The sequence below is a fragment of the Protopterus annectens genome, chromosome 5.part0, assembly GCF_019279795.1.
Source record: "Protopterus annectens isolate FY-2018-M chromosome 5.part0, PAN1.0, whole genome shotgun sequence".
In the NCBI taxonomy this organism is placed as follows: Eukaryota; Metazoa; Chordata; order Ceratodontiformes; family Protopteridae; genus Protopterus; species Protopterus annectens.
The window spans coordinates 934,554,218-934,698,396 of record NC_056735.1 but is presented as its reverse complement, the minus strand read 5'-3'; positions in this window follow the sequence as shown (position 1 = coordinate 934,698,396).

Here is a 144,179-nt window from a genome sequence, read left to right as displayed (position 1 = left end):
GAGGAGGAGAGGTGGTGAAAGGAAGAGGAGAAGATACAACAGTAGATCAAATACAGTAGACTGTATGATAAAGATATTGCTGTTGCACTAGAGTAGTCACTTAGGGAATATTGGCTACCGTTGATGAATTTCAAAGCCCCTATAAGTTGTCTATTAATGGGAAACAGAACATGCCATCATTGCTATTAATTATTCTCATATTGTGGAAGATGTATTCTATTACAGAGAGCTCATTGTGCAGAAAGGAACTGAAGGTAGATGATCAAAATGAATATGTGATGGGATCCATTTAGCATGCACTATATCACAGTTGTAATGGTTGTTGTGAACTGCACTGGGAGGTGGATTACATCATAAATACAATACTTCCAATACTGACACTTCAGTGAAGTGTTAACAGTATGGTGCACTACTGAGTGTGCCTTCCTTTGGGTGACATACTAAACTGAGCTTCCATCCGCTTGAATTGGTGGAAGCTCAGGTGCTGTATCCTTCGCATAGTCATTATAATTTCATCCTACCCCAGTTTCCTAGTTTTATATACATCCTCTACCCTAATTCACCATCTTTTATTTTTTCACTTTCTTTACTCATTTTCAAAGTACATTCTTTATTTCTCTGTGTTTTCTGTCATTTAAAATTCATTCTATTTCTCCCAGTTCATCTTTCATAGTATGTGTGTGTGTGTGTGTGTGTGTGTGTGTGTGTGTGTGTGTGTGTGTGTGTGTGTGTGTGTGTGTGTGTGTGTGTGTGTGTATATATATATATATATATATATGAAAAACTGTAAAAGCTTTTGTCCCTTTATTGGTAACTAGGACTTCTTCAGACAATTTGATAGATTTGAAAACACAGATATTTATATGACAAAAAGTGGGTTGATTCCTACACAGCATTTTCATGATAACTCTGGTAACTCTCATGCTGTGAATGTTTCATTCAGACATTCTTCTCATACTTCTTCTCACAGTTTTTCCGATAACCCTGTCAGCACGTATTCTATGAATAACCCCGTCAGCACTTATACTGTAAGCAACGTCTCTTCGAGGCATCCTGTCTCCATTAATGTTTCTCAACCTCTTTTGCAGTCTCCCCAGGCCTCCATTACCTCCATTCCCCCATCGGTTTTCACACTACTACTCCTCCTCCTCAGTCCACATTTCCTTTAGCACCTCACAATCCAGTTTCCATTCCTACAACTAGTACAGACCCTTTAGTTTCGTTAGATCTTCCTGTCTCCATTTCTGATAATGCTGTTCCTTTTGAAGGATCTTCTTTTTTATCCCCAAAAACTACCAGGAACAATTCAAGAGGGAAATATCAAAGAGCTACAGGTCTCACTTTCACATATAGAACCAGAGGTAGCCTGATGAAAGAAAAAATACAATCACAAAAGGAAAATCACATTTCCCCTCATCAGTTAGAGATCAGGCCCTGTACACTCAACGCATGGACAGAATTTCCCCCAGAGGCTGTCCGAGAAGGATGTACCTCGTTGAATGCACCTCTCAACACTTGCTCTTCAGAGGTGTTTAATCTTACCGATAGGGTATTGTCTCCCGTATACCCTTCTAGTTTTAATAGAGATATACCCTTTCTAATTGATCAACCACTTTCAGGAGAATCTTCAGTGGGTATGTTTGCTTGTGGACATTGTGTTGCTTGTCCATATATTTATAAGGGTGCCTTTTTCATGTTTAAACATAACAATTTCATGTTACATTTTCAAAAACACTTTGCCTGTAAGTCTAGTAATGTTGTATACGCTGCAGTGTGCAATGCTTGTCCAGCATTCTACACTGGTAAAATCTTGAGATTTTTTTCCTCTAGAATCAAACAACATTTAGCAGCAGTTAGGAACGGAGACTCTAGAAATGCTTTATACAAACACAGTTTGTTATGTAGGAACTTTATTGGTTTCAAGTTCATGATTTTACAAAATGTTCAAAACTTTTTTGGTGAAGTAAATACGCTTTTGGAGTTTAAGGAATTAAAGTGGCAGCTGAGACTTAATGCGGATTCTCCACCGGGATTAAATGAATCCTTAAACATTAAATGTGCCCTTAGGTGGTTACGCTAATCTTCTGTTTCACCCTGATTACTTCAAATGTACCCTTATGTGACTATGTTTAATTATTGTGTTACTGTGAATGTCTTTCACATGTACACTTGTTCTATCGCATTTTTTAAACTGTTTAATCTCTATTAATGTCTTATTCTAATTGTTACATATTTTATAAGTATAACTATCTTACTCGGATTTATGTGGGCATATATGTATATATATATATATATATATATATATATATATATATATGTGCATTTTATTATATATTTGTTTTTATATGTATTTAGTGTTACTACAGTTTATACTGATGGTTGGTTTATTTATTTATTCGATTTACTGGATAGGTTCTACTGATAGCCTCTTAAATATTCATATATTCATGAGATTAAATATTCACATATTCATGAGATTATACTGCTTACTATTCACTGGATAGATTGTATTAGTAGCCTGTTAGATATTCATGAGTATATGTGCTAAACTGATTGCTTATATGCTGATCCTTGGTTAACCACCCACTTTCTGTCATATAAATATTTGTGTTTTCACATCTATCAAATTGTCTGAAGAAGTCCTAGTTACCAATAAAGGGACCAAAGCTTATCATTGGCTCCTTAGTTAGTTATTCATTTCAGAAGTTTTACAGTTATATACTTTTTTATTCTTCTATGAAGTCCATGAGTCTGACAGTTTTTTAGTTAATATATATATGTGTGTGTGTGTGTGTGTGTGTGTGTGTGTGTGTGTGTGTGTGTGTGTGTGTGTGTGTATAACATATTTGCTACTTTCCTTATTTTTTGAATGCTTCCTTCCATTCTGCTTCTTCTGCCTTTCCTTTAACAAACTTAATGCCCATTACACAATTACACATATATTCTGAGAAACGTATTCCCCCAATTTTTATACCATTTCCAAATCCTTTACTTTTGTCTCTGTTTAACATTAATCTTATTTTACTTGACGCTTTTTCAGTTTTATAAATCATTATTTAACCCACACTTTATTCATGGCTAAGACTGGAATTCTGACTCCATTTCTGTTTTTACATTTTACCATCTCGTGCCTCTCCCTGCATCTCAGTGCAGCTGCATTCATAACTAATGCAAGAAAATCTCTATGCATGGGGCACCCTTGCTTCACTCCCTTTTTAATAAAGACCCCTCACCAATCCTTCCTTTAAACCCCTACTTTTTTCATGCATTGCTATAAACTGAATGCAGCAAGTTTCCATTTTATCCAATCTGTTTGTTCAAATAATTTGCAACATACTATTATATTCTATATACTATTGAATGCCTTTTCCTTATCACACCCAACTACCTTGCACTCACTTTTTCCCCTCACAATACAATCAACTACCTCTTTTATCAAAATCAACATATATATTATCTGCCTTCCTTCCACCACATAAATTCATTAATATAACACCTCCTGTCTTATATTTTCCAAATCTCTTCTGCAGTATTTTCACAAACAACGTACAATATGCATTACATGTTATCAGTAGCCTCCAATTTTTTATGTTTTTTCCTATTTCTTTAGATAAATCTTACTACCACTTCAAACTCCGCTCTGTCTCTCATTCCTTGCTTAGCCCATTCATTCATAACTTCCATTACTGCAAACATTTGCTCAACGTCCATATTTCCTTACAGTCTATGTCATAGCCCATCTGGCCTGATGCACTATTCATATGTACATCTTTTAACATCTCATCCAGCTCATCCTTACTCTTTCTCTGACTTAGTGATGCTTCACTAAACATCTTCATTTTTCCCTTTATCACTTCTGTGCCATATAATTGCTTTACATATTCACCTATAATCCCCTCTTGCTCATAATGTCTTTACTCACTTTATCCAGCATTTGTCATTTTCCTTGCTCTGCCTCAGTTTTCTTATCAAAATAAGTCACTCTCTCCATTTTCCCCTGCACAGATATTTCTGCTCCTTATCACATATTTTATTTTATTAGTTTTTCTGTTTTTATTGTACAGACATGTCTACTTTCGGGTCTATGTTAAATGTTCAAACATCCAAAATGTCAAATATTACATGGTCGAGACCGAATGCTCGACATTTGCATATTCTAACATATAAAAAAAAAAAAAAAAAAAAAAAAAAACACAGAAAAAAACACTTTAACATTGTAGGAAGGGGGACAAGCCCCCCTGCACTCCCCAACTCCCTACTTAAATATACCAACTCAGAGACTGCACTTCACTGCAGAAAAGGGAAATTCTCCCTATCTGCACCGTATGGTGCTATTGAAAGTCTATCTTCGAGCACTCAAAATTTCGAATGTTTGGTCTCGACCATGTAACATTCGAAATTTTGAGTGTTCGAAGATTTGACAGGTACCCTCTTCTTCTATAAGACTTTTCCTGTGTATGTAAAACTTTGTCATAATCCTGGATTTTACTTAGATAATCAACATATTTCTGCCTCTAAAATGCCCAATTTTGTTTTCATATACTCCTTTTCTATATGTCTTCTTGTATACTATCTACCAAAGTTACCAAGTTTTATAAAAAAGGCCTCATAGATTAGTAAGACTTCCATAAGGCTTTCATTTCATCCTTAAACTACTGTAAGTTACTAACTTCCTCCACCAGTTTCTTTATACACTTATCTTCTTCAGTCCACTCTTCATCTTCTCCTGACTCAACCCATATCAAATCATAGACAGAAAAATACAACTCTCTTTCCTCCTGTATCTCTTTTAAGCCATCTGACCAGATATCATTATCTTTTTCTGTCTTCAAATATCCTCTTCTATAGGTACCAATTATTTTCCCTTCTAATCCCCATTTCAACACAATCCTACACCTCTTCACATTCTGATTTATCTTTTCTTAGACAATGGGCAAACTGTACATCAGCATCCTGATTGGAGAATGAACGTTCACAACTGCTTCACAGCAACATATCAATCTGCCATGGAGCTTGGACTGAAAAAAAAAAAAAAAGTAATGGCAGCCATTACTTTACACTCAATAAGCAGTGCTTTAGCTGTTTAAGGAGTGTAAAAAAAAGAATAAACAGAAAAAAGTGTATGCACGTTTATGTATGTGTATGAGTTTGTTTATGTTTCTGTCTCCGTGTGTGAGTGAATGCATGTATGAAAGCAGAACAGACTGTTTGTGAGAGATTGAGAGAGATTGAGAGCCATATTGTGGTAGTGAATGTTGTAGGAATGCAGAGGAGACTGTGTGTGTGAGAGAGATTGCGAGAAAGTGAGAATGATCTTGTATGAGCGAATGCGTGTATGAAAACAGAGGAGACTGTGTGTGTGAGATCGAGAGAGAGACAGCGAGAGAAAGAGACAGAAGTGGTCTTGTGTTCATAGCTCTCAACTGTCCAGATTTTTGCCTCATCTTTTTTTGTCTGTTCCTTATAAAATGTATGGTTTTCTGAAATTTTGTGACAAACGAATGAGGAGTGAATTCACTAAATAATGACAGGCACTTGAGTTTCAGGCTGTGTAATACAAGACCTTTTATCCTAGCAAATTTCTAAGTTTATAAGAGCAATATTTAAAATTTGTCCCTAATTTTGGGGCTTTGTCCAGATTTCTTTTTTGTGCCAAGAGGTTGAGAGCTATGCTTATGTAAGTGAATGCAACTATGAAACCAGAGGAGACTCTGTGTGTGTGTGTGTGTGTGTGTGTGTGTGTGTGTGTGTGTGTGTGTGTGTGTGTGTGTGTGTGTGTGTGTGTGTGTGTGTGTGTGTATTTAAAAAATAAGTAAGTAAAACACAACAATTTTATAGAGAGACCATTCTCTAAGTGCAATAATTCCCTCTAGGATGTGTGTTAATATGTAATTAATACCCTTCCAGGGGTGTAAAGGACCTCCACCTGTGGCGTCGGGCCTCATAACACCCCTGGGTGGGTGTTAATTACACATTAACATTCACCCTGTCGGGCATTATTGGTTACGTCCTGTACTCACTTGCTCAGACTGAAATTAAAGTCCCCTAATACTATTATATGCATTTTAAGTATTACTTATTTATTAATTTCCTCAAACCTATTCACCCTATTTTAAATGTTAGTATATGTATACACTACAATTATTCTATACACCTTCTCCCCATGTCTGACATCATAAAGCACATATATCCCCCATGACAATTATTAGACCATTTACCAGGTGCAGCTGTTGACATTTAAACAATGTTCCTACAACTGAACATAGCTCCATTCCAAAGCTCTACACAATTTTCTTTCTCACCAACTTTTCCTTCTGGTCTTTTTGTATCTTATCTAAAAATACAGTATCTTCTAAACATATTATATCAGCCTTCTGCTCTTTACACTATTTCATCACCATTAAACAGTGGCGGCTGGTGACTTCAAATTAAAGGGGGGCTGCAGGAGACAGCTGAATGGGTGGGACCAATGGGAAGGGGTGTGGCCAACTAGAAAGAGGTGGAGCTATGCTCAAAACCACAACAACTGGAACTTTAATTAAATATGCTCACCCTGGGTGCCAAACCGTCATTACGAGAGTTCAAGCAAGGCAAAATGAAGTGCAGAAGAAAAAAATATTTCAATGCATTGGCTACATGACAACTTACTTAATATCTAGATGGAAACACAAAGGTTGTGAGGCATGAAAAAATAAATTACTTTTTAAATACATTCCTGGAATGGCAGTCAAAATCAAGTATAAAAAAAAACAGGCAGCACTCAACTCAAGCCACTTCTCCTCGCACTGCAGTTCCAATTATAATTTATATTCAGCTTTATAAAATTACCAAGTAACATGCTGAAAGTAGCAATCTCTGTGATACTCGCACTTGTAAAAATGTTTCTTATCCAAAAAAGACCTGCTGCCTGACAACAACTATCTACTTGTTTCATGGAGAAGACATGATCAAAGTAAAAAATGAACAGCAAACAAGAAACAAGCTCAAGATAAATTGCTTAAAGTATTACTGCACAAGCTATGGACCACACATGATAGATTGGCATTCTGTTTAGTTTATGGGTAAAGCCTGCACAGATGACTGCAAGTCTCCAACAAATGTAATGAGCTTCTGAAAATACTGTAATCCTGTCCTTTTATTACAAATACTGCCATATGCATTTCAGTAGCTAAGGCTTATACGTTATCTAGTTATGTAAATATTCTCTGCATGGCAATAACGAAAAGGCTTTCAATGTTGGTAATTCTTTAACAGTATGCTTATTAAAGCTTACTTTCATCTTACAATCTCCGACAAGCTTACCCGATGGCCATTAAAGCATTGCTACTTAAACACAGAGCAACAGGGCACTGTGACAGCATGCATTTTCTGAATAATAAGAAGCATAAATCAACAGTATAAAAATATGACAGAAAACCAGAACATTCTGCCAAATCAAGGACAGATGAAAAGCCACGGTCGTACTTGTGGTCTACCTTGGATGGGGGAATACTCTGCACATTTACATTGCATAACTGTTCCTTGCCTTGCTTGGACACATCCAGAGCCACTACAATAGGGAGTGGGGTGCAACAAGTATGTCACAATTGAAAACATCTCTGGCTGATGGTGATGGCTAAGACACTCATACCTCTCAACCTCAGAGCAAGAAATCTGGACAAAGCCATACATATTAGTGGGACACAGACCCAAAAATAAGGACAATGTTTAAATATTGCTCTTATAAACTTAGAAAGATAATAGAATAGTAGTAGGTCTTGCATTAGTATGAATTTTCTAAAGGGTATGGAATCAGAAACTCAAATGTCTGCCATTATTTTCTAACTTCAATCTTTAATGATTTGCCACTAATTTGCCAGAAAACCACAATTTTATGAAAAACACAATACAGCTGGGAACCTGTCAAAGTAGGGATACCTTTTTATTATTTTATACTGTTAACTTGAGCAGCTGACAAAATAAGAGCATCTACATGCATTTCTGAAATAAAAGCAAACTATAACTTTGATCATTACAGTTATTTATAATTGTAAACCCTCCACCTTTTCTTCCAAAATTGCCATTTTGTAGAGGGATTATTAGGGGGAGAGCAACATTTTGAGCCAAAATTGAGGACAGTTGAGAGTTTTGGATATTCCTAATTCTATAAATTGATTTATTTGCACATACCTCTCAACCTCTTAATGCAGGAAATCTGGACAAGCCGAAATATATTGGGGGGACATACAAACAGTACTAAAAACTGCTCTTGTATAAACTTAAGACTGTTGACAGAATAACAGATCTTGCTTTAGCATGCATTTTTCTGAAGGTTATGACATCTGAAACTCAATGTCTGTCATTATTTAGTGACTTCTTTCCTAAATTATTTGCCAGAAAAACACAAATTTTATGAGGAACAAACTAAAAATAAGCAAAAACTTATTCATTCTGCAAAAATCTGGACAGTTGAGAGGTATAGTTCAGCTGGGGCTAGTTTGCTGCCCTTCACCCCTCACAAACTCATGGTCGAATGTAGCCTCCCCCTGCAGCCATTCCATTGTCCCTTTCCTTGGTTATTTCACCCGATTTACCATAAACACTGTAATGTGCATACTGCTTTACTTCTGCAATGATTTGGATTTCATTTGAAAGTTTTATTTTGCATTTTACAGCATAAACCCTAATAGATATCTGCTAAACAAAGCAATGCAGTTTCACAATGAAAGCAGACTTAGCATTAAAATGTCTCTGCCCTTGAAACAGCATTGAAACCCACATTCAAAGAAATACATTTTGCCAGTGGCCGATAAAGATTAACTTTGGGCCATTTTCAAATCATAGGCCCCTTGAACACGAAACATACACATGCTCTTTGATACACATTCATGATTGTATTAAATGATATCCCTTGTACAATACAGTACAGTTGTTAGAGGGCATTTTAAATGTATTATTTTGAACATTATTTCAGTAAACAATAAAACAAAATGCATGCACCAATAATGACAAAACTGCCCAATTCAGGACATTTCCATCATAAAAGTATACTCAAACTTCTACAGTCCACCAGTATCAGTAAATATCAGTAAATATGCACAATCTGTGAAGAAGTAAAAGTCATCTAAGTAATTCCACATTAAAGAAATCTGTAATTAATGAATAGTTGCTGCTAGCAAACAACTTTATATGTCATTGTTTCATCTACAAATAAAGTGCCTGTTGCCCTTGAGGAATAAATTGCCTATGTTGCATTAAAAAAATGATAAGCTAGTAATATCGCAATAGGAAATGGATGGCAAACTGATAACAGGTTCATAGTTAATAGGTATTTTCGCCAAAAAGGACTGCAGCCTCCACCCCCTTCACAAGACAATACAGTATCAGCAATGCATCTACCTACTGTGGGAGTAGAACCCACAGCCTTCTGAATTAAAAGCAGCTACACTACCTGTTCTATTAACAATGCAAGCACACTCAGCATAAGCAGCACTAAACTTTTGTTCCCCTGCAGCTCTCAGCTCCTTGTAAAATCTACTCAGCACAAGACATCTGGCAAAAGCCAAAATGTATTGGGGGTACAAAAGCCCAAAAACCAGGGACACATTTTAAATAATGCTTGTATAATGTTGGAAAGTTGCTAGAATAAAATGCTGTGTTATCACCATACATTTGACTGCCAAGTCTTGAACCCAGGGGACCCTGTGCAAAACTGTCAGAGCAATATACCACTATACCAAATCAGCTTGTGAAAGAGAGGAAGACTGAAACTTAAATGGCTACCATTTAGTGAATTCAGTTCTCACCATAGCTATCAACCTCTTAGCATAAAACACCTGAACAAAGCCAATAATGGGGGAATACAACCCTCAAACATATTCAGTGAATTCAGTTCTCACCATAGCTCTCAACTTAGCAAAAAACATGTGGACAAAACCAGTAATGGGGAATACAGCCCCCAAACATATTGAGTGAATTCAGTTCTCACCATAGTTCTCAACCTTAGCACAAAAAACCTGGACAAATCCAATAATGGGGGAATACAGTCCAAAAAATAGGGACAAATTTCAAATATCCATGTTATAAACTTAGAAAATTGCTAGAATAAAAGGTTTTGTGTTACCATGTACTTTTTGAAGAATATGAAGTCTGAAATTCAAATGCCTGTTATTTTTTATGAAACATTTGTTAACCAGGAAAGTCTGACTTGGAACAAAAGCCAATTTTCAGCAGAGCAGGGAGAAACACTACAGACACATGCCTTTTTACGATGGGAGGACATGCAAGACTCCACACAAAAGGCACCCCAGCCAAGAATCGAACCTGTAGCTGTTAGCCAACAATGTAACCAGAGCACCACTGCACTACTGACTTTACAAAGAAAAACAAACATACAGAAACCACAGATTTTATGAGGAACAGAACAAATATAGGCAAAAATCTGCAAATTTTGTTTACAAATGGTGGTGGGTAGGGAATTTAGGCCCTTGCCACCTGCCTCCAAGGTACAGGGTTCAAGCCTCAGTATTCACCACCATGTGTTCTCTAGCCACCAGTATATAGCAACTGGATCATTTCTCACACATACACACACACACACACAATCCACCTTGGCAATCCTTTGCTAATCCAGTTGCCCATGCAAGCTAACAGCTGGTGTTCTGGTTCTGCGAGAGTAGCTGGAGCTGGTTTCCTGGCTCTGTGAAAGTAGGCTAGAGGATGCAGTTCAGTGTCCTTCCATTCTGTGCGGTTGTCACTGCACAGACTTCTGGCCCTGCAGGGCAGAGATGCCTTTCTCCCCTATCTGGACTGCCTAACACAGCAGTCTTGAGAGAAGGCATCTCCTGCAGCCCAGAAGTCTGTGCGGTGATGAACACAGAGTTAAGTGAGGAACTCATGCATGAGTGGAGTTCTGGGACTCGCCAATTGTTTTTATTTCTTCTTTTTTTTCTTTCTACAGGTGGGGGGGGGCTGCAGTCCTGCAGTCCTATAGCACGAGCCGCCCCTGCCATTAAATGTCTTAGTTCTTTATGCTGTTAAAATTTAATGCAATACATTTCAAATTACCCTCCCTCCTTTTTATAACTTTCCTTTGCTGTAACAAAACATTTCTTTTCTTCACCTTGTTACCAGCGGTATTACTCAGTTTGATTTCCTCTTCCTTCTTCTACTTACTTACATCTTGGCTTAAAACTTCAAGCATATTTTATATTTGCAGATTATATTGCTTTTCCATGTTTGTATTATTAAATGCTACAGTTTCATTTTCATTGCCCATTTCATTCTGTTCCTCCTCATGCAGCTCATGTGTACTATATTTATCAAAATCAACATTTTCCTGCACATTTCTTTACCTCACCCTAGTTATTACAGCATTTTCTGCAGAGTCACACTATAATTCACACCAAAACTGGCCTCACATTTTTTAAAAGTCATTTGCAGTCTTTAATAGGATGTCCAGGTTCACCACACTGTGTGCATCTTTTTTTGTGCAAACCTATATCAAATGGTCATCAGCAGCACAGAAAAAAAGCATGTTTTAAGTTGTCCCCAATATCTTACCACCCCTTTCCATTTCAAATGCAATCTGTTATTTCAGTTCAGAATACTCCATTAGATCTTATTCAGCCAGATCTGTAGTTCTGAATTGTACCACAAGTTTTCTTTCTTTTTTTCTGAGCAAAACAATATTCCTAGTGGCTTTGTATCCCTTCCATGGTTCACAGTTGGATTTTTGTCAAAGTCAGAAACCCTTCTGCCAGTACAAAAGTATCAAATGTTTCTTCATAGAAGGGCTCTGACCGTAAATAAATCAGAGTTATTACATCTCTGACAGAAAAGTCAAGTGAAACGACTAGAGTATTCAAGACAACATACCTGCTAATAAAATTGCAATTTCTGGTCCAGTTCCTCATTTCAAGTCATCTTTTTTCAGTTTGCATTCACCATCATGTCCTTACTTCAACGGCAACAGCTGCTGCATATGCTTTTTTACTTCCCATTTTCTCCAGAGTTTTATCTTTTTGTAACATGCCCCCTTCATTGCACCTTTTAGCAACTTTCTGAATTGTCTGTTTTCCTTTTGCATCTAAAAGTGCCTTCAACTCTTCATCAGTGCTCTCTTCATCTAGTTCCTGTCTAGCAACAGTCATTGTAGCAGGAAAACATTTCTCCACTGCTTCTGACCACTATAAATTCTGTTTAGTGCCTGGATATTTTTCATCCAGCATTTTCAGTAAAACAATATTTTCCAGACTAATTTCCTCCAGAGAAGCAATCATTTCTGATTGTGGAAAATCCACCTCCATAGTATTTGTAACTTCCACTAATGAAGCAACATTTGCAAACTCTCCATTTTCAGCCTTTTCCATGTTTTTAATCTGTATTAGTTCTCTCGCCTACTAAGGCAGACCTTTGATCCCTACCCAGAGGTAAAGAATAGGGGAAAATCCACAGTGCCCTGGCCAAATTTCATCTACTTAGTATTTATAGTACCTTGGGTATTCCCTGAAAAGAGGCCACTAGCTTAGTGAGAATAACTTGGTTAACAAAACATAAAGGAAATAACATAATGATAAAATAGATAAAATAAAGTGCTTTAAGTGAGTGAATGCAAATCTATTAACTTTCTGCTTACATTCTGGTCAGTATGATGTTTATTTTTATTTTACTGTGAGTGGTAATCAAGTAGGTGGACTTCTAACAAGACACTTTTCAGCTAATATGTGAGCTCATAATAGAAGCCAGGTTAGAGAAGACTAGTGCTACAAACAAGAGTACACTTATATGAATAAGTCAAAATTGTTTCTGTTTAGAAAACATTTTCCAAACATCGATTTCTAAATGATTTCAGTGTGCATCTACAAAATTATGTATATATTTACAATATTTACATTATTTACAATATTCTTTAGTAAATAGCTTTGCATCTTGAAGAAAGAGACGGAAAACAAACAATGCAATCTCACAATCAAAAAAAGAATAGAGTGCTATCACAGGATATAGAAAAAGCATGGAAAGAATGGTAAAAATTTACACCACCACAATATCCTGAAAACGACAGAATGCTTAACAATCATATTAAAAAACAAATTAATAAAGACAAAAAACTATGTTATAATAGCTCTCAGAATAACAGTAAACACAACCCTAAAATGTTCTGGACAGCCATTAAAGAACTCTTGCATAACGGCCAAAAATTCAACTCTAACCTCTCTTCCAATAACTCATCACTCAAAACTGCAATACAGTTCAGCTCTTATTTCACAGTTAGCATCCCTAACCAAGGATTCCCCAACATCTAATCCTACCCCAGACCAACAGTCACATGTTGCCACATCCACTTTTACCTTTGCACCTGTACCCGCATTCTATATAAAACTACTCTTAAACAAACTCAAACTATGCTCTATTTCAGCTGATGGCTTTCCTAGTGAATACCTTAAAATAGCAGCCAATAGCATTGCCTATCCTGTATCAATACTTATAAATAGGCCAATACAGGGATCCCACGTTCACTCTCTCTGGAAAAAGTTACACATTATCCCTCTGCACAAAGGAGGAAATTCAACAGAGATTACTAACCTTAGACCTATAGCACACTTATCCACCCCTCTCCAAAATACTTTAAAAAGGTATTCAGAACAATTGCTAAACTATATCATGCAGGAATAACTCCTATCTCCCACACAACATGGCTACCGTACTTCCCATAGTACTAACACTGCACTTCTAATCTATATAGCTACTGTCAATAAAGCTACAGATAATGAAATCTAGTCTTCTGTTTATTTCTGGACTTGTTAAAAGCCTTCGACACAGTTTGTCACAGCAAACTTCTACTTGAAATGTCTTCATTAGGTCTGAATCATCACATCCTTCTATGGTTTAAAAGCTACTATCCAATAGGTATCAGTCAGTAAAAATGGCTCTTCACCCTCTCTCTCTATACTTCCCAGTCATGACCAATGTATCACAAGGCTCCATCCTTGGTTCCCCCCTTTAACATTCTCACCAGCCAACACGTCCACACAACAGGCCTCCCTAATACAGTACAAAGATGAGTCCATACTCATTTGCACATCTGACAACATGGCCCACCTCCAAAAAATAGTTAGGAAGCTTTAACAGCCATTAAAAAATTGCTTTATAACTCCCAACTTATGCTCAGCTCCCAAAAAATGCTACTACATTTTTCTCCAAATCCCTCTCTTATGAAAAAAATTTAAATCCCCTGGCTTGATAATACAACAATTGAAGACACTTCTCATAGCAAATTATTAGGGTTGATAGTGGATGATAATCTTAAATTTGACCTACATATACAAATTTGCATAAGACAAACTCATTAAAAACTAGGGATGCTTTACAGATCCAAAAAATTTCTCTCCAAAACCACACTTATCACTACTTATCTCCTCCCCACACATCTTTATGGTGCTCCCATCCTTGCTAACCTCCAGACACTGCAAAAATAAAAAGTTGAATAATGCTGTAACAAAGCTCCTAAATTTGTTGCAAATATCCCTTTCAGAACCCACCACTGTACAGCACCAAAAACCTAAACTGGTTAGAACTATCCCATCAACTAACATATGCACAGCTTCTTAACACTTATAAAATTATCCAGCATCCATCTGCTTGTCCAACACTAAATATCATTCTACACAACTATGTTTCCAGTTGGTCATTATGATCAAATGACCAAAAACTTTGTCTGTTCACAAACGTATCACATCTGCTGGGCATTGTCTGTACTCGTACCATGCTCCTTATGCCTGGAACTCCTTACCTGTATCCATAAGATCAGTGCCCTCTCTCCCATCCTTCAAAACCATTCTGAAAGACTTCCTAGCCAAAAGCTGACTCTGTTCTTGCTCAAAACCTGGATAAACTATATACCTATATGTGAGCAAATACCTGCTCATACCATACATCTCCTTACTCTCCCTTCTTTGCTCACATCCTTACTTCTATCAAATTCTGTCCTCTGACTTTTTCTCTAAATGTACAATAAGCCTGCCTTTCTCTCACTTCATATTGCAATTCCTGTTTGTATTACGCAAACTTACCTTTCATTTTTCTATAAATTAGATAAAATTTCTCCACATATTAAATCATTGTCATATAACTTGTATCTATTCTTAGCCAATATTTTCATTTTATGTTTAATTTGGTATAATTATTTAAACTGTAGTAGTTGTTTTTTTCTGTATTATTTTTAAAAATTGTAAAATTATTGTTCTTAAAATCTTTTGTAATAATTTGGAGCTTTTCTCCTTGAGACTCCACTGCAAATTGGCTCCTACCCAGTCTTGACTTTCCCAATAATCCAATGTCACTAAATAAGTAAATAGTATTTAACAGTAGGTTACTTAGGTAGATATTGAAAAAATAGGATATTTTATTAATCTCAGTTTTTCTGTTAGCCACTATCAGGGAATTAGAGAAGTTATTATAAGTATATTAGAGGGTCAGCCCAGGCTGGAAGGTTTGGAGACAAAGCCAGAGAGGCAAGATTACGTTAGGTTGGACATGTGCTGAGGAGGGATGCAGAGTATATTGGGAAAAAGATGCTAAGGATGAAGCTGCCAGGTAACAGGAAAAGAGGAAGGCCTAAGATAAGGTTTATGGATGTGGTGAGAGAGGACATGCAGATGGTTGGTGTCACAGAGCAAGATGCAGAGGACAGGAAGAAATGGAAACAGTTGATCCGCTGTGGCAACCCCTAACGGGAGCAGCCAAAAAAGAAGAAAATTAGATTTGATTAGATGCTCTTTCAAGCTAATTTGAATCTCTTTAAATTAGATATGCCTCTAGTCTTGGAAGGTTGATGAATGCAAATGAAATGGTCATTCATAATAAATACTCTCTTACCAATCACTTTTGTAAAATGTGTACTTTAGAGGGCACAGATTTGTTCTGTTTCTGAGCTCATTATGACTGTTCCTTGATATCATGTTTTGTTTTAATAGAAGACAATAATTATTTTTATGATCTGAGTAGTGATGATAGTATTGAGTAGTAATGTAACTGTGTTACTGATGCTAGTATTGAGTAGTAATGTAACTGTGTTAGTGATGATAGTATTGAGAAGTAATGTAACTGTGTTACTGATAGTATTGAGTAGTAATGTAACTGTGTCTTAAAAGGACAGCCAGTTGATTTTCTTGGCCAGAGTGGTGCAGTAGTGGAATAGTTGGTCAGACAGAGGGGTGACCTGAAAAAGTTGTTTACAGAAGTAACTGTTGATAGACAGAAACATGGATGGTACAGAAGGTGAATATACATTATTGACAGTTATATCAGGGTAGAAAAATGAATGCAAAAATGGCGATTGGTGTGCAATTATGTGGTACCATATAATAATCTGTAGGCATAATGTAATATAACATAGTGTATAAATATCACACTCCAGAAGGAGATTGTGCAGTGAAACATTAAGTGCAAAAAGGATGTAGCAGTGAATCAAATGTACAGCAAGTGCAGCAGACTTGTGGGCTGCAGAGCTAAAATATACACAAGGAACAAAAGCACTTAAAATGACACTGGTCAAGTAGGGGAAACAAGACAGAACATGGCAAAGCTGAAGAAAAATAAAACAACAATTTAGCAGCTGATGGAACTGAAGAAAACTGAAGATACTTAGCAAGGGCAGAATGTGCAAAAGCAAATACATCTATGAAATTAAAATGAATGTCTTTTTTTTATAACCTTGTTATCTGTCAAGTAAAACAATGGCATATTACATGCTTCAGATTTATTTAGCCTTGAACTCTTCATACATCAGACTTTGCCAGCTAAATAAAGTGGAGTAATTAGGTTGCTGCACTGCAATTTTTCAAATCACAAATTTACGTTCTGATGAAATGCATGATTAATGGCTTACCATTCCCTGCCACTAACAGTATACTTACTAGAAAGATTGCAGCCCGCAGTGAATACTAGCAGCTGAATGTAAAGGCATGTGCTGCACAGAAAATATACGTAATCCTGTGTCTCAAGAATACAAGTGACAGTTTTGTGTAACCTGAAATGAATTGATCTGTTAACTTGGCCCGCCATGTTAACAGTGACTCTGTATGCAAACATGTTTAGCAGAAAAGTTCATCTGGTTAAGTCTGTAAGCTGCTAAGGTGTTTCATTCTGCAGTCCTGATTTTGATTAATTTAGAACCAATGTTCATAATTAATTATTGCAGGCAAATCATCTACCAGACATGGTTTCCAGATACCCATGAAAAGAATTACTTGTGCTAAGCAGGACTTGATAAAAAATGAAATATTGTAGTTTGGATTAGATCAAGGATTTTAGTGTTGTAAATAGAAGTGTGTCTGATATTCTAGTTGTAGAAGCTGTAGAAATAATTAGGACATTGAAAATGAGTGGAATGCATGTCCTGATATTTCTTATAGCCCCACACAAACTCACAGAAAAGAAACACAAGGTCTCCAGATATGTTTGAGTCATAAATTCACTTTTCAGTCATCATCTTCTCACATGGTATGAATTTGCAACTATAACAAAAGTCAAGTAAAATGGCAGAGACTACATGCAGTATTCTTTATTGTTTCAAGTAATGGGTGCGAACTTGTATATAGCCAGGAAGACATGTTTTGTTCAGGCATCTATTAAGAGGAATGTATCTGTATATGTATGTGCGCTTTTGTGTTTGTGAGAGATATATTATTATACATAGTTAACATTTCTTAGCCTACTGTATTTTCATAATTTCTGTTCCATTTTTTTGGTTTGTTTGTTTGTAGTACAGGCTAATTATAATATTACACTGAACAGGTCACTACTACCTTGATGTAAGCATGTAAGCATTGCTCAGTATCTGAAGGCCCAGAAAACAGACTGTATAAATAAGCAATGCCAGACAAGATACGAAGATGACTACAGAGCAAATCAAAGGGAAAGCATTTATCAGGAGAACACAAGACCTCGGAGACAGATTGCAGTGTTATTAACAAGTAGTGCCAGAGAGAGATGTATGCAATGCATACTAATTTGTGTTTCTGAACTTCACCAGGCAAGGCTGGTATTTGTTTTATATGTAGGTCAAACACGACATGTGCATAAACACATTCCCATTTTCTCACCTTGTAAATACTGTTCAGAGACTGGCAGCTTAATATTAAATAAGCTCCACTGACAGTGAGGGGACTACAAATGGGTTATTACAGTGAATATCCAGGCTACATTCTGCCCTTACTGCACTTTTTTTCATTCTTTTATCAGTTTTTATAACACATTGAAAAAAATACTGCTGGAATGTGATTGTCACTAAAGGCCATAGCAAAAGTCACTCTATTGCTCTGGTTCAAACCCCCCTCCCCCCAGTAAAGAAATATATTCCTGAGAGAACTCTTGAAGTGATTATCATGTTTATCAGAAAAGAATGTGTTGGTTTTGTGCATTTGTTAAATAAGACATGCATATGCCTTAACTATGTCACTTTTGATACACACGCGAACACATAAGGATTGTGAATCTTCACTGTGGTGCAGATACTTAAGCTGTAACCATATTTATCACTGACCTAACAGCTTGTTCTTTTTATTCACATGCTTGATTGCTTACAAACCTCATAGATAGACTGATCCAAAATGGACCATTTTTATGTATGGCTCAGGCCACTGGAAAATATTCAGAGAAGACAGATCTTTATCTTAACAATGGATACTAAAGTAATTTTTAATGCTATGGAACAAAGTAATTTACAGCACTCCAATAACAGTTCAAAACAGCACAATATGATATAATTAGGAAGCAGTGTCACATGGGGCTTAATATATATCCACCCATCCACCTACAACCCTTTTTCCCATTTTTTGCACATGGGGTCGGGATGGCACTTCAACAGTGACAATCATCTACAGCCAAGGTTTACACTGCCGGGTGAATGCAAAAGAAATTATAGGTATGATTGATTAACTCTCACACTGTGTGCGAATAAGACAATGATGGATAGAGTTAGATTCTCCTAAATATGGCAGTGCAAGTATGCCCCTGGGGATCCTGGTTATTTATTGTGACACCTGTGCTTAATGCATGTATTGGGAATAGTCAAAAGACATTCAGCAAATTCCTTTATGTCTTCTCACCTTAACAATTTCTGGAAGATGATTGTTCCAGATAGTTGTGGCAAGTGCTGAAAAAGTGAAAAGGTGCAGTCCGTGAGCTTTCCATTGGTTTTATGTTTTTCCAAATGCCTGTCTTTTTTCAACTGGATCTGATTCAGAAACCATTATTGCTGATAATGGAGAGTCCTTGGTATTCTCTACTCATAACATTAAGATTGGTTCTGGATCTACTGTGTAAATACAGTACAACTTGATCTTGGTCTTTTTGGTTTATTATTGATTGTTACACCATAATTAGAGGCAAGCTGGGGAGAAGAGCCCTAGTAATTGCCACCGGACCAGGTTAACTCTACCTTTTGCCCGTCATGTGCAATATGTGTGCAGTGTGTATGTTTCATAGCTTGCAGTCAGTTTCACTCTGCTTTAGTATTCAGCTATTTCTCACTAGGAATGTAATGCTGGGATTCTCTATCTTTTGGACATCCCATTATCTCTAATGGGGATGGTGTGAGAAGCTTTGAAAAATTCAAGTCAAAGATTTGCATGCTTGTATTTGAATACTCAGATGTTCACCATTAGATCACTGCTGCACTAACCTTAGCTATATGGGATGTCCTGCCAAGGATAGAACCAGCCGACCAGCTTTGAAAGTTTTAGGGCACATTCTACTTGCCCTTGTCACTGACATGCATGAGGAAAGCAGGATAAAATCAGTGCTTGTGTGCCAAAACTTAAAACTTTCTTGCTGCCAAAGAATGGACTACTCTGGGGGCTTTGGTTGGTCAACTAGCGCTTCTATAAGACTGGCAAATAACTATCCCACATTGGGGATTACAATCAGTGTCATCAATTTTTGTGAAAAAACATTTTTCTTTTTGGTCAAAAACATATGTTTCAGGCAATATTTGGATGTTTTAGTGGTTGTCTCTAAAAGTTTTACATCAAAAATGTATATTTTGATTTATGGTTTCTTGATAGGAATCCCTTGAAAATATTTTTTTTTAGATTTTTTTTAAAACATCTTTATTGAATTATTACTTGTGATGTAGGCAAACTTAAATTTATATAAAAGTACCCAAATCATATTAACAAGTTCAGATTTACAACATTATTCATTACATGCATTTGTATATAGCCTGTAATCTAGACATTACATAATTATTCTTTTCCTACCTTCTCTTAAAATTAATTTCTCCTGCAAAACATTTTCTCTATGTATTGTCCTAACAATTTCCATTTTTTTCAATGCAATTTACTCCTACCCTTTTCTGAGATCTCACCTCCTGCTCTTTTATCTCTGTTACAATGGTCACTACTTCCAAGTATAGTTGGTTGAGATTTTGATTTCCATTTTCTAGTAATATCTTTTTTGGCAGCTACCAGAATTAAAAGAATTAAACTTAACAAGGCCTTACTGTATCTAGGCAATCCAGATTCTGTATCCCAGCTCAAAAAATCATTTCCTTAGTGACACTCTTTTGCTTGCCCAGTATTCCCAACAGAGTACTCTGTAGGGATTTTTTAAAGTCTGGCAACTCATTACACTCGCAAAACATATGTTCCCAGTTACCTCATTATTCCTTATCACACCTTCAACATTTGCCATCTTCCTGATGAAAAATTCTTTGGAGTCTGCTTGGAGTATAAAAGTATCTATGCAAACACTTTCCAGTCAAAAATCCTAAATCCTTTAGACTTTGTTGCATATTCAGGAGCCATACATACATCCTCCCATTGTTTTTTTTTTTGTGAATTGCATATCTAATCTCTCTTCCCAATCTTTTTTTTTTACCTTCTCTGATTGATTCCTATTGTTATTGTGCAATATTTTATATGCCCTACTAATTATCCATTTTTAACAGCAGCTTCTGTTCTAGATTCAATTAAAAATGCAACCATTGCAGGTCTTTCATTTAGGGTTCCCCTTGCCCTTTCTGTTTGTCTATACTTTGATATCAATCCCTGATAAGGAAGGCAGTCACTAGCCTCCAAATATCTTCTTGACCTCTTCCAATTATCTCTGCTTTCCTTCTCTAATTATTTGTTCCCAGTACCTTGGTTCCTTTGCCAGCTTCCTCCAGTAAATTCCAGCCCCTCTTGTCTATTCTGTGTCATTGCAGTCATCCCTGTTGGCAGAATCTCCTTTCCCCATTCCTGTGTTGGCTTAGCTCTTAGTATCCTTTCTACTATTTTATGATATAATATTCTGTATAACTATTGTTGCTCTCCTTAAGTATCTGCATCCAAAATCCCATTCCTTCCTTATTTCTTGAATTATCCCCCTACTTCTTCATCATCCCTTTCCACTTTGAATTATAGCTTTCTGCATGTATTATATGTAAGAGCCTTAACTTTGTAGCTATAAAATATCCCTTCAAATCAGGTAATCCTAAACCTTGTTGTTGTGTCGGGAGGACCAACCTATGCCACTTGACATTGCCCTCTTCCCCGCCCAAATAATATCCTTCAACTCTTTATTAATTACTGTTCACAACTTATCCTCAGGCTGATAAAAATATGACTGACTTGTATCTAAAACTAAAGGGACTAAAATATTTTGACTACCTGTATCTTGCTATCCTTATCTATATGTTTTATGCCTTCCATTTCTCAGTTTTGTATCATCTTTTCTTTAGTCTCTTCCCACATATTGTTAGCTACCATAACCAAATCCTTTTTATTTCATGCTCCTAAATACTTAATTTTATCGTTTCCACATAATATGGGTATTGCTGGACCAGTTTTTTTGTGGGGGGTACATTGTTTATAGCTATAGCCTTTGTTGTATTTTAATTAATGTTATATCCTGAAAAACCTGGAACTGTCTCAGAATACTCCACAACACTGAAATGCCCTTTTCTGGTTTCATCAGGTACAAAATAATATCATCTACAAAAAAATCCAACTTTTCTTGAACACCGTGCCAGTTATATCCTTGAATTTGTGAGTCCCTTATTTTCTATGCCTGTGGTTCTAAATATAAAACAAATAACAAAAGGAGGAAAGAGGACATCCCTGCCTGTTCTTCTTGTCAGACACAACTTATCAGAGAGGAACCTTCCCACTTTGATTTTTGCCTCCGATCTTTTGCCCTTCTACTTAACCTTATTGTTTCTCAGGAAATGCAAATGCTTCCATTGCCCTACTCATAAAATCCCCTCTCCTTTACAAAACCACCTCGGTCCATGTATATTAATTTTGTCATTACCTTTGCCATTGAAAATATGTATTTTTTATGAAGAAAAAGTGAAATTTACCTAAGATTTTATTATTAGGGACTTGTACTTTTGATTTTGGGAATTGTCATTCGTAACTTTCCCTCAAAACCTTAAATTCCTGTAAGTATTTTTTACTGACTGAGCTAAGCTCTGCTAACCACTTGTCAGATACCTTGTTCAGCTGCAGTGGCAGGGAAGGTCAAAGAAGAAAGGAGAATCCTCCTAGAACCAAGGAAAATCTAAGAAAACAGACTGACTATAAGCTACCACATGTTTTTCCCCTCCCCATCCTGGCAACCTTGTAAAACTAATCCAGAGTCTTCATCTTCACTCTCCTCTGTGGCATTAGATACATTCAAACACTTGGGTACTGGGAATCATTCTAAAATGCTACAGCTGGTAGTGGGATTCCCTTCCTCCATATCTGCACAAACTTTTCTGTTCTCTCCTATCCAAGATCAGGTGCTGTCTTCGGGGTATAGAATATGTTCCCGCAGATCAAAGAGGGAATAAAGATTATTCAACAATATTTCTGTTGTCAAAGAAAGAAGGAACCTTCTCCATCCTTGTCAGAAGGAGAGGTATTCATATTAACCAGATGTATAGCAGCAGCTGTCTTAGTAAAGCAATAGCTACTGGGACAGATTTGGAATGAGTATATAAAAATATAAGACTGAGGGGCTTTATACTATCTATATGCTTTCTTCATAGCAGCAGGCTGGCTGTCAGGCAAGTTGCAGGAAGTGACAAAAACATCTTCCAAGGCTAAATGAACAGGAGGAACTGGAGAAGGTTCAGAAATTCCAGCTGTAATAAATCATAATACTTTCTTAGGGACTAAGAAACATCATTGTTTTTTCACTGACACAACTGATTCATTCTGGAAATAGGTTTAAGAAAAAGAGACTCCCTCAAAGGGACTTGCAGAAGTCATGCTCTCCTCAGAATCTGAATCAGAAATCTGAAGAGACAAAAACAGAATCTGTCCCTTCATAATCATTTTGTGGTTCAAAATTTTGAACCTCTTCAGAGAATGAAGAATCTCTTTTTCTTTTACCAGAAAAAAGTATATTGGAAGGATCAAGAGCCTGAACATGTTCCATAACCCCCTGAGAGAAGCCCAGTAAATCATTTCTGTCCAAAGTGACTGAAACAGGAGAAAAATATGTCTACATTTTTTGCTGCTTTTTGACAAGAAAAACTTCCTTAACTATAAGCATAGCAATAGCATTTTGGTTAGGTGGAATGGTATTCCCAGCACCTTCTCCCAGGAGTAACAAGAGTGGCTCTCCCTTGCCAACTACAGGCACTCCAGTAGCTGCAGAGGACATGTCAAACCCCTGGTCCATGGTGTATGTAGGGACTACACCAGAGGGAGGCAGAGGAAAAATATGAATGGTCTGAGTAACCAGATTTTTCTGCATTCTTTTACAAAGTTTGCCAAGGGATTCAATTGACTGCTACTGCTGTCTTTAAAAAAGAAAAATAACCAGATCCAGCAAGCTGGTGGTAAGCAGATAGGTAAAAAACAATTTCAGGGAGAGTCCAAAAAGATAGGTGGAACCCCATGAACAAAGAACAGTCTAATAAGTCTGAATGACTATATACAAGACCTTCCCCTCCTGCAAACTCATAATTCTTCCAGAAAGTCTAAACTTCCATTTCTCTCTTTGGCAACAAATATTTTCATACAGATGGGTTCTGAAAGTAATCCATAATGGTTATGGATAGCAGTGGGAGTCTCTCCCTCCTTTCTGAGGGACCCCCCCACACACATCTCCCAGACAAATCTACTATTTTTCCTCCTGTCATTCAGCATTTGCTGTCTCAGGGGTCCTCCTTTGTTAGAAATATGTATTATTATTCAATAATATTTCATTTACCAAGGAAATAAAATTCTGGGAGACCAGTTCTGGATCTTTTCTTCCTGAAGCTGTTTGAAGAACACTCTGCAAAGATGCACAAGTCATCCAAATAAGGAAAAAATGGAAATACCTTGCAGTCTGCAGTTGGAAGAATGGATAGACAAAAGAGTAATGCAGAATTCATAATGTGATCCAGACACAGAAAAACTTCTGAAATCTAGATCAATAGGAGTGTCATGATATGCATATTTAAAATCTAAGGTCACCAGAAAACTCAAAGGAGCAATAAGGGGTAACAATTTGTGAAGGAATTCCATTTTGAACTTGGGCACTAATATAAAATGTTAGGAATCGTTCACCTGGGTAAAGGACCTGCTACACAGACTGAGGTACCAGAAAAATATATACAAGTCTTGTTTGACACTTTCTCATGGGATTGCTTTCCTGGGATGTCTCTTGGACACCATAGTTCAAAGAGCTTTACTTATACAGGAAAAATTAGGCTTATGTCTAGATCTTTTCTTGAGTTTTTCTTCTTAGAGTACTGTCTCGTTCTGGGGATTTCTTAGGAAGTTGAGTCTCATGGCTTCTGTGATTCCACTTGCAAGATTCCCCATTAGAAAAATCCATGGGTTCCTGAAATCTGTATGATTCCAACATCAACAACCACTATCATTCCAGAGTTTAGTTTTGGAATTTATGCAAACAGAATTTTTTTTTTTTGGTGGAGGCAAAAACTTTTGTCAAAATCCAGGCCTCCCATTCTCTATTCCAACTTGACCACAGTCAGTCAGTTACAACAGATGCCTCAGATATTGCTTGAGGAGCACTGTCTGTGTGGATAAAGGTGTAGGTTCTTTGGAACAAAAAAGACAGACTAAATCACATAGATATAAAAGAGATGTCAGCACTTATAAATGCTGTCAACTCTCAATCATCTAAAGTTTCCCAGGACCTCTGCAAGTGTTTATAGACAATGCTACAGTAACATGGCACATAAACAAGCAATTGGGAACCAGAGCTTACCCTTTGTGCAGACTAGCCATGATAGCCTGGGATATAACTTTTCATCACAGTCTCACTCTACAGATATTTTACCTACCATTAGTGCACACTGAATAGGACCAGGACAGACACTTGTTACTGGAAAATGAATGAGAGGGTATTCCATGAAATGATACAACTGTTGGAACAAATTAAGTAGATCTGTTGGCCTCCACTCACAACAATCAGTTGGCAAAATTCTGCTCCAGGACTCTATGCAAGAAGGCCAGGATAATAGATGCATGTTCCTTTACTTGAACAGTAATGTTCCTGTATGCTTTTCCACCCTTTCCACTAATATTTGTGGCCATTCTGAAAATTCAGACGGGCTCGCCAAAGAACATTGTGGTGATTTCCTTCTGGTCTAGGTAACAGTGGCTCTCTATTTTTTTAAATGGCTAGGAGCAATTACTCCAAGCTTCTTCACAGACTAGATCTACTCTCACATGACCAGGGGTGTTTGATATATCCTGACCCCCAAACAACTGCAACCGACTGCCAGGATGATAGAATCTTAATGCCTTTTAGGCACATTTTTATGAGTACATGCAACAGATATAAAATGGGTAAGAAAACCTGCAATTAGAAAATCATATATTAGTAAATGGAACATGTTTTCTAGTTGGTGGTAAGAAAAGAACTAGCACAAGTTCAGGGCTACTGTTTTTCTGGATGTACATTATTTGTGTGAGCTATTATCCTCTGGCCTGTCTTACTCCTCTGTTAAGATAAACTTGTCAGCCATTTCAGCATGTTTATCCATGGATCCTGCTCTTTCAATGCAATCTCATGTGAAAAATATTTTTGGAAGGGGATGTTGCATGCCACTTCTAGAAAACAGGTGGCTTATCTTTGGGATAGAAATTTTGTGTTAGAAAAAGCTAACTTGTGCTCATTTTGAACCAGCTCATCAAGCTGACATGAGGTTCTTAGCATGGAAAACAAATTTACTTATTGCTCTGACATGTGCAAGAAGAGCACCTGAGCTGCAAGCTCTTATGGTGGGTCAACGTTATCTCATTTTCCACAAAGATACAGATTCCTTAAGAACTAATCCTTCATTTATGCCTAAAGTGATATCTGATGCTGCTTTGAGTCAAGCTATTCATCTGTCTGTCTTCCTACTGGAACCTACAAATGAGAGAGAAAGGATTCTCCATACCTTGGTTGTCCGCAGACAACTCTGGTACTATTTTGACAGAAAAAAATCTTTTAATAACACTGATCGATTGTTCAGTTCTTGCATAGGTAAGAAAAAAGGGACAACCTGTGTCAAAATAGACCATTTCCAAATGGGTTCTCATGATATGACTTTTGTTATACCAGCCTCAGCAAGACAATTACAAACAGGGTCAGTGCTCATTCGAACAGGGCCTTGGTTTCATCTGTGGCTTTTTGGAAAAGGTCAGATTCCAGAAGTCTTCTAGAAGCAGCAACTTGATCTTCTTTGCATATAAACTAAATTCCTTCTTGAGGTCTGGGACAGGCTTTGCTAAGACCATTCTTCAGGGGTTCCTGGACCCACATCCTTCCTCCTCCCAGCCAGTCTAAGCTGTGGTAATCTACCCATGTAGCTAAGGCTACTGCACTAATAATTAATGATGAACATAGGGCAGTTGTGTAAGTATTCTTATTATAGCAGTAGATTTCCAAATGATCACTGCTGCAGTAGCTTCTCCCTCCTTCACATTATTTGTGTATCTTTTTATTGTCAGGGTAAAGACCTTTATTGTCCTTGTCAGGGCTTTGGCCTCCCTCTCTATGATGGCATGAAAGCTCTGAAGGGCTTTGTGTCTAAACCTGACTTTTTAGTCATCTCAGCTCACACTAATGGTTTGGATATGTAGAAGGTGCCCTGAAGCTTTGGAAGCTGGCCAGCTGTTATATCTTTAGCAGTATATAACCCATATGCTAAGGCTATTGCAGCAGTTATCATATGAACATCTCATGTTTGGGTACATTTACTTACACAACTGTATTTTCTTTTGTCAGCTTTTGACAGCAGTAGTTACAGAAAATAACAGTAGCTTATCTAGCTCTTTCCTCTTCCGCTAATTCTCACTTTTTTCAATACCTAAACATCCTCCCGTGTATTCTTCCATAGCTGTTATCTGTCTTGGAGGTCTCAGTGGTCTCCCCTTCTGTTTCTAGTTATCAAAAGCTCTATTGGTTTATTTTGTGGCCAAAGTTAGTTGGAGTTAGACTTGACAGGTTTTTTGAAAGTCATTTAGGATGGATAAATGGACTAAACAAGGGTTTAAAAATGTAAAAGGTGTGTGCACAACATTCCCCTCTAGGACCCATACAAACTGTGTGTAGTTTGTTTGGGGATTCTCATTTGGGCAGCAATAGTGCCATTTGCAGTAATTTCAATTCCTGCACTCTTAAGTACAGGAAAAGTAAGCATGTGTTAAAAGGTCTTATTCAGGATTATTCAGCAAGAGGAGGATAAGGATCTTTCTGTTTTGGAGAGATGAATGCCCCTTCTAAAGTTGCTAGGGTTACTTCACCTTCTCTTAGACAGGGATCTTCAGCTGATGTCCCACAAGTTAAGTCCTTGTCCTCTCCATGTCATGAGTCATCCATCAACACAGACTCAGCACCAAGATGGAGGGTGGGAAGCTTCTCATCTAAGCAAGAACTATCCTGACCAATGCTTTCCAGGACAGTCTCAGTGTCATCTTTCCACTCATACAGGTCCCTTAGGGATGATACTCCATTAAACTGGGAGCAGATGATGTTAGCCCTTGTCAAGGCATAGTTTCAGTACAGTGTCCAATTGACTCCCACAATAGCTACCATGAGCTGAGATGTCCCACCCATAGCTCAGGAAACTAGTTCCCATCAGGGATCTGTCTTAGCTCATGTAATGCTGGAATTAGTGCCAACTTCTACTTTGTTCTCTACAGTATGGACAGATACTGTTTCTTTCATGACAACACCCTTTGCACTGGTGACTTCCTCAGTGCCAATCATGTTGATGCTGGGACGCACTACTTCCCAGATGCTCAATGCTGGTGTGATTTCTGTATTGACCAAAGCTCCATCTCTCTCTCAGCACTGTTTTCAGTGATGGAACACTTGACATTCAGTATCTCTGTGGCAAAGGTCCCCAATTTGGTTTCATTGCTGGAGCCTTCAGTACCAGCAGTCAGAGTTGGTGCTAACTTTTTGGTGCAGAGTTCAGCATTTGTGGTTCTGTCAGCCTGGGTTCTGACTACTACAGTGGAACTGGCAGTGTAGAGGAGATCTGAGTAGAACTCTTTGCCAGGTCTAGTACCAGTGTCACAGATTCCTCCCAGAGATACCACTAAATCTGGGGGCTTTGACTGTTCATTCATCAGTTTGTCTCTCTCAGGATATGGGGCTTATAAGTCTGGACTGTCATGATTTAGGGTACCCTCTTCTGAGGAGAATTTAGATGATTCTCCTCTCAGGTCCCTCTCTGCAGAAGAGAATATGTAAAAGGAGGCATTTTGACATCTTCCTTCACGGATACAGATCTTGACTAAGGAGAGGTTCTCCCAAATCCTATCGAGAGGATGCTTCCTTCAGTGACATTTTGGAAATGATGACAGAATGGATTATGGCCGATATATCCCACCTCTGCAGTGTAAAAAAGCTTACAGAAGGCCTACAATTCCTCTCTCCCTCCATGGTTTGGGTAGTGCCACTATCAAGTGAATTGGCCAGCATGACTTATTGCAAAGGGTGGAAGGGACTGTACATGGTAGATCTCATCCCCATAAAATTGGACAGAGTACTGTGGACCCTCAAGGACAGACAACACTGGAGCAAGGGGATCTCTTATGGACTCCTTAGTAGCAGCTGCAGCCACCAAAAGAGACATCCTGGAGAATACTCAAACTATTTATCCACTTAACAAAAAGTCACTAATGATGGATAGACTTGGGATGTGGGTGTGTGTATCAAGTATTGTCTCTGTTAGAGCCCTGTACTACATGGCACATATGGTCAAGTTTCAGACAGACATAGCAGAGAAAACAGATGACACTCTGAAACAGTTCCCCCAGGTGAACTGTGCATTCAGTTAGAAGCCCAAGTGGCAACAGTGAGTACTGTATCATTATAGGCCATGCATCTAATCCATAATGCTGCAGATAGTGCAGAGAGGGCAGTAGGTTCAGGCTTAGTTATGAGAAGACAAGCTTATCTGAACATTATGGATTTTGTGAACACTTGAAAGTTGCATTTGTCAATGTCCCTTTTGGTGGCATTGTAAGCAGGAGAGGAAAATGGTCACATGTGTTGGGGTAAAGTTTCTAAAATTTCAAAGAACCTTTCAACAGAACCAAAAGGGGGCCAACAACTTATGGTTTTGTAAGTCCTGGCAGTTCCAGAACAAACAACAGAAGGACACAGGATTCTAAGGTAGGGAGACTTTCAGTTCAGCCAATGCCTGAGATCAAGAGGTGGTCTAGGATTTCTCCCCTTTCAATCCTGAAAGGTTGCCTGACTGTTTCATGTTGTAGGCGGTCATTGGTCATCCGTTCTGACTCATTCCATTGTGGCTGACCAACATGTTTGACAAGTGGGTGAGGAACATCATATCCATAAGTTACTGTATTCCCTTGCCTGACTGTTTCATTTTGTAGGCGGTCATTGGTCATCCATTCTGACTCATTCCATTGTGGCTGACCAACATGTTTGGCAAGTGGGTGAGGAACATCATATCCATAAGTTACTGTATTCCCTTTTTGGAGGTGCTCACAAGACGAGCATCCCATCCACCAGCAGTATCACCCCAATAAAAGGAGGCAGCCTTGAAAGAGGTCCAAAGTCTCCTCAAGAAGAGAGACACTCAGGAGGTCCCACTGGACCAGGTGGGATCTGGACTTTACTCCAGATTCTTTTTAGTACCCAAAAATGTAGAGGACCTTAGGCCATGTCTTTAATAAGTTGACTCAACAAATTTTTAAAGATGGAGTCTTTCTGAATGGTTTTGATGTGGTCCATACTATTGTGCATTCAATCAGGAGATTGGATGTGTTTTTTGGTTTTTCAGGATGCCTATTTATACATAAACATAATGAAGGCTTCAAGAAGATTCTTTTGTTTAAAGGTAGAAACCAATAATTACCGGTTTTGGGCCTTGCCATTTGGACTCACCCCAGCCCCTTGTGTGTTTACCAAATGCAAGGTGCAAGTCAAAGCTCCCATTCATCTTCTGGATGTATGAATTTTCCCATACTGGGATGGTTGGCCTGGAGCAGCCCCTAGTATGCAGTGGCTTCTGTTAGCAAGATCTGTTTGCCATTGGAGAGCACTGTAAATGTGGCTACATTACAAAAGAAGTTTCTCAAGATTTAGTTGGCATAGTTTGCTGGTGGGACACTAAGAACCAAGAATAGATTTCAGCTGTAGTCTCAGAAGTCACAAATCTGTTACAACAAAGCCTACCATCTGTTATTGCTGAACTCAAGGTGTTGTTCCTCATCTTCATTCCAGATGTCTCCTCTTGCCAGATTCAACATGTGGATATTACAGTGGACTCTACAAATCCAGTATGACCAGGCCTTGGAACCCTATTAAAGTTTTTCAGCAGGGGCTTGAAATGGTGGATGGAACCTCAAAATCTTTCAGTAGGTGTATCTTTTGTAAAACCACTCCTGAATGCCACTGTTATCATGGATGCATCTATTTTTGGGTGGTGGGCAATATCAAGACATAATGGTTCAAGTTACATGGACCCCACAAGAGGCCCTACAGTCCATCAGTGTTCTTAAGATGAGGGCAGTCCTTTTAGCATTCCATGAATTTCAGGATTCACTACCTTGGGGTGCAGTTTCCATACTATCAGATAACATCTCATTGATATAGTATGTAAACAAGGAAGGAGGAACGCATTCCTACCCCTTGTGCAGACAATCAATAAGAGTATGGGAATGAACTGTGTCAAAGCAATGCCTTTTCATTGCAACGCACATGCTGTAGCCATTGAGCATGATAGCAGACAGATTCTAATGTCTCATGAATGGTCTCTCAACAACAAGGTAGTCTACAGCATATTCCAGAAGTGGAGAAAACCTTGCTGATCTTTTTGCTTCACCTTGTAACACCAAATGTTAACTATTCTTCAATATAGTTCTTCAGAAAGGACAGCCCCCTTGAAATGCATACTCTCATGATTGGCGCCCAGGGCTCCAGTATGCTTTTCCTCCTCTGCTTCTGTTATCTATACTTTCTGAGAAAGGCAAAGAGTGTAAGGTACTATTCATTCTCATAGCTCCCTTCTGGCCTAACTACATATTGTTCCCCTTTCCCTGACCTCATCTCAAGAAGAAGCCCCTTCTTCTTTGCTTCTTCTTCTTCCACAGAGCTCGTCTCTGTTGACCAGCCCATCTGGGCAGCCTTATCTGGTTATATATCCCTTTCATCTAACCACAAGTTTTTTTTTTCATTTCCATTGATGGTCAGAAACCATTCCTTCCCTCTAGATGACATTGGATGTAATTACAGCTACTAAAAAGCCCTCTTCAGGATGGACTTAGAATGGTAAATAGATAAAAGTTCTCTATCCGGGCTGAAAATAATGGCTTAGTAGTAACCTTAGCTTTGCTGGTATCTGTTCTGACCTTTCTGATATAACCTTTCAATCAAGGGTCCCATTATTCATCTATAAAAATTCACCTGGCAGCTATTTCTTCTTTTCATGATGGTTTTAAGTTTTTTTCCCCTGGCTTCTCACAGAACTTTCAAGGCCTTTTTCAAAATATTTTTTCATTTCCGAACCACTTGGTAAAACTGACTCCTCCATGGGATCTTAATTGCATGCTGGAATGTGTAACTAGATCACTTTTTGAACCGACAGGTACTTTTCAGCTTAAATTCCTGTCTTGGAAAACTGCATTTTGGTGGCAATCTGTTCTGCAGGGAGGATTTTGGAGATTCATGCTCTTTCTTCACAATATCAATATATTGAATTTGATTCTGATGAGTCAAACTCTAAACTAATCCATCCTTCATTCCAAAGGCCATTATGCAGAATAACTTGAAGCAGTCAATGCACTTCTAAAGTATTTTAACAAAGACAAATATCTGCTTCATTTCCTGGATATACATAGACAACTATGTTAATGTTTAGATCGCATGAAATGTTTTAGTAAAGATGGGTAAATTTTTATCAGTTTTACACCAGCCAGAAAAATCTTGAAGATTTTTAAGATTACCTTAGACAAGTAGCTATTAGCTATCAGACTGTATATCATAGTGTTACTCCTCTGCAGGTTATCAGTTAGCTAGTCCTCTGAATGCACAACCGGTCAGGGCAAAAGTCGCATCCGACACTTCCTTACATAATTTGCATGTGGAAGATATATCCATGGCTGCTACTTTGACATCCTTGCATACATTTGCTAAGCCTTATAGTCTGAGTTCCCTCTGCAGGGCTAGGGTTTCATCTGGAGCAACCATTTTGAAAGGCATGTTGGCTTAGGCCACCCCCTGCTAGCTGGGGATTCTGTCCATTGGTTCCAGAGTCCAGGACTCCAGACAGGACCAGAGGAATACAAAAGCTATGTACATACTGGAACATTAGATCCTTCTGGTCTCTGTCCAGACATTGGGAGGCCCCTCCTCCCTATTCCAAAACATAACTGTCTAAGTGGCCTTTAGTGAGTCAGTCTTCTATCCTTTGTTTATTTGAATATTATCTTCTACAAGTTATTTTTTTGTGTATCATAAGCATTTAGGCAATGGAATTCATTTGCAGGATGCCTATAAGATAGCAGTTTATGGGTAGGGGAGGATTTCAAACTTGTGAGGAATTCATTGCCGTGCAGAAGGCAAAGGTGACCAGTCCATTGGTTCCAGTGTCCAGACAGAGACCAGAGAATTTTAACACTCCAGTAAGTATATAACTTTAAAAAGATGCTTACCATCACATTCCAGTAATCAAGGATTTCAGAGGCTTTTTGTATATTTCTGTCTGGTTTACATTTTCTGTTTTCTTTCTTTCCCTTTGGTTTATTTACAGCCTCAAGAGAGATTACAAAGTGCCTGGCTCTTGTAATAGCCCATTGCATGTTGCAGGACATTCACATTTTTCCCTACTTAGATGATTGCATGATTTTTGCAGTTTCCATCACAGGCTGTCAAGAATCTTTATTGTGGATAATAAACCTTTTTCTCAGCCTTGGTTTTCAGGTGAACAAAGAGAAATCTTCCCTTATTCTATCCCACAGGATAGTGTTTCTTGGATGTCTTCTGGATACAACTCTCAGGATGAACTTTCTTCTTCAAGACAAAGTGAAATGTTACAAGAGACCATTTATTTCCCAACCATACTCAGGCATCTACCGTGGAATATCGCAGAAGCTTATACTATTCTCATGATTCTTTTAGCTAGACTTCATATGAGGGAGATTCAGTGGTTTGTTCAATGGGTTGGACTCAGCACCAGCACCCCTTTTCTTTTTTTCTCAACTCTCAACCCAGTTTGTCCTTTTTCCCTTCCAGCTCCTACTCACTGTGTAACCACAGATGCATTAGACTTTGCTTGGGGAATAATTCTAAGTGAGTGAAATTACAGGGCCTATGGAACAATCAAGACAAGTTAAACACATAAATATCAAAGACTTGATGGCTCTAATAAATATGTTCAAATATCTGAACCACCATTGGACTCCAGACCTATGCTAGTAATCACAGCGAATACCACAGTGATGTGGTACATAAACAGACAAGGGAAAACCAGGCCCTATCCCCTTTGCAGACGAGCTATGGTAGCCTGAGATTTAATGTCTCAGATCAGTCTGTCCCTCCAAGCTACCTACATTCTGTTACAGCAAAATATTGTTACAGACAAGCTGGATGGGACCAGGGCAGACCCTTAAAAATGGAAGGTAAACCTAGGGGTATCTTCCAGCAAATGATCCATCTGTGGGGGAACTCCTCATGTAGTTCTGCTTGTCTCTAGCTACAACAAACAGTTAAAAAATTCTACTGTAGGGCTCATTGCAATCAGGCCTGAAAGACAGATACCTTTTAAATCCCATGTTGAGGAATGTTCCTGTATGCCTTTCCACTCTTTTCTCTCATAAATAAGGTTCTTCTAAAGATAACAACTCACCAAAGAGAACTGTGATGACTCCTTTTTTTTTTGCCTAGGGAACACTGTTTCATCCTTCTTTTGAAATTGACCAAGAGCAGTTACCACAAACTTCCTCACAGAATGGACATACTAACACAGGACAGGTGTTGTTTAATATACTACAGTCTTCCACTTTTTCAACTTGACTGCATGAATGATAGAAATTTAATAACTTTTAGGTACCTTTTTTTTCTGACGATTTGCATCAGGTATTAAAGGAGGCACATAAACCTGCTACTAGAAAATTATATATTGGTAAGTGGAAAATATTTTCTAGTTGGTGTCAAGCCAAGAACCAAAATTCCTTTATGCTCAGATTCCTGTAATTCTTCCATACTATGTTATTATCATCTGGCCTCTCTTTCTCTTCTATAAAGCTTCATCTTTCAGCCATCTCTTGTCTGTTCACAGATCCCCATCTCCTTTTCTACTCTACCTCAAGTGAAGCACTTTTTGAAAGGATATTTGCCTGTCAGCCCACCTAGAAGGCAGGTGACTCTTTCTTGGGGTCTTAATTTGTCCTTACACTATCCTGCTCATGAGGTTAATTTGAAGTTCTTATCTAGGAAAACAGTTTTACTTATTACTCTGACTTCTGCAAGAAGAGTATCTTGAGTTATAAGCTCTTAAGGTGAGTCATTCCTCTGTCGTTTTTCACAAAGGGTTACTTTTAGAACAAATCAATCCTTGATGCCAAAGGTTGTTTCTGAGTTTATACTAATCCAGATTATTCATCTCCAAATTTTCTTTCTAGTGTCTAAAAATAAGGGAGAAATAATTTTACATACTCTGGGTGTCTACTGGCAACTCAGATGCTACATTGACAGGACAAAAACCTTCAGGATTGCTTATTACCTGTTTGTCTTCTATGAAGCGAAGGAAAGTTGAAACACAGCGTCTAAACAATTTCTAAATGGTTGTTTAATGTTGCTACTTTTTTTTATTCTCACCATAACAAGACATTTGCAGCCAAAGTCAGGACCGACTCTATCATAGTGATGACCACTTCTTTGGTATTTTGGAAAGCGGTGAACTCTAGAAATATACTAGAGGCAGCACTTTCGTGATCTGTTAACACTTTTACCAAGTACTACCAATTAGACTCTTTCTCTAGATCCAGAGCAGGCTTTGTTAGCACTATTCTCCAGGGGCTTCTGGAGTCTGATTTATCTTCCTTCTCCCTTGCTTGCGGCTCTCATAATCATCCCATACAGCTTAAGTTACTGCAGCAGTAATCTAATGATCAACATAGTTCAAATGTGTAAGTAAGCTTATTATAGCAGTAAATGTTCAAATAAAACACTGCTGTAGTAGCTGCATCCTCTCATCATCCCAATATTTTTATGCCAGCATGTCGGATTTTTTTTAATAAGGATCCTACTTGGCAGAGTTCCAGTGTCCTCCTTCTGAGGCAGGAATGCTCTGACGTTTTGGTGCCTTAGATCCCGATTTTATCCTGCTGCGCATGACAGTGGCTAGGGTGCGTGGAATGTGCCTTAAAGCTTCATTAGTTATCTGGCTGGTCCAGTTCTTGGCAGGATGTCCCATATAGCTCAGGCTACTACAGCAGTGAGCTATTTGAACATCTGTTGTTTGTAAGTTTACTTACACAACTTTATTTCTGTAACTTGAAGAGTAATGAAAATGAGCACTAATGTTGTCATTTTCTGTTCTCTGGTCTGTCATGTAATCATTTGCTGCACATAGTTGGCAGTGTTTTCAGAGTTACTGGAAAATACACAACAAACTGTAGGTTTCCCAAGTGTAGTTCTTTCAGAACAATCAGTAGAATCTCTTCTTGTTATCATCATTGTTCACCCTAAATGTTTTGATTCTTTATAACCATCACTAGATGATGCTCTCTGTTTCATATATTCTTTCTGGACATCTCAGTAAAGGAGGTCTCATTAATGTCATGAAAACCAGTAATCCATTTGTTTTTGTTTAAACAATGTAACAGTATGCAAATGCCTTCTAACCAATTCTTCAACTTTCTGATTTGAAAGCTCGCATTTGTGCTTGTTTCCCAACGTTCCTATAACTAGTCTAGTCCAGATAGATATTTGCTGTATCCAGGACTGTTTGTAAACTTCTGAGCCCCCAAGCCTTTCTGCGTCAGAGGGAAGCCTTCTAGCTTGTCAGTGGGAGTGGTAAGCACTAGGTAGCCATCTACCACAAGAGGAGTGGTCTCTGGCCCAGAAATTGTAGTTTATTGGCCGTTTGAGCAGTCTTTCATCTCTTCCAACTTTCTGGTCTAAAAGCCCGCCTTTCCTGTAACTAGTCTAGTCCAGGTACAGATTTGCTGTATGCAGGACTATATGTAAGCTTCTGAGCCCACAAGCCTTTATGTGTTGGAGGGAAGCCTTCTAGCTTTTCAGTGGGAGTGTAAGCATTAGGTAGCCTATCTACTACAAGAGGAGTGGATTCTGGCCCAGAAATTAATTGTAGTTTATTGGTGTTTGGGCAGTCTTTCCATCTCTTTCAACTTTCTTATTTAAAAGCCTGCGTTTGCACTTGCTTCCCACCTTTCCTGTAACTAGTCTAGTCCAGATACAGATTTGCTGTATCCAGGGCTTTTTGTAAGCTTCTGAACAGTGCCAAAGTCTGCTGTTCAATTTTTCCCTTAGATCTGCTAGTTCTCTTCTCTACTGCACTTTTACTAGCTTATTAGTCTAGAACTTTACTAGACTTCTTGTAATTATTGTAGCACACAAAAGTGCTATCAGCACTAAACGTTCTACAAGGCAACAACTCCAGTAAATATTATTAATGCCCACTCCTCCAGGCATGTCTAAAGGACAGTTCCCTGTGCTTTCTCCTATTAACCTGGTGAACTTTGGTATCCTGAGGCAATGTAGCAACTGCTCTTACCTTATATATCCAAATTGGAAGCCACGCACTCTCCAGCCAAGACCGGAATAGTTGGTCAAAAGGAGAAGGTCAGCACTTGCACCACACCACCATCACCCTCCAGAACACACACCAGCACTGCCTTCACATAAAAACACAAACCACACACCCACTTTCACGGAGGCTCTCAATAAAAATCTACCCAAATAGCAGAGACCTCCAAGGCAGAAATGCACTCCACCACCACATCACAACACTAATCACGAGACAAATGTGTGCCACTCAACCAAAGCCCCTAAGCATGCCCAACACACTAGTCATAGGTGACTCGATAGTGAGGCACACTGATGTCCCACTCACTAGGCTGAATAAGGACAAAGTAACAGTCAGCTGCTTGTCAGGTACCAGGATCCACCACATAATGCATGCACTCAGGTCCCTCAACAACAGGTAAACATATGACTCAGTCATTGTACATGTGGGTGTGAATGACCTGAGACGTACCACCCTGGACTACGTGAAAAGACACATGGAGGAGCTCTCGGATTATGTAGCCCAGGTGGGTATGTCCCTAGCTCTGAGAAGCATCCTACCATCACCTAGAATTATACCACAGTACAAGCAGAAAATAATTGATTTCAACAATTGGCTACGTTTCTGTTGTCACTTTAAGGGGATCTAGTATCTGTCTGCCTGGGATGACATGATTGACAGACCTCGATGCTTTGCCAGAGATGGTCTGCATTTGTCACCCCTGGGCTTCCAGATACTACCCAAGGTTCTTGCCACCCCTATAGTGCATTTTTTGGGTGGTGTTCCAAAGACCAAATTACCACCATAACAGCTACAAACAAATGCAATCTGAGGATCATGCTGCTCAACGTTAGAAGTCTAAATCTCAAAATGCACTCACTCAAAGCACTCCTTAAAATGGAGAACATTGACATTTGTCCTGTAACAGAGACCTGGTTCAAGGCAGCAGAAAGCACCCCTACACTACCTGGGTGTAACTCTTTCCACGCCTTTTGGTCCCAGAACTTGGATTGAAGCTCCAAAGGTGGTGGTGTTTCCATATTCATAAAGGATGCGCACACCTCCAGACTGGTAGCCCAACATAATGCATCAGAGATACTTCAGGTGCAGCTAACACTGGGTAAGACAGTGATTCAGGTTGTAGCCTGCTATAGATCCCCAGCCATGTCCCAAGACTCACACTCCACTTTCCTAAGCACCCTGGAGAATATTATGGTCCACCCTAACACTCTCATACTAGGCGACTTCAACTACCCCTCCATTAACTGGGAAAACTACTCATGTACCAATGCACTTGCCCAGCATTTCCAGGAGTTCATTAATTCCAGTGCCCTGGACTAGCTCATTCTTACCCCCACTAGAGGTAGCAACATCCTTGACCTGGTCATTACTACTAACATGGGCGATCATTGCTCTACACCAATAGTCAACTTCTCCCTGGTTAGATCTGACCACAAACTAATCACCTTGGAAATCCACATCCCACCCACCCCCCAAAGGTAACCACCATGAAAAACGTCTCCAAAGCTAACTTTGGGCTTCTAAAAACAGAGGTGGCTAACTTCATGGCACACATGCAAATAAACAATAGTTGCATGACTGCCGAATCATACACCAATGCACTGTACGAACACATACACAAATGTATGGATCTTGCCATACCCAATAGAACCAAGACGCTGTTTTCAAAAAAAGGGAAGTCAATCTGGTGGTCCCTTGCCATAAACAAACTCTACAACAGAAGGAGGAAACTGATGCGGAATAAGGTGAAGTCCCAAGACTGGAAAAACTCCCTTATCACCCTCAACAAAAAGTTTAGATCTCTCATCAAATCCTGTAAAGCTAGCTATGAAAACAGAACTACAGCAGACAGTAAAGACAACCACAAGGCCTTCTATAGTTATGTAAAGAATCTCCATGGCAATACCCAGATTTGCTCTGAGCTACTGCACAATGGTACCTCCTATACCAAGCCAACAGATATTGCCAATATACTGGCCAACAAATTCAGTGCCAACTTTATCCCTCCCCCACCAAAGGACCAATCAGAATACCAGTAGATTACCAGGCACCCAGTATTACTGCTGCACAGGTTAAAACAGCACTGTCCAAGACCAAGAATACAGCTTCAATGGGACCTGACAATATCCCTGGCTGTGTTCTATATGAACTACAGAGTGAACTGACACCTCACCTGCGTGCCCTGTTCAGTCACATCCTCACTTCAGGCTTTGTCCCTATCGAATGGCGCACTGCTACAGTCATCCCTCTCCACAAAGGAGGAGTGAATACAGACCCTGGAAACTATCGCCCCATTGACCTGATGAGTCTGATATGCAAAGCTATGGAACGGATCATCATGGACCTAATAAACAAGGGTATGGGGAATCTCCAAACTCTGGATCCCACACAGTTTGATTTTGTGAAGGGTAGATCATGCCTGCTCAACTTGGTCGACTTGTTTGAGTCAGTCACCAGAGTTGTGGATGAAGGAAAGGTGGTTCATACAGCCTACCTTGATCTGGGCAAGGCCTTTGATACCATTCCCCACTCAGGAACCATAGAACAACTCACTAAGCTAGGCATCAACCCCTATATCACTAGGTGGGTTGCAGACTGGCTCACAGGTAGAACCCACAGTGTGAAAGTAGCTGGCTCCAAGTCAGACTGCTGACTAGTCATGAGTGGAGTCCTACAGGGTTCGGTCCTGGGTCCTCCACTGTCTGGTATCTACGTCTTTGAAGTCCGGGCCAACACGAAGGGACTCTGGCTGACAAAGTTCACAGATGATTGCAATTTGGGAGCTATTATTACCTCCCCAAGTGATGCTGACATCCTACAGAATGGCCTCACGGAGACCAATGACTGGTGTCAGAACCATGGCCTTAAACTCAACGCCAAAAAATGTGTCGTTATTCCCTTTGGGAAAAACCTGGTTCCCATGAATTACCACATTGATGGTAGTCCACTGAACACAGAAGGCATTATAAGAGATCTGGGAACACAGGTTGACAGCAATCTCTCTTTTGATCACCACATTGCCACTGTGGTCAGAAAGTCCTTCTATGTGGCACATCTAATTACTAAGGGTTTTGCATCCAGGAAGCAAGAGGTCATTGTCTCTCTCTACTCTTTCCTCATTAGGCCAGTCATCAAATACAATGCCCCATTTGGCATGTACCTCACTAGACACTTGCAACAACTGGAGAGTTCACAAATGTACCTCACAAAGAGTATGCTAGGCCTTAAACACTTGTCCTATATTGGCAGACTCAAAAAACTCCAACTATTCTCTGTCTCATATCGCCTACTTAGAGGTGATCTCTGCTTGACTTACAAAGCCATGTCTGACCCAGCTCTGTTAGAAATGCTACATCTAAAGAAATCCCAATCCCTCTGCACCACACACTCCAGAAACCTCAACCTCATTACCACAATCAACAGAACGTACTGGAAGGACAGGTTCATAACCCAGAGACTGCCAATGCTATGTAATAGACTTCCCATACATGTCAAGCAGAGCACCTCGCTGACTCTCTTCAAGAGAAATCTTGATGAGTGGATGGGAACTAGAAAATTAATTCTAGGGATAACTCCAGTGGCTCTACTCGACAGAGGCACTGGGAACTAAGGTCGGGTGGCATGATGCCAGGGTAATCCTATGGCTAGGCTTGTAAAGGTCCCAGGGCCATTAGCATAGTAAGCACCTATGAACCTATGTTCCCCATGATCTTAGCAATGTTTTTTCCACTTAATGACTAGCTCAGTGACCAGAATTCCCATTTTTGACTCTGATTCAGCACCTTGATGGACTGGATGCAAATGATCTTAAAACACAAAGGTTTACACAGAGCTAATTTCTATATAGCTAGTTTAGCAACAATGAATCTTGTCTTTTATCCAGTCTCACAAAATTAAATTCTGTAACCAACTTGCTGCATAATCAGTCTTTCTCAGTATGCTCTCCAGAAGGATCTAAAATGTTGCCATGCTTCAGGCATTTTCACTGCCTGACTTGCAATACCTCATGTCTTTTTAACATATTCTTTTAGTACAACTGACTGCCATTCCTTTTCCTGCATTCATCAGCTTTCCATTCATTTATTTCATTGTCATATTTATTCTTGTAATATTTTCCATTTTACAGCTATTAGGAGACAAAATCTAAGGGAGTAATTTACCCCCCATATAATTTACTAATTACCAGAGAGAGAGAGAGAGAGAGAGAGAGAGATATTCAAAGTTCAGCTTTGTGGTTGTTAAAAAAATACGACTAGTAAAATTGTAGATGGATTGTTAAAAACTAAGACTAGTAAAATTGTAGATGGCTGTACCTCAGCAGTATATGGGTTTGAATGCGCATAGTATAATTTTTTTCTTGCCATATATAGAGATTATCCAGTGGCATTTAATGCTGTCAGCAACTTACTTGCAAATGTAGACTGTGGACTTTGACTAACAAATAGTAATGGTAGTTAAAGATATTACCTTGCAAAGTTTACCAGTGTGCACTGATTAACACCTATGCCAACCTCAGTGCAATATTATCATCTACTTCTTTCATATATTCCACTTCCCACAATTAAATAACCCTTCTGTCTCCCTGACAGTAAAGCATGTGGCACATGTCCAGCACGTTTGTCTCTGTGTCAGACAAGAAACAGTAGTCAGGCAACTCTGGGAATATTTATATTTATTTTGCACCTCCAGACTAACTTTGGGTAGATGTTAGAAATGTATGGTGGGATTCCTAAACAATAATGAAAGCAGGGTGCAAGATCTGTACCACAGTTAATCTGCATTCATATGTGAAATATCCAAACCAACATGACACGTAAAAACAGCAGCATACACCACTGGACAAAGTTAGACAAAGTGCTCCATTGGCACAGTGTCATCTGTGCACATTAGCATGTTATCATACAAACTGTAAGTGCATGTTATGGTACTGATATACAGGAAGGGCAGGGGAGATACTTAACTATTCTGTACCGTGCAACTACAGATGTGCAGACCATGCCCACTATACAGTGCTAGGTTATATGAAGTGGTAACAGCAGGGAACCTACTGGAAAAACATGTAGAGACATATAGATCCTAGTACAGAGTTGCACCACTGTTGAGATGGTAGCAAACAGGTGATACAGGGGGACACTGAAGTGGCCCATAACACAGGGGATAACAGAAGCTGACACTATATCATGTGAAATCCTGTGCCCACACAGGTCAGATAATAACACATTTTAACTTATATCTATAAAAACACACACACAATAAGTATTTGTGATGCACCAAACAAAGACCACATGAAATGAATAGATGACTTTTATGCATTTGATTCTACACAAGAACATTCTACAAAGAGAATGTACCACAGCATATAAAGGGTAGCGCTACAAAAATTCTGAGTAGTGCAAACAGTTACAGCTCAGTGTGCCCACACATCCCTATGTGCCACACACAGTAGAGATATAGCATTCCATGTGAAGATATTACACAACAGTATGATAAACAAACATCACTGATAAGTGCTTCCATGTGGACACCATGACACACAAATCCAACTCTCAAACTGTAGTGATTCATGCAATAAATATGTATGGGATATAATGACGAGATTCTGAACAGTGTGTCTAATGTAGAGTGTACCATGGAAAAGCAATGTACAGAATTAGGGAAACAAGAGTGATTCCCTCACAACAAAAATTCAAACTTAGAATAAGTGTGGTAAGATAGTACGCTTCAGCAAAGTGACATGCAAGGTATTTATCATAACACACAGTCTCAGCAACAATGTACAGATCTATCCATACTGCATAGCTGTGAAGTTTGTATGCATTGTAGTGAGTACAGAACTGTGTCAGAAATAATTTTTATATGCAACTGCCAAATCTGTGAGATAGACACAGTGAACCCAGATACTAGGTAGAAATGATACGAGGTGAAGAAAGCATGATGGGGAATACAGCAAAGTACATTGCACAAACAGGCAGCAAATACATGGAATTGCAAGGGACACAATAGGAAGGACACATAATAGATGTTCTCATCGGTTTACTATCACATTTCTGAAAATCACTCGGTTGAGTGATGACTTAGTCAAAATAAATTATTGAAAATAAAAACATCGCCTAGGCAAAATAATAAAAACGGTAATGTTGATACATCCATATTCGACATTGTAAAGATTACCCAATGTAGCTTGCATTCCATTGATTTCCAACCAACGTTTTGCAGGGGGCAAGACCCTCTGCTACTTATATATACAAACTCCAAGATTGCACTACAGTGAAAAAAAGGGTACATTTCCTGATCCTCACTGTAGTGTGATATCCAAGCAGAATGTCGACCTCACAACAACGAATGCACACTAGCATTCGCTGTTATGAACTCAGTTTCAGTTCGGCACTACTAGAACTGGAAAACAGCCTTTTGACCATCCCAGTTCGAGTGACTGCCATTCAAAAATGTGATTGTAAACCATTCTCACCGCTATGTCAAGATGTAGAAAATAAGTCTCCTGATGATTCTGGTGAAACATACAGAATGGGTGGTGACATTAATTAGTTTGCATTTACAGCTTCTGGTTCCACTGGTTGACTTGGATTAATTATGTAAGTTTCATTTTATTATGGTTGAGCTCTCCAGCAATGCAGCACAAATGTCCACAACATCCCTACTGCTGCACATCAGTTCACTTACTACCACTGCTTTCTGGTGCACGATATGCATGATGTCACCAACAGTGGGAATAGCCATTTTTCTAATGCCCTCCATCACCTCCTTCTATCTGGTCAGCCACTGTCTCTCATTTTCTTGCGCTGCTATAAAGATATGCTGTGATAAGAACTATAGTGTTGGTGGTGGTGGTGCTGGCGGTCATTTTACAGGATAGTCTGCTGTTTCATCTGACTACTAGACAGGAGAAAATGCAATAATTCAGACGGGTCTACTTCACCCTGTCGAAGGCTGACAGTATCAAAGCTGATATTGCCAGCACCAAAATGTCGAAAGCGAAAGTCATCGAGCGTGTTAACAGAAATCTCTGTAAGGCAAGAATGTTAAGTTGTCAATCTCGCCTTCATTCTTGCTGGATGGGTTCGGAGCCATCCTTCGCCCTGACTCGCAATACTAAAAGCTCAGCTAATTCCACACCGGCTCAGGCTCTTTCCGTTTACAGCAATTAGTGCGATCTCAAAGTTGGTATATTTAAGTAGCGGGGTGTGTGGGAGGTGCAGAGGGGCTTGCCCTCTGCATAGAGCAATTTGTGTTGTGTTTGGGTGGTTTTTTTTTTTTGTGTTCGATGTTCGGGAGTTTCGACATTTTCGTGTAGATTATTAAGCTGTCGACAGTTTGAGTTTTCGACGGCGTAATATAAACGCATTCAGACAGCAGCATGTTGTATTACAGTATAAAGAAAACAGTGATAAAAGATGTGCACCTTCATTGTGGTTGGTCTCAGAGGATCCACAGTAAGAAAAGCCATGAGGCATTTATAATAGAACATGGCACCACTGAAATTATGAAAAAATTAAGTTTGCATTTTTGACTTTAAAAGAAACAGATAAAAAAATTGCAGGGATTAAGATCTAATATACTAACTCCAAGATCACACAAATTTAAGGGTATTAAGAAGAAGCATATTTATTTTACTTATATTTGTTTGCTGGAGTAGAACACTTACCCGTATGTTCAGTTTCAGGCACAGCACAGAATGAAAACAAAAACAAAGAAGATAAGCAGCATGCATACGTGTGTGTGTGTGTGTGTGTGTGTGTGTGTGTGTGTGTGTGTGTGTGTGTGTGTGTGTGTGTGTGTATGTCTTGTATTGGTATATACATATGCACATTTATATTGATGTGTTAATTCTGCATCACCCTTAACTTTGTCGAAAATAAAGTGGATGAGGTCTAAAGTCAATGCATAGTCACTGTTTTTGATAGGAAATCACTGTTGATGCACGTTGTGCAAAGGCAGTCTCTTAGTGTGTGTGTGTGTGTGTGTGTGTGTGTGTGTGTGTGTGTGTGTGTATGTGCACATGCATGTGTGGACTTTTTTTCTCCATAGTTGTGTATAAGGGTCCTGTGAGGAGGGATGAAGCCACACACATGGGAGTGGAAGGAATTGTCAGGTTGCTAGACTGGTTTATTTTTTCTGGATAAAGCTGCAGCAAGTTGCCATGCAGGGAAATGTAAGTGAACCACTGGTGTGGAAATACTACTTGTTGTACTTGGAAGTATAGACCAGCGCTGCTGTTGTGCCACTCTGCAGCTATAGCCCAGCACACAATATGCCAAATATAAATGGTAATATCCTTTCAATGGTGCAATGCTACTTCTGTCCTGTTTACTGTGCTACGGAGGAATTCTCTTATGTAACACTTCATATGCAATACCATGTGGCTTCTCTCAACAGGTCTCAGCATAGCAGGTGTTGTAACTCACTAGTAGACTGGAGTTCTGCCCAGCAGATTGCCCATAAACTATGCAGTTATTTGTAGGGGTGGCACTAGGGCTGTCATGGACTGACTATAGGAGCAGATTACAAGAGTCCTGTTTGCACTGGGTGAGGTTGACCATACCATTTTTTCTATGCACTCTTATCTGAGTTCACACATCAGGTGATACTTTATATCTGAGAACATTCTTCACTGTAGTAGAATGAACATATGAATCTTTTAGAACATGCCCTTATATGCATGTGTACAGTATGTGGAGATGACATGGCTACACGTCTCACATTACACTCATAGGAGCTTCAGCACTTCTGGATTTCCATGTATTACTTCTTCTCCTGTCAGTGTTCTGGCTCCTATCTCAGTGAACACATATGGTGATGTGTCTAGCATGTTCATTGTTTACTTTTGCACATTTGATGCTATGTGCTAGGCATCTCAAACAGTACAATAATCTCACTTGTCTTTCACAGAAATCCCAATACTATGACACCTGGACCAGGTGCAGTTCAACAGGACATTTATTAGAGTATAATAAATATGTTACCTTGGAGCTTTTCTCCTTCTGCTGAAAAAAGGCACCTGTGCCCAGTTCAACTTTCCTGAAATGTCATTAAGTAAATAAATATGCATACGCTGAATGTGTCTACTTTACCTGTGGGTATTTTCCTGTCTGTGATTATGATTATACATACCAGGTTTATTCTGCTGTGAACACTATGCCTAGCCCACTGTACCCTATTTGATTTTATGTTTATATTGTGGCCCAGCAATAATGCACAAGTAATGAACTTGGCCATCAAGTGGACATATCCTACCATTATCCTATGACAGTGCCTCTGCAATCAGTATTCTCTGTCAGTGCCTCATTGTGAAGGGACCAAGACTCACCTTACCACAAAGGTCAATAGCAAATTGCTAGATCTTTAGGCTGTCCTGTCTGAATGGTGAATGTTAAATACATCCATATATGTGTTGTAACTGAAACTTGGCTTGAATATAGAGAGAACATTATTTCCATAGTTGTCTTTTGCACATATCATACAGTCAAGCCTGAGCTAAACTGCAGTGGTCTTTCCAGATTTGTTTGAGACCACATAACCTCTTGGCAGATCTCCAGAGGCACACAAACTGAGCTCATTCAGTTCCAACTTAGCCTGAACAAAGCAAATTATCAATATATGACTTGTTATAGGACACCTTTCATGTCTCCAGAGGACCAAGAAAGATTCAGTTATGTACTCACCAAACTAGTCATAGTGAAAAATTCCTTTATGTTGAGTTATTTCAACTATCCAGAGAAAAATTACTGCATCTACACCTCAAAAGCACTGAGTGTTCAATGATTCCTTGACCTAATGAATGGTAATTTCCTAGAAGAAATAGTAAGACAACTAGAGGGTAGGACATTCTAGACCTTATCCTGCCCAACACAACCTCCACATACACTACTTCTTTATTACCTGCAGTTTTGGTTGAATCTGATCACAAACATGTCACCTTATCCTTTAAAGTCTCAAACATCCCCAAAAATCAGCACATTTGAATTTAACAATTTCAAATGTTCAAACATACTCAAATTCTGTAATGATATTTCTAAATTAATATGTAATATCACAAATCCTGATGCAGACTCAGCTGCTACTTGTATAAAACAGTTTTATTCCTTATCTAAATGTCTTTTTTGTCTGTCCCTAGTAAAACCAAATATAATTGGAAATTTAGAAACAAACCACCCCATTGTTCCACCAGTGTAGATATATTTTATAATAAGAGGAAAAAGCTTATAAAGTCCTTTCTATAACAAATCCAAACCATCCCATATCAAAACTGTGTCAAAAAGTTTAGTAAGGAACTAAAAGCTACCATCTGGAAGATCAAAGCCAAACATGAACTAAAACTAACATCAGAAGCCAAGGATAATGATAACTGCTTCTTAGTTTCTTAAGGAAATTAAGAAATAACATATAACAGTGTACTGAATAGACCCAAAATGGCATGACCACAATGGACCAAAGGACATAGCTAATATGCTAGCAGATAGAGTCAGTCCCAGTTTTACCTCAGAAACTTCACAAATCCCTGTATATATCACATTCCTTAATAATCATAAAAGAACACATCCTAGCTGTGCTTTTTAAACCAAAAAATACTACTTCCATGGGTCCAAATTGTTTAGCATTAGCTTAGCCATGGGGTATGTCCCAGAAGCATGAAGCACCGCTGTTGTCATGCCCCTTCAAAAGGATGGCCCTACCACTGACTCCAGGAACTGTAGACCCACCAAACTGACAAGTCAAATACATAATTTTTCTTTCTTTTTTTTAAACAATTATCATTCACATCATTCATGCCGACATTACATAAATTGCTCAAGCCTGCCTTCCTAGAAATTTCAATCCTCCTCCTGAATATTATCCTACGTTACTCCAACATTATATAAATCGTGCAAGTCCTGCCTTACCCGGAATATCACTCTTCCTCCTGAATGTTATTCTGTATGTATCGTTGCCTGAGTTTCCATTTATTTATATGTAGTTTACTTCTTCACTTTTCTTTAAAGATAACAATTTTTTTATCTTCTTTACATCATTCAATAATTTTGTTATAGTTGGTTTTGTTTTTGATTTCTAATTTCTAGTAACTGCTTTTTGTCCAATATCAGCATTAAAATTAGTAGGGCTTTGCTGTGTCTAGGCAACTCAATTTCAGTAGTCCAGCACAAAAGAATCATTTCCTTAGTTAAAATATTTTTCTCCCCCAACATTTATGAAAAAGTACCCCGCTGAGAATTTCTAAAATCTATCAACTCTTTGTACTCCCCCAAAAATGGTACCGGGCACCCTTGTCTTTCTTATCATACCTTGAACAATTGCTGTCTGCATATGGGAACATTCTCTGAAGTCTACTTGGGGTATTAAAAAAACAGTCTAAACACTTCCATGCAACAATCCTAAACCTTCTCAGTGTTGTTGGATAGCTAGGAGACATACAAATATCATACCACTGTTTCTTTATATTTTGCCTTTCACTTCCCAGTCTATGCTAACTTCTTCTCATCGATTCTTATAGTTATCACCCATTATTTTATATGACATACTAATTTTTCATTTTCTTTACTTCAGCTTCTGTTCTAGATGCATTTGTGAATGCCAGAGCTGGTCTTTAACTTAACATTACTCTAGCTGTTTCTCTGTGCCTATACTCTTCTATTAATCCCTGATAGGGAAGGCAATGTCCAACCTGCAGTCCAAACTTCTGCTTGGCCTCATCCCACTCTATGACATTTGCCTCCTTAGTTATTTACCCCCAACACCTTGATTCCTTACTAAGTCTAGAATTATCAGTCAAAGAGTTTGAAAGGTATTTACTGCACCATCCCTTGAAGTTTTCCTTGATTTTGCTGGACATCTTTGATTTTGCCCTGTCTGTGGTTTTCTGGTAAATCATTGATGATTATAGACACATCTATAAGGCTAAACATTAAAGTTTCATACTTCGTGTAGTTCAGTAAATGCACACTGACACAGTTGTTCCAGTTAATTTTTAAGTGAATTAGATTAATATTTATAATTTGACTCTGATTTCGTTCCCACCAATTATTTTTGGCTATGTCCAGAATTTTTGAGCAAAGATTTGAGGGTATGTAGGGATCCTTCTACATCAATTGTAGTAAAAGTAAATTAAAAATAAATGTATATTTTACTGTGGGCATTGTCTATGGTTATCACTGCTCATACATCTAGCAGGCTTCCTGTCATACTTAAAAAAAATGTACCTTTAAAGAGAGTCTCTGAAGATCCACAACTCTCTCACTATGACAAATTGACTAGTGATTGCTAGGAAAATACTGTAATCAGTTGATAAGGGCAACTGATTGTACTTATTCTAGGCACTTTTCACAGTTCTTGGTAGTCTCTAGTTATAGTGATATGTGACTAGAGATTGCTAACTCAGCACTGCAACCAATTGAAGGCCCTTAGGCTGCATAGTAACAGGACATGACATAGGTTGGCTATCCATATTCTATTAGGGTTCCTATCAGCAGACCGAAGACGCATGTTTTTGAATGCGTCTTGGTCGAAATGACAAAACCAAAACTGCAAAATATCTAAGTGGCATGTAAGCGAATTCTTTCCCGGGGAAAGAATTTGCTTGGCCGTTTTGGTACTTTTCCATTTTCGGCACTATAGTGCGGTCTTGGAGTTGGCATATTTAAGTAGGGGGGGTGGGGGTGCGAAGCCCCCCACTTAATCACATGTTTTAATGTGCTTTCTTTTTCTTTTTTTTTTTGTTGGAACAGCGATTTTTTTCCAAGGGGAAAAAAATCGCTGTTCTGACAGTTCGGTTTTATAAGCTTTCTCTTATATGGGGTTGATTAATCACCATTCGCTTACCTAAGCGTTCGGTCATCTAATATAGACCCTCCTATTACTGTCACTAGCAGACATGCAATTTCTAGCTAATGTACACATATATAGACTTGCAGATTCATAAGCTATAGAAAACAGAGTTAGTACTTGCAAACTTCTACCCTTCTAGGTCATCTCTTGCCTCCAGGAGGGAAAAATAAATCAGGACAAACATCCATCTATTCATCAAGGTGTGTCTTAAAGTAAGCAAGGGTATCACTGTTTTTTATGCAACATATTCCAGAGATGGGAGAAGCAATCAGTTTGTCCCTCCAGCAGGTTTTGTTTGATGATAGAGATTAAAGTCTTTAGTTTGAGTGGTTGTGAAACCATTTGTTTTGGGGAGATGTAGTAGGTCAAGGAGGGTTGAGTAATTAACAACACAGGAGGGTTGAGTAATTAATAACACAGAATGGCAAACATAAATCACTGCACAGCCAGTGTATAGGAGTGGTTTGAAACATGCCTATGTAACTGAAGGTCTTTAGTCTGGTAATCTTTTTAGTTAGGAACTTCTGAGGTCTTTGAAGCAGTGTGTTGTGTTTAGATACATACAAATGAGAACATTATATACAATAATTGGTCTGCTCAGGGTAGAGAATAGAGTAAAGATGACTTTTCTGAGCTGGGTGAGGTACCTTTATTTATTAGCTGGGCTAGACAGAAGGATTTCCTAACCACTGTTGCTGCATGGTCTTTTGAAGATAGGCAGTTGTCTTCAAGGGTGTCAAGATCTCTGATGACCATATCATTTTGGAGTGGAGTAACATCTGAAATGTAAACTGCAGGGTGGTCAAAAGATATTCTGTTGTCTAAAAGGGTCAAGATCTCTGATGACCACATCCTTTTGCACTGAAGTGTCATCTATAATATAAGCTGTTGTCATATTTTGTTTACTGAAGATGACAATACACATCTTTGCATTTAACTTAAGCCCCTTTCCTAATATACAATTGATGTGTATTGTTTACCAGTTGCTGGTATTAGCTGCTGTATGACTGAGAACTCCCAGCTTGATTTAGTTAACTCTATACCTCAGTTAGTGGTGTGGCAATTCAACAAGTAGATATTGAACAGATGGGATCCCAGTACTAAGCTCAGTGGAATGCTTCTAAACACCTTTTTGCTTTTAGAGGTGGCACCTACTACTTTAACTGTGTAAGTTATATCCATCAGCTAGTTTGCTATTTGCCTTAAAACTTAAGGGCCTAAGTTTAGGCATTTAAATATATTTGAAATACCAGTGTGGGTAATATTGTCAAAGGTCTTGGCTACATCTAGGTTCATAGATTGATTCCAGGCTAACTGCCCTTGTGAGTCATTTTAATTCTAGCCAATTAACCCATATAAGAATCAAACCCTGCACCTTGTGTCTGTAAGGTAAACACCTTAACTATTATACCAACCTCCCACCAAAAGATATTCCTTCAGTGAATGAAGCTGTTTCCAGAGGTGAGGATCAAACCTTGTACCTTGTGGATGGGAGGCAAATACCATAACTATTGTTCCAATTGCTCTTTCTAAGTACACTGTATGAACTGCATGGTTGATGTCTACAGCTTATGTGACCATCTCTAAGAAATTTACTAAATTAAGTAAACATGATCTATTTTTACAAAACCATATTGCTGCGGGACTATAACATTATTTTTTATATCAGACTTATGAAATCAGATATAAATTAATACATTGCATGGCTTTACAAATTGAGGTTATTAAGCTGATGGGTCTATAGTTCCTGGGATCTGAGGTGAGGCACCTTTATGGAGGGGCATAACAGTAGTCATTTTTTTTAATGTAGCAGGTGCCAGTTGGCACATCTTCTAGACTGTTGATTGCGCCTTCTAACAACATGCATCCAAGACAGCCTCTCCCTTTGCCCCACCCTAGCTACAACTTTGTTTTTTTGGAGTGAAATTGGCAAATATTTATCTGCAAGTGGTATCTATGGGGTCAGAGTGGGTAATGTCATTTTGCATTAACGCAGAACATTAATGTATGTTATTTTCTAATTATCTGATGCAGTTAAAGAACAATTTATGATTATCTTTGACAATGGATACTAATTTTAATTTGTATTCCACTATGATCTTCCTTGTAGTAACTTTCAGATTTTTGTTGAGCTTTTGTAACAGAGTCTTTAATGTTGATTGAGTTTGGTTTATTGTAGACTTAACTCGTTTTTTTTTCTTTTATGATATAACTTATTAATGTTGCATTCCACCAAGATAATTTATTTGTACATTCCTCACTAGGTTTGATGCTGATTCGGTCAGATTGGTTTATGCTATTTCTTTGACTGGAGTAAAATTCATTAAAAAAGTGACAGCTGAGGCTATTAAGAGGGCTGAAAATTTTGCAGCTGAATTTTGAGAACTCATCATATAGTTGTAACAAGTTTTCCTTTTTAAAGTCTTTGAATTCAGAGGTGCTCATTGTGGTGAGCTTAGATGAGTTAATTTTGTTATTCTGGCTATGGGTAGAGTGCTAGAGTATACCGAAAGTGGTGGCCTAGCTGGCCTGAGTACTGAGGATGTGTACTGCTGTGTGAACTACCTCCCAAGTTATGGCACAGAGGCTTGTTAGTGTAACATATTGTTTGTTGTGTATTGGTTTGTGGGACTAGTTGCCATGATGTAGCTCACAGGCTTGCTGCTGAACAGTGGCACAGGTGTGGTTGAAATTCTGGGGCAGGTGCTGAATGCCACCACTGCTATCAGTGGATGTCAAAGGGACTGGTTGTCATGATGAAGCATAGAGGATTCTACAGACTACGTTGCAGGTGAAACCTTCAAGCTGTTCTTCAGAAATTGTTGCAATGCAGAATTTCAACCAATAGGCAGTATGTGTTATGCGGCCAAAGACATACTGTACTGCAGTATGATTACAACTGTGTAATTCACTGCTCTGGCATAGCCTATACCTTTTACTTTGGGATGGGGAGGGGTTAGGGCAATTGACCCAGTGTGTACAATTTGTAAACGCATGGATACAACCCTAATCAGAAATAAGCATTTAGATTTCTGCATCCAGCAATATTATAAAAGATAATTTAAAATGCAGGAATCACTACAAATTGATGAACAATAATATTACTGACAGCTACCTGTCACAGGCTTATGAACATATTAAAGTTTTTGCTTAATTTACTGAATTCTGAAGCACAATTAGTTCATGTCAAAGAGTACCAAGGAATTAAATAAATTAGTAATGTACAGGACTTGTCTTCTCTCTGTGTTCCTATTATTCTTGCAAAATATAACTCTGGAAGAACTTTCAGGGCTAGCATTGCTTTTTGTTTGGTGTGGAGCATATATCAAGGAAACTGAATCCCTTTTAGTCCTGTTCACTGCTATGTAATATTTTACAGGTTCATGATTCTCTCCAGTGAAGAATTTAACCTGTTAAATACACACAGAATGGGTATTTTTTTAGAATTTAGAATTTGCAGAATATTTAAATAATAATAATTACAAAATTAAATTTGATGGGATTCAGATAGGTACGGAAGTTAATTTTTTGGATATTTCTTTAAAAGGACAAACAGGTAAAAAGATTCATACTGTGATATATAGGAAGTTTAATCAGGCAAATTAGATGTTACATGCTACAAGTTGTCATCCAGAACATACTTTAAAATCTATACCTTATGGTGAGATGCTGAGAATTAAGAGGTTGTGTAGTGATGTTGAAGAGGCAAGAGAAGAAGCCAAATGTATGATGATTAATTTTATAGAGAGAGGTTATAATTCAGATGAAATAAAACAAAGTTATGCAAAATTATATAAAGAAAATAAAGGAATATTTAATAAGAAAACTACTATGAATAACAAGTTTGAAATAATAAAGAAAGAGAAAGAAAGTTCAAATATATTTTTGTTACCAAGTACACTGTTTTTTCTAATAAGCTGAATGAGATAGTAAAACGTTATTGGAAACAAATCAGAAGAGAGATACTCTCCCTGACAAATATGGAGCTTTGTGTTTCATATCAAAGGGGAAGTAGTTTAAAAGATTTTTTAGTACGAGGGAGGTATAGAAGACCAGTACAAAGGATAGGAGACACTGTTATTAAGAAGGGGACATTTCCTTGTGGAAAATGTTCAGTGTGTCAGTATATAACAAATGAGGCAGAAAAAATAGGTGATAAAAGTTTTAACACCATGGGTACTTATACCTGCTTGAGTAGAGGTGTAATTTATTTGATTAAATGTTTATGTGGTAAAAATTATATAGGGGAGACTAAAAGAAGCTTGGCAGAGAGAATAAAAGAACACATAAGGGATGTGAAAAATAAAAAAATGTCGAGTCCAGTAGCAGAGCATTTTCATTTGGTACATGGGGGGGTTATAAAGGATATGAAGGTTACAGTTTTAGAACAAATAAAATATCAGTATGGTAATGAAGATTTGCTAAAACATGTTTTGAGGAAAAAAGAAGCTATTCTTATTATGAAATATGAAACTTTACAGCCCAGAGGGCTTAATAAGGAGTGTAATTGGCAAGGTTTTACATATTGATTGTTTTATTGGCAGCTTTGAGCTGTTTTATTTAATTGTATAATTGATTTATTGGAATGTTAAATGATATATATTGTGGGGTTTCAAAGGGGTAAGTTTTTTTACTCTGTAAAGGCAACAGCCGAGGCGCTAGAGACTACAAGGTTTTACAAATAAATCTATTCTTGTGGAAATTAGAGCTGTTTTTCACTGGTCTTTCTCTGTGGTTGTAATAAATATTAACGTTTTTGCTTAATTTACTGAATTCTGAAGCACAATTAGTTCATGTCAAAGAGTACCAAGGAATTAAATACATTAGTAATGTACAGGACTTGTCTTCTCTCTGTGTTCCTATTATTCTTGCAAAATATAACTCTGGGAAGAACTTTCAGGGCTAGCATTGCTTGTTGGTTGGTGTGGAGCATATATCAAGGAAACTGAATCCCTTTTAGTCCTGTTCACTGCTATGTAATGTTTTACAGGTTCATGATTCTCTCCAGTGAAGAATTTAACCTGTTAAATACACACAGAATGGCTATTTTCCTAGAGAGATACGAAATAATAATACCTTTTGCTTATAAATTTGAACTTTAAATTTGACTTACATTACTTTTGTCATTTAGCATTCTGAGATAAAATGATTAGTATTGTCCACCTTCCTGTAGATAATGGGAGTCCATAAAGACTTACTTATTAAAGTGTGCATTATTACATTTATAAACTATATGTATTGAACATGGGTGAAAGAAATATTTTTAATGGTAAATTGCTTTATTTTCTCTCTTTTATACCACATGGAAGGGAAGCTTCTTCCTGCTAAAAAAATCCTCATTTCAAAAGATGGAATCAAATAAGACACAAATACAGACTTTCAGCTTTTCCCGGTTAGGGGTAGCCACAGCGGAACTCCAGTCCGCTTATGATTGGCAGTGGATTTTTATGGTGCCGAGTTGCCAGCCCAATGCCCATCCTTCAACAAAGGCATGCCCATTCATGCTCACACCTACTTGCATGTCTTTAACGTCACTTGACCATGGGGAGGCCATGCAGACTCCACACAGAAGGCGTTCCAGCCGAGAATCAAACAGGAGAACCTCTTGCTGTGAGGTGACAACGCTAACCGCTGCACCACCGCGGCAATTAATAAGACACAAATACAGCAAAGACAAAATTAGGAACAGAAGAAATGAGGTGAGCATAGTCACTAAATTGTGAGCTAACATCATTCTTTAGATCTGCATTCAGAAGATAATACACATTTTGTTGTAATTACCTCAAGAGATGATAATTTCCTTGCTGCAGGCCTCAATGAATATGAGTTTCTCTCTCATCTTACTCTTGAGGTGAATTACAGATTTTCTGCTGGATCTTTTCTTGGGCTTTAATTTTTTTGCCTAAAGAAATTTGTGTTTCATTTCTAATTCAATCAAAGAAATGCAGATTTTGATGGCAGATAATGATTGCTTGAATAATATAGTATGCCCACATCAATAGCCAATTGAGAAACTGCAGATTTTTCTTAGTTAAAGTTAAAGTTAACATTTCCTTACACATATTTCATCCATCCATCCACAACCCCTTCTCCCATTTTTGCTCATGGGCTCACAGTGTCACTTCAACAGTGACAATCTAGAACCAGGGTTCATACCACCGGGTGACTAGCCCTGCCACAGCTGTTCTTCCACACTATACTCTCACACTCACAACAATGGCCAGTTTAAAGTGTTCAGTCCACCTATTGCATGTCTTTGGAATGTGGGAGGAAACCTATGAAAACACATGGAAGACCTGAAGACTCCACATAGAAGGCACCCCAGCTGAGAATTGAACCAGAGAACCTGTTTTTGTGAGGCAACAACTCTATCCTTTGCACCATTGTGTACTTGAATTAATTTACTGTTTTCACTTTGTCGCTTTGGAAGGCTACCACAGTCATTGACCATACTTTATCTCCAAAACTGGTTCCCAAAACCTGCAGAACAGCTCCACCTGTATGTTCAATTTGGCACTGCAGGCATGCTGTCGTCTTTCCAGCTACTACCTACCATAGTGAGTTCTACATATAGGTGGTGCTTCTGTTTCACCAGAAATCCCCAGTGAGATTAGTTTGGAGGAGCCAGGCAGAAAGCAGAGGAGTGAAAGAGTGTGGCCTGCTTTCCTGTATGAGTGGGTGTAGAGTTGCACACAGATACTGTGCAAATTCCATAGACTGTGAAAACCAAATCTCATGCTTACTAGAGGGTGGGGCTGCTTGGAGGCAATGCCTCCTTGTGGAAATGAGCAAGAGGCTTCCACAGTCAGTCCATTCCACAACTCTCCAACACTTGACTGAGTGTGTGCAGGTGGAAGCAAAAAAAAAAAAAAAAATCCAAACCACCCCTGATGGTTGTCTGACTGATAGCCTGTCCTGGCTATCACCCCAGTGACAAAGAATGAATGGGTCCATTTTTCAAGAAAGCAGTGATGATTAGCTGGATGATATTTGGAAGGGGCAAATATTTGACCATGGAGATGTTGGATACAAGGGAGAAAGTAGTACAGAAGAATTACAAGATGTTGTGGAAACGGCTAAGGATACTGTTACATAAATGGAGTACAATGGGGGGACACATTAACTGGAAGAATAAATATGAAGAAGATGATAGGGTTGCAGAAATTCTGTATAAATGTAGATACGTAGCCATACGTAGAAACTCAAAATGGGTACAACAGAAGGACTTCAGTAGATACAATCAGAGATGGAAATGTTTTGAAATTATTAAAGACTGATTAAGGAGGGGAAGGAGAGTTTGGGAGAATGGCAACCCTGAACATCAAAGTATACTTACTGGATAGTAAAAAAAAAACAGTTTTTGAAGGGAGTGGAGAATAGAGATCAGGAGCAGTAGAAGATGATACACCAGAGGGAAAATGGGGAAAAAGCTAGAGCTGGTAGGAAAGTAGGGGATATATCTAAAAAGATCTTAGAACAGTGTGCAAGTAAGATGCTAGTGAACTTTGCAAAGAGGAAGGAGAGAAGCAAAGAGCTGTGTAATAAAGAAATTGTGGTGAGTGAGCCATTAAATAGGAATAGCTGGAATGTACAAGGGGTGAAAAAACACAGGACAGGGGAAGGACTAGACTGTCAAAGAAATAGCTTTCAGTGGGCAATTAAACAAATATGTGGGTTACTGGGCAAGGTTTGATGGTTTTATAATCAGGTAGTAAGTATAACTGGATGGGGGAGGGGGAAGTATTTGTTTACCAGAATGTAGTAGATATAATAGCTTCTCTGTAATTATAAGGTTTTGTAATTACCTTGGCTAACCAGGTGTTCAAACCAAATTGCCATCATACTCTCAATAGATAGAACCATTTATCTGTGAGGTTTCTTTTTTGGGGATAAACTCTTGGATAGGCTTGTAAGGGCCCCAGGGGCATTAGCCTAGTAAACTCCAATGATCCTATGAATTTGTCTTTTCAGGACCTGAGTTTCTGCAGTCCTGAATTTTTGTTCCTTACTTTTAGATTGTAAGGTGTTTAGTGACTGCCTAATGTTATCATACAGTAATCTTCCTTATCTGTCAGGTTAGGCTGAATTATTTTTGCATTACCTGCTTTGTCTGAAATTATATATAACATGTCACCAGAGTGCAACACTGATATTGAAAATATCAGAACCAAAGTTCTGTGGTTTAAAAATTTTGAATGAAAAAGAATTGCATTTTACTTTATCAAGCATTCCTAACTCTGAAGTATTCCAGCAGCTAAATTATTTATAAAGTCATGCAAAAACAGCCTTAGATACCCCCAAACCTAGATACATGAATACACATAGCATCTAACACCGAACAGCAGCTTTCATGTTTCAGAAACAAAATACAATCTCATTACACAGTGATGTGTCATAATGTACAGGGGCTTACTAACGTAAGCCTGTCAAATTTTCAGGCAGTGAACACAGCCAGGACTTGAAGAAACAGTATAACTTTACTGGCACTGCATAAAATGGCTGGATTCACCAAAATGTAATCAAAGCAAAAAAGGCAAATAAAACAAGATACTTACAGCAAAACATTCAGTTCAGTCCATCAGCCACTTGAGTGCCTGCAATTAACAGATGCACAGTTTTTCTCTCTCTCTCTCTTTTATTGCTGACAGTCACTGGACCCATTTAAACACAAAGTCTTTTCAGAATGTTTAACCCCAAAGGTAGTGTACAGTTGAAAGGGAACTCACAAACAGCAAATCATAGTCTGTGAATGTTGCTGTCTTTTACATCCACGACTTTCTCTAGCAAAGTGAATGAAAAAGCCTTTTATCAAAATGTCTCCAATTATACAACTGAAAAAAAAAGAAGAAAAGAAAAAAGTCTAAATAAAAAAAACACACTTTCAAGGAGTGTGCAAGCAAAGACTCTAAAAAAAGTTCAGTATCTGAAAAGCAATGGTTATAGACCACACACAAAGCCAAAGGCTGAATTTCATAAAAGAACACTGATAGAGAAATAGCAAAGTGATGTTATACTTTAACAGTGTAATAAACTCTTAAAAACAGTTGCACATAAAAAAACATAAGCAAACAGCACGCAATATGTAGTTGTACTTCTTGGCATTAAAATTTAGTGAACAGATAAATAAAGCACTCAGCATAAAAATAATGCAAAAACTCCACATTCTCATCTGTAGGCAGTTGACTGTCATCATCTTTAGATATTTACCATCTTCAGATATTTACATCCTCCTCAGCTGGACATAGTCCTTATTGGCTGTAGCATAAGCTGGGTGAGGCTTTAGCACTTTGTATGTTATCCTCTGAAACATAACAAGTGCCCATTGGAGATGGGAGGACAGTATATTGCAATCACTCATCAGCCATATAAAAGGCAGATTTCTCCTTTCCCTCGTCAATTAATGGACTCAGTCAGTAGCCCTTGATAAAAATAAAAGGTAGTCATGAATCTAGCCTTACTCAAGCACTCCATCAGCTCATATACTATGGGTATTATGTAACTATTAAACATGGAGATGCAATTAAACTTCCCAAAATCATTGCAAAATCACACTGTTCCATCCAGTTTTAGGAGATAGTATAACTGGACTATTCCAGACACTCAATTCCTTGATAATGCTTAATTTCATAATTTTCTTTCTCTCTACTGCCTGTTTCTCAGTTTTTGGTGTGCCGTACAATCTTAGGTTAACCTTTTCCCCTGGAATTCCATCTTTGTGATGTTTAACAAGAATTGTCCTACCTGGCAACTCTAAAACTACATAGTTTCTTCCTTTGAAGGAACTGTTGAACCTCCTGCTTTCGGGTTTTGACAGGGTTTCGTCTCCTGCTATGTTTGTGATTTCTAGCACTCCTTTATCCTGTTCACAGTCTGTGACTTCAGCTACTATGCCTGTCACATTACTTGTGCTCCCCTTCAGGGTTTGGGACATTTATACGGAAAATTTGCTAAGTATGTCTCCTCCCAGTTTGTTCTACTTTTTAATTCACTTCATTTAGCTGCATGATTATCTCACAATACCCTGGTCGCTTAGATAAGAATTTATTCTCAGTTGTTAGGACTAGAACTAAAGCTTGGTCTCCATCTTACACTTCATTTTAAGGCATTTGTGTTATGTACTTCTTGTTGGCTTGATTTTGCCTTTCCATGTGTTCCCACACAGGGCGTATTTACCCCTTTCAGTCTTTCTTGTAGACCCCTATAATACCCCATGTCTGTCTTAAAATATGCCTTTTCTTCCTTTCATGTTTCATTCACTAGGTCCAAAACACCTCTGGGTTACCTGCTATAACACCTCAAATGAATCACACAGATGCCTAATTTACTTCGCAGACTGAAAACATTAAATAATGTGAAAGTTGGCCCAAGCCTTTCCTGTCCTCAGTGGCATCCCTCAGAATGGATTTCAAGGTTCTATTAAACCACTCTACTGTCCCATTCATTCAGGAGTGATACACTAATGTTCTCAGCTGCTTTATTTATAGCTTTGACATAGGTGCTTCATGTCTTGGACATGAAGAGTGGACCTTGTTCTTTTAAAATCTCCGTCATCCTTACTCAGGAGAACAGTAATACTGGTTGACTAGCAATTACCTTGGAATTAGCCTCCTGAAGGAGAATAGCTTCTTGAAACTGAGTGGCATAGTCTAAAACCACTGGTATATACTGCTGTCCATTACTGGATCTAACTAAAACTCAGACATGCATAGCAGTCCTTTCAAATGGATCCTCGGTTACTAGCATTGGAACTGAAAGATTCATGTAACCCAGGTTGGAGAATGTCCATTAACAGTAGGGACACATGGCACAATAGCTTTTAGTGTCCCTGAAAATATCTGGTATGAATGGTTTGAGCACCACCACGAAATGTACAATCTTGTCATTTTTTTAGCTACCTCACAGACAAGGTAATTCTACATTTCAAATTAGGGATAAGGGTTTGGTCAAACAGGACTGTTCTCACCCCAGTACCTTGTATACATCTTCCCTAGGACAGCTTGATATCTCAACCTGCCACTGGGTCCTTCTGAATTTTAGTCAACCTACCTAGAGGTCAAATAGACTGGGATTCCTCTCTTCCTCTACTTGAAGTAGAAGGTCTTGCTTCCTGTCCTACAATGGCAGGTATAGGAACTGCCACATCCCATTCCTCTTCAAGAAAAAGTAGTTCACACTGATGTTCTGTCAGACTTGTCCTTTATTTCTTGATCCAGAGCCTCACTCTCTCTCTCTCTTACTGTGGAGTTCTTCATCTTCTTTTCACCTCAATGAGAGGTTTGAACACTACTCTGGATTCCTGGGATATCGGCCTTCTGTCTGGATGTTTGGCAACCTCTACTTCTGCTAAGCATATCTGTAGTGCAAGGACAAGGGCTTAATTATCGGGACAGATTTATCCATACTCTGTTATTTATTTTTATTTATATTTGTTGACTGGGGTAATGAGCTGATCTCCATGGATCTTTTTCAGACTTAGCCCAGGAGCGCTCTCTAGTTAAGTGACTTGCTTACTGTCATACAGTTAGGCTGAAGGATCAAACCCTGGACCACTGGACCATAGGAAACAGCTTACTAACAGCTCCTAAATCCTCTGCACCAACTGCCAGACCTAAGTTTGTCCTTGACCCTCTATGGTTACCTTGGTCTCTCAAGTGCTCTATAAAGTTGTAATCTGCTGACCAGTGGACTTCCATGTTTTGACTCTAATTTGGAAACTAAACTTAGGACCCAGTGTTTTTCACTTCGCACTGTTTACATAGATTCTTTCTCAGTTAATCTATCCTGGATGAGATAAGGAACCCTGGCTAGTGGGTGTAGGACTTTCCTAAACTGGATTTGTATCTCCACCTGTGTAACAAGGTAACATCCTCTCCCACCATCAATGTACACCACCTCTATGGACTTTGGTGAATGGTCCTTTTCTTGCAGATGTATTGTGCTTTTGCCAACATAACCATGTTACCAGAATCTAATAGTCTCTCTGACTCTTGCCCATTTAGTCTGATTATGCAATTTGCTAACTTTCTGGTCGAACAGTAAAATAATGCAGTCTCAACTAATCTTATTATCTAATGGCATTTCTCAACCTTCACTCTCTTTCCACCCTGGAGTTACCACTTTATCTTCTCTTCTACACTACTTAGTAATGTGCCTCTCTGGTACCAGACCTAAATCAGATTATGGTTAACTTAGTCTACCTTACTGCTTGTATTGTTTTTTTTTTCCACTATTTTGGTGAAGGTGTTTCTTTTTTAGACATTTTCATAACATAGTATTCTCTCCACCATAGTCACAAATATTTTCAGCATCTTATGTCTGCCTAACACTTTTTTATTATTGCAGCAAAGCTCTTTTTAAATGTATCTGTTACCGGGATATCCATCATTGTTTCTTTAGTATTTGTACCTTCAGGGTCTAGTTAAAATTTCATTATATGTTTTAATGTAAATAATTGTGCTCTTATTGTTTTGCCTCTGGAGAAGGCAAACTCATAAAAGCTGAAGACCTGTGTTTTGAAGGTGATGCCTGTCCGTGATAGTAAGTTTTCTTCTTAGCCTTACCAAATCACTGCTTTCCAAGCTGGGTTTGTCCTTGTACATATGGTGGGGCTCCTCTTTGAGATGAGCTGCCAGGATATCTTCCCAAATGACTCAGTCCCCACCATCCTGGTTAATTACTCTTTCAAATTTCTCCAGTTATGCATTGACTTAAGCAAACATCCAGCTCTTGTTTGTGCCATGGAGCTACCACTACCATCTGTTTGACAGTGGTAGCAGTTGTCTGTAGAAGCTGATCTGCCATTGTTACCACATGTCATCTGGGACATGTGCACTTCTGGACTAACTCTCAGGTCTCCCATTTGACAGCAAACTGCTCTGGCATCAGTCATTATCTGTTTTAATAATTAACTCCACAAATGTGATCCATGCTCCTCTGGATACTCCGAAATGAATTGTGCCACCTCTGCCTTGCCATTATCTTAAAAATGCATAGATTACAACAAGGCACTTATTTCAGTTTAAAGGGCCATTCCCCATTACTCTGTGCTAGAGTGTTCACCCATGGAAAATGCTGTTCTTCTGACCCAAAATCTCTTATCCTATTTAAAATTACAGTAATTTAGTAAGATAAACTATTTATGCCTTTTGCAGTACACCTGCTGCACTCTCTCTCAAGCGTAGTTTTATGCCCCCCACACTACATTTGGGTGTGTGTGTTTTGATATATATATATATATATATATATATATATATATATATATATATGTGTGTGTGTGTGTCTGTGTGTGTGTGTATATATATATATATATATATATATATATATATATATATATATATATATATGTGTGTGTGTGTGTATGTGTATATATATATATATATATATATATATATATGTGTGTGTGTGTGTGTGTGTGTATATATATATATATATATATATATATATATATATATATATATATATATATAAAATCTGTTTTCACACACACACGCACACTCTGGTTCCCTTATTTTATTTTATCTGAATGCAATTAAAGCCAACATCTGGTTTGTCGACATACTTTAATTGACAAACTAGATATGTGAAATTTCTACAGTACCTGGTTGGGAAGCATCACCATTTTTCAGTATTGTGTGATTTTGAATTTAGAATATACAAGTATCAGGATCTGTGGGGGCTGCAGGCTTGCTTGGTCACCCTGACAAAAATGATAGTTTTAAGCTTGCATGCTTAATGATTATTTCTTGGAGCATGCACATTACACTGTTGCCATTTTTATTTTACTATTTTTAGTTGACATTATTCATGTCAGGGTTCTGGTGTTTTGTTATTTTGAAATAGACCTGCATATAGAAAATGTATGTTGGCTCAGTTAACTGGAAATGCTCAGAGTTTGGTGTTCTTAGCCAGAGATCTGAAGTGCATCTAAGAGAATCCAAGGCAACCACTGAAATCTTCAACAAATAAGTAGAATTTAAGCCTGTTTTTTTTTTTTTTTTTTTTTGCACTTGCATGCTGTAGCTGTTGCTTTATTTTATACTGTTTTTGGTGCAGTGACTGATTCCTTCTGCACTTGTATATTTTGCTTCTTCTGCCTTAAATAGCATAGGCTAGATTCAGACTTGCTGAATCAAGACTGATATTACTTGAGCACTAAACTCAGCCATCTTACATTAAGAGGTTCCCCTGCACCCTTGTGGTAGAAGTATGTACCTCAGGACTCATCTGAATTTGAAATTACTGGAATAAAGGCTCTGTGAGGTGCTTCTCTATTTGCAGAGTGTGTTAGAACTGCTTAAATTTGTTTGTATTTAAGGACCATGTTTGCATGGGTTTCTGCTCAGTTTACTGGAGCTACTCAGACTTTGGCATTCTTAGCCAGAGATCTGAAGTGTATCTAAGAGAATCCAAGGTATCCACTGAAATCTTCAGCAAATAAGTAGAACTTAAGCCAGTTTTTTGCACTTGTGTACTGTATTTCAGATTATACAGTTGCTTCATTTTATATTGTTTTTGCTGCTGTGACTGATTCATTCTACTCTGTATATTTCGCGTCATCAGCCATAAATAGCATAGGCTAGATTCAGACTCTCTGAATCTAGACTGTTTGGTATCACTGGAGCACTAAAACCAATCATCTTACATTAAGATGGACCTCTGCACCCTTGTGGTAGAAATATGTAGCTCAGGACTGCTCTGAATTGGAGATTACTGGAATAAAGGCTCTGTGAGGAGCTTTTCTATTAGTATATTGTGTTAGAATAGTTTAAATTCATTTGTATTTAAGCACTGTGTCTGTGTATAGCTGTGCACCACACAGTGGGGTTTAGTGGTGCTTCGTTTAGATGCAAATGCCTAAAATCACATTTTTCTTCCCTAAACACCACTCAGTGAAACCCTCTCAGCTTCCCTGCTGCTCTTCAGGCAACTCGGTTGCACATTGCTGCACTGCAGACAGCACAGTTAAGCACTGTCAAGCGTCGCCCACTTTCTACTCTATTCCTATATCGGGATAAGTCCTGTGCTAATCCCAGAGCAATAGCTGATCTTTTGTCCTCCTACAAACCAGGAATTACCTGCTGCTATGGACAGGCAGTTTCCTAACATTTTTCCAGCCAGTCTGATTGACATGGGCATCCTGAAGCAATGTAGCAGTTGCCTCATCTATACTGACAACCACCTGCTCCTAAAGCAAACAAATACCGTATATGAGAGATGTCACTATACCATGACGCTTGAATCAGTCCTCTCACGTAACGATAAACAAGATATCAGAAAGGTTGTCAGCTCACACACCTCTCCTCTTACACAAGATAAAGTCAAGACACACAAACCTATATACGTGCAGGTACTCACCAAGAGCTTACCAAATGATCAAAGACCTCCCAAATGCAGACAACCCTCACATATCGATGCACAAACAGACTCCACCAGTACAAATAACAACACATATAACAGTGTCTCAGCAATCAAACCCCTAAGGCAAAACACTCAATAGTAAGGCACACAGACAAACCTAGCAACAGGCAGGACAAGGAGTAGGTCATGGTCAGCTGCCTGTCAGGTGCCAGTATCTGCCAAGTCATGCACACACTCAAGTCACTTAGCAGCAATTACTGTTATGAGTGAGTCATGGTACATGTTATATTGAATGACTTGAGACACACCTCTCTGGACTATATGAAGAGAGACATGATAGAGCTCTCAGATTATGTGTGCCAGGCATGTATGTCCCTAGTCCTAAGCAGCATTCTACCTTCACCTAGGATGATGTCACATTACAGACAAAAAAATGGTTGATTTTAACAATTGACTTGGCTTCTGGTGTCACTCCAAGGGGATCAATATCTGTCACCCTGGTAAGACATAGACAACAGACCTAGATTTTTCATTAGGGATGGCGTTCATCTATCCCTTCAAAGCTTTAGTATTTTGGCAAAGACACTTGCCTCCGCAAATAGCCTTTTTTTAGGCGATGTCAAAGCAACAAAACTTACAATGTAGAAAAATCCACTAGAGACAAACTCAAGGTCATGCTGCTTAATGCTAGGAGCCTAAACAGTAAGCTGCACTCCCTGGAAGCACTCCTCACGTTGGAAGATGCTGACATCTGTGCAGTCACTGAGGCTTGGTTCAAGGCTGTAGAGAGTACCCCAGTTGTGCAGGGCTACAGTGCCTTCCACACATTCAGACCTCAAAATGAGCTTGGAAGAACCAGAGGTGGAGGCGTATCCGTTTTCATTAAATCCAAATACACCCTGTGACTGGTGAAACAGTACGACTCTCTTGAGCTACTCCAGGTCCAAATAACTATAGACAAAACATCCTACCACATCATAGCTACCTACAGGTCCCCCACCATGCATCAGGATAAACACACCACCTACCTGAACTTACTTAAATTGCTCAGTATACAGCCAAATTCCTTGGTCATGGTGGACTTTAACTACCCATCCATCGATTAGGCGGCTTACAAGAGCACAAATACAAATGCACTGAAGTTACTGGACTTTTTTTTTTTTATCTCAAATGCACTGGAACAGTTAGTCTGCACCCCAACAATGGGGTCAAATGTCCTAGACCTAGTACTTACCAATATGGGAGGCTACTGCACTATCCCCAGTGTGCTGCCCTCCATATTTAACTCTGACCGTAAATCTCTCTCATTTGAAGTAAAGAACAGACCTGACACCCCCACAGGAGCAAGAAAAAAAAATTTCTGAAGCAAACTATCGCCTCCTAAGTGATGGTAAAAATGGTTTCAAAGCCCTGGTAACAAAGGCAACAACGACTTCTATGCAGCGAAGTACACAAATGCCTTATATGGCTACTTAAGCAAATATATTAACTCGGCAGTACCTGACAGGACTAAAACCGGGTCCTCTCACAAAAAACAAGCCACCCTGGTGGACTGCAAGTATAAATAAGTTATATAACAAAAGAAAGAAACTGATATCTAAAACCAAGAAGGAATATACTCAGTAGAGGACGACTACCCTACGCAGCCTAACCAAAAAATCAGAAACCTTATAAAGTCTTCTAAAGCAAGTTATGAGACTAAACTGGCATCTCTAGCTAAAGACTATTATAAGCCATTCTTTAGCTACATCCGAAACCTCAAAGGCAATACACAGCTGTGTGCTGAACTTATAGTGAACATGCAACCTGAAGAAATTGCCCACCTGCTGGCTGACAGATTTGACAACAATTTCCTCCCCCTCCTTTCCCACCAGCCATACACCATAGCATTCCTGCACCTGTCTTCTACCATTTATCTTCAAAGAACAGGTCACTCAAGCACTCTCCAAGGCTCAAAGGCCTCTATGGGATGAGATAACATCCCAGGCTGTATACTACACAAGCTAAAACAAGACCTAGTGGAACCACTTAGCTGTCTCTTTAACCACAGCCTGACCACTGATTTTGTGACGGAGGAATGGAAAACAGCAACAGTAATTCCCTTGCAGAAAGTGGCTCCATCAACCTACTCTGGGAATTATAGACCCATTAGCCTGACCAGCCTTATCTGCAAGGCAATGGAAAGAATCATCATGGACCTTATCAACCAGGACATAGGCAACCTTCAAACTCTTGACCCAACCCAGTCTGGTTTTGTGAAGGGTAGATCTTGCTTATTTAATCTGGTAAACTTCTTTGAGAATTGCAGCAGATAGTAAAGACAACCACAAGGCCTTCTGTAGTTATGCAAAGAATCTCCACGGCAATACCCAGATTTGCTCTGAGCTACTGCAAAATGGTACCTCCTATACTGAACCAACAGATATTGCCAGTATACTGGCCGACAGACTCATTGCCAACTTTACCCCTCTCTCCCCCCCTAAGGGACCAGTCACAATACCAGTAGATTGACAGGCAACCAGTATTACTGCTGCACAGGTTAAAATAGCACTGTCCAAGGCCAAGAATACAGCTTCTATGTGACCTGACAATATCCCTGGCTGTGTTCTACATGAACTACAGAGTGAACTGGCACCTCACCTGTTTGCCTTGTTCAATCACAGCCTCACCTCAGGCTTTGTTCTTACTGAATGGTGCACTGCTGCAGTCATCCCTCTCCACAAAGGAGGAGTGACTACAGACCCTGGGAACTATTGCCCCATTAGCCTGATGAGTCTGATATGCAAAGCTATGGAACACATCATCATGGACCTAATAAACAAGGATATAGGGAATCTCCAAACTCTGGATCCCACACAGTTTGGTTTTGTGAAGGGTAGATCATGCTTGCTCAACTTGGTCAACTTCTTTTAGTCAGTCACCAGAGCTGTGGATGAAGGCAAGGTGGTTCATACAGCCTACCTTGATCTGGCCAAGGCCTTTGATACCATTCCCCACTCAGGAATCATAGAAAAACACACTAAGCTAGGCATCAACCCCTATATCACTAGGTGGGTTGCAAACTGGCTTACAGGTAGAACCTACAGTGTGAAAGTAGCTGACTCCAAGTCAGACTGCCGACCAGTCATGAGTGGAGTCCCACAGGGTTCGGTCATGGATCCTCTCCTGTTTGGTATCTACTTCTCTGAAGTCCAGGCCAACACAAAGAGACTCTGGCTGACAAAGTTCGTAGACGATTGCAAGTTGGGAACTATTACTAACTCCCCAAGTGATGCTGACATCTTACAGAAAGGCCTCACTGAGACCAACGGCTGGTATCAGAACCATAGCCTTAAGCTGAATGCCAAAAAATGTGTCATCATCCCCTTTGGGAAAAACCCGGTTCCCATGAATTGCCATATCGATGGTAGTCCACTGAACACAGGATTCGTTATAAGAGATCTGGGAACACAGGTTGACAGCAATCTCTCTTTTGACCACCACATTGCCACTGTGGTCACAAAGTCCTTCTATGTGGCATATCTTATTACTAAGGGTTTTGCATTCAGGAAGAAAGACGTCATTGTCTCACTCTATTCCCTCATTAGGCCAATCATTGAGTACAATGCCCCATTTGGCATGTACCTCACTAAACACCTGCAACAACTGGAGAGGCTGCAAATGTACCTCACAAAGAGGATCCTAGGCCTTAAACATTTGTCCTTTATCGACAGACTAAAAAAACTCCAACTATTCTCTGTCTCATATCGCCTAGTTAGAGGCGATCTCTCCTTGACTTACATAGCCATGTATGACCAGATCTGTTAGAAATGCCACATCTGAAGAAATCCTAACCCCTCCACACTACACGCTGCAGAAACCTCAACCTCATTACCACAATTAACAGAACATGCTGGAGGGACAGGTTCATAACCCAGAGACTGCCCATGCTATGGAATAGACTTCCCATACACATCAAGCAGAGCACCTCACTGGCCCACTTCAAGAGAAATCTTGATGAGTGGATGGGAAATAGAAAATTCACCCCAGGGATCATTCCAGTGGCTTTACTCGACAGAGGCACTGGGAAATAAGGTTGGGTGGCACAATGCCAGGGTAATCCTATGGGCTAGGCTTGTAAAGCCTCCAGAGCCATTAGCCTAGTACACACCTATGAACCTGTGAGAAAGTCATCAAAACCCTGGTTGAGGGTAAAGCAGTTCACACCACCTATCCTGATTTAGCCAAGGCGTTTGGCACAATTCCTCATTCAGGGATCATTGAGAAACTCTCCCAGCTGGGTATAACCTGAGAAAACACCAGGGCCAGATACAGTACCTAACTTCTGGTTAAAAGTATTAACATCTTTGCACGAAGAATTATCCATGAGTAAGAACTATTTATATGTATAACCAAAAGTGAAATATCCACAAAACACCCACACAATGCGCAGTTCCGGCACAATAAAGGCTGTCTCAGTGTTCAAGGAACGGAATGGTCCTAAATTAATCCCAGGAGTCCAATGAATAGTAAAAAAGAGTTTAATTATACTGAAGAACATACACAAAATAAAATATTGTAAAAAACAGAACATAGAACATAGACTGAGCACTTTCGTCTCCCTCCGGAGACTTCTTCAGAATCTACCACCATTTCCAGATGGTCCTTGTTAAATACATATTGCTCAAAAATCATTGGCTAGCAGTATCATCTTTAATTAACAAACATTAGCAGACATTTCACAAAGGTTAATCTCATACCTACTGAGTGTTACAGTTCCCAGAATTATTTCTGTGTACTTCCTAGCAGATATATCTATAAACTTACCTAGCTAGGCTATCTGCCTAGCTGAGCTCAAGCTAATTGGTACTAGCTGGGGACTGCTACAGCCCCGTGAAGGATTGCTATATCCTTATAACTCCTCCCCCACCATGTAAGCGAGGTTTCATACGCACCTTCGGAAACCCGCCATTTTTCAAATCTCAGGAGTACCTAGACCCTGTCGGCAGCGTCCTCATCTAGCAGGTATGTCTACTCCTGCTGTGTTTTGACTGTTTTTATTTTTTCACTTCTCCTACTTGCTTTTGTTAGAAACAATAAAACTGAATTTAGCGACTGCTTATAGAGCTAGATATTAATCGCTCTTGTTAGGAACAATTTAACTGAGCTTAGCGACTGCTTGTAGAGCTACATATTGCTCACTTTTGTATAAAACAAGTTTATTAAGCTTAGTGACTGCTTGTAGAACTACATATTGATCTCTCTTGTATTAAACAATTTAATTGAGCTTAGTGACTGCTTTTAGAGCTATATATTGATCTCTTTTGTAAACAAATATTTCATTGCGCTTAGCGACTGCTTTTGGAGCTACATATTGATCTCTTTTATAAAAACATATTTAATTGAGCTTAGCGACTGCTTTTAGAGCTATATACTGATCACTTTTGTATACAGCAATTAAATTGAGCTTAGCGACTGCTTTTAGAGCTATATATGGATTGTTTTTGTTAGAAACAATTTAATTGAGCTTAGCGACTGCTTTTAGAGCTCCTTGTTGATCTCTTTTGTAAAGGATATTTCACTGTGCTTAGCGACTGCTTTTGGAGCTACATATTGATCTCTTTTTTAAAAGCATATTTAAATTGAGCTTAGCGACTGCTTTTAGAGCTACATACTGATCACTTTTGTAAAAAACAATTAAATTGAGCTTAGCGACTGCTTTTAGAGCTATATATGGATTGTTTTTGTTAGAAACAGTTTAATTGAGCTTAGCAACTGCTTTTGGAGCTAGATATAGTTCACTATTGTCTGCCTATGATCCGTTTGGTAGAATTGCCATTTGTAATGTAGGAAAGTATATGATTGTTTGGTTACTTCCCTGCTGACTGTATCAACCTTGTTTGTGCCTCCTTTCCTAACCTCCACCTGCTCTTACTTCATTCTTTCCTAGGTAGTTCCCTCGAGACCTAGGCCCTCTAAGCTCCCAGACTAAGGAACGAATTACCATTCCCTGCTGAAATAAAAGCACAGCAAGCAGCTCTTCACCGAAGAGTCAAGGTGGTTAAACAATATTGTACATTACTGTATGGAAGCTGCTGTCTAGGGTCTAAGGTAACGTTTAGTCTCTCCCTCTTAAGCAGGGTTTTTCCCAACCCCCTGGTTAATTTAACAATTGCAAAACCTTTTAAAACCCCCCATATGCTTACATGTTACAGTAATTGCTGCAGACCTAAGCAGACATTTCACAAAGGTTAATCTCATACCTACTGAGTGTTACAGTTCCCAGAATTATTTCTGTGTACTTCCTAGCAGATAAATTTATAAATACTCTCGCCTCACCCTTTACTACTACTGACTACAACCACCTTCTCCATCTCAAACCCCTTGCTTATCTCTGCTCATACCTACTCCTGACTACCAATCTTATCATTAGTATCCGCCTCTACTGATTGTTTCTTGTCAAGCCATTTGACTACCTGCTTTAACCCGCTCCGTTCGCCCTGCGGGCTCACTCCGCTCCCCTCCCTACCCCCCAATTCCCACCCACCCCCAGAGGTCCTAGCCTTATACCTCCCTGGACACACCCCCTACTCTAATCTTCCAATCCTTCTTCTTCACATTCTGCCTCCCACCCCCACTCATACCCTTTCACAGCCATATACTCACACTTCTATCTATTTCTCCCTCTAATTTATTCAACATACCCCTCCTAATTTTACTCCTTTATACAATAGAAATACCTACTCCTTTCTCTGTTTTACTAATATCCCCTATTCTGTTATCCTAAGTTGTTCTATACTTTTACTTACCAATAAAACACCCCTTTCTACTTCCTCCTCTCATACTCCTCTTACCTTTCTCTAATACTCCTACTATGGCTCCATACCTGCCAACCCAGCTTTTACTCCCAAGTCTACTTTTTTCCACCCTATGCTCAGTTTACTTTCTATCCATCTATGAGAAACCATTGTATGTCCAACCTTTCAATCCACATAAACACACTACAACATATCTCATTCCACTTAATTCATATCCATATACTTCTCCTACCCCTAACTATCAACTACCTAAATTCCACCGATTTTCACATCTCAAATATATCTTGCCTTCTGATAACAAAACTAAATTACTAACCTTTCTAAAATGTAACCTCACTATGAAACCTATTAATCTTACCCTTCAAGCTGGAGATATCCACCCTAACCCTGGTCCTACTTCCCCCTCTCCCCTAATATCCATACCAAAACTCAATAACACCTTCCTAATAGGACATCTTAATACCCAAAGCATAAACAATAAAATACCCTACCTGCACTCCCTCCTTCACATACATTCATTTGACATTCTTTGCCTCTCTGAGACCTGGCTAAAGTCTTCCACTAAAGACACTGAGATTACTCCCCAAGGGTATAATATGGTAAGACTTGACCGTCCCAACTGCAAAGGTGGGGGTGTTGCAATTCTTTTTAAAAACATCTGAATATTACTACCCTTCCTGCCTCTCCAACTCAAGATAGTAAGGTAGAAGCAATCATTGCAAAACTCGAATTAAATTCCAAAAAATCCCTTTATATTATATGTATGTACCTACCACCTGGTAATAATATACCAATCCTCGAAAATTACCTTAGCTGGCTATCTGCCACATATCCCCAAGAAACCATCATACTAGGTGACCTGAACATAGACTGGAATACCATTAATACTGATAATCCTTCTTCTCATATCAACCTCCATGGTTTTACCCAAACCATTACCTCAACTACTAGGCTCAACAAACATAGCAATAGAGAAAGCATCTTAGACTGGATTCCCATAAACAAAGTCAAAGATAGTTACAAAGTAGGAACATTGCCAGATGATGTTAGCGATCACTCCTTAACATTCATAACAAGGGAAAAGGCAGATTGTGTAAACCCCTGCACTATAAGAAATATACGCACCATCAAACATTTTAACCCTGAATTGTTTCAGTCTGAACTAAGTGCATGTAACTGGAACGGCGTAGAAACGCTCCCTCTCGAAAATGCAGTACTATACTTTAACTCTACTTTCTTATCCATTCTTGACATTCATGCTCCTGAACGTATCATTAGAATTAAATCTAAAGCAGCCCCCTGGCTCTCCCATGAAACCAAACAACTCATTCTCACTAGAAATAAAGTCTGGGCCACATGGAGATCCCACAGAAATAACCCTGATCTTCTACACTTCCGCCAGCTTAGAAATTTAACCAAAAAGGCAATAATAGCTGACAAAAAGAAATTCTACTTCAATCTACAACAAACTCACCTTAATAATTCTAAACTTTTCTGGTCCTCAGTCAATAGACTCCTCTCCCCAGGAAGTTCTAAAACTCCTTCCCCACTTAATGCTGATCCTGATACCCCTCAACTAACTGCAGATGCCTTCAATACATTCTTCACTGAAACTATACAAGCTCTTGCTAAACAACTAAATGCCAATAACTCACACACACCTTGTAACCTTACAAACTCTTCCTTTAAATTCTCTCTACATCCAATCTCTACATCTTCATATATAGACTCATTCTCAAACTAAAACCTTGTACCCCCTCTGCTGACAAGCTACCCTCACTCTTTCTACAAAAAGCTGCCAAGGTTATCGCATATCCTATTTCCATTCTCATAAATAGGACAATCAAAGAAGGAATCATCCCAGCTATCTGGAAGGTCTCTCACATTATCCCACTCCATAAAGGTGGCAACTCCATAGATTACTCCAACTATAGACCTATTGCTCTCCTCTCTCCTCTGGCCAAAATTATGGAGAAATGTATCCACCATCAGCTTGTACAACACCTCTCTCTCTACAACATCATAGCTAACTGTCAACACGGCTTCAGACCATATCATAGTACTACTACCGCCCTGCTTTCCTTTGTAGACACTATTAATCTGAACCGTAATAACAACCTACACTCTTCTGCCATCTTCATTGACCTCTCCAAAGCATTCGATATGGTTAACCACTCTTTATTAATCAATACTCTTGAATCCCTATCTTTTGATATCCCTGCTATTAGATGGTTTAATTCTTATCTTACAAACAGAAAACAAGCAGTTCTCTGGAATAACCACATTTCTTCTCTTTTGCCTGTTTCTATAGGAGTTCCACAAGGCTCCATTCTTGGCCCACTTCTCTTCTCCCTCTTCATTAATGATCTCCAAACAGTAATCCCTCAAGCTACCTGCATTCAATATGCCGATGATTCCACACTCATCTGCTCAGCATCTTCCACCTCAGAACTTATCTCTCATACTCAAAAAATCTTTAATACCATTGAAACATGGTTCTCTAGTAGATTCCTCTTATTAAATGCTAAAAAAACTAAACTTCTCCTCTTCACCCCCACTACCAAAACCCCCCCCTTAACCTTCACCATCTCCTCCAACAATGCCACTGTTATTTCTCCCGACTCTACCACTAAACTGTTAGGTATTACAATTGATAATAATCTCTTTCAGCCAACACATTAACAACTCCATAAAACTTGTCAATAGAAAAATAGGATCCTTATATCGGATTAGACCATTTCTGACACCTTCCACTAGAACTAGGATTGCTCACTCCCATCTTCTTTCTACTCTTCTCTATGCTTCTCCCATCTTTACCAACCTCAAGAAAAACAACCTTACCAAATTGGCTACCTGCTACAATAACATTGCTCGCTACAGGTAACCCCTACAGAACACACCACTGTCTCAACCTAAAACCACTAGGCTGGCTAGAGTTTCAAAACTATCTTGCAATCCAACAACTCACTATTGCCCATAAAATTCTGTACCAACCTAAGAACACCCCTATACTCTCTCAACTCTTAATCCCCTATAACAACCTTAACTCTCTCCGCTCCTCTAGTAAACTATTGACTAGTTCTATAAAATCTAATAACACTGCTGGTGACTCCCTTTTTACAAATTCAGTAGGTACAAAATGGAATTTATTACCTAGCAACATAACAAAGATTACATCATTGCCTCTTTTTAAACAAAACATTAAACTGCACTTCCAAAACCACTGGCTGTGCTCCTGTAATAAACCTGATTAACTTTCCACTACTTATACTCTACTTTGAACTACCTCCTACTTCTCACTGACTCTACCCTCCACCTGGCTTTGTTCTTCTACTCCCACTTGTCTTCCGAACTACTTCTTTGCTTGTTGACTGTCTTACTTGCTCTCCTTCCATAACTTATCCCTTCCTACTTCCCTTATTCTCAGCTCTCTTCTCGCTCACTTCCTACCCTGTATCTTTATCTTACAAAGTATTTTTATCTTTATTCAAAGTTTTTTCAACTATGACTGTGTGTGGTAGTAATTATTTTATATAGTATCATTTAGTATCTTTATCATACAAAGTATTTTATGTTTGTATAAGTTTTTTTGGACTGTAACTGTATGAACTGGTAAACTAACTCATTTAGTAATTATAGGAAGCTGTAGACTTATAGTTTTTTGTCTTTTACGAACTTTCTTACAAACACTAAGATATTTTTCTGTATTGTATTCTGTGTGGAGCTTTTCTCCCCAGGCCTCTACTGAAAATGGAAATATCTCCAGCTAGACTAGCCCAGTCAACAAATGTAAAATAAAATAAAATAAAAATAAATAAACAAACAAATTAAACATTAAAGGGCTGGCATGTGAAAAGGGCTAGCGTATACAGCATCAAGAGACACTTTACCATATAGCAGTACATTGAAGTGAAATAAAGTGGAATAAAATAGAACAAACCCAAACATACTCAAGATATATAGCATATACTATAAATATGTGTAAAAAATATATAAATATATATATATATATATATATATATATATATATATATATATATATATATATAAATAAGAATATATATATATAAAATATATATATATATATATATACAAAAAACTATCTTATTATACAAAAACCAGTGCGATTCAGAATGGTTGGAGAATTAAATAAATAAATAAATAAATTAAATGCATAAATATATAAAATATGTATAATAAATTGTGTATAGTAAATTGAATAAATGCATGAATATTTGTATATAAAATATAATATAATAAATATATATATAATAAATATAATATATAAAATTTATATATGATATATTTAAAAATGTATAACAATACAATGTAAAGGTAAAAATATAAAATATAAAATACTGAAGTTAAAATATAAAAAATATAAAATATAAAGTACTAAAAATCTAAGAATTCTTAATTTAAAGAAGGGAATACATTGTAGTACTGTCATCTTGTTTTCACTTTATTTTAAATCTTTGGATCTGTAGCTAACAATTTTAATGCTGGAGTAATAGAAATGTGGTCATTAAGGCCCTTACCACAACATGCATCGAGCCTTAACTGCCAAATCATTTCCCTATACTCTAAAAAGGTCTCCCAGTCACCACCCTATCTGGGTAAGCAACCTCCTCTATTATCCAGAATTTGTAATCAGCCATATTACAAGTCAAAGCATGTCTATATAGAGCATTGTTCTCATTCTGCTTGTTTATATCCCTGATATGTTCATACATTCTAGATCTGAGATGGCGCTCAGGTTTCCCTATATAGTAGCTCCAACATGCTTGACAGAATACTAGGTAAACTACCCCTTTTGAGTAGCAACTGTTATACCTTCTAGCCCTAAGTGTCAAATCTAGGTTAGGTATTCTCACTTCCTTTAATCCAGCAATATAAGAACACTGCACACATCTACCACATCTAAATGTACCACATTTCTCATTAGTCCCTTCTATTATTTTTATATGTATACCCAGAATGACACCATCCTGGCTAACAGCAGGAAAAACAATGCTCCTACTTAGAGTGAACCTGCAAGCTACCCTAAAAATTATACACCAATAACTTGCTTCCAACTACATATAAACTATACACTGAAATTGATGCTGACAGAATTTATAGTCATTTAGAAGAAAACTCAATCATGGCAATAGAACAAAAGGGCAATAAGAAAAAGTCATATGGAACAAAGGATCATTTGCTGTTAAATAAAGTCATAATGTAGAACTGTAAAAAGGGGAAGAATCTAAGTATGGCATGGCTTGACTACAAAAAAGCACTTCATAGTATCCCACATATGTAAACCCATATGTCACAAGATGGGTTGCAAACTGGCTAAAGGACAGAACCCACAGGGTTAGAGTAGCTGGCGCCATGTCAGACTCCAAGCCGGTCACAAGTGGTGTCCCACAGGGCTCAGTTCTTGGCCCCATGTTGTTCGGCATCTACTTCTCAGAAGTACAGGCTAACATAGGAGGACTATGGCTGACAAAGTTTGCAGATGACTGCAAACTGGGAGCCATAGTGGAAAGTACATCGGACACAGATATCCTTCAGAGGGGTCTCACGGAAACTGATAGCTGGTGCCAGAGCCATGGCCTGAAGTTAAATGCCAAAAAATGTATAGTCATACCCTTCGGGAAAAACAAGGTAACCCCAAGCTACCATATAGGTGGCAATCCACTAAACACAAAAGAGGTTATCAGGGACCTGGGGACCCAGGTTGACAGTGGCCTTTCTTTTGACACTCACATTGCTAAAGTGGTTAGAAAAACCTTCTACATTGCCCACCTGATCATGAAGGGATTCACATCCAGATCAAGTGAGGTCATTGTTCCACTGTACTCTTCACTTATCAGACCAATGATCGAGTACAATGCCCCATTCGGGATGTATCTCACCCAACATCTGCAGCAATTGGAGAGACCCCAAAAGTTCCTCACCAAAAGGATAAAGGGACTCCAAAATCTGTCATATGCTGCCAGACTGAAGAAACTCCAGCTCTATTCAGTTGCTTACCGTCTGCTCAGAGGTGACCTGTGCCTGACATACAAGGCCATGTCCAACCCGGAATTAATGGACATGCTCCACCTCAAAAAATCCAAATCTACCAGATCCACTAGAGCAAGTGACTTAAACCTTAGCACGGATATAAATAGGACATGCTGGAGGGATAGATTTGTCACCCAGAGACTCCCTATGTTGTGGAATAAAATCCCAGTCCATGTGAGGCAGAGCGCCTCGCTGGCTCTGTTCAAGAGAAATCTTGACCGGTGGATGGGAGATCGTAGGTTTACCCCGGGAATCATCTCTGTGTCACTGCTGGACAGAGGCACAACAAACTAATGGGCACAGTATTTTTTAACATAAGGGGTGGCGTAAGACACAAAAACTCTGGGCTAGGCTTATAAATGCCTTAGGGCAGATAGCCTAGTATAAACCTATGAACCTATGAACCTATGAACCTAAAAGAGTGCTTACAAATGTATAAGATACATCCTACACTGATCAACTTAATTACAGTGACCATGGAACAGTGGCAGACCACTTTGCAATTAAGCCATGATAAAGGACAAACTATTATTCCAGAGATAAAAATTCAAAGGGGGATATTCCAGGGTGGCTATCCTGTCACCACTGCTATTCTGTCTTGCCTTTAACCCATTAAGCTATCTACTTAACAGATTTGGCCATGGCTATAATTTGGCTCCTAGAAAACAACAAAGTGTAAAGACTTCTCATCTTCTGTTTGTCCATGAATTATAACTGCATATCTCATCAGATGAGGAACTGAAAGCACACCTGCAAGTTGTCAAAAAAATTTCAGATGGTATAAGAATGTCATTTGGTCTTGATAAGTGTGCAAAAAGCAACCTTTAAAGCAGGAAAACTGCAGCACTAAAAAACATCAGTTAGGGATAAGAATGTGATATAAAATAACTTGAGCAAGAAGGAGTGTATACATATTTGGGAACTGATGAAGGATCAACAATAAAACATGAATGGATGTGAATAAAATTTAGTAAAAAATATTTTATATGACTTAAATTAATCCTAAAAACAACACTGATGTCTAAACAAAATTTCAAAGTATAAACCAATTTGCACTTTCTGTCTTAACTTACAGTTTTGGAGTGATTGACTGGCCCCAAAACGTCTTGGATAGATTAGATAGGAAAAAAAGATGGATGCTTCATGCTCACCAAATGATTTATAAAAATCAGTGCATACCAAGATTATATATGCCCCATTCTGAAGGAGGTATGGACCTCCTTGAAATTGATTATATGTATAGCTCTGTATTCGTGGGACTGCACACACATGTGCTGACCTTACAAGACCCAAATGTAGTGAAAGTTTTTGAAACATGAGAAGAATAAATCTAAGATGACTTCCCTGCTTAGTCTTGCAGAAGCATATCAATGTCAAGCAGGAATGGAAATCAAACCAGAAGCAGATAAAAATCAGGCAGCAGCTGAATGTGCCAAAAAACAAAAGAAAGAATATAAGGTAAAGGATCAGATGAAGCTGTCTTTACCCTAGAGGATACTGACATCTGTGCAGTCACTCAGACATGGTATAAGGCCACTGAGAGTACACCAGCAGTGCAAGATTAAAATGCATTCCACACATTTAGGCCAGCTACTTTACAGACAGGGACAAAAGGTGGAGGTATCTCTATTTACATCAAAAATAAATATACTTCAAAGACTGGTCAAACGAGACAGTGCACTTGAGTGGCTACATGGTCAAATCACCATAGGTAAAATCCAACACCACTTCCTTGTAAGCTATAGGTCCACATCTATGACCCAGGAAACCCATACCATGTATTTAAACTTATTAGAAACACTAACCATCCTACCCAATACCATATTCATGGGTGACTTTAATTACCTCACTATTAACTAGGAATCCTATACGACACTAAACGTACATGCACAGAGATTTCTGGATTTTGTAAACACAAACTCCCTGGACCAGATAGTAAATACACCAACCAGGGGTACAACCACACTGGATCTAGTTCTCACTAATATGGGAGACTGCTGCACACCCCAGCTGTAATGCCTTACCACAAAATGGTCTCCTTTGAAGTAAAAATAAAACCTGGAATATTCAGGAACTATCCAAGGCTAACCTCCTGCTATTAAGTCAGAACCTGGGAAAATTTCAAGCCCCCTTTAAACCCTGAGAAGACTGCACAGAAACCCTGTACAAGCATATTAATAGCTGCATTGAGGCAGCTGTACCCACCAGGAAGAAGTACAGAACTAACTCAAAAAAACAAGCCAGCCTGGTGGAATCACAAAATCATTAGGCTGTATAACAGGAGGAATAGAATCATGGCAAAAATAAGGAGGTGCAGCATACAGCAGGGGATATAAGCACTCTCATCAAACTAAACAAACAACTCAGAGTTCAAATAAAGTCTGCCAATGCCAAATTTGAGGTAAGTTTGGCCTCCCAGGCCAAGGACAACCACAAAGTATTCTTTAGCTATGTCCACAACCTCAAAGACAATGCACAATTGTGTGCAGAGTGCATTGTAAATAGAGCCATCTATACTGATCCAAAAGATATAGAAAACCTCCTGGCTGATAAATTCAGCTGCAACTTTACCCCTGTCTCCCTCTCAACCTTCCTTCAGGAAATATCATCAAATATAACTCCCCCTATCACTAGGGAACAGGTCCTTAATGCTCTCTCTAAGACCAAGAACACTGCATCAGTGGGCCCATACAGTATCCCAGGATGCCTTCTAAATAGCATGAAACATCATCTATCAGGGCCTCTGGAATTACTATTTAACTGTAGCCTCCAAACAGGTTTTGTGCCTGGAGAAAGGCAGCAGTCATCCATCTGCACAAAGGTGGACCATCTACAGTCCCAGGAAACTACAGCCCCATAAGTCACAGTAGTCTTGTATTTAAAGCTATAGAAAGAATTAACAGAGATATAGTAAACCTCCAGACACTGGACCCAACCCAGTTTTGTTTTGTCAAGGGCAGATCATGCCTACTCAAACTGGTGGACTTCTTTGAGAAGGTCACCAGAGCAATGGATGAGGACAAAATCGTTCACATTGCCTACCTTGTCCTGGCAAAGGCATTTGACACAATACCCCACTCAGGCATTCTTGACAAACTCAAGAGGTTAGGTACAAACCTGTATGTCACCCAGTGGATAGCCAGCTGGCTCACAGACAGGACCCAGGAAGTTAGAACTGGGGAGTCCACCTCTACAAAGAGGCCAATCATAAGTGGAGTCCCTCAGGTATCAGTCCTTGGACCGCTCCTTTTTGGCATTTACTTCTCAAAAGTCAAGGCCAATGTCAGTGGTCTCTAGCTGACTAACTTTGCAGATGATTCCAAATTAGGAGTTGTCACTAAATCTCATACTGACACAAATGTTCTCCAGGAGGGGATGACACAGACAGACAACTGGTGTCAGAGCCATGGACTAAAAATAAATGCCAAGAAATGCATAATACTATTCTTGGGATGTCATCTATCCCTGGTAATTATCATATTGACAACATACCTCTTAGAGATGACCCAGTAGTCAGGAACCTAGGGACACACATAGATAGTAATCTAGCCTTTGACCATCACAGTGGTGAGGAAATCCTTCTGTGTTGCATAACTTATAAACAAAGCTATGATATCTAAGTCCAAGGAAGTCATTGCTCCACTGTATTCAGCATTCATTAGACCTATCATTGAGTACAATGCCCCTTTGGTATGTACCTAACCAGGCATATCCAACAATTGGAGTGTCCACAGAGGTTCCTCACTAAAAGAATAAAAGGCGTAAGTAAAATGTCCTATGTAGACCACCTCAAGGCCCTATCTCTATATTCTGTCCCTACATGCTTTTGAGGGGAGATCTATACCTGGCATACAGGGCATTGTCAGACCCCTATCTGATGGACCTGCTGCATATCCCCAAAACAAACAGTACCAGAATTACCTGTTCTAAAGACTTAAACCTTGCCTGTGATATAAATAGGACCTGCTGGAGAGATAGATATGTATCCCAGAGACTACCCTGTCTATGGAACAGGCTCTCCATCCATGTGAAGCAGAGTTCTTCCCTAACCCAACAATTCAAGTGCAACTTGCACAATTGGATGGGAAACAGGAAATTCATCCTGGTTTGGCACCTATGTTTCCAATGGACATAGCTAACCTGTAAGTGGTTCATCTCCCAGGCCCATGCTTACACTTATCAAAGGTATCAGAACTTGTCAGAGATTTGGGATGCATGGCTAGGCTTAAAAAGACCCTTGTGGTCATTAACCTAATAAACACTTATAAACCTATGAACTTATGAGAAGGCAGGAAATGTGGAAAATGCATAAATATAGTTGCAAGTATAGAAATTTCTGGAAGAACCTCATGTTGATCAGGATGGAATGGTTAAGGAGAGGCGAATTCAAACCAAAAGATGAAAGGTTAATATTGGTGGCCCATGACAGTGGGCTATGCACACATTGGTTTACAAAGTCCATTGGACACATGGGAGAAACAGACAAATGCAGGTTTTGTAAAACAGAACTGGAAACAATCGCACACCACGTTGCTGGTTGTGACATACTAATGGCAGAAGTATACTGAAAGGCATAATAATGTGGCAAAACTGTTGCACTGGGGATTGTGTAAACTATGAAGTACCTGAAAAACACTGGAAACATTAGCCACAAAGCATCATATAAAATGATGGTCTACATCACATGGTGTCATCCATTACCAACAGTTCAAAAGACTGATGTGAGAAAACCAGCTATAGTGGCCCATGAAAAGAAGACAAAAGTAGCATTGATCACTGAAATCCCTACACCCAGTGACTACAGTGTCTTGTGTACAGAAAGCCACAAAGTCATAAAATATCAGGATTTGCAGGCAGAAACAATAGCAATGTGGATGAAGGATACCCAGACAGTTCTAATAGTAGTAGGAGTAATGGGTTGTATAAAAAGGAATCTACAGTCCTATATAGATATGTTACCAATACATGTAACACCATACAAATTGTAGAAGGAGTCATTACTTGGCACATTACGGATGCTGCGAAGAACACTTCTGTCTGAAATCAAAGATTGAAACAATACTAATTTCATGAATTTTAATTGTAATTTGACTTAGGAATGGAGTCCATTCCCGTCATGGTAATAGAAACCCAAAACACTTGAAGAACTTAAAAAAATGGGTATAAACCCATTCATCACTAGACCGGCAGAAAACTGGCTCACAGGTAGAATGCAGACTGTTAAAGCTGGGGAATCCACCTCCACCAGTAGACCATTTACCAGTGGTGTACCATAAGTATTTTTGTACTGGGCCCTCTACTCTTTGGAATTTCTTTTTCTGAAATCCAGTCAAAAGTTGATGGCCTGGGGCTTATCTAAGTTTGCAGATGACTGTAAACTGGGCACAGTCAGAGAGTCCCCCGATGACATCAACAAATTACAAATGGAACTGACACAGACAAACGATTGGTACCAGAGCCATGGACTGAAATTAAATGCAAAAAAATGCCTCATTATCCCCTTTGGCAGGGAATTAGCCCCTGCTAGTTACAATATAGAGAAACACCCCTCTAAGCTCAAACCCAGTTGTGTGTGACTTGAGAATGCAGGTTGATAGCAGTCTAAAATTTGATCACCATGTGTCCATCATGGTAAGGAAAGCCTTCTACATTGCCCATTTCATAAATAAGGGCATCACACCCAAGACCAAGTAGGTACTCGGCCCTTATCACACCACTGACTGAGTACAATGCTTCCTTCTGTATGTATCTCATCAGACATATTCAGCAGCTGGAGAGACCACAAAGGTTTCTAACCAAGAGAATGCAGGGCCTTCAAGACATGACCTACATAGAATGACTGAAAGCCCTATCATTGTACTCTGTATTGTACAGGCTGATGAGAGGTGACCTGTGACTGGTCTGCACAGCAGTCTCTGACCTACATAGACTGACTGAAAGTCCTATCAGTGTACTCTGTATTGTACAGGCTGATGAGGGGTGACCTGTGACTGGTTTACACAGTAGTCTGACCCTGCCCTAATGGAAATGCTGCACATCCGTAAATCAAATAAGACAAGAGTCACTCACTCCAGAGATCTCAGCTTGGCCTATGACATTAATAGAACTTGCACAAAAGACAGATATGTCTCCAAGAGATTGCCACTCCTCTGGAATAAGTTCCCACTTCATGTGAAGCAGAGCTCCTCAATTACCTTATTTAAGCACAACCTTGACAATTGGATGGAAAACCACAAATTCACCCCAGGGGTGGCACCTATGGCCCTCATGGGCAGGAGCACTCGGTGCTGATCATAGTATTGCTTTGCAAACAGTGACCATCTAACTATGGTCAGCTAGAGTACTTGGAGTTTTTACATGGCTTGGCTTATAAAGTTCTTAGGGTCATTAGCCTAGTAACCTCCTACGAACCTATTTGTATATTGTTGGGATCACTTCACATAAGAGGAAGTAAATCTAAAGGACTACCTGGATTAAAGAAAAAAAATCATATGTTCCCTCATCCTGAGAAGTTGTGTGACCTTGAAGTTAGTGCACTAGTTGGGAGGAACACTCACCTGTATCAGGCTTCAGGGTACTCAGTTCTTCTTTGCAATTATTGATTTATATTTGTAATTCAGAAATATCTAATTTTCAAGGTTTGATACTTCAGTATTTCATGGTTCCAGGTTTTTTGAAAATCTGCATTTTGTGATAATGATTTTTATCATTCTGTCAATGAAACAGCCCTTCTTTTATTTATTTAATTATTTATTTTTCTGCTGGCATTTGAGTACAATTTGTTGTTATTCTGTCAGTGACATGGCCACTTCTGTTACTGTTTTATTGCCGTAGGCATCTGTCTCACTGAATGTTGGAGCGGTTTGCATGTCTTCACAAAGCACTCTGCTCAGGACACCTGTCTTCCTCTGCTGTGCTGCCAGGGAGTCTGCAGCATAGCATGTTGCACTTATTCCCATTAACATTATAGAGACTTTTACAGAACTGCACAGACCTACAGTTTTGCATCTCTAGATATTATGAACACTGTCACTTTTATATTTTTTATGTTATTTGTATATTGCTAGTTTTCACTGCTATTTTTTTTTTCTAAGAATGTCTTTCACTGGATGGAAAATTGATTGCAAATGAATGTCCCCATGTAAAAGTTTGAAAATTATCTTGTGTAACCCTAACACTTCCTAGTTTATAAGGGCTGGCATAAAAAAAGGGTATCTGAAAGTGCTAATGTTATGTTTTTAATGAATTAGATTACTTCATTGCTGGTCTCACTACTCTTTTTGCTCTGACTTATGGCCAACAACCCATAACTACCTTCATGTGAAATTATTCCATCTTTTAAAAGTTGCACTTCAGTATGGGAACTATTAAAACTCCCTTTTTTGTCATCTTATGACTACTAAGTCTTTAACTATGTAGATAAGTGGAAGCTGCAGAAACAGAAAGTTAAAAATACACTGTAATGCACTGTTATTAAGTTTACATGAAAGAGCATATTGATTTTTTGTGTGTGAGTGACTAGAGGGGAGGGGTTGTATCTGTAGTTGGAATGGCCCACCCAGGAGTTTATACTGCTGTGTAGTTATGGATCGCATAGCTATGTAAGATAAACTGCAGTACAGTGGGCAGTTCTTCACCCCCAACGGGAGACATTAAGATGCCATTCTGAGCAGTTTCTTTGAAAAATGGTAAGCCCTGTGGTGGTTCTATTATACCATCTCATACTTCTTTCTGGAGACCTGCTAAGACGGATCTACTTTAAGGCTCCAGTCTTTTCTTTGTAGTACTTAAATTGGAGTGCTAAATTATAGTGGTGTTGTCACTAGCAGCAGGAAGTGTTTCAGTACCAAAAGCAGTACATTGCGCAGAATGTTATGCCTGCTTGTAATTAGTGGCTCATTTTGCCAATTCAGTACAATTCAACATGTCTGGGATGTCCTTCTGTCTTTAGCTTAGTTGGAATGCAGCATCTTGTTAACAGTGGGAATCTGATCTTTACTCCCATTTAAAAGCCACAAGAATAAACACCAGCTACGTTTTTCATCTGGGGAATGAATGAAGAAATGAGCTCCAGGAGTAAAGATATGAGCCTGTCTTTACATCCAGGAATAAACTCTGAAAGATAACTGGCTTATCTTACATTTAATCAGCTAAGCAAATAAATTAAAGAAGGTATTAAACAAAGTTACATGATCATAAATATATATTTATTCTTTGTCATCAAGTTAGCCAGAAAAGACCTAGAGGAAAAACTTCTTTGATTAAATAATTCATACAGACAGTGATTCAAGTTTACATTTTCAAATGAAGAAGCACATCTGTAAAATGTACATGGACATAGGTTTCTTGTTGCAATCAAACACATAGCAATGTGACACGGAATGTCACTTGGTTATACATGTCCTACTAAGTATGAAGCATAATATTTCAGTTTTATGCACTGCATTTTACACATGCACACATATAAGTTATGACAGCTCTCAACACGAATGAAGAAGAAATTAATGAGAAACAGAGAGGCCAAGTACCTATTTTGATTCCAAAGAAAGACTGTCAACAATTTGACAGATTCAGAAGCACTGGGCCTTGCTTTGAATGGAAGTGTTATCGCAGGAGCAGGGTGGGTAATACAAAAACAATTATTTATCCTTTACTTTGAGCTTATGTGACTTCAATTAATTTACAGTATTTTAATGTTAATTTGAATGGGCACAGCCCCCCTTACATGGATAGTGCACTTGTTTAAATGTTTTTAATTTATTAGTATGTAAATGATTTTCTAGTGCAGTGCCCTGAACATAGTAAGGAGCCAATACACTGAAAACTAATGCCTGAAAGTCAAAAGGGTGAAATAAGTGTTATGTGAAGTTGTTCAGTCTCGCCGTTCATTCATCACTGATGGGTTCGGAGCAGATCCTTGGCTCTGACATGGCTGTCTAGCAAGCTCAAAGTTCTCCAGTAGCTTGAGACCCCGCCCCTTATCCCATAATGCACTGCTGGAATTACCTCAGATCTAGTTTGCTGTGGCATGGATCTCTTGGTTTCCAGCTTGGCTCAAGACTATATTGGGAGTTTTTCAACTTTCAGCAAGTTATATTTTTTCTTTTTTATATACCCTGTTCTATTCTTAGTAGCAGATATAGTAGATAGTAGTTTTTTCTGTGTTTATACCCCTTTCCTCAGTATTATCTATCTTGCATTCGGCCTTTTGACCTTAAGATTAGTGATTGGTCGGTGATCCCCTTTGGGACTATTGTTGGATCTCTTATTACTGTTTATAGCTATTTAGTTGTTAGTGCCCCTTTTGGGCTGTGTGTGTGTTTGTGTGAGTTACTTAGTTTAAAGCAGTGTGCTTGAGTTGTGTAATGTCTGAAGATAAGGACAAGCATCCAAAGTCTGGGATTAAAAAGTGCCCAGACTGCGGACAGAAAATGTCAGTCACAGATGCCCATGTTCAGTGTGTTTACTGCTTGGGTGAGGTACATCTGCAAGAGTCTTGCAGCATATATCATTCCTTTTCCACAAGAGTGTGAGCTGAAAGGAAGAGGAAATTGATTGATAGGGGTATCATCAAACACCCCTTTTCTGAGGCATTGTCTGACCAGGATGGAGCTAGTAAATAAACTAAATCTTCTAAGTTTTCCACTGATTCTAGATCCAAAAAAGGGAAGAGGTCAGAGAGTGTGGTGACTTCAGCTCCACTGCCCTCGGAGCCAACAGTCTGCTCTTTTTGGAACCGGGACATGGCTTTGGAACTGGTTTCTGAAAAACCTCCTTCCATATTGCTCCAATCGGCTCCATCTGTCCACTCTTTCAGGTCCTCTGTCAGCCTATCTGATCTGGATATGTACCGGCTGGTTCAGAAACTCTTTAAGGCACCAGGCCTAGTTAAATTTCTGTCGGCTCAGACACAACCATCGGAGCCGAAGACCACTATCTTTGAATTGTCTGCTCCTCCTTCAAGCCATATCGGACATTCAGAGCCAGAGGAGGCCGACCTGATGATTGTGGATCCCTTGGAGCCGACGCCTGCTCCAGTGTCATCGGCTCCATCTGGGACATTCTCTGCGCTGACTGGAGACTCTAGGAGCCAACACTCTCCGGTCGGGTCTGGGGAGGATAGCCGCACCGACTTGTCTGTGCCAACTCTTTCTCTTGGGAGAGCTCGGCTCCTACCTCGGGCTCAGAGCCCACGGCTTTGGTGCGGGAGGAGATTGTGGCTCCATTGGAGCCATCGACTCCTTCTCATCAGAGCCGAGGTGCATTCGATGCCATGAGGCGAGTGTTGTTTTCCAAGACTTCCTCATCTCAATGTCTGGCCTCTTCTTCCTCTAAAGTGCCTGTGTCTGTTTTTGTTTCCTCCCGCTCTCCCAAGCGTAGAGACCCAGAGCCACAGGTAGCCCCACAGGGTGCTCCCTGCTCTTCTGAGACCTCTCTAGAAGTTCCCCCTGAAAAGGTTCCCAGGAAGAGATTATGCAAGAGGAGGCATTTGGACTCCCCCCAGGAGTCTATCACATCAGACACCGACCTGGATGAATCAGAAGGGTCTCCAGATCCCCCTCTGAGGACATCTCCTTTGCGAAGATTCTTGAAATCCTTAGGCAGAGGGGTGATTGGCAGTCCAAGAGCCCTACTGAGGATGAATCAGTTCTCCTGAAGGCGTTTGGATCTCAACCTTCCACCTCTTGGGTATCAACGTCCTATGATGAGCTCATGGATCTGGTCTCTCATAGGGCATGGGCGTCTCCAGAATCTATGGAACCTGTTCCTAGGAGGCCTATTAAGTTTTCTTCAGCCCCTGTGGATAAGTCCTTTGGCAGCCACCAAAAAGGAAATGTCTGAGACTTCCTCATCTATCCATCCTCCTAATAGAGAATCTAGGATCATGGATAGATATGGGAAACGCATGTTCAGTTCAGTGACTTTCTCACTCAGATCACTGAACTACTTGACACATTTTACCAGACTGCAGAGAGATCTCCTTAAGGAGTTGGGAGATACTCTTCAGGGTGCTGTAGCTTTGAGTGTATCCGATAAGATTGCCACTCAGCTCCCTACCCTCAATTTGATAGTCAACTCGTCCATGCGTCTTATATCATACACAGCTGATGGTTCGAGTAGAGCCGCAGGTACAGGAATCGCTCTTCATAGGCATGCCTGGATGCGACTCTGTTCCTTCGCGGAACCCTTCAAGTCTTCTTTTACTAATACCCCATTTGACGGATCACCTTTGTTTGGGCCAAAGGTGAAGGAGACTTTGACCAGGTGTGAGCAAGAAGGAAAGACTCTGCCTGCCGTCGGAGTCCATTTTTCCACCCCCACTCGACCCTTTCCCGAAGGTCAGAAGGGAGGGAAGATGGGGTTCTGGAAATCCTAAGGAGCCTTTCAAGACAAACATGGATAGCCCCTCTCCAGTGGCAGAGGAGGGGGTTTCAATGGAAGATGCCACCCTCGTGGCAGAGGGGGTCCGCAACACCAGGGGGACAGAGATCACTTCTTTGGTCAGTCCTACCAGCACTCCTGAAGGGAGGCCCAACTGTCTTACTCTGGAGGCAGTCGGGGGTCACTTATCTTTGTACCCCAAAGCCTGGCTAAATATAACAAATGACAGTTGGTTACAAAGTATCATTTCCAGAGGGTATTTCATACCATTTTCCACCCAGCCTCTTCCCGTCAAAAAAATCCCAGACATTCCACCCAGTTGCATGGGACAAGCAGCAATAGAGGTATGCCAATTGCTAAAAAAAAAGAGTCATCCAACCAGTCCCAGCAGACCAGACAGGATTCGGAACGTACTCAAGGTTCTTTTTGGTTCCAAAGAAAACAGGGGACTGGAGACCCATTTTGGATCTCAGCAGACTCAACCAATTTGTGAGAAAAGAGAAGTTCCAAATGGTCATGCTACAGTCCATACTCCCCTTGTTGGGGAAGGACAATTGGATGTGCTCGATCGATCTCAAGGATGCATACTACCACATAAAGATAGCCAGACCATCCAGAGATCACCTGCATTTCCAGCTGGGAGCCAATCATTATCAATTCCGAGCTCTGTCCTTTGGTCTCACTACAGCCCCCAGAGTGTTCACCAAGTGCATGGCAGTAGTCATGGCTCACCTGAGGCATCCAGGATTCCAGGTGTTTCCATATCTAGATGATTGGCTCCTTACCTCCACCACCAGGCATCAACTTCTTCAAGAGAGAGAGGCTACTCTGACACTCTGTGATCAGCTAGGCATTACAGTCAACTTTGAAAAGTCTGCCTTGTTTCCATCGCCGCATATCATTTTTATAGGGACAGAACTAGACACGTCAACCACCACTCTCCACCTTCCACCAGAAAGAATCTCTATTCTTCACCAACACATCATGTCCCTAATATCAAAGAACAGAGCACCAGCAGCAGAGGTATTGAAAGTTCTAGGATTGATGGTGGCAGCTATTCTAGCAATCCCGTTAGCAAGGATGCATATGAGAATGCTTCAATGGTTTCTATTCACGCAATGGTCTTACCAAGATCTTCCAATGAGTCACATGATCCTGATAACAAATTCCTGCAAGAAGGATCTTCAGTGGTAGTTGAAGTCTCTTCATGTCACAATAGGACGTCCTTTCATACTTCCCCCTCTAGTTTCCAGTGTGACCACGGACACTTCCCTGATATGGTAGGGGGGAGGCTATTTCAGGGAAAGACTGCCCAAGGCACATGGACAGATCAAGAATCACATCTACATATCAATATCCTGGAGATGAGAGCAGTACTTCTAGCATTGCAATACTTTCAGGACTCTCTTTCTCTAGGGACAATTGCAATACAGACAGACAACATGTCAGTGGTCTGGTATCTGAACAAACAAGGCGGGACCAAGTCTTACCCCTTTGCCGAGAAGCCCTCAGAGTATGGCAGTGGGCACTGTCATCCCAGCACTTTCTGTTGGCAATGCACATCCCAGGCAAATCCAACGTAATAGCAGACAGACTGAGCAGGGCAATCTTGTTGTCTCACGAATGGTCCCTCAAACAAGAGATTGCGGACAGGATCTTCCGCAAATGGGGCCAGCCTTCCTGCGACTTCTTTGGCAGTCACATCAACAATAAATGCAGAAGCTATTTTGCCCTAATTCCCATGCCAGGTCACTCCCTGAGGGATGCTCTTGTCCACGATTGGCCCCTGGGTCTCCTTTATGCATTTCCACCAATTCCCTGATATCCAAATTCTTACAGAAAGGAAAGTTGCTGGGATGGACAATCATCCTCATAGCCCCTCATTGGCCTCGGCAGATTTGGTTCCCATTTCTTTACCATCATATTCTGGAATATCCATGGATCCTGGACCCAGTTCTGGACTTGTTGACACATCTGTCAGGGGATCTTCACCCATCATTGTAGACACTGAAGCTAACCGCTTGGCTGCTCCAATTCCCCGCATAGCCAGGCTCTATAATCTTTCCCATGACACTAGTCAGATTTTGTTGACTTCCCACAAACCTTCCACCAGAAAATTGTATCGTAGTAAGTGGCAGAGATTTTCCATTTGGGCTTCTACCCACAATGTTGACCCTTATCAAGTGCCATTGTCTTCTATCTTACAATTCTTAACAGAAATCTTCAACAAAGGAGCAGCGGCAGCTACGATACAAGTACAGTTAGCTGCTATATCTAATTTCCATCTAGGAATTCATGATTTGAATATTATGCTCACCAATTGTCTAAGGCTTTTCTAAAAGGTTCCTTTCACATAAAGCCTACAGTGAAGACACCTTATTCCCCCTGGAATTTGAATTTTATGTTACCTCGTATCATTCTTCCTCCATTTGAGCCTGCATCATCTTGTGAACTAAAATTCTTGTCATGGAAAACTATCTTCTTAGTAGCCATCACTTCAGCCCGTAGAGTGTCAGAACTCCAAGCCCTTTCCATCAAGCCCCCTTACATGGTCTTCCATACTGACAGAGTATCTCTCAGGACTAATCCATCCTTTCTGCCCAAGGCATGTTCTGAGGTTAACATTAATCAAGTCATTGAGTTGCCCGTTTTCTTCCCTAATCATACCAACAAATTGAAATATATGTTGCATAAACTCAATGTTCATAGACAACTTAGATTTTATTTGGACAGAACCAAAGACATTAGGAAATCAGATCAGCTCTTTGTGTCCTTTTCTGAGACCAGGAAAAGTAAACCAGTTGCTAAAACAACCCTATCTAAGTGGCTGTCAGATTGCATCACCTATACATATGCTTCTCATAATATGCCATTGTCTAGTAAGGTAAAGGCTCATTCAACCAGAGCAGTTTCTACCTTGTCAGCCTTTCAAGCCAAATTGACTTTGGATAACATCTGTGCAGCAGCCACCTGGTTTAAACCCCACACTTTTATAACTCATTACAAAGTGTATAAGGCCTCCAGGGACAGGGCTTCATTTGGTTCTACGGTTCTGAAGAGTGTACTTTCGTGAGCTACCCAAGATCAGGGTGCTAGGGATGCTACCCATCAGTGATGAATGAACGGCGAGATTGAACAACTTCACATAAAGAAGTTATGTACTCACCATAAAGTTCCATGTGAGTTGTTCCATCTTGCCTTCATTCTCACGTCCATCCCTCCTTCCCCCTCCTGGCTGACAGTTGACCTAGATGCTGTCTTCATCCTGGCTTTTTCAATGTGTATTCATTCCTAGGCAGAATAATTATTGTACTATTATATGGTACGCAGCAAACAAGATCTGAGGTAATTCCAGCAGTGCATTGTGGGATAAGGGGTGGGGTCTCAAGCTATTGGAAAACTTTGAGCTTGCTAGTCGGCCGTGTTGGAGCCGAGGATTGGCTCCAAACCCATCAGTGATGAATGAAGGCGAGATGGAACAACTCACATGGAACATTATGGTGAGTCCATAACTTCTTTTTTTTTTGGTGGAGGGGAGTTCTGTATCCCCTGATCTGGGGGCAAGCCTCTGCATACCCTGAATTTATATATGGAGGCTCTATAGTCACACCAACTCAATCAATCACTGCTGTCTCAGACCTAAAAATTTCACAGTGATTGTCATTGTTTTCCTTGGCATCCTGTATCTCAGGCAACTGAATTTATATATATATTTTGACTAATATGATATCTTTCAGTTGTAGTAAATTTCAGAGATTTGGGTTTGATCCAGTTTCTGTTGCTTTTTTTAGAATAGAAATGCAATGGAGCTTTTCTGTAATTTGAGAAGTTTACATGGTTGGAGACAGGGACAGCTGCGGTGGTGCAGCGTTAGCAATTTTGCCTCACAGCAAGAGGTTCTCCCATTTGATTCTCGGCTGGAGTACCTTCTGTGTGGAGTCTGCATCTCTTCCCCGCAGTCGAGTGGCGTTCGAAAGACACGCATGAATGGGTGTGCCTTAGTTGAAGGCTGGGCGTAGGGCTGGCACCTCGGCACCGTAAAAATCTACTGCCAATTATTAGCGGACCGGAGTTCCGCTGTGGCGACCCCTAACTGGGAAAAGCAGAAAGAAGAAGAACATGGGTGGAGACAGGGATTTAAATTACATAGTGAATTATGTGGGATTTAAATTTAAATTTATTGGTTCTTAACTGTTTTTCTTAAAGTCATGTCTTGTAGCACTTGGTGTGACTTTACACAATACATTCCTCAGATCTTTTGTCATACCTAATTTATCTCTGTGCTCTCTTTTGCTATCTTCAGAATATGAATTTCATGTACCTACTGATAGATCATGAAGCCTTGCAATGCCTACAGATTTAATGGAGCTTATATTTGCATCTCATACTTTATGATGGCATAATGCTATCATCCAGTAAGCCATACCTAGGAGACTGCCATTGTCAGGCAATACAACCAACCAGATGCATTTCATGAAGTCTTTAGTCACTTGGAATTGATTAATAACATAACCATCTACTCCATTACTTATTTGTCAGGTACTTATGTACCTTTATGTCATCAGTTAGGCTCTTCTTTATCTACGTGTTTAGCTACATGCTATCATCCAGCCTTCTGACTGTCTGTCTACTGTCCGATCTACAATATCATCAGAGAAGGGGTATCTCAAGGAGCACCATCTTTATGAGTGGCATAATGCTAACCCCTTAGTGATAGAGCATTCCTGTCTCTGTTAATTCTATGTCTGTATATAATGCAGATTTGTTCTTTAGTGTAGTCTCTCCCACAACCAGTAATAGCTCCAATATTCTCCAAAATGTAGAAGAATATTCAGGGGGTGATTAATTCTTCCTTACCCTTAACTCAGGTTATGGCTAAAAGCAATAATTTGACCAGACCACCTCCCCAGTTATCAAATGTTTACAAAAATAAAATACTTTGGCTAGTTTTGTGACTACCTGTACTAGTTTTCTAACTGGTATCACAGACATTTAGCTTCTGTGTCAAGTGGGTGGCACTGATGTAATTTCTTGTGATACTGGACAGCCACTCCACTCAAAACTACATATTTTTTTTTCATAATTCACTAGTAATCGAAAACTTCTTTTCACTTAAGACTACTCTGTCACAGTTTAACTGGTCTCTAAATTTCCATTCACAAACCTGACACAGCTACCAATACCTTTACATCAGTCCCCCTTTATCACAAGACTGGTAAAACCCAAACAAAATAGATAGCTTCCTAAAGATCTAAAATATATGCTTAAGCTCAGAGTTTAGGCGTGATTACAGCAGAAACAAACCAGTACTTTAGAACTAAACAAAAATTTATTACCTTATATAATTTTGGTTAAACAAAGTAATAGAAAGTACTTTGCTAGCTATTTACAACATTAGGAAGCTTTGCTTTACAACCACCCTAAAAATTCTAGTCTCAATTGAATCAAGTTATAGACTGGTAAAACTCAGATTCATTTGTAAACAACTCCTGTATCATATCTTCGGATCCATTTTCAGCTAATGTTTTTTTCTGTTTGGATTTTCTTATATTCCCCATCTTCCTCACTTCCCACCAATGTATATAACCACAACACGCTACCTCTAGAATTGTCTTTACACTTCTATTTTAAAGCAGGCACAACTTCTGATATTGAAAACGTCCTTTAATAATCTTCCTATCCACAACTGTCCAGGATCTGATGAGTCTTCAGTTGTTTTCACAGCATATGTTTTATCCTTTTAAACATCTATAATCTCATTTTTTTCTCAAAATACTTTTCCTCAATTTAACTACATATATATATATATATATATATATATATATATATATATATATACACACACACACACACACCTTTAAATTGAGGAAAAGTATTTTGAGAAACAATATAATACATATTTTGCACATGAATACACACAGACTTTATCATGTGTTTGATCTTCATAGGCAAGCAATACATATTTTACACATGAATATACACACACTCCTTCAAATATAGAAAGAGGCCATTGTCAAGCCCAGACCAAAAATAAAAAATCCCAGATTTTGTGCTGATTTAAGACCAATGTCAATTCTTCGAACATAGATAAAGTTCTAGAGAAACTTGCTTATAATCCCAAGTGCTTGATGTTTCCGATCAAGCTTTGCTTTCTCCAGTCCAAGAAGACATTTGGACCAACAGAAGCAGCATTGACAGCTATTTAGGGGTCTATATTAGAACACCGAACATTTAAAATTTTGAGTGTTCTAATATCGACCCGTTTTCAGCGAATGCTGAAAATACTGAAGAAACAGAAAACCAAAATTTTTCCTAGGGAAAGAATTTGGTTGTCCGTTCTGTTGCTTCAATATTTTCAGCGCTCTGGTGGAAAGTTACGGGTCGGGTTCAGGTAAGTGTGCGATTGTGTGGACGTGAAGGTTAGGGCAGGTTAGGTGAGATAGGGTTAGGGCGCGGGTCAGGTAGTAAGTGTGCGATTGTGTGAACGTGAGGGTTAGGGATGGGTAGGTGTGTTAGGGTTAGGGCGCGGGTGAGGTGACTGCAATAGTGACGGGCCTTAGGGTTAGGGTTTGGATTAAGGTAAGTGGATAGTTAGTGGTGTATGTATAGTTTAGTGTAGGGTTAGGTGTAAGAGTTTAGTTGTATGTGTGTGGAATGCTGTTTGGTGTGCTTGTGTTGTGTGTGTGTGTTTTGGAACAGCAAATTTTTTCCCTAGGAAAAAAATTCGCTGTTCCGAATGTTCAATGTTTTGAATTTTCGATTGCTAGGGTTCGATATTAGAACACTTGACATTTTGAATGTTAGGTGTTCTAATATAGACCCCTATTTAGACACTTGCAGATTATTTTAATGGCTATGGGCAATGGTGAAATCGCAGGTGATATTTTTATACATTTAAATCACTGTCTCTTAAACTGGTTGGTACTGAGGAACCATACACACAAAAAAACTATTTATTTTTGTGGAACCTCTATGAAAATTCCCAACAAACATATAATGAAAAAATATTTACACAATGTAGATTGTAAAATAAGTAGTAATATAACTGTTTCAGGCTTTAAATATGTATACTCAAATATAGTTTCCTTGTAAAACTTGTTTTGCCACCTGTTAATCCTTTATAGGTAGAGAGCAGATTCTTACTCTCCATTTATGTTTGTAGGCATTACACACCCACACACACACTTACACAAACGGGGGTTATAATTCCCACAAGTCTGACTAGTTAGCAGGGGTCTGCAAAATATGTACAACACAAGCCTAAAATATGTACCCCACAAAGTGACTGCATAAGACAAAAAAATCTATACCATTTCCTAATGAGCAGTAATAACATGTTAGCCTATGTACTGAAAAAACATTATTACATTCCTGATTTGTAATTCTAATGCCTCATAACACCCTGGGTGTATGGTAATATCTGTCTGTACACATCTCAGTATGAGTCACTAGCTACAAGTACACACAAGCGCACACACACACACACACACACACACACACACACACACACACACACACACACACACACACACACACACTCATTCTAGATGAACCCAGATGCTTTTACTTCCTGACTTAATATGTCAGCCTAAACTACACTCAGCTGATGTCAAGCATAAATACTGTATCTTCAGCACTTTAGACACTTTATACTGTATATTGGTATAATTTGTATAATTTATTGTACTGTAAATTTAGCATGCTTTTAGATAAACATTTCCATTTTAGTAGAAATGCTGAAAGCATACAACAGATTCATACTTCTCAACTGTCCAGATTTTTGCCTCATACTTTTGGTCTGTTCCTCATAAAACTTGCGTTTTTTTGGCAAATCATTAAATAATGGAATACATTTGAATTTCAGACTTCACACTTTTCCGAAAATACATGCTAACACAAACTGTGTAATTTTAGCAACTTTTTAAGTTTGTAAGAGTAATATTTAAAATATGTCCCTAGTTTTGGGCTTTTGTCCACCCCCCATAATTTTAGGCTTACTCCAGATTTCTTGCACTAAGAGTTTGAGCGATATGATATTGCTTTGTTTTAGTCAATTCATTTTACTAAGTTATTTCAAACAAGTTATTTGCTCTGGGTGACTCAGACTATAGCTTACATTTTACTTCTGCTAAAAACGATAAGAGCACTTAGTAGATTACTAAGTTACACTGTGTGTTGCTTTTTTTTTTATTTTATTTATTTTATTTATTTTACATTTGTTGACCGGGCTAGTCTAGCTGGATATATGTCCATTTTCAGTAGAGGCAGTATTAATTACAAAATTACAAAACAAGTATTATTGTGACATAAACATATTATTAATTACAATGAAATTTAACATATAAATTGATAAAAAATGCGTTGAGGTGAAAAGGGAAAGGTATTAGAGATATGAGGAAGAAAAAGAATAGAGTAGAAGTGAGAAAGAAATAAGAAAAAGAAAAGAGGAGATAGGATTAGTCTGGGTTAGTACAGGAGCAAATCCAGTGTTTATTGAGATAAAGTTTTAGATTCTTTTTAAACAGAGGGAGTGATGTGAGAGATGAGGTCTTAGATGGAAGCTTATTCCATATTTTTCCAACAGCATTGGAGAACATGCTAAATTGTTAGTTTTAGTAATATGGATCAGAGGTTTGTTAGAAGAGCGCAGGTGTCTCAGGTTAGTGTAAGGTTTAATGAGACTGGAAAGTATTGGGGTTTTGCTAGGTTGGTATAGGGTCTTGTGCACTATAGTAAGCTGTTGGAGTTTGAGTAGATTAGGGAGTTCGAGCCATCCTAGTTCTTTTAGGTTCAGGCAGTGATGGGTCCTGAAAGTAGATGCTGTAGCAAATCTAGCAATGTTATTATAGGATGCTACTAGTTTATTGAGGTTATTTTTAGAGAGATTGGTGAATATTGGTGAGGCATAGAGTAGGGTAGAGATTAGGTGGGTTTTAGCTATTGTGGTCCTTGCTAGTGGAGTGAGAAAGGGTTTGATTCTATATAGTGATCCTATTTTTTTGTTAACTGATTTTATAGTATTGTTAATGTGAGAATCAAAGTTGAGATTATTGTCTATAGTTATTCCTAGTAGCTTAGTGGTAAGATCAGGCGAGATCACTGTACTGTTGTTGGAAGTGAGAGTGAAGTATAAAGGAATGGACTTTCGGGTAGGTGAGAAGAGTAGTAGTTAAGTTTTCTTAGGGTTAAGGAGCAGGCATCGTTGAGAGAACCATTGTTCTACAGTGTTAAAGGTGTTTTGGGTAATAGACTGGAGTTCAGTTTGAGAGGTGGCTGTACAGATTATTGTGGAGTCATCTGCGTATTGAATGCAGGTGGTGTTAGGGATAGCTGTTTGCAGGTCATTGATAAAGATGGAAAATAGAAGGGGGCCTAGGATAGAGCCTTGAGGAACCCCTAAAGAGATAGGAAGGTGATCAGATAGTAAGTTTTTCCAGAGAACTGCCTGTTGATGGTTATTTAAGTATGATGTGAACCAAGTAATGGAAGGAGCATCAAGTGAGAGAGAAGTAAGAATGTGCAGAAGAAGTTGGTGGTTAACCATGTCGAAAGCTTTAGACAAGTCAATGAAGACTGCAGATGATAGAATATTTTTTAAAGTTGATGGAGTTAGTAAAGGAGAGCAATGCAGTGGTGGTGCTATGGGAAGGTTTAAATCCATGCTGACAAGAAGCAAGTAGGCTGTTTTGGAGAAGGTGGTTATGTAGTTGTTTATGTATGCATTTTTCCAATATTTTATAGGAGTGCTATAGGACGATAGTTAGAGAAGTCATTGGAGTTCCCACCTTTGTGGAGTGGAATAATATCAGATATTTTCCAGATAGAGGGAACAGTTCCTTCTGTAATAGATCTGTTTAAGAGTATAGAGATGGGATAGGCTATAGCTTTGGCAGCTATTTGAAGGAACTCTGCAGGGAGTCTGTCAGCAGAAGGGGTGGTAGGTTTTAGTTTATTAAGGAGTGAGAAGATAAAGGAGGTAGGAATAGGTTCAAAATGAAAAGCAGGAGGTGGAGTAGAAGAAGATGTGGGCAGGTTTGAGGTGTCAGGAGATAGGTGACTAGCCAATGTTTGGATAGCATTTGTGAAGAAAGAGTTAAAGGCATTAGCTGTTTGTGAGGGATTGTCAGGGTTGGAGCCTAGTGGGTTGGGTGTGACAGATTGGCCTGGGGAAAGAAGATTATTAATGCTTGTCCAGAATTGTTTAGGTTGCTTGTTAAAGGTTTGTTGAGTTAGGAGAAAATAGTTCTTTTTGTCTGTCAGAATGGCTTTTTTTGTACTTTTTCTAAGTTTTATTACCAGTACTTATATTATCTTTCCTGATATCACAAATTTCTGAAATAAGAGTAGTTGATACTAAACTACAATATGGAAATTCCAAACAATTAAACTAACAAGGGCTTCTGAGCAGCTTTAGTTATTGTATGCTAAGAAATTAAAAAAAATAGTTGAGTTTGATCTTCATAGGTAAACAATACATATTTTACATGTGAATACTACCCTCTATATCTCTGACAAATCAAACAGCTAACCATCCCAAGAATGTCAGAACTGAGACAGCAACACAGGTTAAAATGTTTCGTGAAAATAAATTGGATCTTTTATTTTTCAAGAATATATGCAACAGAATGGCCATGTTCCAGTGCCTAGGATACAAATACCTGGAAACCTCTGCAGACTTTTCTTTAACTTAACAGGCCTTAGTATCCTGTATGCCTAACAACATGTAACCTCGATAAATAAACATTAGGTTGACCTCACATGCACTTCTTATACCCAAGCTGTACAATTCAATGAAGACTTGAAGCATCTGCCCTCAAAATAAATGTTACTGCTCTATACCTCTGACTTCCAGAAACAATCATATACAATTTTAACATATTAATACTATTAACTTGGAAAGTTACAGAATAAGAGAATGTGAATTAATATGTTTTTCTAAAGTAAAAGAAGTTTGTAATTCTTATTGTTGCCTTTATTTATTAAGGGTAAGCCTCCACCTTTTCTTCCCAAATTTTAATTTTAGGAGGGCTTAGGGGTGACAGAGCAGTAAATCAGTGACAGTTGAGAGATATGCTGTTGAGGCTGAAAGCTCTATATTCAGTTTGCAGCTAAATCATTCCCTTACCATTAGAGTTAATACATTTCATGAAGAAAAGACAGAAATATTAGGCCCCAGAGTATCTTCATGTGCCAACTAATCAGATGCTTCCCATTCCACCTGTTTCTCCTTAATTTGGAGACTCATTGTTCCATCATGCTGTGACGTTACCAGAGTTGGATTTTCTATATTAAATCCTTCTCTTGTCAGGTAATCCGTAACTTCAGTTTCTATTTCTTTACTTTCTGTATTAGTAATCTTCTTTTCTACTTTCCCCCTTTTTCTTTTTTTATATTGTAACATTTTCCATATCTAGATGCATTTGTCCATATTTCTCTTCAAATATTTCTGGTGCTGCTTTTTGTATTGATTAGTTTTGCTTTCTCCTTTGCTTAAATATTGTACCATATTAAATCTTTATTTCTTTCCTACATCTATGTTTCTTCTACAGATGTCTGCTCCACCTCTTTCTCCTTACTTTTGGAACTCATTATTCCGTCATGCTGTGACATAACTAAATCCTTCACTTTGCAGGTATTCCATAACTTCAGCTACTATTTTTTTTAATTTCTGCTTAACTAATCTTCTGTTTTACGCTGTCCTTTTGCAATCTTATTTTTTGCATTGTGAAATGTTCCATATCTGGGTGCCTTTGCCAGTATTTCTCTTCAAATATCTTTGGAGCTGCTTTTTCTGTATTGATTAGTTTGGCTTTCTCCTTTCAATAAATATTGCACCATCTCAGATATCTTTTTCTTTCCCATGTCCATGTTTCTTTTTTATACCTTTCAAAAATCTCTAGGTTTTGTTCTTTATATTTCCACACTTCCTTAGTGTTTTTCCAAACAGCCCAAGGTTTCTTGGTCTACATACTTTTTCCATGAGTCTGTTGTATCAGTGAACACAGATTTGCTTTTGACAGTTTTTCTTGAGTAAGTATTATTTTTCTTTCCTCTAAATATCTTCTATCTGGAAATTCTGGGATTCTTGTATAGTAGTAAAAATGCTTTTCTTCCTTTTCCTGAATGGTCCACTCTATCATCTTTATGGCTCCCTTTTGGCTTGTCAGTTTTTGTGGTCTACTAGTACTTTTTACAGCAGGGAGGTTATCCTCCCCCTGAACCTGGCCTAAACCCAGTGTAGGAATATTTCTGTGTTCTGAGGATTCTACTCTGTCATTTTTCTCAGTACTGGCACTAGTGTACCCACAGGGATTGGGCACTTTTTATCCTGGGACTTGTGAATCCAGTTGTCCTTTTTATTTTTTACCTACCTCTGTCCATGATATATGCTATATAAAATATAGTCTATATATCAATGTAGTCTTGTCGATATTTTGTGAAAACAGATTCCACTATGCGAAGGTAGTCATCAAGACCTGAGGATGAATTCAGTTGCAGCAGTACTACTGTCTTTTTGTTGCATATTTTTGTCATCTCTCCATTTGGACCAATAACGTGCCTGTAGGAAAAGACCAATGGGAAGGAAGATTCATCAACACTATCTGCACTGTCTAACAAGTGCTGTTATGTGCTACATTATAGTGACAAGTAATGCAACAATGAAATATAAGCAAGAAGAATATTTCACTTTGCTTTACGGTTCTCAAAATATCATGTTGTGCAATGTTTATAAGCAGCACACAAGACTTATGATCCTGATTGTTTGACAGTCTCTGTTTTTAATACTCAGTAGTAACAAATTGTTGATAAATAATAGCTAAAAGAAGATTTCACCTACTTACAGATATCATTTTGTGCACTGTTTAGAAGCAAAATACAGCAACATGTTCTTTTTTTTTTAATAACAGCTCTGCTATGATATCTGATTGGCAGGGCATTAAAATACAGCATATGTATATTAATTTTACCACAGTTACATGTTTGTAAAAATCCTGATAACTGTGGAATAAGGCAGCAACATGGCTGTTGTTTGGCTAGGACTGTTATTTGATACCTTATCCCAAGTTACAGCAAAATATAAGCAACAGGAATATTAATCATTTATGTTTGGAAAACTCATTTGGTGCATTTTCTAATTGAGACGTTCTATACAACAACATGGTTGTGCTGTGCACTATATAATTAATACAAACACTATTCTGTCTGTACAAGACAAAATTAATACAGCCTTCAGATACTGCATGAATTCATTTGTTTACAAATATGCTTGGCATCTGAAGGTTGTATTAATTTTACTGTGCTAGAGAAGCAGCGTAGAGAAACAAGCACCAACCTATCTTTCAGTGACTAAATTAATGCATTCTTCATATCCTGTGTTAATTCATTTGCTCAACTATAATTATGTTCAAGGATGGCCTTAGCCAATGTAACTTTAACCATTCAATTGCTTCATGCATCTCACCTTGCTTTGAAGTCAACAGACACTCCTAGTATCAGCCTTACAACAGTGACTAAGGCACAGTTTAGTACCATTCCACAGCTTGTTAGCCTTGTTTCAATACAGAAAAATCATCAAGCATTTGTACCTGTGCATGCACACAGCTTAGAAAGAATAGCGGCTTACATCAGGATGGGCAGCAATTGGTAATAGGCCTAGTTAATGTCTTTTAATCCTCACTGTTGCATGTAAGTTTATGAACTTTAATAAATACTAAGAAACACTATGATGCAAAATCAGACTGTGGTTTGTAGATGAATAATTCTAAGGTTTTGTGATCTGATTATTTGAAAGCCCCCTCATTCCCAATTGTGATGTTGGCAACACTGTTCTTTTTTTTTATTTAAGTTTGATGACCGGGGAAGTCCAGTGGGCCAGAAGAGCCTATTTTCAGTGGAGTCCCAGGGAGAAAAGCTCCAAAACATATTACAGTTACATTTAAATTTACAAATTGCAAGTTACAAAGAAAAGAGCAAAGATTATACATTTCACTTACATATTGCAAGTTACACGGGACACAACAAGTAACTTTGCAGAACAAGTTAAAGACATTTCAAAGTGTGTAATACAGCATGTTGAAAGTTCTAGTGCGTTAAACATTTAAAATATATAGTAACTAGCTTATAATGGTAGGTAGAAGTGATCAGATACAGTGTCATTTGTGGCAGGAGAACTCTATGTGAGTTGAGATACAGCTACTCTTTCTTTTAGTTTAGGTGGTCTATAATGCATGGAGAGAGTACCAGAAAGGCTATGTAGAATAGCATGGAAGATAGACCAAGGCAGCAGTGAGAAACTTATAGAGTTGTGCAGAAAGAGAAAGGGGATTATGTTGGAGAGTGGCATGGACATTCCCATTTGGATGATAGATGAGATAGTAGCTGGGTTTTGAAATTGTCATATTTGGGAGAGCTGTGGGGGGGATTCCATTTTTTGGCTATGGAGTAGGAGAGAAGTAGCTGACCTGGAGGATGAGATGGTTTATGTACTTGAAGGAGATTTTGGTTTGTGGACCTGAGTTGGTGGTTGGGTTTATAAGGTTTTAAGGATGTAGCTAGAGAAGGGAAATTTGCTGGTTTATAGATAAGTTTGTGGGCAGTGGTGAGTTGTAGGTAACTAAGGTAGATGGGGATTTTAAGCCAGTTGAGGGAGAGGAGGGAGTGGCAGTGGTGGGAAGAGTTTTTAGAATTGGTTGCAAATTTGCAGGGTTCATGTTTGTTTCTTAGGCAGATGTGTATGTTTGTGAACAGGGGGCACCATACATCCGGGAGGGGAGCAAGAAAGTGGATGCTAGGGTTTGATGGGTAGAGGGGCAGAGAAGTGGCTGTGTCTATAGAGAAGACCTAACTTTTGGTGAGTTTTTTTGATTGCAGAGTGGATGTGTGTGTCAAATTATAGTTCTTCATCTATGATGATACCGAGAAGTTTAGTGGTGGGGACTATTTCAAGGGGAGTGTTGTTCTGGCTTTGTATGGTGAATGAGGTTTTATCGATAGTTGAGTTTTTGCTGGGGCAGAAGATCATTAGTTTTGTTTTATTTGCATTCAGGGCTAGGTAGTTGGATTGCATCCAGATTTCTGTTTTGGAGAAGGCTAATTGTGTTTTTACTAAAAGCTCGAAGGTTGAGAAAGCTGAGCAGATGATGGTCGAGTCATCTGCATATTGGATGACAGATGAGTCTGGGACAGAGTGGTGAAAGTTGTTAATAAATAGGTTAAAGAGTAGAAGGCCAAGAACAGAGCCTTGAGGGATACCTGTCGGTGTAGGAAGGAGAAGGTGGACGTTTTCCATTGGACTGCTTGTTGGCGGTTGGACAGGTAGCTGGAAAATCAATCTAGAGAGGGGGTAGAGAGTTGTGATATGAGAATGGTGTGGGAGATGGTGTCAAAGACTTTTGACAGATCAAGGAATAATGTAGATACAAATTTGCCTGAGTCACGTTCTTGGTTGATGGTTTCTAAAAAAGAAAGAAGGGCATTCATGGTGGAGTGACTGGGATGGAAACCGTGTTGGCTATGGGAGAGAAGATTGTTTTGGGTTAGGTGCATCATTAGTTGTGCTTGGATGGTATTCTCAAGAATTTTGGACAGAGGGGAAAGGATGGCGATGGGTCTGAAGTTGGTGGTGTCAGTATTATTACCGTCTTTGTGGAGGGGGATGGAAGGGACGTATGATTCTTGTATGGCTCTATTTATAAGTATGGAGATGGGGAAGGCTGCTGTCTGCAGATAGTTTGAGGAATGTAGGAGGAAGATTCTCAGGTGCATTGTAACAGGGCTTGAGTTTGAGGAGTCTTTTTATCGTACTTGTGAGAATGGGCTTAAGGAAGAAGGGTGAGGAGGAGTTTAACTGGTTGGAGAGGGGGTTTTGGAGTGAGGTGTTGTGGTTAGAGGAGGGGGGGTGGGAAGGAGTTGGATAGTTTGGCTATACAGTCTGTGAAGAAGTAATTGAATTGAGAGGCTGTGTCAAGATCAGAGAGGGTGGGATTGGGACAGGGGTTTTCTTTATTACCAGGGTTTAATATAGATGAGACAGAGTCCCAGAAATTTTTGGGGTTTTGAGTGCAGAGACTGAAGTTTGGAATAGTGAGCTTTGCGGTCTTTGATAATTAGCTTTTTGGTGGAATTCCAGAGTTGCTTAAATTCCAGGAGGAAGCTTGGGTTTTTATTTTTTTGATACTGCTTCTATTTTTTGTCCCTTTGTTGCATGGTAAGTTTGGTTTCTTTAGATGACCATGGGCATGGATTGGATTTGATGCATTTGGTTCTGGGGGGGGGGGCTTGCTGGTTAAGGAGGGTCAGGAATGAGTGGTTGAAATGGGAGACAGCGTCATCTAGAGGGAGAGTTTTTAGAGTGGTCCAGTCAATGCACTTAAGGCATTCTGAGAAGGTTTGGGGATTGGAAGATGACAGGTTGCGGGTTTGAATGTAGTGGTGGTGTTTTTGTAGGGGAGTTGGGAGTCGATCAGCGAAGGCAGGTAAGTGATCACTGAGAAGATCTGGTAATACACTGAATTTGGTGATGAGACTTGGATGTGTTGTAAGGATCCAGTCAATGATGGTACCTGAGGTGCCATCTTTTTTTGGTTTGGTAGGTGTGGATTAGTTGGGAGAAGTTGTACAGGTTGATAGTATGGGAAGGGGCATCAGAGTTGAAGGTGGACCAATTGATGTTGGTGTCACCAAGGATATAGGTTTTGTTATTTATGTGGGAGGAGAACCAGGATAGTATGTTCTCAAGAGTTTTGATGTTATCACCAGGAGGGATATAGAGGACACTGATACATATGGATTTGTGGTTGTTAATTTTTAGTAGTGCTATTGTTAATTCAGCATTGACAAAGGTTGGAATTGAATTGGTGTAGGGGGTTATGTTATGGGAGGTGGGGTAGATTATAGCTACTCCACATCCTTTTATGTGGGGGTGGTCATTGCAAATCATTTGGTAACCTGATGGTAGGATTTCATGATCTTTTATGTAGGGTTTGAGCCAGGTTTCAGATATGGCGGTTATGTCTGGGTGGTTGTGGGAGAGCCATGCTTTGGGCATTGAGTGTAGTGATGTGAAGGGACTTAGGTTTTGTGGGTTGAGAGGCTGGTTTAGTTGCATTAGTGCTGGAGGTTGGTCCGGTGTTGGGGTGCACATCTCCAGCCAGTGAGACAGAGATGTAGGGGAGGAGTAGAGAGAGGTAGTGGGAGGGGTTGCAGAGTTTGAGGAAAGTGTAGGATTTTCATTGTTGGGAGGAGTTTCATATGGGCCTGATTGTAGTTGGATTTGAGACAGGTGGGGAGGAGTTAGGGGATGTATAAAACTACAGATAGTGGGGGAGGGTGAGATTTGGGGGTAGAGTTGGGGAGCAGAGTGAGCTCGCAGGGTGAATGGAGTGAGTAGAGCCAAGAGGGTGCGACTGTCCAGAGCGGGTAGAGCCAACAAGGTGCGACTGTCCAGAAAAATAATCAGTGACCTGAAGTTGAGAGCTTTGTTCAAGTTTATGTCTAAACTTAGGGTGAGTCTGAATTACATGCAAATACAAAAATTAGTAGTTGTTAATGGCATATTCTGACAAAGTTTTGCCGGTAACCCCCATTCAGCTACCCCATAGACTCTTATCCAATCCTGTCTTTGCACTGTGCCAAATAACTCAACCTGTTTTATGACTTCCACTGAACAACTGTTTCAGGTAATCTATTCAATGGTCATAACATGCTCTACATGAAGTGGTTATTTCTTCAGCTCCCAAACTGTTCTATAATTGAAGTGCACTTTTGTGTAATTATCACAGCAGCAGCAGCACACAAGTAGTTACAGGAGAATGTTTTGTGTCATTAGTAATCTTCTATATTGTGTAGTAGCTACAGTGTGTTCAATTTTTCTAGCTATTCAGTAGTTAATATCATTATACAGTTTACCATCTCTGTTGGTAAAACGTGGAATTCTCTTCCTGCAGACCTAACCTCAGAACCCTCTTTAGCCCTATTCAAAAATAATCTTATTCAATACCTCAAAAAATTCTGGCTATGTCCTTGCTCCACCACTGACTAACTTCTACCCCCTTCTACAGTGTACCCTTAGAGGTCTCCCTGGCCTTTCTCATTAGTGTCTAGCCAAATAAATCTGAACCAATTGACTGAATAAGTAAGGACTAGTTCCTCTCCATGTATGTAAAATTGCAAAGATCCAATAATTGATATATAAAAGAATAGGAATTGTTTAGTGCTTGAACTGGAACCTGGAAGTGAATTTTATATATATATAATTGAAAAGTTTTCATCTTGATTTGTCTTGAGATTGATAATGTGTAATATGAAAATTTGTACCAGTCTTTTCCATTGTAACTTGTACTATCTTGTTCTTGTCTGTCTTGTGTTCATCTGTATGGAGCGTTTCTCCCCAGGCCTCCGCTGAAAATGGACATATATCCAGTCAGACTATCCCGGTCAACAAATGCAAAATAAAATAAATAAATAAAATAGCATAGAAGTTAATGCCCAATTCCATGAGTTTGTTTAAAATGCCCATGAGCCTGTCTTCAAATTCTTCTTAGCCATATGATAAGTATAAGCAACAGACTGATGGATTTAATAATGTGGATTCAGTAACATGTTGGTGGGTGGGAAGTAACATGGGAGGATAATTGTGTAGTTATTGAAGCAGAAAACATGGAGGCATACCTCTCAACCTCTAAGGGCAAGAAATCTGGACAAAGCCCGACAAAATGGGGGGAACAAAGGCCCAAAAATAGAGACATATTATCTTATAAAGTTGCTCGAGTAATAGGGTTTGTTTTAACATACATTTTTTCTGAAGAATTTGAAGACTGAAACTGAAACATATGATATTTTATAGTGACTTCAATCTTCAGTTCATCCCAGTGATTTACCGAAACCCACAAATTTTATGAGAATCAGGCCAAAAATATGAGACGAAAATCTGGACAATTGAGAGGTATGCATGGAGGATAAAAGTGAATAAAGAACAGTTTCAAAACCAGTAAAATATCATCTTATGGAGATAAAAAGTAAGCCAGCCTTTTTTTTTTTTTTTTTTTTGCCGAGGCACGATGCTTGAAAACTTGGTGGAAACAGGCATGAGAAGTCAGGGGACTGATAGGGAGGAGCAGGATGAGTTTTTCCCTGGGAGGAGCAGAATAAGTTTTTCCACACTTCTGGGGAGGGAGAGAGGTTACCCTGGCAAATAAGAGAATCCCAGCAGAGGCCAGAATAACTTTCTATGTTCCACAGTTAAAAGCAATGGAGAGGGATAGTGGCTTTTTACTGTGATGTCAGTGTAAGCTATCAAACAAGAAAGGTCCCAGGGTCTCTAGTGTAGGATCTTCAGTAATAATCCCTTGCTATCAGTCAAAGACAAAGGCAGGAGTGGACTGCAGACCTGAGGTACCTGGCAAGAGGGCACAAATGATAGAGGCCATTAAATGCCAGAAAAAAAAAGGAGGGAGGGGTTGAGGGTGACCCCTGAAAAAAATAATTTAGAAAAGCGAATATGAAGCAGAACAGTACTCCATCAGTCATTAATTTGTGCTCCATGTACCCTTGGACCTGCTTTACACATAAGTATATATTGAATTTTCTGTAGGGTATGAAGTTGGAAACTCAAATGCCGGCCATTTTCTGACTTCAGTTTTTAATGACTTGCCAATGATTTGATAGGAAACCACTATTTTATGAAAAATGGACCAAAAATGTGAGGTGAAAATCTGTACTGCTGAGAGGTATGTATGTAAGATGGGGTATGATTTGCAGACTGATTCTGTCCATTACAGGCATAGGTGCTAGATCTCAGGTGACGTTCTGATTTCTCATTCACTGGTCCAATATGCACTTAAATATAATTAAGGGATGAACTCTGCTTCACATACATGGGAAGCCTGTTCCAGAGGAGGGGACTTCTCTGAGGCACATACCTGTCCCCCCAGCATGTCATAATTATTTTGGAAGCAAAGTTTAAGTCCCTAGATGAAGTAATTCTGATGCTATTTGTTTTGTGGATGTGCAAAAGGTCAGTTAAAGCATGATCAAAGGATGCCTTGTATGCATAGCTCTCAACCTGTTAGAGCAAGAAATCTGGCCAAAGCCATAAATAATGGGGGAGGGGGGCAAAGGTGCAAAAATTGGGGCAATTTTTAAATATTGCTCTTACAAACTTATAACAGGTTTTGCATTAGCACGAGTTTTCTGAAGGGTATGACATCTGAATCTCAAATGTCTGTCATTATTTTCTGACTTTAGTTCTCAAAAATGCTGGCAATGATTTTCCAGAAAACCACAATTTTATATGTAACAGGCCAAAAATATGAGGCAAAAATCTCTACAGTTGAGAGATATGCTTGTATGCCAGACAGAGATCGCCTCTCGACCCTCTGTAGGACACCGTTTATAATGATAAGGCTTTAAGGCAATCTTTTAAAGGACATGTTCTTTACAGCCTGTATTCTTTTTGTGGAGAACATCTGTTGATGTTCCAGTTGCTGCATGTGCTTGGCCAGGTATGTAACAAAGTTGCGTTTCATGGGTTTGATGAGGCTGAATAGAGACAAACAATGACTTCCTTGGACTGAGAGGCTTTGCCCTTGCTAATAAGTGTAAAAACAGAATGATTTCCTTACTACCTTAGACACATGCTGCTTGAAAGCTAAGTTACTAGTCACATATGTCTCCAAATCACTGTGTTGAGCAGATGGAAAGAGTACTTTGAGGGGCTGATGAATGAAGAGAATGAGAGAGAGAGAAAAGGTTGGATGATGTGGGGATAGTGAATCAGGAAGTGAAACAGATTAGCAAGGAGGAAGTACAGACAGCTATGAAGAGGATGAAAAATGGAAAGGCTGTTGGTCCAGATGACATACCAGTGGAAGCATGGAGGAGCTTAGGAGAAATGGCAGTGGAGTTTTTAATTAGATTGTTTAACGAAATCTTGGAAAGACAAAGGATGCCTGAGGAGTGGAGAAAAACTGTTTTGGTACCTATTTTTAAGAATGAGGGTGATGTGCAGAGCTGTAGTAACTACAGAGGGATAAAACTGATCAGTCACAGCTTGAAGTTATGAGAAAGAGTAGTGGAAGCTAGCTTAAGAAGGGAGGTGATGATTAGTGATCAGCAGTATGGTTTCATGCCGGGAAAGAGCACTACAGATGCGATGTTTGCTCTGGAGAGTGTTGATGGAGAAATATAGAGAAGGTCAGAAGGAGTTGCATTGTGTCTTTGTGGACTTGGAGAAAGCATATGATAGGGTGCCTAGAGGAGGAGTTGTGTTATTGTATGATGAAGGCAGGAGTGGCAAAGAAGTATGTAAGAGTGGTACAGGATATGTACGAGGGTATTGTGACAGTGGTGAAGTCTGCAGTAGGAGTGACAGACACGTTTAAGGTCGAGGTGGGATTACATCAAGGATCAGCTCTGAGTCCTTTCTTATTTGCAAAGGTGAAGGACAGGTTGATAGACGAGATCAGGCAGGAGGCCCCATGGACTATGATGTTTGCAGATGACATTGTGATTTGTAGTGAGAGTAGAGACCAGGTTGAGGAGACCCTGGAGAGGTAGAGATATGCTCTAGAGAGGAGAGGAATGAAGGTCAGCAGGACTAAGACAGAATATGTGTGTGTGAATGAGAGGGAGGATAGAGGAATGGTGAGGATGCAGGGAGTAGAGTTGGTGAAGGTGGATGAGTTTAAGTACCTGGGATCAACAGTTCAGAGTACTGGTGAGTGTGGAAGAGAGGTGAAGAAGAGAGTACAGGCAGGGTGGAATGGGTGGAGAAGAGTGGCAGGAGTGATTTGTGACAAATGGATACCAGTTAGAGTGAAAGAGAAGGTCTACAAGAGGGTAGTGAGACCAGCTATGTTGTATGGGTTGGAGACGGTGACATTGACAAAAAGGCAGGAGTCAGAGCTGGAAGTGGCAAAGTTAAAGATGTTAAGATTTGCACTGGGTGTGACAAGGATGGACAGGATTAGGAGTCAGTATATTAAAGGGTCAACTCAGGTTGGACCATTTTGAGACAAAGTCAGAGAGGCGAGATTGCGTTGGTTTGACCATGTGCTGAGGAGGGATGCTGGGTATATTGGGAAAAGGATGCTAATGATGGAGCTGCCAGATAAGAGGAAAAGAGGTAGACCTAAGAGAAGGTTTATGGATGTGGTGAGAGAGGACATGCAGGTGGTTGGTGTGACAGAGTAATATGCAGAGGACAGGAAGAAATGGAAACAGATTATCTGCTGTGGCGACCCCTAACAGGAACAGCTGAAAGAGAAGAATAAGATCAATGAGGTAGTTTCGTAGTGTGTCCAACTTCCCAAAGAGTATTATTATGCATTTCTTAGCAATGATTTTTAGGCCATAGCTTTGGCACCAGTCATTTCTCTGTGTTAGTCCTTCCTGTAGGATATTAGTGTCTTTGTGGGGGGAATCTTTGACTGCTCCTAGTTTGTAGTCTTCTGCAAACTTGGTCAGCCAGAGGCCTTTAACACTGGCATTGACTTGAATATGTAAATGCCAAAAAGGAGCTGGCCCAGCACAGAGCACTGAGGGACTCCGCTAGTGACCTATCTCTTTATGGAGGTGGTCTTCCCTATCCTAACTTCCTGGGTCCTATCTGAGAGCCATCTGGCTATCTAGCACATAACATAGAGGTTAATGCCCAATTCCATGGATTTCTTTACAACACCCGAGTGAGGTATTGTATCAAATGCCTTCACCAGGTCAAGGTAGGCAGTATGCACCATTTTGCCCTCATCAACTTTATGTTCTGACTTTACCAGAGAGGACACTACACCAGTGGTGGGAGTGCAGCATTCTCCTATATTTGTGAGTATCAGATCCATTATGTTTGCATCCCTAGTGAAAGTTTGGACTAACTGATCCAGGGTATTTGTGTTTACAAAGTCCAGGAATATCTGGGCCTGTAAATCTGGGGTCATGTAGGCTTTCCAATTTATAGAGGGGCAGTTAAAGTCCAGCATGATTAAAGTATTGGGTGGTATGGTAAGTGTCTCAAGTAGGTGCAAATATGAGCTGTGGGGTCTGTGGGTCATATAGAGTGATCTATAGCTTGTATAATATGATATGAAACTCTACCTATGGTAAGTTGGACATGGAAAAGCTTAAGTACTTCATCCTGTTTGACCATCCTTGAGGTTTTGTTTCTTATGTAGATCGAGACACCTCCACCTATAGTCCCTGCCTGTTCAGTAGCTAGTCTCAGTGTATGGAAGTCATTCTATCCTTGCACTGCTGTGGTGCTCTCTGCAATTTTAAACTATGTTTTGGTATTTTCCCTCTTACATACATGCATATCACATCCAGACAACATCCTCGTGGTAGTGTGCTCATCAGCTCTCTCCCCTGATTCCCCAACGTCTGCTTAGTTACCCTGTGTACGGCTCCACATATCTGGTTTGCAGACGCAAGCAAGTTTGAAGTAAACAAAAACAAAACATAAACTGCATTAGGAAACAAAGTATGCAATTAACTCACTTTGTCACTAAGAGAAACTATCAAATTTTGCCACTGTTCTGTTGAATGCATTGTACTGACTCCTCTGCAGAGTTATTTGTGTGATTTTACCCTCAGTGAGCCCTCTACCACAGGCACCCTATGATCTCTATTGACACTTTCTTCTACACCTTTACCCTTTTCTTTAATTTTCCTCCTACCAAACCTCTACTGAAACTTTTTGGCCAGCTTTAGCCTGTTTCTCAAGAGTTGTACAATAATTTTTGGCAGTATATACTGACCTGCAATCAGTCTAGGTTAACTGATTGTTTTTAGAACTGTTACTCATCTTTCAGTGCTGCCCCCACCCTCTTCTACTCTCCCACATCCGGCCCCAGGTATTATCACTCCCTTGTAGCTCTGGACACCATATTTGAATTTCCCCTCTTACCTACACGCATATCACATCCAGACAGCGTCCTCGTGGTAGTGTGCTCATTAGGTATGGAACTCTTTTCTATCTTATGGTATCTCTATTCATAAGACTACTTCTTTTTAAGAATATCAATTTGTAAGTGCCACAAGTGCAGTAACACAATTAAGAAGGCTTGGTATTCTGTAGAAGCATTTAATTAGAACTGATAACAGCTCTGAGCCCTTAATGTTATCATGAAGCTTGCTAACTGTTCGCCCATGTGCAATGGTTTAATTTTCTAAAGTGCGTCACCCTAGGTACGGACGCTTGTAGTACGCCTAATGTAATGCTTGTGTACTATCCAGCCTGTTCCTAACAGTGTATTAACTTTGGTAATTCAGAAAATAGTTTGTCTTTTTGTGCAACTTATCTGCTTTTCAATAGGCTAGTAGTTAACCGCTATAGGCTGGCTGTATCGTTGATATTTTTTCCATTGCCTGATAACCTCCCACTTAATTACTTAAGGTGGTCTTAGTCCAAGTTGCTTATTTTTTTTTCACCTTTGGATGATGTAACGTTATGTTGCTAATGAAAACAATGATTTCTTCTCCTGCGAACAGCTAACAGCCTAGTACTTTACAATGTACACAAAAAGTGCCATTATTGGGTACTCAGATTAGCAGCTACAGACCTAACTGCCTTTTTAAACATAACAGCAAACCAGTAAATAGGGATTGTGTAAGCCTTACATGCCGTTGCTAATGAAAGCGTAGTATTTTCATTAGCGAACAGCAAACAGTCTTGCACTGTAAAATGAGCACCTCAAAGTGCTGTTTTTTGGCTATTCAAACTAGTGCCTATGTCCCAAACCGCCCTTCTTTTAAAGTAATTTACAGCCTACCTGTATTTATGAAGATAGCTTGTTGTTTTAAATGCTGATATCGCTGCTCAGTTGAGAATGAATATATTCATATTTTCTTAGTGTGCATTTAAAAGATTTCTACTGTGAATAGTGATGTCTATCTGTAAACCTTTAAGTGTAGCATGTAATATTTCTACAGTCCACTGGTTTTTGATTGTGAAACTGTGATATCTGTTACTCCCTGTGCCCTCGGGTAACTATTGCCTTACCATCTCCTGTCTCCTTAATTGTTTTTCTCTCTATTTTTCTTCCCTTAGTTTTCTCCCCTGTTTCCCCAATGTCTGCTTAGTTACCCTGTGTACGGCTCCACATATCTGGTTTGCAGACGCGCTGCAAGTTTGAAGTAAACAAAAACAGAACACAAACTGCGTTAGGAAACAAAGTATGCAATTAACTCATTTTGTCACTAATAAAAGCTATCAAATGTTGCCACTGCTCTGTTGAACGTATTGTACTGACTCCACTGCAGAGTTATTTATGTGAGTTTACCCTCGGTGGGCACTCTACCATGGCCACCCCATGATCTCTGTTGACCCTTTCTTCTACCCCTTTACCCTCTTCTTTAATTTTCCTCCTACCAAACCTCTACTTTACCCTGTTTCTCAAGAGTTGTACAATAATTTTTGGCAGTATATACTGACCTGCAATCAGTCTGGGTTAACTGATTGTTTTTACAACTGTTACTCATCTTGGTGCTGCACCGGTCCGTTTGCCCTCACATATACCTAGATACCATGTCTACCCACCCCTTCTATCCCCGCCCCTTCCTCTAAAATACAACTTCCTCAGTTACTCTAATACACCCTTATCTAATTCCATAAAACTAACCCAGTTCCTATTTCTAATTAGCCTCTAGCCCTCCTACAGTCCCACCTTCACTCAGCAAGCTAATTAATCCTGAAACACCTACTCTACTTACCAATACACCGATCACTCCCCACCCTACCTTTTAACATAATTCAGACATATTCATCTTTATATTTATACTATGGGAATAACGACACTCCCTCTCATCCTCCTATCTCCTCTACTTCTCCTTCACTTTCTAACTTCACGTACTACTCATCTACCCCCATTTCCACAACACTCCTACCTACCCCTTTGCTTACCCCCTTACTTCACTTCACCACTCTATTAATGTCTCTTCATCCATCCTTCCCATGATTACCCCTTTGCCAAAAATCAAAATCCCTCCTACGCACCTTTCTACATCCAAAGCCAAATCAAGATACTTTTCCTACCTTACTTCATCCATAAAATTCTGCTACTTTAGAACCATCCTGCTTATGTCAGGCGACATCCATCCTAATCCTGGACCAATTCCCATCCCCTCTCTCACCACAAAATCATCAATTCCAAACAAACAAATTTTCTTCTACCCTATTAACACACGGAGTATTTTAAACAAAGTTACAGAACTTCATGTTTGGATAACCTACCACACCCCTGATGTTATCTCTCTCATTGAAACCTGGCTAAACCCCCATATCCCAGACAAAGACATCCTTCCACCTGGATATAACATACTCCGTTTAGATCACTTAAACAAAAAAGTGGTGGTGTAGCTATGCAACCATCTCACCTTCACTAATCTAACAAAACCAATCCCATCCTTCTCTCCTGCAGAATGTCTTGCAGCAAACCTCAAAATTAATGACCATACCTCAATAACAGTTGCCACCATTTACATCCCTCCAGGCGACAACATACCTCTGCTCAAAGATATACTCTTCTATTTTGTGCTTAATAATCCCAATGAAACCATCCTTTTAGGGGATGTGAATATTAACTGGTTAACTCTTTCTAACCCTGACTCCAAAAGTAATATTAACTTATGTGGCTTCTCTTAGCTTATCACACATCCAACTCATTCAAATAATACTCATACCACAAGTAGCCTTATTGATTGGGTACTCGTATCTCAACCATTAAAATATCATAACCCCCAAACCCTACCTGACACCCTAACTGGCCACTCACCAATAAAAGTGACTAGATTCTCTCCCCACTTCTCCAAACCACCCAGATCTATTACCTATCATAACCTCTCTAACTTCAGTACTGAAACTTTCAATGTCCTTCTGTTTAGTATTAAATGGAATTTTCTTAATCTACCTCTTGATGAAGCAGTCCTTCAGTTCAACTCAACTTTCCTCAGTATACTAGACTCCCTCGCACCTATCCAAACCATATGCATTAAATCAAACTTATCCCCATGGCTATCGAAAACCACACTCTCCCTAATGAAAAACAGAGACAAACTATGGAAAATATGGTCCCAAACAAAACTCCCTGCTGACCTACAAAAATACAGAGAAATCAGAAACTTAACTAAAAAACACATAAACAAAGATAAAATTGATTTTTACTACAACCCACCTACTGCCCTAAAACCTAACTCTAAAAAATTCTGGAATTCCATTAATCAAATACTGCATTCTGGGAACCCCAGTCCCCCAAATCCTTCCCCTGATAGATCACCAATAGAAATTGCTATGATGTTTAATTCATACTTTATCAACTCCATATCTAAGCTCCTAAAACCTAACTTAACTTCAACTCCTACCTCTCAATCCACATGAACCACTACACACCCATCTACTACCTTTTCCCTCAAACCTGTACCTACTAGCAATATCAAAACTTTACTCTCTAACTTAAAACCCTGCTCCATATCTACTGACAAAATACCTCCTACCTTTCTTCAACTGGCAGCAGACTCTCTTGCCCTACCAGTATCTATCCTTATTAGTCGCTCTATTCTAGAAGCAAAAGTCCCATCCATATGGAAACAATTCCACACACTTCCAGTACATAAAGGGGGTAACTTCTCTGATATCTCAAACTTTCGACCCATTGCCATCCTGTCTCCTCATTCAAAAGTGCTTGAGAAATGTACACATAAACAAGTTATGCAATATCTAACTCAGTAAAATCTCTTAACACCCACTCAACATGGTTTCAGATGCAAACATAGCACTACCTCTGCACTCTTATCCTTTAACACAGTCTCTCTTGCCAGGGATGACCACAAATTGATTTTCTGCCTATTCTTGGACATTTCAAAAGCATTTGACACAGTTTCTCACCCTCTCCTGTTGAACAAGCTCCATAACCTTAACTTCTCAGATACTGTTACATGGTTCTCAGGCTATCTCTCCAACAGATCCCAATTTGTTAAATGGCAATCTGCTCTCTCCCCTCCCCTCCCAGTCAAAATGGCTGTACAACAAGAATCAATCTTAGGACCACTATTCTTTGACATCTTCACTAACCTACTCTATACCTCCTGGCCTCAGTCATCTCTAGTACAGTATGCGGATGACTCTACTGTTACTACTATTGCCAACTCGCCCTCCAAGCTCCTTGCTGCTACCCAAACTTTCTTCAACTCAGTTGAATCTTGGTGCACTGACAACCAGCTCGTACTCAACCCTAAAAAAAAAAAAACTGTTACTCTTCCTCCCCAAAAAATTCTCCAGTATCAAACCTTTGTTTACCATTCTATCCCTTAATAACACTCCTATTCAAGTTGAATCCAGCACCACACTACTAGGAATTATCATAGATGACCAACTAAAATTTGACATACATGTTCATAACTGCATCAAAAAGACTCACCAGAAACTAGGACTGAAAATAGATAAAAAAATTCCTTTCCTCCAATGCCAAGGTCATTCTCGCCCAGTATTTCCTTTTACCCTAATGTATGGCTCTCAGATTCTTACTAACCTCCACTCCACTCTCCTTGCTAAACTTGAAACTACCTACAATAAGGTGAATAGATTTGCTGCTTAACAAACCTACAAATCCCATCTCTGTATCTCATTAAAACTTCTAAACTGGTTAGAACTACCCCACCAACTTCTCCTCCTTCAGCTTCAGATCATTCACTCTATCCTATATCAACCTTCCTACTGTCCAACTCTATCTCCTCTTATCTCCCACTATTCTCCCACTAGACAGCCACAAAGCTGTAACCAAAATCTGTTCCAGATCTACAAACCCAAAACCATTTTCGGATGCTTTACTGGAAAGGCTCACCCAGATTCTGCTACAGTTTGCTGTGAGGGAAAGGTTAGTTTGCTTTTTATTTGTTGTGTTTTGTATTACTTTATTGCCTTTTTCTATTTTGTATACTGTGATTTCTTTTCTTTACACTGTGCTTTACTTGTATTCTGCTTTTAACTGCATGCTAAAACTTGAAAAGAGACCCCAGCCTGTCTCTTGTGAGTCATTCAGAAATTTTTCCCATCCTCTCACCCAGTTACTGTTGTGTTCTTAAACACCACTGTCTTTCTAGCTGCCTGCCCCTTATGTTAATTTGACCATATATCTCATTTCCTTTCTGCTTTTACTGGCTGGTGTGAGTAAGCACAAAATTATCATTTTGTGAAATCACTTCCCTTCAACTATTTAAATTTATTGACCATCCTACTGTATTCCATAGTACCAGAATACAAAAGTGACCACACCCTTTCAATCTATTTTGCTGTTTTTAAAAATAGTGACTCTCCACTAAAACTTAACTTTTAGACAGGTAAAACTTAAGTTACCTACTTTCACATCTAACTCCTCTAGTGCACACTGCAGTGTTTAGGATAAACCATTTTTTTCATCTTACCTTTAAGCATCTATTGCAAGACCACCAGTTATTGTCGAGCCCACATTCTGCCTGTCAGTAGTCATCTTGGGATAAGTGTTTCTGTTTTCTCCTGGTGAGAGAAGGAGTGCAGTTACATTATTTCATGGAGACTGCTGATCACCAGAAAGCTTAATAACTGCTTTATAGGTGACAGCTTAGAATCTGTGCTTATATTCTGATCCTGGTGAGAGTAGGAGCAGAGTGCATTGATTCCCGACTCTTTCTGGTTGGAGAGTGAGTGTCTGTGCTTAACATACCTGATTGGTCTGGTTGCTATTCAAATCATCTACCAGAAAAATGCTACAAGCCTGCAGACCCTTGCATCATCTGGGACAAGACAGGCTGTGGCCTGCTTCTCTTCTTGGGTTTGGTGCTAAAACTAGCTAGTTTTTTTTTAGTTTCAGCACTCAAGACTGTTTCCCTGTACTCAGCACTTGCTCAGAACTCATTGTAAGCAATAAATAAACTACAAATTACTACAGCACTCAACTTTCCTCACTTGTCAAGAGGAAAACAGTTCTTAGTACTTAAATTAATAAGCACAATACCAAAAATAGAGTATTTGGCACAAGTAAAACCACGAAAGAAGAGAAATGCCAAAAACTGCTTGAGCCATAATGATGTGGTTTTAGTCGTGTTCCTGGTGGACTAATAAAATTTTGTTGCTGATATCGGTGGCTCAAGCAGTTTTAGGCATTTCTCTTCTTTTGTAAATTAATAAGCACCTATACAGGCATGTCCATGGGTCAGCTCCTGGTGTTTTCTCCTGTCCACCTGATGAATCTGGGCATCTTGGGGCAATATAGCAATTGCCTCATGTACACTGACAACCCTCTCCTCCTACAACCTAACACTACAATCTGTGAGATATGCACTTATGCAACTAAACTGGAAGCCAAGCTCTCTCCAGCCAAGACTGGGCTAGACAGTCAAGAGGAGAAGGTTAACAGCTGCACCACACCACACTCAACACATAGTCCTGGGCTAGACAGTCAAAAGGAGAAGGTTAACAGCTGCACCACACCACACTCAACACATAGTCCTACTAAAACCCACACATAGAAACACAAAGCACACACCCACATTCACGGAGGATCCTCCACATAATGCATGCACTCCGGTCATTCCACAACAAGTACAAATATGACTCTGTCATTGTCCATGTTGGTGTGAATGACCTGAGACGTACCTCCCTGGACTACATGAAAAGAGGCATGGAGGAGCTCTTGGATCTTGTAGCCCAGGAGGGTATGACCCTAGCCCTGGGTGGCATCCTGCCATCACCCAGAGTGATACCACAGTACAAGAACAAAATGATTGACTTCCACAATTGGCTAAGCTTCTGGTGTCATTCTAAGGGGATCCAGTGTCTGTCTGCCTGGGATGACATGGTCGACAGACCATGATGCTTTGCCAGAGATGGCCTGCACCTGTCGCCCCTGGGATTCCAGATACTGGCTAAGGCTCTTGCCACCCCTATAGTGCCTTTTGTAGGCAAGGTTCAAATGCTAAATTCACCACCATAACAGGTACAAGCAAGCAAACTCTGAGGGTAATGCTACTCAATAGTAGAAGTCTAAACCTCAGAATGCACTCACTCGAGGCACTCCTTAAAATGGAGAACATTGACATCTGTGCAGTGACAGAGACCTGGTTCAAGGCTCCAGAGAGCACCACTGCATTACCAGGCTATAATTCATACCACACCTTTTGGCCACCTAACCTGGACCGAAACACTAAAGGTGGAGGCTTGTCTATATTCATTAAGGATATCCACACCTCCGGGCTAGTTGCTCAACATAGTGCATCCAAAATCATCCAAGTGCAACTAACACTGGGCAAGACTGCAATCCAGGTTGTAGCTTGTTACAGATCCCCCACCATGCCCCAGGATTCCCACTCTTCATTTCTTAAGATACTGGAAAATATTAAGGTACAATCCAATACCTTAATTATGGGTGATTTCAACTACCCCACCATCAACTGGGAAAACTACTCATGTGCCAACTCATTCGCTCAACGTTTTCTGGAATTCATAAATTCCAGTGCCTTGGATCAACATGTCCACACCCCCAACAGGGGCAGCAATATACTGGACCTGGTCATTACCAATATGGTTAACTGGTGTTCCACGCCAGAGGTCACCTCCTTACTGGTCAGATCTGACCACAAGCTAATCACCCTAGATATCCATATCCCACCCCCGCCCCCCATTAAGGAAACCCCCGTCAAAAACTACTCCAAAGCCAACTACATGTTTCTTATGACTGCAATACCTTATACAGAATGACCTACTCTCCAACTCCCAGCATGGCTTCAGGCGACATCACAGCACCACCTCTGCCCTCCTTTCCTTTACTAACGCCATAAACCAAAACAGGAATGACAATAGGATATCCTCTACCCTCTTTCTTGACCTATCAAAAGCCTTTGATGTGGTCAACCATGAACTCCTCATTCTCTCTCTAAAGTCAATTTCTGTAAACAAACACACAATCCAGTGATTCCAATCCTACCTGACTGGCAGAAAACAGGCAGTATTATGGCAGGGAAAATTATCCAGCCAGCTACCTCTCACTCTTGGCGTCCCTCAATGCTCCATACTAGGACCACTACTCTTCTCTATTTTCATCAACAACCTCCACACTGCTAACCCTATAGCCACCTGCATTCAATACGCAGATGATTCCACTCTCATCTGCTCACCCACCTCCCCATCCGACCTGCAAATCTTAACCCAAAACACATTTAACACTATTGAAAACTGGCTCTCCAACCAACCTCTACTGTTGAACCCCAATACAACTAAACTTCTGCTCTTCACCCCCACTAGTAGAGCTACCCCATTTTCATTCACTGTTACATCCAACAATGGTACCACTATCTCCCTAGATACCCATACAAAGCTTCTAGGGGTTATTATAGATAATAATCTTAAATTTGACCTACAGGTCAACAAAATTATACAGACAATCAATAAGAAGCATGGATCTCTGTACAGAAACAAGTCATGTTTAACCCCACTGGCTAGAATTGCAATCGCCCAGTCACACCTACTCTTTACTCTTACTTAGGCCTCTCCTGTACTCTCAGACCTAAATAAAACTGAACTGTATAAGCTCTCTCATAGCTATAGCCATATTGCCAGATTCGCCACTGGCTCCACCTATAGAACCCATCACTACCAGAACCTGAACCAACTAGAGTGGCCAGAACTTCCCAGCTTAATTCAACTAAATTAACTCTTAATAGCCCACAAAATTCTTTACCACCCTGAGGCTACCCCCTTACTCACAAATATTATAAAGCCATACAACAACTTGAGGTCATTATGATCTGCCAGCAATCTATTGGTTCAAACCTACAAAGCTAATAGCTCAGGTGGGGAATCCCTGTTTGCCAACTTTGTTGGCAAAACCTGGAATTCTCTGCCAAACTGTATAACCCTTCAATCCTCCATAAGTCTGTTAAAAAAGCATCAAACAGTATTTCAAAGTGAACTGGCTTTGTCCATGTACCAACCTTGATTAAGCTATAAAAGGAAATCATATCTGAACAATATTTTTAACTCAACTATGTACTGTACCACACTGATGAGTTTTGCCTTAATCTGTCTGACCATGTAAACAGTGAGTCCCTTTGGGAACAATACTAAAACATTGTATATAACTCTATGTCTTATATTTTCTATGTAACTAACTTGATGTGTAATCTTTGTAATATTGTCTATTGGAGCTTTTCTCCCTGGGCCTCTGCTGAAAATGGACATATATCCAGTCGGACTATCCTGGTAAACAAATGTAAAATAAAATAAATAATAAAATAAGTGGCAAACTTTACGACACCCATGCAGACGGAAAATAGAGGTACGACTGAATCTTACACAAATGCACTGTCTAAGCACATACACGAGTGCATGGATCGTGCCATCCCCAACCAAACCAAGACGCTATCCGCCAAAAAAAGGAAGCCAATCTGGTGGTTCCCTGATATAAGTAACTCTACAACAGAAGGAAGAAGCTGTTGCAAAAAAGAGTAAAATACCAAGATTGGGGGAACTTCCTGGTCAGCCTCAGCAAGAAGTTGAGATCCCTCATAAAATCGTCCAAACCCGGTTATGAAAATAAAATCACCACTGATTCCAAAGACAACCACAAAGCATTCTACAGCTATGTCAAGAATCTCAATGGCAACACTCAGATCTGCTCTGAGCTGCAGCACAATCGCACTAAATATACAGAGCCAACTGATATTGCCAACATCCTGGCAGATAGGTTCAGTGCTAACTTTACCCCCCTCTCACCCTCCAAAGGGCCCATCTTAATACCGAAAGAATGCAAAGCCCCTGTAATCACGGATGAACATGTAAAGACCGCACTCTCCAAAGCCAAGAACACAGCATCCATGGGACCAGACAACATCCTGGGCTGCGTACTGCACGAACTAAAGAATGAACTGGCACCCCATCTAAGTACCATGTTCAATCATAGCCTCACCTCAGACTGTGTGCCTACTGAATGGCACACAGCGATGATTATCCCACTCCACAAAGGGGGTGTCACTATGAACCCTGGAAACTACCGCCCCATTAGCCTGATGAGCCTGGTCTGCAAGGCCATGGAACATATCATCTTAGAGCTTATAAACAAAGACATAGGTAACCTCCAAACCCTGGACCCGACTCAGTTTGGGATTGTAAAAGGTATATCTTGTCTACTAAACCTAACTGACTTCTTTAAAGCAGTCACTAGAGCCGTAGATGTAGTTTACACAGCCTATCTTGACCTCGCCAAGGCTTTCGATACCATCCCCCACTCTGGAATTATAGATAAACTCACTAAACTGGGCATAAATCTCTATGTCACAAGATGAGTGGTCCAGCTGGCTCACTGACAGAACCTACACAGTAAAAGTAGCCGACTCCAAGTCTGACTTCAGACCAGTGATGAATGGAGTACCACAGGGTTTGGTCCTGGGTCCTCTCCTGTTCGGCATCTACTTCTCTGAAGTGCAGGCCAACACAGAAGGTCTTTTGCTAACAAAGTTCGCAGATGACTGCAAACTGGGAGCCATAATAGAATCACCTAATGATACAAACATTCTACAAAAGGGCCTCACAGAGACAATTGCTTGGTGTCAAAGTCATGGCCTCAAGCTCAATGCCAAGAAGTGCATTGTCATCCCCTTTGGGAAAAACTCGGTACCCATGAACTACCACATAGGCGGTAGCTCACTAAACACTGAAAGTGTGATAAGAGACCTCGGGACACAGGTGGACAGCAGTCTCTCCTTTGATAACCACATCGCCACAGTAGTCAGGAAATCCTTCTACATGGCACACCTCATCACAAAAGGGTTCTCCTCTGGAAAAAAGGAGGTCATTGTTCCTCTCTACTCATCCCTTATCAGACCCATTATAGAGTAGAATGCCCCATTTGGCATGTATCTCATAAGACACCTACAACAATTGGAAAGGCCACAGAAATAGCTCACTAAGAGGATTACGAGCCTCAAACAGATGCCATACACAGACCGTCTCAAAAAACTCTAGCTCTACTCCATCGCATATCGCCTACTCAGAGGTGATCTCTGCCTAACATACAAAGCTATGTCAAACCCAGAGCTGTTGGACATGCTACACTTAAATAAATCCCAATCTCTCCGAACCACATGCTCCAGGGACCTAAACCTTGTCACCACAATAAACAGAACATGCTTGAGGCATATATTCCTATCCCAGAGACTTCCCATACTCTAGAACAAACTATCCATTCATGTCAAGCAAAGCTTCTCATTGGCCCTCTTTAATTAAAATCTTGATGACTGGATGGGAAATAGAAAATTCACCCCAGGGATCACTTCTGCGGCACTTCTTGACAAGGGCACAGGAAAATAATTTTCTTGGGTGGCAAAAGCCAGGGAACCTTTTTGGATAAGCTTATATAGGCCCCAGGGCCGATAGCCTAGTACCTACCTATGAACCTATATATAGCTACCAACCCTCCATTACCTGGAATAAACTTCCTCTAGATATTAGGACCCTTACCAACCCAAAGAAAGTTAAGGCTGCTACTAAAGTCCACTTTATAAACCATTGGTCCTGCTTCTGCACACAGCCTCCTTCATTTCATTCCCTCCCGGCCTAATTCTCAACAAACTGTCATATTAAATCCTACCTATTCTCATTGTATTCTCACTTACTCTCCCTATCTCTCTCTTGATTCTTCTTCAGTTGCTCTATTTCACTATCTACAAAGCTAAGTACTTCTCATTACTACCTCTATCTACTAGCAGAGCTGACCTGATGCAACTAAACCTCATTACCATCCATCTTTTTCCTTTGCTCTAACTCTCCTCTTTTTTCTTGTCATTCTAACTCACATGCCCCATACTTACTATAGCCTCTGATTCATTCCAAATCAGTTGTACTCTATTTACGCTACCGACTGTACTTTGCTTTTTACATTAGTACTGTTCGTCTACTGTTACATAAATTAAATTGTTAAACTGTTTTTAAATTGTTTTCAAATTGTTTCATGTAACCCTATGGAGTTTTTCTCCCCGGGTCTCTGCTGAAAAAGGGCTTTTGACTCAGTCAGACTAACTCGGTCAACAGATGTAAAATAAATAAATAAACTGCATAGATTTCTGCATTTTCCAGGGTAAGGATTGTTTGGAGGGAGTGAAGTTTCTTGTTGAGGATCCTAGCACTGAGCACAAGTTGGTTGTCAGTGAAAATGAGATGATTGCTATGTGGTTTCAGGATGCCCATATCCACAAGACTGGTGCAGGGAATTTGGGAAAGTGCATATTTATGATGTCAGGTCCTTCTAGGTGAACGACAAATGTTTCTTACAAGAGGGGCTAATATTAGGCGAGTATGGGTGCTTTTGAGACAAGAAGCTAAATAAGGCTATGTAGGAGTGTATTTGTGGAGTAGCGCACACAAAAAAGTTTGTCTTTGTGCAATTGAGTTACTGGAGACAGTTTCAGAGGTGGTTTTACAGGGAAGATTTAGTTTCTAAGTCTCTGTATCTATACAAAGATCTGCTAAATGCCACTAACCCTTTGTGGCTTATAAAACAACCTCACGCTAAGCCTCTCTGTGTGTTCCCCTACTCATCACAAAAACATTTTGCTAGGAATTTGCATTTAATGTTTGAATTAATATTTGATGTATTTATACTGAATGCATTTAATGTGAAAACATTTGATATAACATATGGCTGTATATTTTTTGTATATATATATATATATATATATATATATATATATATATGTATGTATTTATATATTGATAGGGAGATATTTATTTGTATAACAAAAGTATTACAGTTGAATGTATAGATTGTTATGAATGAATTTGTATTTAATAGGGGTATTGTTCATAGGTTGAATAGCATTTCTTTTCAGTGTGTTTGCATTTTTTAAAAAAACTGGCTTTGTGGTGAAGTATTCACTTAAGGATATAATTAATGTAATTGGGAAAGTTTAATTGATTTATTGTTGGTTAGGATTGGTATATAAAGGGACATATTTGGAATTTGAAAATGTTCCAACAGAAGGCGAGAAGCCAAGGTACCAGAATGGATGTAATAAAGAACTGTATGTCCTGACAGTGGATTTCCTTGTCTTTCTTTGATGTGTTTCCATACTCGGACAGACCAGGCTTCCCCCTAGTGCCACTAGATGAGTAATCCCAAGTCTTCTTATTGTAAAAACATACAATGGATAGCTAAAAAGGAAAAGCTAACAGAAATCAGTTCAACAACTAACTAAGGCAACACAATTTTCAAGCAATTAATCTAGCAGCAAGGAAACTGAAAAAACAACGTTTACAGTCTTAAATGCCGACAAATGCAATAAATAGTTATATAAAACAACAATTTAACACAGTTGATATGATATGAGACTAAGGGAGACAGAACCCTTTGAAGAGAACCACAAAACTGCCACTGATGTACTAAAGCTCAAGTCCTCAGGCTTTTGACTAGTTAGATACTGTTAAAAAGTTGATATTTTCCTTAAAAGCTATCCACATTGTAAAAAAGTGCACATAATTTCTATAAGTTCAACACACCCACTGCTGAGGCTCTAGGTAGAGGAATATATAACCAATTAAGTTAAAGAGCAGAGCAAACAATATTTATATGAAATAGACATCATCAACATCAACCTCATCATCATCAGCAGCAGCAGCCCTTTTTTCTTATTTTCTACATGAGATTGGGGTGTCATGTCAACTGTCACCATCTCTCTCTCTTTATTTAATACCACTCTCCTACCATCTTTGACACTTATGTTTGACTGTCGCAGATATCTCTTTGCTAGATGCCCTTGTTTCTTCTTGTCTTTGTGCTGTCTGCCCCAAAATTGTCTTCTGCTTTTCTGCACATTTACCTGAACCACCATAATCTGTTCTCTTTGACCTTTTCTGCAATTGGATCTACTTTGGCTTCTGCTTTTTTCCTCATTTCTCCATCTGTCCCACAGTGTGCATCCTACCACCAATCTCAGGCACTTCATCCGCATCATCTCTGGCTTCCTCAACTGCTCTGCCTTTACTGACCAGGTTTCTGTACCATGCAGTAGTACTGGACACACCACTGTTTACTACACCTTACTTTTCAGCTTCTTCAGCATTCTTCTGTCATACACTTCACCACAGACTCCACCAATTGGCTGCAGCCCCTCTGATCTAGCTTTGACCTCCTCATTCAGACTTCCCTTCTCCTCAACCACCCCTCAACCTACTTGAAGCTGTTAACCTGTTCCACTGTTTTCCCCTTCTATCTCAATTCTCAGCTTCTTCTAATTTCCCCCATTTTCTGTCATTACAACTGTTTTATCTGTACTCAGTTTCATCCCATGTACCTTCAGTTTTGCACACCATTCCCCTATCCTTTTCTGAAGTTCTTGCTCAAAGTCTGCCTATAATGCCACATTGTCTGCATACAGCAACTCTGCTGACCTGTCTCTCCAACCTGTTTGCTACTATAGTCTATCACCAGTATGAATAGCAGTGAGTTCAGAGCTGAACACTGATGCACATCAACTCCCACTGGGAACCCCTCTGTGAAACTGGAAATTGTTCATACTTGAATCATTGGATCATTGCACATATCCTACACTAATTCTACCAATGTTTCTGGGACTTCAAACCACTACAGGACTGCCCAAGTCAACTTTCTCAGAACCTTGTCATATGTTTTCGCCAAGTCTAGGAATGTCCAGTTGGACTCTTTCCTCATTTCTACCTTCTTCTCAAGTATGTGTCTCACTGGAAGCATTTGGTTGGTTCTGATGCATTTGATCTGAATTGGAACTGCTCATCTCCTATCTTACTTTATACTACTCTGCATATTCATTTATCAGTCACCCTCTCCAGAACTTTCAAGCAGTGTGACAGAAGTTTGATACCTCTGTACTGCCACAATTGTGAATTTTCCCTCAGTTCTTGAACACACTGGCACTGGTATGCTTATTCTCTAGTCATCTGGGATACACCTTTATCTCCATACTGCTGTGAGTACCCTCAGGAGCCATTTCTCCCCTATTTCACCCAACATCTTTATCATCTCTGCTGTGACCTCACCTGAGCCTGATGCTTTTCCTGACTTCATTTTCCTTAGTGCTGTTCTTACTTCTTCTGTGGTGGTGTTCTCTTTTCTCATCATATGCTGTGTCTTGGGCAGTATAGCTTCTGTAGGGTTTTCTTCATTTAGAAACTGCTGGAAATACTCCTTCCATTTTCCATTAATGTTTGTGGACTGGCGAGACATTTGTTGCTGGCAGTCCTTATGAAGGGTGTCTGACTACCTTCATTATCTTTCTGTCTTTGCCGTGCAACCTGTTATAGTTTCTTTGTGCCTTCTAGTAAGCCATTTTCCAGAAGCTAGTAGAGTGCCTCTGATGCCTTGTTCTTTGCTGTTGCAATTCCTTTCTTAGCCTCTTTGTTAACCAATTAGTCATCCTTCTTAGCATGGTCCATCTTTCTGTCTCCCACTTTGTCCTGCACTTCTTTCTTTTGATGACTTCCTGGACTTCTGCATCCTACAACAAGCTTTCCTTATGTAACTTATTTCCATACCTGGTTTGGCTGCATATTTTTTCTGTAGTCCTCCCACATGCTGTTTTGAGGCACTGCCATTCTTCAACTCCACCTATCTCACCTTCTTCTTCTTGAGATACTAGAATCCTAAGTAATTCCTTGAACTGTTGGTCTTTCTCTCCAGTCAATTTCCAGGTCAACAGCCTGGTCTCTGTTGTCCTTAGATCCTTCTTTGACCAATGTTTGTGGCTTATTGTGGCAACCAGTGGTTTATGTTGTGGGCTGACTGTTTTACTGGGAATGACATTGAGATCTCTGATTCTACTCAGTGCCCTTTCCTTACTAGGAAGAAGTCTACCTGAGTTGTATGTTTGCAACTTTTTTCTGTGATCTTGTTATTATTTTTCTTACTGAACCATGTGTTGGCCATCATTAACCAATTTGCCAGAGGTGTAGAATGGTTTCTTCTTCTGTATTCCTGCTGTCCCACCCATGTGGATCCAGGAAGCCATATCCGGTTCTGTCTGTCCAGAAATGTGCATTTACGTCATCTATTGTCAATTTTATCTTGTAGGTCCTGCAACTGCTGACTGAATGTACTGTTTTCCTTACTATTACAAGTCTGCTTTGGAGTATAGGCTGGGATTAATAATACTGCTCTATCATTATACAGGAGTCTCATTGCCATGAGTCTGTCGTAATTCTGATGACATCACTCACTGTCTTCTGAAGCCTCTCCCTCAACACAATTCCCACATCATTTCTAGCATGTCCTTCTCCTGACTAATAGACACTGGCTCCCTAGCCAAATGACTTTGCCGCACTGCCTTCCATCTTATCTCCTGGATACATAAGATGTCCAGCCTCCTCCTTACCATCATATAGTTTACTTCCAAGCTCCATCCTCTCAGTGAGCCTACACCAAGTGTAGTAATTCTTAGTTCATGTTTGCAAGGTTGATTGGTTTTATGTCCAGCTTTCTCTCAACAGAACTATCCCAGGTAATCCAAGCTGGCCAACTGGATATCAGCCAGCCAGTAACTTATTGACCTAGGGCTGCTGGGCTTTAAGATGGGCACTCATTGGCCAATAGGGGCACATGCACCCCTTCCTCCATTAGCATGGTTCCTCAGTGTAGTTTGGAGTAGGCCTGCAAGTACATGCCCATTTGGCTTAATTTGATAACACAACCATATCTCCTAGAGCCATATTTTTACACCATTGATTGACAAGCCCTGACACAGAGCAAGGTCTGTGATCCTTGTGGTCTATACAACTCTTACCCCTATAAGGCACTGTCTATGGTCTGTGCATCTGCCCACAGCTCCATTTTTGGTTCAGTTTGAGATTTCAACACTCAGCATGTTTTTTTTTTTTTTGGAGGTCGGAGGAACCCCACAGAAACAGAGGAAGAACATGCAAACTCCAAACAGGCACTGGCTGAAGGTCAAGACTGAACCTTGCACCCTGTGCATGGAAGCGAATATCTTAACCATTATGGCAACTGGCCCTATAATAGATAATAAATTAGTAAAAACAAAGAGCCTGTATAAATACAGGTTACCATAAATGCTGATAGAAAATGTATTAACATAATAAAAAGCTTGTTTCCTTCCCTTTTGTAGAAGGGTAACTAGCAGTCTAAGGGGAGAAACCTTCTAGTTCCCGGCAGTCAAGCAGATGAGCTGAGACTAGGAGGAGTTTTCAGAGAGAATGTATACTGAGTGAGGTTACTCAATAGCAATACTGACTGGCACTCATTATTAGAAAACAGGGGTAATGAAGAAGTTCCTAAATAGTATATAGAACTGACAATAGCAATGAAAAAGGAGAGGGAACTTTGGTACTCTGATTACTGTAAGGGGCAGAAAACAGTGACACTAACCATTTAAAATCACAACAGCAAACCGGAGGAAGGGTTGGGGAAAAATGCAATTAGGCATGCAGGTCTGTAAAGCACAAGCCACAGTCCCACTGAAGCTGTGTATTTAGTCCTGAAGCCTACTTGCCAGTTTTAACAAAGCTGATGTAGCTAAAGAAACAAAATAATTCACTTACAAATCACCAAATAATTTACTTAAAATAATTTTTATCAAACAAGCCAGAGATTAATCAAGTGCAATACAGTTCTTACTTTCTGCTGTAGAGATACATAAAATCTAGATTTCCTTGTGTGTAAATATGTAACCAGGAAGTGTTCCCACTCCAAGCAAGCCTCAGTGGCTGCTTGGAGTGGGTATACAAAGGTGCTGCTCTGTATTAATATTCTAGAACTTACAATGAAATGTTCATACAAATTAGTGCAAGGTGCCATTGACCTCTGTACATGTATATGACCCCCCCTAAACACACAATCTGTTGGGAGAGACCTGGGTCCTCGGGTTACTCCCTAAGCACTCAACCTTTGGTGAGAGACCTGGGTACTCAGGTTGTTAACAATCTCGCATTCAACCTTCATGTAGCAGTAGTGGTTAGAAAAGCATTTTATTTGGTTCATCTCATAAGTAAAGGGATTGCATCCAGAAAAAAGGAGGTTATTACCTGTCAATACTCTTCCCTCATTAGACCAATAATTGAGTATAACTCCCAATTTGGTATGTACCTCTCCAAACAGCACCAACTGGAAAGGCCACAGAAACACCTCACAAAGAGAATCCATAGCCGATAACAGCTGTCCTGTGCGGACAGGTTCAGATCACAATCACTCTACTCAGTATCGTACAGATTGCTCAGAGGTGATCCATGTCTTACCTACAAGGCAGCCTTGGACCCTGCCCTACTATAGATGCTCCTCGCACATTACCCATTTGAATGGCCGGAATCTAATATGCAACATCAATAAAACCTGCTGGATAGGCAGGTTTGTCTCCCAGAGGCTGCCCTCTCTCTGGAATAGACTTCCCATACACATCAAACAGAGTTCCTACAGGGGCAAAAAGTGCTAACTGGGGTTTCTTTTTGGGGATAAACTCTTGTCTAGGCTTGTAAGGGCCCCAGGGCCATTAGCCTAGTAACCTCCTATAATCCTATGTATTAGGTTACGATAAAGACAGCCAAGCACAGAAGTTCATTTATGCACATTAGACATATAAGTGTTTAATGTAATGCTTGTGTGCATAGAAAGGGCCATGATATTTACATATGATGCAAGACTGTATGAGACAGCAGGTAAACCACCTTAGAGGCAGCCAGGTCTACTGGTCTAGAGGAATACAGCTCTGACTATGGCCCATATGACATGGATTCAATTAGAGCTTCTGGTGTCTGTTACAATTGTAGTCAGGGGACAGACCAAGGCCATCGAATGTCACAGCTTCTTAGAATACAGTGGTGATACACAGCATACCCTGGGGGTGGATATTCAGTGACCAAGCTGTGCATGAGCCAACTATTTTCACAGGTGTACTGTGGCTTGCACTCACAAAGTGGTCCCCGTATACATTTCCTTCCCAAGTGAGGTTTTAGGGCCTATACTATACACCTTGCTGCCTGGATGATGGTTCTCCAAGTTGGCTCTTGTCCCTTTTCTGGGGAAACCTGATGCAGGGAACAAATTCATTCAGGTCAAATTGGGGGAGGCTTGATGATCATCAGACATGAGGCAAAAAAGCATACAGAAAAAAAAAAGAGTTTAGAAGCAGAATTACAAAATGACTAGGATATATAATAGTAAGTCTAAAAAAGAATTTAGAAGTAGAATTACAACAGTTAGCAGGATATGTAATACATATTCCAGGGAGCAGTTTAGCTACTGCAGTCTGACTTAATCATGTTCCATGTTCTGCAAAGAGATTTAAAATCATTTTTTTTCAGATAGTTTTTCCTCTTAGCACTTCTGAATTTAGGTCCGTATGTCTGTGCCTAATGCCCTGCCTCTACTATTCCCTATACATCTGTCAAGCTCCCTTTTGTGTCCTGCACTGAGAGGCCATTGAGGAATTTTACTTGCCCAAATTACCCATTCTGTGTGCTAATACACTTGTGTGGGCTTGGTGGCAATGGGAGGGCTACTACCAGTGTGTACTCAGCTTTGGCCTTAGACTGATTATGCCTTCTCAGTGTGCTTCACCTCCCAGCCCAGCACCTAGTTTTCTGAGTCCCAGCCTCTGCCAGGGTTAACTGCACAGTGGCCATCATTGTCTCTTGTCTCACAGGACTGGCATGCCCATTTTCCTTATCACTCCATTTGTTGCTCACGTCGCTAATGGAACTTGTGTCGCCTGGACCTTAGTCAGGGCTTTATCCCTTTGTGCCCCTGGTGAAGCTACATTTAACATCATTTATAGAATTATTCCTGCATAATAAGATAAGAAGCTGCTTTTTTTTCCATTGTTGTAGTTCTGACTGCTACTCAGCAGTACCATTTAAACAATATTTAGCGTATCTTTCAGTGGCCAGCTACAGATATACTCAAGGAAAAGGAAGAGAGACTTTTCCAACTCAAAACTGCATAATTAGATGCTATGAGAACATAAAACAAGATGACAGGCATTACCCTTTAAATTTAGCACAGCACACAATTTAGTGTAATGTTACATGATTGCTGCTTGTCATTAGAAGTTTTGGATGAAAATGGGTGTCCAGTGATTTAGTAAAATACAGAACAGTCATCTTACCCAGAGTGCTAATTCATCTATTCAGGTATCAAGAACATTTATTTATTTATTATATTTGTTTACCAGGTAATGTCTGTTTGGGCCAGAAACCAATTTTCAGCGGAGACTCTGGGAGAAAAGCTCCAAACACACAGTTGAAAAAAACTAAATAGTAATAATATTAACAATATCACTAATGTTTGATAAGTCACAGTGTAAAATAAAAACAAACAATTAAATTATGGTACAGACAGGACATAGAGTTTCAAAAACAGTGTTTGACCATTGATTTCCTAAGACTTAAGACCACACTTGCTGCTAATAGGAGAAGTATAATAAAACGTTAGCCAAGTGGAAATAAACTGTAGCCATTGGGGGGGGGGGGTTGAATAAGATAGGATAAGGAACAGTTATAAGAGAATAGATGGAGAGTTAGCCAGGAGTATGGCAGGAGCAGAGTCAATGATTTGCTAGCTGTTCTTTTAGGGGGGTGTTTGAACTCATGATAGTTAGGGTTTTTTGCTATGGGTTGAGGAAGAGTGTTCTAAACCCTGTCAAGTTTATAGGAGTAGAGGGAGGTGCCTTGAGTGTTGTGGGGTTGGATAACATTTAACATTAGTTTGTTTGAGGACCTAAGTGATCTGTGATTTATATTAGATTGAATTAGGTTAGTATGTATGGGGCAGTCATTGGGCTGGTGAATTATTTTGTGGCCTATGGTCAGTTGATCGAGTGTTAAAAGGTTTGGGATTTCTAGCCTGTTGAGTTTGGAGAGTACTGAGCAGTGGTGGTTTCTGTATGGGTGGCATGTAGTGAATTTCGCAATTTTATTATAGCAGGATTCTAGACTATTCAGATCTGTTTTTCATAGATTAATAAATATTTGGGCTCCATAGAGGAGGGTAGAAAGCAGTTATGAGTGGGCAGTGGCTAGTCTGGCACTTTCAGTAAGTTATGGTTTGGGTCTATATAGGGTGCCTAGTTTGGTACGGATTGTTTTGATGGTGAGGGCGATGTGAATATCAAATCTTAAGGTATCATCTATTGTGACACCTAGAAGTTTGGTTTGACTTGTGGGTTCTATTTTGGTGCCATTTGAGGAATATATTGTTATAGGGAACTGGGGTGGCCGCGGTGGTTCAGCGGTTAGCATTGTCACCTCACAGCAAGAGGTTCTCTGGTTCGATCCTCGGCTGGGGTGTCTTCTTTGCGGAGTCTGCATGTCCTCTCTGTGGCTGCGTGGGTTTCCTCCGGGTGCTCCTGTTTCCTCCCACATCCCAAAGACATGCTGTAGGTGGATTGGACACTCTAAATTGGCCCTAGGTGTGAGTGTGTGCATGTGTGTGCCTTCTGTGGAAGGTTGGGTGCTGGGCTGGCAACTGAACACCATAAAAAAATCCACTGCCAATCATGAGCGGACAGAAGATCCGCTGTGGCGACCCCTAACCAGGAAAAAGCCGAAAGAAGCAGAAGAAGATTGTTATAGGGAACTGACATGTTTTGGGTTTGTTGTTTCTGAAAACTATTTTCTTGGTTTTGTAAGGGTTTAGTATGAGTTGTTGTTCAGTGAGGTATTTGTCTATATCCTGAAAAGGTATTTGCATTTTTGTTTGTAGTTTCTGAGGAGTCGTGGCTGAGCAAATAGGTGTGGAATCATCAGCCTACTGGACTGTGGAGGCTAGTTGGGTTGCAGAGCAGAGGTCATTTGTAAATATTGTAAAGAGAAGGGGGCCAAATATGGAACCTTGGGGTACTCCAATAGAGATGAGGAGAAGAGGGGAAAAGGTGTATTCCCATTTGGTAGCATGATGATGGTTAGATAGATGGCTATGGAACCAGGACAGGGCAGTTGAACTAAGGCCAAAAGATGACAGTTTGTTGAGTAGGATTTGGTTTGAAACAATGTCAAAAGCTTTTGACATATCAAGGAATATGGATGAGACAAGTTGGCCTTCATTTATGAGACTTTGGATGGTGTTGGTAAAAGATAGTAGGGCAGTGCTAGTACTATGTTTTGGCGTAAAGCTATGCTGAGTGGGGGAAAGGAGGTTGTGATTAAGGAAATAGTTAAGGCGTTGTTTGTGAATGCATTTTTCTAAGATTTTAGCTAGAGGGGAGAGGATGGCTATAGGATGGTAGTTTGTTAGTTCTTTAGAGGTCCCACCTTTGTGTAGGGGAATAATGTGAGATATTTTCCAAAGGCAGGGGACGTATTGCTCAGCAATAGAATGGTTGATCAGGACTGAAAAAGGATAGGCAATGGGAGGGGGCGGCAATTTTAAGGAATTAATTGGGTAGTAGGTCTGCTGCTAGACAGCAGGATTTGAGCTTGTTGAGGAGTGTTTTTTATGTAGCTAGTTTGGATGGGAGTAAAATGTTAACGGGTTGGGGGAATACAAAGAGGGAGTGGGTACAGTAAGAGGTTGTTTAGGTTTTTTACCTAAAAGTGATATGATTGTGTTAATAAAGTGAGTATTAAATTGTGTAGCTATGGGGTCAGTCACATTCAAGGTGACAGGTGGAGGGGCTGGGACATAGCCTGGATTGAGAAGGTTATTAATGTTTTGCCAGAATTTCTTTTGGCTTTTTCGGTGAATTTGCTAGCATGTTTGGAAGTAATTTTGTTTGTCTGATTTTATTTGTTTCTTAGCAAGATTACAGAGTTGCTGTTATGTGGTGAGGTCTGTTTTGTCTTTGGTGGGATGATATTCTAACCATGCCTTGTCTCTACGTTTCGGTAGTGATTTGGTGTATTTTGTTAGCCAGGGTATGTGCTTAGGTTTTGATCTTATTTTCCTTATGGGTGCAAGGTCATTCAGTATATTAAGAAAGGTATTGTTGAAGTACTGTACAGCCTGCTCTAGAGGGAGGTTTCTAAGAGATGACTAGTTGATTTGTTGAAGAAGTAGGTTAAAAGTGGAGGGGGAGAAATGTTTCTTGTTATGGATGAATTAATATATTATGTTGGTTAGGATCTGTACTCGTTTCTTGTATAGGAAGGTTGGTGAGTGGTCACTGAGGGAATCTGGAAGGCAGGCAGCTAGGAAACCTAGGTTGGGTTTGTTAGTCAGTATCCAATCAAGTGTAGACTGCCTTTTGGAGTGTTTGGTTAACCGAGTTGGGCAGGATATGGTTTGGTTGAAGTTGTAAAAGTTTGGGAAAAGGGAGAGGCTTTTGGAGCATGAGTGCCATTCAAGGTTGACGTCTCCTGTTATCATTGTTTCTTGGTTAAAAGTAGATGATGCCCAAGAAAGTAGATTTTTTAGTGAAGGGTAGGTTATTGCCAGGATAGGCAGTTATAATAATAATGATAGTTTTGTTTGGGTTTATCACTAGGTGTGTTGTAAGGATTTCAGAGTTTGGTAGGTCAGGAGGGGCACAGTTTAACTTTTCAATTTTAAGAGGGTCTTTGTGAATAATAGTAACGTTACTGTCCCTTTTGTTTAATCTGTCTAGTCTTATAATGTTTTAGCCAGTAGCAATTATGTCTTTGTCTTTAATGTATGACTTTAACCAAGTTTCAGTAATTGCAACAATGTCAGGTAAGTAGGTGTTCAGGGTTGCATAGAATTCAGTAATTTTACTTACGATGGTATTGAAATTGATAAAGAATAGGTCAGTGTTGCAAGTTTTTAGAAGAGGGGTGGAGGTAGTGATTAGTTGTATGATGACAAGGGGGTGCCTGAGGGCTGGGTGAGAGAGCTGTTTGTTAGAAGGGACAGTTAGTTTGTGGTCCAGGGTTGGGGTGGATATCAGCTTGGAGTTTAATTTGAGCTATGTTGTGTAGCAGAAGTTGTCTAAGCTTATTATTCGGTTTATGCATCTAAGGGCTGAAGGATTTGATCAGTGTGTGGGTATGTGTTTGAGAGATAAGAGGAGAGTGTTTGTTGCGTTGTAGAGATGTGGGCTGATGTCAGCATAGGTGTAGGTGTGTTGGTATGTGAAGGACAGAGGGAGACTAGGTGAATGGATTTGAAAGATCGTAGGGAGGTGGAGATATGTGTGAGGCAGAGAAGGTGGAGTATGAGAGCACTGGTTAGTAGGGAGTAGAATTGAGATATAGTGAGAGAAATGTATTGGGGAGGGGAGGAGGTGTGAGTTAAGGGAGGTGACTGTTGAGTGTGAGTGTGGTTGGCTGAGGGGAAAAGGAGTGTGGTTAGATTAGGTATAAACCTAAGGAAAGTGAGGGTGTGTGGGAATGGGGGTGGGGTAGAGGAATGGAGCGGGTTGAACCAGGGAACATAGTAGGCGAAGAAAACAGAAAAAACAATCTATAAAACACAGGAGCGAAACTGAAGCTATAAAAGAGTAAGAAGACCAGAGTTTTACAGTTGGGTAAAGGTAAGTAAACTGCCACACACTAAAGACAAATGAAAGGAGAAGACAAGTCAAATTAGGCTGAAAAAACAGAAAATATGAAAGAGTGCAGGGAAGGGGGGAGAAATGAAGAGTGTTATAGAGGATAAACTGAAGAGGAATAGGTAAAAACGTGGTGATGTGCTAGGAGCTTTAGGTTAAATGAAATAAGTTATATGCAGCATAGTATTAACATGCATCAGTAACAACCCTTGCTTGTAAAACATTAACTGAGGAGCTGTGGGAGGTCTACTTGTATTCTGTATTCTCAGCTGGTTCCAATAAATGTCTTACTCCCTAGGAAGGAAACCAAAAAAAACAGGGAAAAAGAGTTAAAGTAAGACAGATACTACAGTAAAGTACTAGGTGTGCAGTAGGCTGATGTATGTGGAAATATGCTAACAATGCATAGAACAAGTAAATACTAAAATACACTAGAGTAGAGTAGCGCTTCAAAGAAAAATGAAAAAGAAAAGCGGGAATAGGTAGAAAAAAGTTGTGAGGTAAGTAAAGGATGGGTTGTAGAGTTAGTACAACAGATATACAAGGGAGATAGTTTTACAGCAGTTACAAAATTAGTGCAGGGGAGTCAAATATGTAAAACTAATAGAATATCTTATAGAAAGCATTTAAGAACTTTAGAAACTGAAGGGATAAATATTGGCCAGCATAAATACCTAGGAAAGGCACAAAAGCACTACGGCAAAGTCTCTGAAAACTATACAGAGTTACAATTGAGTACAGTGAAAAAGCATAAATCTCCAGAAGTACAAGCGACAGTAACACTGCAAGATAGAAATGGGAATATTACAGATATATAGAATAAAATAAACAATATCAATTGCACCCACAAATATCAGAAATGGGCGCAAAAGAAAAAACAGTACACACAGCAGTATTGAAGTGGGATTTTGGCTCACGTGCATAGGATGAAGTACCTAAATCAGGGGATATACTATAACCCTAAAAGAAGGAGAAAAACAGTTGCTAGAATATGCTGACAACATAGAATGCAGTAATATACCACAAATGTTATACAAGACCAGGTACAAAATAAAACAGCTAATGCAGTCCAACCTAAACCACATTAAGTTGCTTCAGTACATGCAAGCACTGTAAAGTACAGCAGTCAGACTAACTCCTAAGTAAATACTGGACAGCAGAAAGTAAAATAACATCAGTAGCACTATCACATTACAAAGTGTCAGTTCAGGAAGAGGAGTTATTCACAAACAACATGTAGAGGTAACATATAATGTCAAAGTGTTCAAATAGCAGGTTTAAACACAGTTATGTACATAAAACTGTTGGTAAAACACTATGAAACACCTCTAATAGTTTTATACCTTCTAGGAGGGCTGTTCGTAACACAAATAATATATTTTCCTTAGTAGCTGTAGGATATCATCAATGCACCGAAGGGAAAAGCAACACGGATATTGAAATTGGCACTGGATGCCGAAATGAGAGTTGAAAATACCACAAGACATGCTGGGAGATAAAGCAAAAGTCAAAAAGGAAAGAAGAGGGCTACTGCATTGTCATGCATGATACTGTAGTCATGAATATGTATGCATTTCTATGGACTGCTAATGCTAATGTAAGGTAGGTGAGCAGAACTGTATCCTGGGCCAACACAATTATAGTTCAGCGTTTTCCAGTATTGTGTTAAAACAGTCCTCTGGTGTCCTGCAACACTGACATTTTTTTTTACATTACAAGAGCAGAATTATGTTTCTACATTTCTGATTCCTAGCAACTAGACACTTATTATTGCAGTAGTGTGGAGAAACATGCAGTTATGTAGTACTTATTGTCAACCTTTAAGTACAATATTGGAATTGGATTTTCTCTATTACATTTCCAAACACTCTGTTCCCTGACCATAGGCATTACCAAGGGCATGTCTGAACATGCAGCTATGTAGTAAATTTAAGTCACCCAGGTCTGAGAGTTAGCAGAGACAGCCTTATAATATTGAACTCATTTTATTTTATGTGTTTATTTTGGTTATCTTAATGCCCTGTTCTACCTGCAAACTCAGGGTTTTCAGTCATTGTGAGTCACTCTGTCTGGTATGCTCAGAGGGAACAGCCCTCTAATATTGAACTCATATGCACAGTTTTATACACTGTTACTTTTTGTTCTTTTTTAAAAGCCTTGCTTTACAGTGTCTACCATTCAACACATTCCCCTCAGGCACTATGTTTTTACATGGGTGCACCTGAGAGTAAGTGTTAATTCTGTATACTGACTGGAAACACTTCTGGTAGTAGTTTTATAGTACTGTGCACTTGTTTCTGGATGACTGCAGAAACAGCTGGGTAAGATGTAAAGGCTAGATGGTTGCATGTTCTTTTATTCTGTATAGATAGGAATTAGACAGGGTGGTGGTGTAATTTTTGCACTGGACACAAAATTATTAATTTCCGAGTACTGTGACTGCAATGTAATAATGCAGCGGCACCACACCTCTCAACTGCTATGATTTAGCCGTAGTGCAATGATTTTGGTTCTCAGATTTAGCCTTGCTCATCCTAAATATACACTGTTCCTCATAATGTCAGGCTTATTTACGATTACATACTTTATTAAATAAAGTCTATGTAAAGATTCACTACCACTAACTCTATATGGTCTAGTACATAAAGAGCTCTTGTTGTAAAAAAAAACAAGAAAGTACTCTTCTTTCTGACCCTCTCCCTCAGTGTTTTAAAGGCTACAGTATTGATTTTTAGTGCACATTAATTACAAGAAAATGGATGCAGGATAGAGGGCTACAGATTGGTAAGTTAAGACAGACAGGACTTAATGCAGTGGGAAACGTGTGAACAAAGAACATAGCTTCTACTTGAATGCAATGGACTTGAGCAGTAGAACTGAGCTGCAAGTAACAGAATTTATTGTGTTGCAACAGTGTACAGCTTTTAATAATCATGCAGCAAAACCGGGGCACTTAAGTGAGCTGCAAAAACGCCCATTATATTGTCAAGTGCACATTAAGGTTGTACTACGAATGCATTATTTCTCCGTTTGCTTCACCAGCATTATGTCATAATACAACTTTATCTCTGCCAATTAGTATAAGTTCTCAACATATTATGCACACTCCTTTAACATAGTTGCATGAAAGATATAAAATGTCATCAGAACTGCTGGGGTTTACATATACTTTGCACTCAGCTGTTCTGCACCTAAGGTGCAATAAGAGTAGATAGCACTGATATTTAGATCTTACTTCCACTGTACATGTCAGCTAAACTACATGCTATAGCATATGTAATGTTTATTTTATTTGTTTATTTTTTTGCTACATAAACCAGGCTTATTAAATGCTTACCAGATAAAGTAGCTATTGGCAAGAAAACACCAACCCCTACCTGTGAATTTCAGGTACATGTTTTAAAGTTAAACTAGCTGCAGTAATTGATAAGAGTATTTGATTTTCTTACTGCATAACCATATTTGTTAGACACCAGCAACTCGGATATTAATTTGTTGTAACATGTATAGAGCAGACTAGTCTATCTTACCTGCCACAGAGTTTAAGATCCTCAGAGAGATGTGAAAGTTTACAGACTACTTTGAACAAATTCAGAAAGAGGTTGTCATTGGTGCTGGTGCTCATGGGAATGGATTTCATTTTATTCTAAGACATATTTTAAATAAGAAATATTAATTTTATTTATATATTATAGAAGGGAATATAGATTTTTTTACTTCATTAAGGCATTTGATTGGATGTTGTTGATCACAGGTTTGATAGTTTAATTTATAGATGGAAGATTACTGTTTTTACTAGATCTGATGAAGTCCAAACTAATTAAGGTCACGAAAGTGCTTAACTTTTATTATCCTTATTTTCTGGACTTACCTGAGCAACGACATTTTGTGTTTTTCGTTTTAGTTATTTTTTATTGGTGATGACATTACATTTTTTTTATTTGGTTCTTGGTTTATTTGTTTTGCTCTGGACATGCCCCAGGATTTATATAATGCAACAGGGTGAGGTTAAACTAGATGTAATGGATTAGTCTCTCCTGGTGAAGGTTGCTCAAATCCCAGCAATCTTTCTGTTCTTATTGAATTGCCTACCCAAGTGCCTTAAAAAAATGGACTACTTACTGAATTCGTCTAAGACTACAGCTCATGTACTAGTTAGTTTGCAGTCCAACAATAATGATGAATGTGTGTGTATGCTGCAGCAGCTAATCAGCAAGTGTCTTCTTTCTGTAAATCTCCTGCTGGTTACAGTTGAATGGAGGTTGATCAACCTGATCTTACACAGTGATTTATTAAGAGCTACCAATGGGAAGTGAATAGTAACAGGAATAATTTGATGGTTCTTGGGATTCACTTAAGGCTCAGATGTTCAGGTTTGAAAAGTTGCTGAAGTGATACTGAAGTCTACAATTAGACGGCATAATTTTCTATGATAGTGTCCAGGTTCCTAAGATCCTTCATATTTCCCGTTTTCCCAATGGCTTGGTCACGGATTCCTTTTTACATTCTGAGCTTCTGGCTTTGTTGACCAAACCAGTTTTGAAAAGATGAAGTTACTTTTATGAGACAGTGAAAGGAAATGAAAAAATTGGAGGAGAAGATCTGTAGTACTACAGGTGAAATAGTACAAGACCTCATCCCCTGCCCCCCCCAAGTATGAGGTGCCTTTTCGATGAGTGTTTTCAAATGTGGAGAGGCATTGTGAAATCATTTTAATCAGGAAGGAGAAAAAGAATTGAGGAGAGATAAAGAGGAATATAAAGACAAAACAGTGCACCAGGGCACTGGGCATTGGGCCAGGAGGGAACAAAAATATCAGTGTCATCATGAGTGTGAAAGCTTGGAGGCGTCTGACGTATGTATTGCCACTTTGGATGACGAAGGTGATGTGGAATTTTTAGCAGTACCTATACCACTCAGGCAATCTTCCAGATTTCAGGAGGTGAGTGGGGAACATCAGGTAAGCAACTGTTATGTGGGGACTAGTTGTGCTTCATTGATGAAGAAAATGCCCCCCAAGGGTCTGGAGAAGAGGAAATGCAATAAGGCAATGAGAGTGTCTTATCTGTTTCAGGTGCTGTACATGTTTTTCTTCTGGTTTTAAGATTTTTCATTATAGTGATTTTTGAAATAACACCCCATTTTGGTCAGCTATTGTTAAATGGGGGTTCACCTATGTTCCTACTGCTAAAGTCAATCTTGTGGATACTTTGAAGGAATCTGTATTAGGAAATTAAATTTAGCACTGTTTTTTTTAAAAATGATATGACAACTGGGTGAGTTTGCCACTCTTTAAAGAGATCTAGTACATTTAACATCCCCCTTTAATTACAGTAATTGCCATTTATGAATGTTTGCTTGAAAGGGACTTGAGACAACTACTGAAGTGCTAAAAAAGTTTTATAATTTAACTGATGGAGATCATTCTGTATTGGCTGCATTATGGAGTGATAAGGAAGTAAGAGTTACGAAACTGGACAAAGGTGGAGGGGCTGTCAGTATGGATTCTTATACATATTCGCAAAAAGGTTATGATATTTGAATGATGGAGCTTTATTAACTAGTGTTTCATTGAATGAAATTAACATAGCTTACTGTAGCTTGAATATATATATATATATATATATATATATATATATATATATATCTGCAAGATTTAATTGTTGGTTACTACATTAGTAAAGAATTAGCTGATTTTTTGAGGATGGAAAAATTGACAACTCCAATGTTTTTTATCCCTAAGATCCACAAGTCTGTGACTGACCCACCATTGTGGCTTATTGTGGCTGCAAGTGGGTCCATTATGGAACCTTTGGCAAAGTTTCTGGATGTAAAATTAAAACATTTTTTAAAGACAAAGTGTATGTGCTTATGGATTACTGACATTTTTTGAGCGTCCTTGCAGTCATTGAAACATCTTTGTTTGTGGTGGTTGATATTAAAGATTTATTCATGGCTATCCCATAGCAAAGAATGCTTGAGTGGTTTTGTAAAGCATTAAGCATGGATTACCCTTTGGATAGAGTGACATCAACATGATTGGTGAGTACATGGAGCATGTGTAAACCAACAATTATGTATTTTTTGAGGGTGAACATTACAAACAGGTTACT